Below are 144,179 nucleotides of genomic sequence, written 5' to 3'. Positions count from 1 at the left end.
CCTGTGACACCAGACCAGTATTACATTCAACGCTACCCTCCAGGTCTGTTTCCGCATTTCCACCAGCCTTTGCATGGCGGTGGAACCCCCATGCAAAGGTTGTTGGTAATGTGGTGTGCCCCTGCACAGCCCATGCACCTGGCTAAGTGCAGCGTGCCCTGTCACAACCAATGCACCCCAAAACTGGCACTGACTCTATTTGATCCTTCAACAATGTTGTACTAAGTGCCCCACAGAGCTACCACGAGCAGACAGATTTTTACCCGCCATCCCAATGTGTGACTCATACTGCCAACCGCAAAGGGTACATTGCACTGGCAGTCTTACCAACACCGGACTTGCCCATGCACCATCCCCCGCCCGTCGATGTGGAATTATACGCCATTATGTTCACAATCATACCCCATTTGTTGTATGTGGTTGTTTATTTCCCCGCTCATATGTGACCCACATGTTTGTTTCAGAGTAGCTGTGGGCTCAGCCTGTGACTGTTGTGACCTACTGTTTGCTATCTCTGGTACATATTTTCTGTAGTGGCACATTTCAGTTCAGCATCAAGATGTGTGGTTCAACATTACAGCAGTTTAGTTGGTCTGGGTAGTGGCATGTTACCAATGATAGAGGACCAGTGTTAGAAATGGGGTCTTTGGTTGGCAGTTAGGTTACCCCCTGTCCAAACAAGGACCCTCACTCTAGTCGGGGTAAGTCACACACAATCCAAATTATCCTGTGCCCACCCTCTGGTAGCTTGGCACTGAGCAGTCAGGCTTAACTTAGAAGGCAATGTGTAAAGTATTTGTGCAATAAATAATACAATACCACAATATCACACCCCAAAAATATAGTAAAGTAAAAACACACAGGGGGTCATTCCGACCCTGGCGGTCCGTGACCGCCAGGGCGGAGGGCAGCGGAAGCACCGCCAACAGGCTGGCGGTGCTTCCTGGGCTATTCTGACCGCGGCGGTAAAGCAGCGGTCAGAAAAGGGGAACCGGCGGTTTCCCGCCGGTTTTCCCCTGGCCCAGGGAATCCGCCATGGCGGCGCTGCTAGCAGCGCCGCCATGGGGATTCCGACCCCCTTCCCGCCAGCCTGTTTCTGGCGGTTCTCACCGCCAGAACCAGGATGGCGGGAACGGGTGTTGGGGGGCCCCTGGGGGCACCTGCACTGCCCATGCCACCGGCATGGGCAGTGCAGGGGCCCCCTAAGAGGGCCCCATACAGATTTTCACTGTCTGCTTTTGTCACGGTGTAGGTACTCCTCAGACTCGGTGTGATGCAAACAAGGTCCACCTCCTGACACCACCAAGTCACTGATAAAAAAAACCACAGTGCATTGGAGTAATCAAGCGAGGGAAGGAAGGGGAAGGATCAGCAGGGACGGGATAACTGTAAAGAAAAATACACAGTGTTAATTATCACATTGTCTGTCTATTCTCATAAGGTCTCACTAAAACCAAAACGACCTGGACTGCCCATAACTCATAAGGGCAGAACTAGTCCAAAGCCTGACTATGTTCCATCAGCATCACCAATGGATGCCCCCAGCCACCTACGGCCACTAATAATCACCTAAGGGTCTCACCGCCCTTCCTCCTAAACAATACTACAGAACGTATAACGAAACGAACATGAGGAGAAAGAATAAGGTGAAGAAAATCTATTTTGTACTTCTTCCTATGATTCAGTTAACCCACTAAGCCTTTCGTTAATGTCACGTATATTTGAAGAAGTACTTCGTTCATATCTCAGTGAATGTTGACAAGAATTATTTGTCCCGGCTGTTTGGAATCCTGCAAACAGTAAATCTCATTCTGAATCGCCGCCAAAAAAAAGCCAAAAGATTATGTCTCATAAGATCGCCGTTCCTTTATTATGGTACCTCAAAGGTAAAGTGCTCCAATTTATGACAGTCACCCCCAACCTGGCCGTAAGGAATGCAGGAATAAAGAAAGGCGATAGCCTCCGGCAAGTAGCAAGCTTGCTGCTTACCACCTTCTTAGTACTCGGAATTCGAAAGGAGGAGCAGCTCGGAACTCCTTCTACCGGTAAAAGGTCAGTTTCCAGGAGGGGGCCATGCTGAATCTCATTCCTCTTTTCGGGCCGCCGATGAATTCCCCCCTGGGGAACGCCGTCCGCTCCTACTTCGTTGAGGCTCCGACCTGCCTCATTAGCACAAATAACGCACACCCTTCCCAGGGTGCGCCGACTTTTACGCGATCTCTACCGCGCTGGGCTTCATGGGAAGTGTAGTCCTTAATGACTACAATCTCCCGATCGGCCCTGTAGGCGCCGGCTAGCACCTGACAGTACGCCCACCTCCAAAGCGCCTCCTAGGGCCAGGTTTAGTGGGATGACAAGCATGAAACCGTTGCACCGCCCTAGGGGCATGAACATTGCCTTCCGGCTCCCATGAATCCTCCTCGGCCTCATACCCTTTCCACGACACCAAGTACCATAACTTACCCCCCCGTAGTTTGGAATCCAACACTTTGCGCACCTCATACTCCAGCTGTCCGTCTCTAACCACCGGAGGCACCGCCCGCCGGGTCGCGGACAGAGCTGGCTTCAAAAGGCTGCAATGAAACACCGGATGGATTCTTAAGGAAGCAGGTAAGTTGAGACGGTAAGCCACAGGGTTTATCTTGCGTACCACCTCATAAGGACCAATGTAACGAGGATGAAAGATGCTACGCATCTTAAAACGTATATACTTGGTGGAAAGCCACACTCGGTCCCCTGGCTGGTACACCGGCCCCTCACGCCGATGTACATCACCCCATTTCTTATACTGTTCCTTGGCTTTATCCAAATTAAATCGTATTTTCTTTTGCATGGATTGTAGGTTCTTAACCATAGCATGGACAGTAGGTTGATCCGTGACTTCCCGAGGTATGATTATGGGCAACATCTCCGCGTGGAACCCTGTGTTAGCACGAAAAGGAGACTCCCTTATCGAGCTATGCCAAGCATTGTTGTACGATAGTTCGGCCAGCCATAGCAATGACACCCACGATTCCTGCGCGTCTTTTGCATAGCACCTCAGATATTTCTTCAGGGTTTGGTTGAGACGCTCCGTCTGGCCATCGGTTTGTGGGTGAAAACTGGTGGATAGGGCGGATTCAATGCGCAGAACCTTGCACCACATGCGCCAAAACCTAGCAACGAACTGGGGGCCTCTGTCTGAAATAATGGTTCTTAGTAAACCATGTAACCGCACCACTTGAGACAGAATTAGATGGGCGGTCTGACTTGCTGTAGGTAGGTTTCTACAAGGGAGAAAGTGACCCATCTTGGTAAGACTATCGATTACCACCATGATAGCATTGTACCCCTGATCCATTGGCAATCCTACCACAAAATCCACGCTGATGGTTTGCCATGGTTTTTCCGGAGTGGGCAAAGGCATCAGCTTGCCCTGGCTCTTCGCGTTTTCTCCCTTGGATCGAGCACATATCTCACACCGAGCTACCCATGTCGCAACGTCCTTAGCCCAACCTTTCCACCTGAAATGTCGTTGCACTATTTGCGCAGTTTTGGTGTACCCCGGATGACCAGCTGTTACCGCATCATGACACCAATTGAAGGCTTGCATTCGAAGTTCAGGTGTTGGTAAATACAAACGATTACCTTGCAACGGTATTCCGTGCTTAAGGGTACGGTCCTGACTTACTTCGGCCCACTCCTTCCACTGAGCAGCAGACTTATGCTTAGAGACCTTTTCTAGGAAGTGAGATATATGAAGGGCACAAAGCACTTTTTCCGGTTGGATGATTGCTTCATCAGGTCTTGAAGTGACGTTCCTCGCGTCCCTTTGTCTAGACAGTGAATCTGCCTTGCGATTGTCGACCCCCGGACGGAAGGTTACTACAAACTCATATTCTGAAAAGAACAGCATCCACCTCATTTGCCGCTGGGTAAGCTGTCTAGCCTCCTTCATATACTGCAGGTTTCGGTGATCAGTATATACCGTGACCGGGTGTTGGGCCCCCCAGAGATGGTGTCTCCATTCCTGAAATGCCTTCTTGATGGCTAGTAGTTCTTTTTCTGCCACCGTATAATTGAGTTCCGCAGCAGATAGCTTCTTAGATAAAAACGCCACCGGATGAAGCTGTCCTGAGGTCTTGTTTCTTTGGGATAACACAGCCCCAATGGCTATATCCGAGGCATCTGCTTCGACTATAAAAGGTACTTCTGGCTGTGGATGCTGGAGTATAGGCGCTGAGCAGAAGGCCTGTTTTAAGAAGCAGAAGGCCTCCTCTGCCTCTTCTGACCAAACAAAAGACACTCCCTTTCTTAGCAACCTTGTTATAGGTGACACAATGTGGGAAAAATGACAGATGAATCTTCTATAGTAATTAGAAAACCCCAGGAAGCATTGCACGTCTCTCACACTAGTGGGCACTGGCCACTCTTGAACCGCCTGTATTTTTCTTGTCGACATGCAGAACCCTTCCGGGCTTAAATCCACCCCCAAGAACTCAACCTTCTGTACATGGAACTCGCATTTGCTCAGTTTGCAATAAAGATGGTGCTGTTGCAATGCTTGGAGTACTAGGGAAACATGTTCCATGTGCCGCTCTAAGGAGGTAGAATACACCAATATGTCATCTATATAGACGATCACAAAGTGATCTACGTATTCTTTGAGAACATCGTTCAAAAAGTATTGGAAAGCCGCCGGGGCGTTACACAACCCGAACGGCATTACCAAGTATTCAAACAGGCCATAACGGGTCTTAAACGCCGTCTTCCATTCATCCCCTTCACGGATTCTGACCAGATGGTAAGCCCCCTTCAGATCTAACCTTGTATAGATAGTTGCCTCTTTCACCTGTTCCAATAACACCGGAATGAGGGGAAGAGGGTATCTATTCCTTATCGTGTTCTTGTTCAGCATTCTATAATCGATGCAGGTTCTCAACTCTTTATTCGCTTTAGCTATGAAAAAGAGTGGAGAAGCTGCCGGAGAACAAGATGGTCTAATGAACCCGATTTCCAGGAAACGGTCCAGATATCTTCGCAAATGTTTGGTTTCTGGGTCTGATAGAGCATATACCCTACAAGAAGGAAGGAGTGCTCCCGGAATCAAATCTATCTTGCAATCGTATATACGATGGGGTGGCAATGTCTCCGCCTGACCTTCGTCGAACAAATCCTTGAACTTGGCGTAAACAGAGGGCAATATCACCGCTTTCTCCACCACTGTGGCCAACTGTAACCCTTGAGCCAACGCTAACGCGGGGGGGTTATCATATAAGGAACCGACTTTCTCACTCCTCACGGACTGAAAACTAACCGTCTTGGCTTGCCAATCGATAACAGGATTGCTCTTTCTTAGCCAGGGCATTCCCAAAATTATTTCATACTGAGGAGCCTCTATTATATCTAGCCTGATTATTTCTCTGCGTGCCGGAGATACTCCACTGAAAACCAACCCCACATCCTCAGTTTGTTCAGTAAGGGGTCCAGACTTCAGTGGTGTACCGTCAACTGCCAACACAATTTCGGGGTTCTTTCTTGGAATTCTCAGAAGTCCCAGTCTCTTAACCACCCCTTCATCTATGAAATTTCCCGTGGCTCCTGAGTCTATCATTGCCCATACAGGATGGTTTCGATCTTGGGACACCAGCTCTACGGATAACAACAGGTGTGACGCCTTTTCTTCTGGTGGCAAGAGGGTCAAAGAAGTCAACCGGAACCCTGATAGGGGTTCTATAAAGGGCAAATCCTCTTTCTCTGATATCTTCCCTGACGTCACCGCGGCCTTTTGAGTGGGGGAGTAGGAGAACCTTTTTCTTGGTTTTTGGGGACATTCTCTCACATAATGACCCTTCCTGCCGCAATACATGCACAACCCCTGTACCCTCCTACTCTCTTTTTCGGCCTTTGACAGAGGTGCCCTAACGGCTCCCACTTCCATAGGTTCCCCGCATAAATCAGGGGAATTAGGAACTGGTCGCCCCTCTCTTTCTGGAATGACCGGCCGCCTATCACCCGCTCTACGCTCTCCCCTTCTCTCTGCTAGCCGATGATTCAATCTCAAGGTAAGATTCACAAGTTCAGTACACGTGGAAGGCTGTGGATCTATTTGGGCTAGGATATCCTTCATGTCGTCTCTTAATCCTTGATAATAGAGAGACATTCTCTTCTCCTCTGGCCACTCTGATTCCGCTACCAGTCTATTGAAGGTGGTAAGATAGGTAACCAGGTCAGACCTCCCCTGTCTCAGTTCCAGCAATTCTCTATCAGCACTAAAGGTGGTTGTTCTGTGATCAAACACCTTCTCAAAGGCCGACCGAAAGGCATTCCAATCCGATAATAATGGGTCATCGTTTCTAACTAACGGCACTGCCCAGTTGGCTGCATCTCCCGAGAGATAAGAAATAGCGAACATTACCCTGGAAAGGTTAGAGGGAAAAGACGCCGGTCTACATGAGAATTGGAGAGACAACTGCGTTAAAAAGGCCTGAACTTTCCTGGGGTCCCCTGAAAACCGTTCCGGACTGGCCAAAGGAATTGGAGGGGAGACGTTCACGGTTATCTGCGGTGTAGATGCTGAGGCATCGAAGGGATTCCTAGTAAGCCTTTCTACCTTGTCCCTTAGTGCCGCTGCCTCCACCCTAGAATCTGCCAACTCTTGCTGCACTAACACTAACGCCTGTAAGACATCATCCATAGATGCCATCTTTGCATTACACCGAGCAGGAGGAGTATTATTCGTGGGTGCGTTATTCTGTCACGGTGTAGGTACTCCTCAGACTCGGTGTGATGCAAACAAGGTCCACCTCCTGACACCACCAAGTCACTGATAAAAAAAAACACAGTGCATTGGAGTAATCAAGCGAGGGAAGGAAGGGGAAGGATCAGCAGGGACGGGATAACTGTAAAGAAAAATACACAGTGTTAATTATCACATTGTCGGTCTATTCTCATAAGGTCTCACTAAAACCAAAACGACCTGGACTGCCCATAACTCATAAGGGCAGAACTAGTCCAAAGCCTGACTATGTTCCATCAGCATCACCAATGGATGCCCCCAGCCACCTACGGCCACTAATAATCACCTAAGGGTCTCACCGCCCTTCCTCCTAAACAATACTACAGAACGTATAACGAAACGAACATGAGGAGAAAGAATAAGGTGAAGAAAATCTATTTTGTACTTCTTCCTATGATTCAGTTAACCCACTAAGCCTTTCGTTAATGTCACGTATATTTGAAGAAGTACTTCGTTCATATCTCAGTGAATGTTGACAAGAATTATTTGTCCCGGCTGTTTGGAATCCTGCAAACAGTAAATCTCATTCTGAATCGCCGCCAAAAAAAAGCCAAAAGATTATGTCTCATAAGATCGCCGTTCCTTTATTATGGTACCTCAAAGGTAAAGTGCTCCAATTTATGACAGTCACCCCCAACCTGGCCGTAAGGAATGCAGGAATAAAGAAAGGCGATAGCCTCCGGCAAGTAGCAAGCTTGCTGCTTACCACCTTCTTAGTACTCGGAATTCGAAAGGAGGAGCAGCTCGGAACTCCTTCTACCGGTAAAAGGTCAGTTTCCAGGAGGGGGCCATGCTGAATCTCATTCCTCTTTTCGGGCCGCCGATGAATTCCCCCCTGGGGAACGCCGTCCGCTCCTACTTCGTTGAGGCTCCGACCTGCCTCATTAGCACAAATAACGCACACCCTTCCCAGGGTGCGCCGACTTTTACGCGATCTCTACCGCGCTGGGCTTCATGGGAAGTGTAGTCCTTAATGACTACAATCTCCCGATCGGCCCTGTAGGCGCCGGCTAGCACCTGACAGCTTTGCAGACAGTGAAAATCGTGACGGGTGCCACTGCACCCGTCGCACCCCTGCAACTCCGCCGGCTCCATTCGGAGCCGGCTTCCACGTTGCAGGGGCTTTCCCGCTGGGCCGGCGGGCGGCCTTTTGGCGGTCGCCTGCCGGCCCAGCGGGAAAGTTGGAATGGCCGCCGCGGATTCGGCGGTAACCGCATGGCGGGCGGCGACCGCCGCCCGCCGCGGTCAGAATGACCGCCACAGTGTTTATAAATATATATAATATTTACTGAATAAATGCAGGTCAAAACAATTAAAGATGAAATAAGCAAATGTAGGGATATCAATGAAAGTGATATCAAGTGTCTTTAGAGTTAAAATATTACTGTAATAGAAATAAAAAGTGTCTTAAGTTCTCCTAGAAACAATAAGTATCTCTTGCAGGGCAAAGTACCTGGTTTGCGTTGAAAAATCCTCGCAAGGGACCGCAGAGGAGGAGATGCGAGGAAAACAGTCGTTGTGGGTCAGTTTCACGCCTTCGCACACAGACTTGCGTTGTTATTCTCCACGCAGAGAAGACGTTGCGTCGATTTCCGGCGCAGGGACTTGGATCCTCTTCGGGTTGCGGAGCGAAGTCACAACAGCTGCGTCGATTCCGGTAGGCGATGCGAGGAATTTTCTATTGTACGGCAGGCGCTGCGTCGAGTCCTCTCAGGAAGTCGGGTGGCATCATTCTGAGTCGGCTTGCGTCGATCCAGTAGGGCTGTGCACTGAAGTTCTGGTCGCGTCACTGGCGCTGCGACGATCTTCAGTTTGCGAAGTTGGGCTGCGTCATTCCAGACTCGGCGTGCAGTGAAATTTTCACCGCGAGCAGGCTGTGCGTCGTTCTTGGCAGGCAGTGCGTTGAATTTTCACCGCACGGGGATTTCAGCTGCAGGAGAGAAGTCTTTTTGGTCCTGAGACTTCAGGGAACAGGAGGCAAGCTCTATCCAAGCCCTTGGAGAGCACTTCTGCAGCAAGGCAGGAGAGCAGCAAGACAGCAGGGCAACAGCAAGGCAGCAGTCCTCTTCAGAAAGCAGTCAGGTGAGTCCTTTAGGCAGCCAGTAGTTCTTCTTGTCAGGGTGCAGGTTCTGGTTCAGGTTTCTTCTCCAGGAAGTGTCTGAGGTGGTAGGGCAGAGGCCCTGTTTTTATACCTAAATGTGCCTTTGAAGTGAGGGAGACTTCAAAGAGTGGCTTAGAAGTGCACCAGGCCCCCTTTCAGTTCAATCCTGTCTGCCAGGGTCCCAGTAGGGGGTGTGGCAGGCCCTCCAACCTCCCAGCCCAGGAAGACCCATTCAAAATGCAGATGTATGCAAGTGAGGCTGAGTATCCTGTGTTTGGGGTGTGTCTGAGTGAATGCACAAGGAGCTGTCAACTAAACTCAGCCAGACGTGGATTGTAAGGCACAGAAAGATTTAAGTGCAGAGAAATGCTCACTTTCTAAAAGTGGCATTTTCACAATAGTGATATTAAATCCAATTTCACCCGTCAGCAGGATTTTGTATTACCATTCTGGCCATACTAAATATGACCTTCCTACTCCTTTCAGATCAGCAGCTATCACTCAAACAATGTATGAGGGCAGCCCCAATGTTGGCCTATGAAAGGAGTAGGCCTCACAGTAGTGTAAAAACGAATTTAGGAGTTTTATACTACCAGGACATGTAAACTACACAGGTACATGCCCTGCCTTTTACCTACAGAGCACCCTGCCCTAGGGGTTACCTAGGGCACACCTTAGTTGTGACTTATATGTAGAAAAAGGGGAGTTTTAGACTTGGCAAGTACTTTTAAATGCAAGTCCAATTGGCAGTGAAACTGCACACAGGCCTTGCAATGGCAGGCCTGAGACAAGGTTAAGGGGTTACTGAAGTGGGTGGCACAATCAGTTCTGCAGGCCCACTAGTAGCTGTTAATCGACAGGCCCTGGGCACATATAGTGCACTCTACTAGGGACCTATAAGTAAATTGAATAGCCCAATTGGGTGTGATCCAATGTTACCATGTTTAAAGGGAGAGAGCATGTGCACTTTAGCACTGGTTAGCAGTGGTAAAGTCCGCAGAGTCTAAAACCCAGCAAAAACAGTATCTCGAAAGTGGAGGGAGGCAGACAAAAAGTTAGAGGTGACCACCCTAAGGCTGTCAGGTCTAACAACCAGCCTGCTATTCCCCCAGTGCCTGTTCAGTTCATTGTCCCCTGCACCCAGGGGGCATCCTAACTGCATGATGAAGTGGTGGCTGCCTTTTGTGGATGTGTTGTCAATGTGCGGGGTGGTGGTGCTACTGGCACGTCTGGGTACTATTGGGACAGTTGCAATGACGTGTTTTGTGAGATGCAGCACACATGCATTTGGGCAGTGAGGCAAGACGTTACTGCAAGGAACACCACCATGACGCTACCCCAGGAATGGTATTGACTGACTACCTAGTATCTGAAGTCTTGGACGTGTTGGTAGGGTTGATATGACTCTATATACAAGGGGTGTTGTGATGACACAGCCAGAGGCACAGTGATTATACATGCCATCCATCCCATGTGCTGCATATCTATATGTTGGTATTTAGGCCTGGTGATCAACCTATGTCCAGGTTGTGTATGTGTTATGGTGCATGTCACTACCAAGGCGTAGGTACATGTGTAGCTTACATCAGCATGGTGCAACTTGCTTAATGTTCAATGTGTCCCTCTGCGCTCTTTTGACATGCATTGTGTGAGTCCTATGTGCCTCCCCCTTCTTGCACTTGACATTTTAGCATAAATTTTCCCCATGCAACTTACCCTGCATTTGTGGTGTTTCCTGGAAGTCTGCGCTGTCCTGTCCTGCGATTCTTGTGATGAGTTCCTCCGGGATGACCGCTGCAACCATCTCCTCTATTGCGTCCAAGTCCTCTTGTGGTGCTGGACTCCCACCTCCAGTTTGCAGTGCTGCCTTCCTGTTCATTGCCAGTTTTTCCTTTGTCCTTCACTTGCAGTCATGCCACCATTTCTTGCACTCTGTTACGGTTCTCCTGACCTCTGTCACACTGTTAATCTTGTCTACTATCTGTTGCCAAATTGCCTCTCTCCTTCCAATTGGCAATTTTGAGGTGATGAAGAGTTGATTTGGATGCTCTGTCACCTCTCTCACCAGTATTTCATGCTCCTTGGCACTGAAACTACACTTTCTCTTTTTCTTCTCCCTCCCCTGGGTCTTGTCTGTCTCCTCCTGGCTGGTTCCTGGTTGATTGGGATCTCCCTAGGGTCTCTCCTAGCTTCCTGGGTCCATTTTGACTCTCCTTTGCACTGTTTTCTCCGTTAGTGTCTGTATTTGACGCAACTGCGGACAAAATTGGTGCATTTCTGTCTTGCGACATGTTTACATGTCATAAAACGGATTAGAGTCATTTTTCCGGCGTTAACGTAATTTTGCCTTACGACAAGGCGCAATGGTTAACGTAGAGAAAAAAGACTCTAAACTATTTTTAGCGCCACCCAGCAACATAGTATAAATATGACTTCTGGGTGGCATTAAATAATGGTGCTAGTTTTGCTGCCACCGCAGGCTTAATTATGGGCACAAATGTATTGTAAAATAAATGCCTGCAAAGCATTATGGGGTGAATTCCCCGAGTGCAGTGAATATTGTATCAGCTCTCCCGCTGTGCCAGGAGAGCCTCTGTTGAGGATTCATTCCTAGGTCGATTTCATGTGATATAAAGCAACAGAAAAAAAGTACAAAACACAGGTACAACACAACTACTTGTAAGTACTACTTATGTAAACTAAGGAACAAGTGATAGGCAAGCGCGGAAAACAAACTTCTCGTGTGAACACGAATGCTCACTGACAAACACCAGAGGCAGTAAACAAAGAAAAATAGTCCATCCAAACAACAGAAAAGCATTCGAGACATGAGTAAACTGTACTTGCCCGGTGCTCCTCGGCCAAGTACAGGTAGTGACGTATCGGCTGCCAAACCACTTAGGAAGGCAGTACTACAAGAGCAACACAGCCTTCAACCTATTGGAAGTGGCAGGTAGCGGCAGGCAGGACCAAATGCCTATACCTATTATAACAGGTCTTCCAGACAGCACATTCGCACTGTCTAGGCTCGACCTAATGACTGCTGCACCAAAAGTGCACTTGAGTTTTACTTGGAGATTACCCTTTCTGGGTTGTACCACCAAGTGCCCCCTTCACCTTTTCATGGAGATGACCTTTATCTGGTTATAGTGTTGATGCTTTATTGAAAATAATTAGGAAGGTTGATGTGTAGAATCTGGATTATCTGAGATTTTATCACACTGAGTACAAGCCAATCAAATAAACTTACATTAGACAGTGTACTAAGTTAACCGTTATGATCTTTACAGAAAGTGGTTAATCAATAGCAATCAATGTCTCAATAGTAAACTAAATTCAAATAATGTGAATGGATCAACATAAAGTCTATTTCCAAAGAAAGCAAGCAGCCATAACTAAGGCCCATATTTATACTTTTTGACGCAAACCACTGCTGGCTCTGGTTTGCGTCAAAAAATTTACCGCCAGCTAATGCCATTCCTATGCGCAATGGAGGTGCCATATTTAAGGATTGACGTTAGCTGGAGGGGAAAATGGGGGTTGTGCGTCAAAAAATGGTGCAACTAAGGTTTGAGTCAAAAATCATGGCTCAAACCGGACTTGTGCCATTTTTTGACACACAACCCCCATTGGAATGACTCCTGTCTTAGCAAAGACAGGAGTCATGCCCCCTTGCTCAGTGGTCATGCTCAGGGGACTTCTGTCCCCTGGGCATGACCATTGGGCACAGTGGCATGGAGGGGGGCCCAAATTAGGCCCCCCAAGCCACTTAAAAAAAAAATAATAATAATACTTACCTGAACTTACCTGTACTTACCTGGGATGGGTCCCCACATCCATGGGTGTCCTCCAGGGGTGGGCGATGGTCGCAGGGGGTGTCCCTGGGGGCAGGGAAGGGCACCTCTGTACTGCTTCCATGGTCAGAGACCACGGAAGTGAGCCCACAGGTCCCTTAACGCCTGCCCTCACCCAGGCGTTAAAAAACGGCACGCATCAGGCTGGGTGCTATTTTTTAAGGCCCGCCTCCTCCTGTGCGTCAAAATGACGCGGGAGTATAAATAAGGAGCACAGGCCTTAAAGTCATTTTTTGGGCGGGAACGCCTACCTTGCATGTCATTAACGCAAGGCAGTTTCCCGCATCTAAAAAATGATGCACGCCGACGCATTTTGACATCCTCGGGGTCGGTCGTCATTGTATAAATATGGTGCACGTTTTGCGCCGAATGTGCGTCAACATTTTTGACGCACATTCGGCGCAAATGGAGTATAAATTTGCCCCTAAGTATTTTTCAGCAAGAGGATCAACAGAGAGACTGCCTCCAAAAGAAAACCAGAAATGACTAAGGGACACATTTACAATGCGTTTCACACAGCACAGCGCAGCAAGCCACCTTGGTGTGGTGCGATGCGTAAAAGGGCAATAATGCACTGTATTTAACATTATATGATGCATTCCTGTCCTTTCCTTGTGCTGGCACCATTGTGACTGCCTAGCACAAATGCAGGCACCCTTGAGGCGCAGTGCACGGTGGCTGTGTTGCAGGGAGGATTGTTTTTGTGAAGGTAGGGACCCCTTCCTGCACAAAAACAATCCTTAGAGGCATTTGCCTCTTTCAATGTGTGCTGCAGAATAACAAGGAGAAATAAAGGTGTAGCATTTTGATGCATCCCCTGGTCTACCAGTATTGGCTTTGTCTGGGACAGCACCAAACTCCATGAGTGGATGCATGTGGACACCCATGCTCCACACACGGAATGCCTCCCTAGGGAAGAGTAACACAATGCAGTGATTTTCTCTACATTACTGTAAATTCATTAGCCCATCCAGGGACACTTAGGGTGGCCTTGCATGGCTTGATACATCTGGCACAAGGGCGATGCAAAACATTGACAAATATGCTCCTTAGTATAAATCAGATGACAGACCAGCTTAGAGTCTGCACAGTCAGAAAGGCAAATAGATTCTGGCATACCTCCCCAAAACATCATCCTTTATAGGGGTTTAGACAGAAAAGCTACCAATGTATCATTCTAGTAAACCAATTAATAATCTAATACTTAAGATACATTTAATAAGTTAGCTACACCTACTTCTACTGCATGTTAATGAATGAGGTGTGCATAGCAAATGAAGGAAATTGCATGATGTTAATGTAAGACAGTCATATAATAAACAGTTCAGCTACTAAATGGTACCTCAGAAAATCCTTGAAAAAAGAACCTTGAAAGTGAAGACAGGAACATCCTGGTCGTGGCTTCCCCTAGAGGAACACAAACTTATACAATTTATTAATACAGAGAACATGGATTAAGGTTCCATTTTGCTGATTTTCTAAAATGGAAAACCACACATTGAATCACAAACACATGGAAAAGCTTGTTCACATAAAATAAAAGTGCACATTTCTTTCTGCAAATCAGATTAAATGCCAGTGCAAGTTGGCTGCAGCCTAGTCATGCTAACTTAAACTTATTTGAATTAGGCATTATTTGTTGAACTAATGAAAACACCCTCACATCAGCCCCCTATCCTGGCTTTCCTCCTTTCTGAGTGATCATTTATTTCAGGTTTTCTCTGATGGAGCTTTGTCTAAATGCCACGCAGTGACATCTGGAATCCCCCAGGGATCAGCCCGGCCCTCTTCAACATTTATGTGCAGCCCTTATAGAGATGGTGAGCAGGAGGGCCTCACTATTTTTTCCTATCCTGATGATACACAAATCATCTTCTCAGGAGCACAGCCCCAGCTCCCTAAATTCATGCTTAGCCCAGGGGGCTACCTGGATGAATAACAACTCTCTGAAGCTAAATGATAACAAAACAGAGGTGATGATCCTTGGTAAAAATCCAAGGGCCAGATGTAGTAAACTCCAATTTTGCGACTTGCAAATTGCGAGTCTGACCGACTCGCAATTTGCAACTCGCAAAATTGGATGCAGAAAGGTGTCTCAGACACCTTCTGCGACTCGCTATGGGGTCGCAAAGACCCACCTCATCAATATTCATGAGGTGGGTCGCGACCCCATAGCAAGTCCCTGCACTCACAGGGATGGTGGCCTGCTGTAGTCAGCAGACCTCCATGTCTGTGACTGCTTTGTCAATAAAGCAGTTTTTTTTTTCATTTTGCAGCCCGTTTTCCTTAAAGGAAAACGAGCTGCAAAATGAAAACTAAACCGAAACCATTTGGTTTCATTTTTTTCAGATTTTTTTTTTTTCCGGCCCCTGGGGACCCCTTCCCTTTTGCGAATGAGTTACCACCAGTGTGACACTGGTGGTAACTGCGAGTTGGTTTGCGTCCGCATTCGTGGTCACAAAGCAACTCTGAATGGCGATGCGGTCGCAAATAGGAAGGGAACACCCCTTCCTATTTGCGAGTCGCATTCCCAAATTGCGAGTCGGTACCGATTCGCAATTTGGGGATGAGCATCGCGTTCGGCCTTTTGCATGCCGCAAACTGCGTTTTTCGCAGTTTGCGACATGCAAAAGGCTTCGTACATCTGGCCCTAAGTCTTTGCGGCCCGCAACATTGTCCGTCCATGCAGGGGAGACTCCTTCACCGGTAACCAAAATTAAGAACTTAGGCTTCGTAATTGATAACAATCTCTCTATGAAGCCTCAGGTAGCAAATGTGGCTGGAACCTTCTTTGCCAAACTCAAATGGCTACGGAAATCCATCTGGATGGTCCCTTTGAATGCTCAGTAGTCCAGGTGCTCATTCAATCTCGTCTGGACTATTGGAACATCCTCTATCTGGGAGTTGATAAAGCCTCTTTGAGATGGCTTCCGGTGGTCCAAAATGCAGCGGTAAAGCTGATTTATTGGCTACTGAAATTTGCCTCAGTGGCCTCACTTTGCCGTAAATTACACTGGCTTGAGGTGGAAAAATGTATTCACTTCAAGGCTTTATGCTTTGTTTTCAATGCCAGAGCAGGTGCCGCCCCCTCTCATATCACTGATTTGATAAAAATGTATCAACCAATTCCGAATTTACTTTTTAGCAATCTCTCTCTTTGCTGGGTGCCTAAATTTAAACTTACTCGTATGGGAGGCTGCTCTTTTTCTGCCATAGGCCCCAGACTCTGGAATGCTCTAGCAGCACAACTTAGATCTTGTAGTTCACTGAGCAATTTTCAGAAGCAATTGAAAACATGGCTTTTTGTACCTTTTGTAGTTAGCTTTCGTACTTGTGGTACTGAGCACCGGGAAACCCTGTTTGTGTAGCTGTTCACGCTTTACAAGTACTCAAATCAAATCCAATGTCCTCATCACCTTTAGCTGGAAATTACCCTTATCTAGGTGTAGCACCAAGTATCCCTCTTTACCTTTACGTGGAGAGTACCCTTATCTGTTTGTGTCACAAAGTGTCCCCCTTCATCTTTACCTGGAGATTACCCTTATCTGGTTGCAGCAGTAAATGTCTTCTCCGCCTTTACTTGGAAATGTAGTCTTATGTGGTTGTGGCAAACAAATTACCCTTCTGATTTACTTGGAGATTACCCTTATCTGCTTCTAGCAGTGTCTTCTTCACTTTTACTTTGAGATTGCTCTTATCTGGTTGTGGTAAAAAGTGTACCATTCACCTTTTCTTAGAGATTGTCCTTATCTAGCTGTAGCACCATGTGTACCCTTCTACCTTACGTGGGGGTTACCCCTATCTGCAACACTCAAGCAATGTGAGCAAAACAGAAGAAATGTCCTTCCTTTGTCTGCAGGAAACCTAGGGCCAGATGTGGCAAAAAATTGCGAGTCGCAAATGGGGTGATTCGCTATTTGCGACAATGCAAAATCGGAAATGGGATTCAAAAACCCCATTTCCGACTTGCAAAAAGCGATGGGAGCCGTTTGCGAGTCGCAACAGTTGCGACCCCATTTTGCGACCCTCAAATAGCAAGTCGCAATTTGCGAGTCGCAAGCCCAGCAGAGGAGGAGGAGGGGCCACAGACAGGAGAAGATTTACAGAACAAGGCAGACTCTTTTCCAGCAAACTGAGGATGAGATATACGATAAATACCGCCTTAGCAGCGCAGCCATACTAGAATTAATTGATTTACTGAAACCACAGCTAGAACACAAGACTCTGCGTGGCTGCGCCATCCCTACGCATGTGCAAGTGCTATGCTCACTGCACCTCTTGGCCTCAGGGAGCTATCAGGGGGTCATTGCTGTGGTAGGTGGGGTATCCCAAAGTGCAGTGTCAAGGTTCCTCAGGGCCTTCCTAGATGCCTTAGTCACACACATGTCTCACTTCATATACCTACCAAGGAATGAGGCAGAAATTAACAGCACCAAGCTGGACTTTTACCGCATTGCCAACTTTCCCCATGTCATAGGATGTGTAGATGGGACACGCATTCAAATATGCCCCCCTGCAAACCTGGAACATATTTTCCGCAACAGAAAGTGTACCCACTCACTCAATATTCAGGTTGTTTGTGACGCCCATTATGTCTTCACTGACATTGTAGCTAAGTTTCCAGGCAGTACCCATGACTCATACATTTTTAGGCATAGTGGGATACATCAACGCTTGGAACGTGGGGAATTTGGAGACGGATACCTTCTAGGTAGAGCTACATACACCTTGCAGACATACACACAGGTCACTGTGCACAACAATCAGGACTTCCTAACAGTGTACATTTTGTGCCCAACAGGTGACAGTGCATATGCTCTAAGGCCATGGATTCTGACTCAGTTTTTAACACCCAGCAATGAATGTGAGAGGCGATACAACAATGCACATAAGAGGACCAGGAACATGATAGAGCGCACCTTCGGACTCCTGAAAGCAAGATTCAGATGCCTCCACCGCAGTGGAGGTGCACTCCAGTATACCCCCATTACAGCATTCAAAATTGTGGTCGCATGCGCCATCCTCCACAACATAGCCACCCGACGTGGGCTACCTCTCACCCCTGCAGACCCAGATCCTGATGATGAAGAGCAAGAACAACCACATCGCCATCATGGGGATCGGATATAGCTAATCAAGGCAGACTGAGACGGGAAAACATTGCAAACCAATACTTTGGAAGGTACGTGTCAACTCCAACCATACTCACCTATTGACCAAAAACACAATTAGTTAAGTGGAACAAAAATAACTATTTTATTAGTGCAGAAATTGAACTATATACAAGTAATGAATGTCCATGGGCATGAAAATGCAAACCAGGCATGTGGCACATTGACGTCATGTGCCACTTCTACAGGACCAGGGTAATCTCTATGACCTTCTGCCCCTCCTGTCAGCCTGGCTGGTCCCTGGTGCTTCTGCTGTGCTCTGCCTGGTACTCCTGAGCACCCTACTGTCAGTGGCAGAGACACTGCTCACTGTCGAGCCCTCCTCACTGTCCTGGGGTGTTTCCCCTGTGCCCCTAGACAGATGCCGTGCCTCCATCAAGTCAATGATGTGGGTGAGACGTCCCAGGCCCCTAGCCACATCCCCAGCGAAATGGCCCATTTCCACCTGCAGCCCAACTGTCCTCCTCGACAGGCCTGTGGTGTTCATGGCGAGCCTGCCGATGGATGTGGCCATCCTGTCTAGTCTGTGCAGAAGCTGACGGTCCCTGCGCCGCCCACCCTCGGCCTGGGCCAGTAGTCCTCCCGCCAGTTCCCTCATGGCTAGGGCAAGGTCCCCAGTGTTTGTGCATATCATGTCCATCCTGGAGTTCAGTTGCTGCATGCTGGCATGGTTATTGCGCACGAAGCGGTGCAGCACACCACTAATCCTCCCTAAAATTCTATTTTGTAGGCACTGACCATGCAGCAGCTGTGCCTCACTGGTGCTGGGAGGTTGTTGGCCGGACTGCAGCCCTGATGTCCTGGATCTACGTCGCCTGCGCAGCGGTGGCTGCCCTGTGAGTTCCACTGTCTCACTCCTGCCTGTTGCTGGCGCAGCCTCTTGGGATACAGTTGCAGCAGGTGTGGATACTGCAGGGATGCTGTTGGCCGTGCAGGTGGGAGTGCTGGCGGGTCCTGAGGTGTCCTCATGGTGCTGGCAGATTTGAGTAGTGGTGGTGTCTTGTTGGAGAACTGTGGGACATGGGGAACAGACTGTCAGTGTCTACTATCTGTTGCACACTTCCTAATAAACATTTGACTATGAACTGCCTACTTGACTACATTTCCCATAATGCATCATTCTGGCGTTTGCTACCCTGAAATGGAGCTATCTTGGTTGAGCATGCCCCTGTGTACATGGTGGGTGGGGGTATGGCATTGATAGGGGTACAGGCATGTCACATGGTACTCACCGGTTGATGTGCTGGGCTGTGAGGTGTCCAGGTCCCCAAATCCGGAGACTGCCTCCTGCTCCAGGGTTTCCTCCACCCTTTCTTCCAGGGGTGTGGGTGGTGGCACAGACGATGGTCCCCCTCCTGTGCCTCTCATATCCCGGAGCCTTTCAGCCACCCTCTCCTTGGTCCGGGAGCGGAGGTCATACCACCTTTTTTTGATGTCATCAATGCTCCTGTGGCTCACCCCCAGGGAATTTATTTTGTCCTGGATGTCCTGCCACAGCTGTTTCTTGGTGGCTTCAGGCACATTTAGGGCTGATTTACCAAACAATTCGTCATAGTGCTGACAGCATTCGTCTGTCAGCACCTCCAGCTCCCTCTCAGAGAACTTCAGCTTTCTCTTCCTTGGAGTTCCTTCCATGGCAGCTGCTGTTTCTCCTGTGTGCAGTTCAGCAGTTATAAAAGGGTGTGGTCCTCCCTCCTCCCAGGTGTATTAGTAAACTTCCTGGCTGTGATGTCATCATCATGTGCCAGGAACTGTTTCCAGAGTGTTCTGGAGTGGTTTCTGGAGTGTTCTGCAGCACCTGTAATCAATTAACAAGCTAATCGCAATTTGCAAAAGACACTCGCTAATTGCGAGTTCGTTTTTTGCACAGTCGCAAAAAGCGACCTCGCAATCGGCAGACTCGCACACTGCGTTGCGAGTCCGGGTGCGATCGCAATTTCGGCACTGTTGTTTTGCCTGCATTTCGATTTGCGACTCGCATTTTGCGAGTCGCACAAACTCGCAAATTGCGAGTCGCAATTTTTTTGTTTGCTACATCTGGCCCTTATTCCCTTATTGAGGTATCAGGAGAGTACGAGAACGAACTGTGTTTGTGTTTTCCATAGCACTGGCCCACCAGGCCCTGAGCGCTAGCTCAGTAATACTACCCAGCCTCAGACGCGTGGTAGGAGGGTAGCCCGAGCCCATCTCTTGTGTTCAAATGAAGTGTGGTAGATGTTGTCGTTCATCAACTTCCACCAATCTCTTCTGACTGACGTTTGGCTCTGCCTCAAGGTTTCTGCACTGCACTTGTTTCCTTCTTTGCTGGAATGGCCTCCGCCTTGTCTCGCTTCTTCTACTCGATGCACGCCAACCTCTTCCGTTTGTTTCCATGGATTACAGTTATTTTTTCCCTTTTCCTTCTACAGGATTATAGGGTTTGAGCCATCCTCTCCTCTGTACTTCTGATGTTCTAGCTGTGCTCCGATCTGTATCCTGTACGCCTGGTTACCTTCTTGTGGTGGACCGCCTCATGAGAAGTCGAGCCGCTCCTGAGATGAAAACAAAATGGCTGCCTTCCTAATCCAGGGCACAAACAGGTTACTGGAGCTCACTCGCTGAGAAGTGGCTACATCCCCAGAGTGCGCAGTGAAGGCACAGCCCTTCATAAATCCAGAAATTAATATGAAACTATATTAACCTGCTTCTCACGAGCGTCTTCTGCAGCTTCTGCTACAGGGGAAAGTGTGGGAGTCTGGACACCACTGATCAAAGGAGCTCTTATTGCCTCAGGTCAAGCTTCAAGTAATGCTAACCCTACACTCCTTACTGAAGTCACGTCCACTTGAGCTTCAACCACTTCCACCTCATTCATAAGGCTGCAGTGCCCAGACCTGGGTGGATGGGACACACCTACGGCACGGTGTCCCTGTGGCAGTGGTTACAGATGGTGCTGTGCACTATACTCCTGGGTGACATTGAACAGCAAGGGGCACAGCGCTGACCCCTGCAGTTCTCCAGTAGAAGACCCTGGTCCAAGTAAAGAACAATAATGTCACTGCCAGGGTAAGCTGTTTTGTAGTTTCCAACATCGGTACTCAATCAGCACTACCTGTCAGTCAATGACTGTGCGGATCTTGAGGCTTACTCATACATTTAGCGGAACTCTTCTACGAAGTGGCCTGTTTCCATGGCAACCTTTGGGTGATGGTTACTGCCATACATTGATTTTGCTGTTGTGTGGGCATCCCATGTAGAGACAAAAGGATTTCTGAACATTAGCCCAAGGTTTATGGTTGAGTCTACTGCAGGGCACGTTGTTTAGAGTTGTTGCAATTGCCGGCTGGTTTTTAGCAAGTACTTTGTACCATGAACTAGGCCATGGCAAGTCCCTTGAACCTGAAGGAAGGGCGCTTTTAGATAACACCGATAGCCAGGTCGGTGAGCAGTAGAGATGTATATTTAAGTAAAGTGTTATATTACATGCAGGGGTGCAGATAGCTTGCTTGATCAATCTACTGGTCCTGGTGAATAGTTTATAACTGTTCCCAGATTCCTCACAGCTTTGCAGGGATGTGCTCGTGGCTTATCTGAGAAAGGCAAAGAAACGAGCCTTCATTAAGGATTTACACTCTTTTACTCCATTGAATGCTAGACAGCTGACCTTCGTTGAAGCTTGGGTTTCCTTTAAGCAATTGCTAATGCAAGCTGACGTAAAGAGGGTGCAAGCGAATGCACCTTCCCCTTAACGACTGTAGAAGTGTGTGTTGTCACCATATATTTACTTAGGTGGGAGTTTTCCAATGCACAGCATGCTTCTCTGTGGTCACTTCAGTGTAGAGCGTAGTATGTTACCTTACATGTGCTGTATTGATTAGTATATAGGACTGCATTGGATTGGGGCATTTATATAACGCTTCAGACCCCTCACAAATCTGTAAAGTGGTTTGATTTTCAGCAGCTCCTGGACACCCTTTCTGAAGTGTGTTTTTGAAGGGTGTTGGGTGTAGAATGTCCGACGTGGGAAGTGTTGGTTGAAGTGTGTGATGTTTTCCAGACATGATCTGATCTGGAATGGTGTGCAGTGGATATGCCTGATGTGTTTCAGAGTGTTCGCACAGTGCAGCTATGCATACTTACACATTTGTATAGATGAGTTTGCATATTGTGTTTAGAATTATGAGAAGAGCCACGGGGCATCTGCCCCTTAGCACCCCCCTACCGCCACCATGTGTGCACCGTATTTAAAATACAGTGCACTATGGCACAAGGTAGGGGGCAATAGCGTAATTTTAGGAGACACTATTGATGTACTCTGCAGGAGTAGCGCCCAAATGTTGATGCTACTACTGCAGAGCACATAGGGGCCCATGGATGCCCCCTTTATCACCTGCTCTGAGCAGGTGTTAAAAGTGCAGAAAAAACTGGCGCAAGAAAATCTCGTAGATTTCCTTGCGCCATTTTTTTCTGCCCCTCAATGGGGGAACACCCCCCCTGGCATACATTATGACTGGTGCAGGCATAATGTGGCGCAAGGGTTACAAAGTGGCGCAATGCAAGCATTGCACCACTCTGTAAATATGGTGCTTGGGAACTGCCACCTTAGGCCACATTTGTGTTGAAATAAATGCTGCAAATGTGGAGCAAGGTGGCACTAGGGTCTGATAAATATGCCCCAAAATGTGGCAGTCTGGTCGGTAAAGGAGGCTCTGCCAGTGTCAGTATTTTTTAATGGAGTCCATTATTGAGCCAGCCCTGAGGTCATTGATCCAGTTTGGCCAAACGTTGTAACAGTTAATTTGTTATTTTCGCCATTTTCTACAGGTTATTAATACAGGCCGTAAAAGCGCTATGCTTTTTTGGACTATACGCTCCTTTGTGTAGGGTGACCAGATTTTGAGGAGCAAAAACCGGGACAGGTCAGATATAAAAGAAGGACTAAAGACTTTACTCTCACTTTTATTTCTGGCCTGTCCTGTTTTTTTTTGCTTAGCTTTGTGACTGTGTGCCTATACATATGTGTTTATAAATGTATATGTGTATATATATATATATATATATATATATATATATACACACACATTTACAAGACTACATATATGAAATTAGCTATGGCTTGACCTCCCACCCTGCACCCCCCACCCCCCCCTGGGAGCAGACAGGGGACTGTGTTGCCTGACAGTGAGAGATAAATTACTTTAATTATGCCACACTTTACCTATGCTTCCCTACATGATTTGACCTTTGTCCCAAAAACCGGGACATTTATTTAACGATTTGACCTTTGTCTCAAAAACCGGGACATTTATTTAAAATTAAGAGAAGCGTCGGGACACCGGGACAGTCCTCTAAAAACCGGGACTGTCCGGGGAAATCCGGGACGTCCGGCCGCCCTACCTTTGCGGATTGCAATTATTAGCATTGCTATGTCTTCTATGCAACTGTCTTCTGTATCTGTTTATGCATACTGCACATCGAGCATTGTTAAAATAAAAAGAGTTTTACAAAAATAGTTTGGCCAAATGTACAGAGTTTATGTTCACGGAAGAGTAGACTAGTCTCATTGTATGCTTGGTGAGCTGTACACAAGGTAATTTCATGAACTTAAAAAACGGACAATTTAATTGGTACGGGGGAATGCGTAGGTAGTAATTTAAAGAAAGCAATATTTATAATAAAGTTAAAATAACCTTTACATTTTAAGTAACATTTTAATTACTTAAATTGTTTTTTGAACAAACTGCATTCTATTTATGACCAGGTTAAGTGACATAAGTGCAAATAGTGGGTAGTAATTTAAATGGAAAACATTATTTATATTGTTTTTATAAACAGAATTATTTTTAATAACTCACTTTAATTTGAATAATGTTAATTGTGTTTTTCAAAAAAACTGTTTTTGAACAATTAGCAATGGCGAAAAAGGGCTAAGGGTGGGTACTACATTAATGTATAATACATTAATTACATTTTAAGTATGAAATAGAATTCTAAAAAGACATTTTTGTAACAAGTAATATTTTTCAGTTTTGGATCAGGTTAAATTATTTTCCATTCTATAATGATGAATGTAAGATTACCATTGCATTTATTATTAAAAAAACAGTAGATGGCAGTGTTGTTTCTTTAATCATTTATAAAATGAACTGCTTATTTAGTGCGAACACAGGCACAGAAAAGTACACAAACAAAATGTTTTCAATAATAGACCAAACAGACGTCAATGTTTCCAATGTAACGGTAACGACATTATGTAAATGTAAATGTTATCATTGTAATTGATGCACTGTAATGTACCTCTAGGTAAATGTTTTCGTTAAAACATATGATATCAGCTTTGGAGATTTCACGCTGAAATTGTTTCGAGTCCCAATGCAGAATTTGAGTTAGTCGCTTTTTGGGATGAACTGGGAGCCTCGAACTTCAGTCTTACGCAGTTGAACAGCAGGTTGAATACTTTTTCTCCACAGGTCCCCGTGGAGCTCTGGAGGGACAGTTTCTATAACTTTGCAAACGTTCTTCTTGTACCAAAAGCAACCACAAGAGTCCACTTCTAAGGACCTCAAGACTCCAGGGGAGGGTGCTTAGGGACTCTTGGCGTATCAGGCAGAGGCCAACAGAAAAGTCCTGTTCAGGTCCAGATGTCACTGGTCATCTGGGTTCTTCAGGAAAAAGGTCTCTTGCAGCTTTAATGTAGCTCTCTATCCACACAGGTAGTCAGCCAACTGACCCTTGGAGCCTGCTTCTTTGCTATGGATGTGAGAGGAATGAGGCCCAGTCCTTCAGGGCACCTCTCAGGCCACAGATAACAGGTCCAGTGCTCTTCTGATCTTGCTCAAGTCTTGTGAGATTTTCTAAGGATGGTACCTGAGGATGTCACATTTATGAATGCCACCAGCTAGTGGGAGGAGTTGAGTCCTGCGCCCTTCCTAACCAATGAGGTAAAAATTCCAGGGCAACTCTGCCCACTTTTTTAGCAGTTTCTATGTGCCCTGCTGCTAACATTCCCAAAGAGCTCCTCACTCTCAAAATTCAGTATGGAGAAACCCTTCTTCCCTTGTCTAGAGCCTGTGCGCCACCCCAGAGATGTGATCAGGGTAATGAGCAGTACCCTCCTATGTGGGGACTCAAAAATGATTCTGGTGGTAGCTTTCCTCTCACTGGGTCTGCTGCCAGCCTGACTATGGACACAAAGGCTTGGGTTTTTCAAGTGTCACCTTGCATTTGTATAGGACACGGCAGGCCACTGTAAAGTTAATTAAGTTTCTGGGCCCTCCCAGGGGAAAATACCTCTCCACCCCCCAGGTCATTGTCTCCACTCTGGGGAGCAGTTTTCACACCTCTTTCACACCTGATACCAGACAAGTCCATGTTGGGCAGTTGCTAGTGTGCACTGCCACTGTAGTGGGTGGCACAATAGGTGTTGCAGTCCACAAATATGCAAAAATGTTTACAAAAAAGTGATGAATGGAATGCTGGAATTAATCTCAGCCACTGGTAAGTAGTGGGGCCACATCTCAATCCACAGTTATTTTGCACACCTTGCCACCTCAGGTTGGGCCCAACCACACGCAAATCAATCTTGACACTGCTCCAATGGGAACAGTCCAGCCCAAACTGCCAGGCCAGGACCTCCCTAAACCAGAATACAAGCAACTCAGGACCGATTTTGCCCGAATTAGGGCTCATCAACCAGAAATAGCTTATTTTGAATGGAACAGTGCGCATAGGACCCTCCAGTGGGTATACCCATCCAACTTAGGGCAACCCTAAATTATACAAAAAAGCAATGAATGGAATACTTGAATTATTCTTAATCACTGATAGTTACTCGTGCCACATCCCAATCCATCGGATTTTGCATACCAGGCCACCTCATTTTAGACCCAGACATATTCAAATCCATCTTGACCCTCCTCTAATGGTAACAGTCTAGCCTGGACTGCAAGGCCATATTCACGAGTCCACAAGTAGCATTTACCTTTCCATGCAGTAGTTATGTCTCTGCACTATAGGCTATGACCTTATTGGAAAGTTAAGTGTGGCAATCTGGATTTAAGCCAATTTCGAATTGTTTAGGGGTCAGTGCCCATATTTGGCACTGGATAGCAGTGTATGTCCCCAATAGGCGAGTCCCCCCAAAAAAAAAAACTGAGGGTAGCCACGCAAAATTCCAGATTAAAGGTGAGGAACAGCTAGCCAATACATTCCCAGTTCCAACCATCTTACTGAAAAAAAAACCTGGAAAGAAGACCACCTGTGTTAAGGTGCTCATTTCCAGGCCTGTGTTCCACTCTGAAGTCCATACCATGTGAGGAAATGGATCACCTCACAATTTTGGGTTCTCTCCACTCACCTGAGAGGTCTGTGGTCAGTTTTAACATGGAAACGAGTCCCAAACAAGTAACCACAGCAAGAGTCTCCTTTGCAATGGCACTCCAGTGTTGCTTTTTGGGAATAAAGTATCTGCTGATAAATTTGACTAGGACAGTCCCTAGGCTGTGCTCCGAAGCATCTATCTGGGGTAAAAACTCTCATGATATGTGGTACCTTCAGTACTTGTACTGTGCACAGTGCCTCTTTTAGGGCATCAAAAGTCGTATGACACTCTGGCTGCATGTGACCTTTTTGAGCTGCTTCCTGGAAGTCATCTCAGTAAAGGGAGTCACTATGGTGCCATATCTCTTGGCAAACCGCCTATATTATCCTGTGAGACCTAAAAAGGCTCTCATTCTGAGTCTGCGCCTTTAGAGGCTCCCAGGCAATAATGGTTTGGATTTTGGGCTGGAGAAGCTGCACATCACCTACCAACGTGGTGCAGCAGGTGCACAAAAGAACCTTGGGTCAGATGTTCTAAGCTTTTTGCACGTCGCAAACTGCGAATTTCGCTGTTTGCGACGTGCAAAAAGCACATTGCGATGCCCAATCCCTGTTTTGCGAGTCGGTAACCTGGTTACCGACTCGAAAAACGGGACTGCGAGTCGCAATTAGGAAGGGGTGTTCCCCTTCCTAATTGCGCATCGCAGCGCGATGCTGTATTGTTTTATGACCGAGAAAAAGACAGCAATAGCATCAAGCTATGCTGCACTAAAGTTCTCAAGACCTGACAGATCGAGGTGGGCCTACCTTTAAAAGGGGGCAGGTACATTCTTTAGGCTAAAGGGCATCACACAGTTCTGAAAATGACCTTCTGCATGGAGAATGCTGACCTCTTCTTAGCCACCACAGTTAAGGCACTTGGCCAGTAACCTTACATCAAGTCAAAAGTCCTTAGATACTTGGCAGCCCCCTACCGATCAATGAGCTCACCTGCTGTGGGCATGGTGTGTGCATCAGTTTTCATGACAGCACTGAGCCCATTGTAGTCCACACAAAACCTCATTTCTGGGGTCCCGCCCTGTGGAGTGGCTTTGGGGACTAGCACCATGGGTCTGGCTCATGGACTGCTACAAGCTCAATCACCCCCAGGAATAGCAGGACCTTTCCTTATGTGACAGTAAAAGTAGATTTTACTCTTGACAGGCAAGCTGTCGTCAGGGTATATGTCATGGGCACACCACTGAGTTAAGCCAGGTGTCAGAGAAAAGAGCTCTGAAAACTATCTTAGTAACTTGCGAATGTCTCTCAGCTGCTCATCTGCTCGTCTGCTAGTGTAGGGGAGAGCACAGCTCAAGCACAGCTGTGGAACTGTGATTACATGCTCTTTCTTGCCATTTCTTGTCGGGTAATTGCATGTAGTTATTTTTTTTAAACAATTCAGTGGTCTCTTCATCATATCTGGAGATGTTAAAACAGTTTTGTCTGATTCTTAAGAGCTGTTCAAAGGGTAAGTTCTTCTGTAGTGCTTGTGGATGGTGGCTGTCAAATCTCAGTAGGTAATTCCTGTCTGTAGGTTTTTGATAAACCTTTGTTTCAAGCCCCCCATTTTTGTGCTAATTTGTAAGTCCCAGAATTCCTATACAGTATCTCTTAAAGTGTGTAAACCTCAGGAATCAATGACTCTCGTTGAGTCATTTGATGAAGTTGAGGGCCTGAATTTTGGATCCTATGGAGCCATTTGGGTATCGTGGATCAGAAGATCTGGAAGGAGCTTACACTCTTCCTTTTCACCTCCATCAGTCACCATCAACATGATCATGTCAGCCCAGTCATTATTGGGCTTCAGCTGGTTGACATGAATCAGCCGGTAGGGGTGTTGGGGTGTGCCAAGGTGCACCAAGCAGGTGATCTCTCTCATCCTTTCATGCATAGGAGATGGCCCAGTCCGCTTATCCTGGAGGCCGTGGGAGCCACAGACTCAGACATCCCCCTTTTCTGGCACTCAACCAGGGTTGTCGTCTGGTCATACAACAATCTTAGCAGTTCCTGGCTGACCTCCAAGTTTTGTTGGCCTCTTTCATGTACTCTGCCATCTGGGAGCGGAGGGCTCGCACATAATTCAAAATGTCCTCTTTGGGCTCCTTTAAAAGGTTTTACAACCTTCCTGGACCACTCTCAATGGACCTCTCTCAAAGTGCCCATACAGAAGATCAAAGGGGCCCACTCGCTCCTTGGTACCTCTCTGTAGGCTAAGCTTCTCATCCTAGCTCATGATCATGCCTTTTAAAATCTTGTTGAATCTCTCAGCTAGACCAGAGGTGCTTGACCTTTTGTCTGGGGACCCAAAGGGGGGGAGGGTCCACAGAGCCTACTCAGAGGGTCCACTGCTTCAAAATTAAATAAAATCAACAGATTAATAAAATGTATATAGATAAAGAAGGAAAATGTACAATTGAAAATGGAAAACTTTCTGTAAAAGCAAAGGAATTTGAAATAGGAGGCTAAAAATGAAATTAGTATCCTCGGATTGATTTGCAGAAGTGCATGTGCATTAATAGAATATAGTATGATCTCAATTGAATTTAGAAAAGCTCCAACCTTTCTATTAAAATTTAGATTTTTAAAATATTTGTTTAAGATTTAAATAAAATGTTTCAATATTTGTCTGTTTGTTTGATGAATCCATATTTCTGTATTTTTTGTGATTTGTTTTGCAGTTCAAATCAGCAAAAATGCTTAGGTGGGTGTACCCTTCTTCCAACTCAGACTCAGTGGTAGCCCCAGGGTTCCAATAATCATTTAGTGAGGGTCCCCTGCTTTCAGTAATGATTCACTAGGGGTCCACAGAAATATAAAGGTTAAGAACCTGGGGGGGGGGGGGGGGGGTAATAAGGGGTGGTATATCTGTAAGTTGCCTCATCCCACATTGCCTTTAAGTTTTGGGGAACCCTACTATGGTAAAGATACCAAGCAGAGCCCTGGCTACCACATGCATAGTTATCATCTTCAGAGGTAGAGCTTCAGGGAACCTAGTGGCATGGTCTACCACATAGGGGTATGAACATCCTCCCTGAAGCAGTCTTGAAGTCCAGGGGACCAACAGTAACAATCTTCAACTTCTTAAAATGTGTCCCCATTACTAGAAGAGGTACTAGGGTAGCTTTGGGCTGCCTTGCTGTCTTACCACTTGCTTGACAAGTGACACTGGAGTTACAGAACTCCTTAACCTTTTCATTCATAAGTGGCCAATTACCACCTTTTCTTCTGCCTAGATGCCAAGCTAAGGCACTGTTGTGACATAACTCTCGCAAGAGGGCCCTAAAGTACTATGAAACTACCAACCTTCAGGATGTTCCTCCTCATCTTTAGGGTCCCTAGCCTCACTATACACTATAGCATCTTCCCTGCAAATCCATTTAGACCCATTGTTTCCCCTTGTTTTAGGCTTTAGCTTGGTGCCAAAGGCATTCAGTGGTTGGGCACTATCTCTGCACTTTGCAGGATTCCTCCTGAGGGGGTCCTCTCACCCCTTGGAATGCTGAGACTTCAGGTAGACCTCTCAGGAAGGTCTTTTCTTCCTCCTTAGGCCCTAAGTCTTGCCCTTGTGGTTTAGACAGTTCCTGGACAATTAGATGTTTTTGGGCTAGTTTCATGCGCCCTTTGCCTTTCCTGTTGACTGTGGATACTTGAGTCATTGTTCCAGACTCCCAAGACATCCTAGCTAGACTTCAAATCTCCTTGACTTCTCTGCCTTTGTGGTCACACACCCACTCAGACAGACCCACCATTTTGGCATGAGTCCTAATTTCCACATCAGAGCACCAGAAAGAGGTTTCTATGTAATTTCCTAACAGATACTCCGCTGGCACGGCAGAGGGTAACAGCTACCTGTAAAGGGCCTGTAACCCCTCCCCACTCAAAGGTGACCATCATCATGGAATGGTAGCTCACCCTATTGTAAGCGCTGATTATCTCATGTAAAGTATCGGGGACGATCTGCTCTGTAGGTCCCAACGTGGTAGCCACTTTAGCAGTAGAGGCCACAGTGTCCCTAAAAACCTCAACATGGGTCTTGTTGATAGCAGGCCATTGCCTATACTTGCGGATTGCAGGATGAAGGGCAACCAGGGCTTCAACTTTCATCCCACTGATGGAAACTAATGTGGCCTCAGTGTAATCCCTGCTTTCCTCGGGGCCTACTTCCAACTAACTCCCCACACTAGCAATCCCCTGGGACTGCCCAACAGTGGGGGGGGGGTGTGATTCTTGAAACAGACAGTGCCTCCCTTTATGTGCCCAAGCTTCTGACTGTCTAGGCAAACTTGGGCCTTTGAGGAGTCCTGGGGCTTTTTTTCCTTGGACCCCCTTACTTCTTTTTTGTTTGTTTTGCAATTCTTTATTGGGTACAACTTCAAAACACAGTGTACAGCATGGGAGGGGAGGGAGAACAGTCATGGTTAAATAGGAGAAATCAACATTACATATTCATGGTTCGGCATGGTCATGAGACACTGTGACCGTTGTACATTGGGGGATATGGATCCGTGCCTTAGGTAAGATGATGGTTAAGGCATAAACAGGAGATGGAATTTCTTGTTTGGGGCTGGGGGGGCTGGTTGAGCCAGTCAGTGCTAATGGAGGGGGGGCATGTTAGATCATGTTAATGGGTGGGGGCCAATGAACAGTGGTAGGTCAAGCAAGCGTTGAACCGTTTCAGATCTTTATTTGTATTATCACAGTAAGGGTGGGGGAAAAGACCGGGAGGGAAAGGGGGGAGTGAGGAGGGGCAAAATGACATGGTGATAGAGTGGTAAAGCAGGGGGGTGGGGAGGTTGAAGGGCCGATAAGATGAGAGGGTGGTAAAGCGGTAAGGTGGAGAACCGGTAAAGCTATAGAGTGGTAAGGTAGTCAAATGATATGGTGGGGACGTGACAAGAAATATAGAAAAATGTGAGGGGGGATAAAGGATGAGATGTTAAGTATAGAGTAAGGGATGGAGAGTGTAAAATGTGAAGTGTAAGATCTAAAGTGGAAAATATGAAGTGTAAGGTGCAGGGCGGAAGGTGTAAAACGTAAGGTTGACAGTGTGAAGTGGAAAGTGTATGGTGAAGTTAAATGAAGTGAGGGAAAGTGAAGTTAGGTGACCGAGGTGGGGCTGGAGGGGGAGACTCAGGGAGTGGGGGTTTTAGGTTTGGTGCATGTCCACCTGGAGGAAGGGCGCCCAGGTTTGAAAAAAAAATTCAGTTTTATCTTGTAGGTTGTAAATGATGCATTTGTGGGAAGCTCTCTGGTACATAGCCGTAAGCCACTTGTCGTGAGAGGGGTGTGGGGAGCGTAAGTGTCGGAGTATTCAGAGCTTGGCTGTGCGAGTGCTGTGTGTAGGAGGTGGGTCTGTGGGTCGCACAGTTTCATGTACGAAGATCAGAGGGCAGGGTAGCGGGTTTAGGATGGACACGGTCTCTTGCAATGTTGTTCCCACAGTGTCCCAGTAGGGCTGAATGGAGGGGCAGTCGCATATAATGTCCAAGAGGTCACAATGGGCATGGGGGTAATGGCAGCAGTTTGTGTGGGGTAGGAGTCCCGCCGCCCTCAGTTTCACAGTCGTCCAGTACCAGTCATGGAGCATTTTAAAAAGGCAGAATTTCATCTGGGCCTCCCTCACTCGGTGGTCGTGGGCCTCTAAGAGATCTGCCAAGTCTTCCATTTCATATTCATCCTGCAGTTTTGTTTGCCAGAAGGTACAAATGTTGTTTAGAAGAGGCAGGGAAAATAATTGTTGGACCAGGAGGGTGTTAAGTCCGAACATTACACCACAGAAATGGCCCCAGGCTCTAAGATAGGAAACCACAGGAGACGGACCATGGGCACGATTCCATGCTGTGGGCAAGGCAGTGTTGGAGTTGTAAGTGCCTCCAAACCTGTTGTGGGGGAAGACCAAACTCATTGTGTAGCGTGGCTAGGGGTTTAAAGGCACCATTGACAATGATATGTCCCAGGTGAGTGATGTCAGCTGTGCGCCTTTCTCCCCAGTCCAACATCTTACCGTTGATCCACAGTCTGGCATTTCCCTATAGTGGCGTGTACTCATGGAGGTGGGGGTCTACTCCAAGCAGGTGATGAGCTCATCGGCAGGATTTCACCATGGCTTGCACCATCGGGTTGGCAGATCGTATCATGGAGCCCCCATCTCCAAAGAGTGGGCTCAGTCCTTGAGGGCAGTGTAATAGTGTTCACTCTTCCTTGGTTCCATTGCGGAGGGTCTTGGGTCCCAGGGAGCATGTAGGCGAGTTGGGAAAGGTGTAGGGATAGTGCCTATTTTTCTATAGGGGATAGGCCTAGGCCACCACAGGAGCAATGGGTCATCAGTTTGGTGCTAGCTAGACGGGGGCAGGAAGACCCCCATACGAAGGAGCGGATACTCCTATCAATACAGCATAACACGAAGAGGGAGCGGTCAATAGAGGTAGCATGCCTAGGACATATGTAAATCGTGGAAGCGTCACCATGCTTACTGCCTGTACTCTCCCCCACAGAGATAGGCCCAGCTGTGACCATTTTTCAAAATCCTGCTTCGTGCGAGCAAGGGGCCAATATTGTCTGCTAGTATGCGGCCTAGACCTCTGTTAATTTAAACCCCCAGGTATCTGAGGCGAGACGGCATCCTTTGGATGGGATAGTCTGCTAAAGCCGCACGTGTGGTCACACAGGAAAGGGGTAATGCCTCACTCTTGTCCCAGTTTACCTTATAACCCTACAACACCGCAAAGTTAATGAGGATGTCCCGTAGGGTCGTACGTAAGCATGGGAGGTCCGTGAAGGTAAATAGGATGTCATCCGCGTAAAGATAGATTGTGGACCTGCCCCTTGTGTGGGGACTCCCAATATTAGCGGAGCATGTTGGATGGAGGCTGCCAGCGCTCCATGTCCAGGTGGAACAGCAGCAGGGTTAGTGGGCAGCCTTGTCGAGCCCCACGCCTAATGGGGAATGGCTCTGACAGGAAGCCTCTACAGTTCATCTGCGCTGTGGGTGAGTCATACAGTCAACTGATTTTGATTATGAAATCGTTGCCCAGGCTGAAGAGTTGCAGGATCTCAAAGAGGTACCATCATTAAATCCTGTAAAACCCCTTCTCAACATCTAGAGACAGAGCAAGGGCCTCGTCTAGCAAGGTTCTGGCTGACCAGAGGGTGTGCACAAGCGGGCGGAGATGGTTCATGGATGAACGACCAGGCTCAAATCCCACTTGCATATGATGTATAATGGATGGGATCACTTTCCGTAGATGGGCTGCTAGTACCCCCTCCAAAATCTTGGTATCTCCGTTCAGAAGAGAGATGGGCCTATAGCTCTCACAAAGCAGGGGGTACTTTTCCTGTTTAGGGAGGACTGCTACTGTCACCTTGTTGGAGATGGAGCCTATGGAACCCTTGCGTGCTGCTTCCTGAAAGGCCTCCTACAGGGAGTCAACCACATCCTTACCTGCCCATTCATAGAATTCCGCAGGGAACCCATCTTCCCCTGGCGCTTTATGATAGGGAAGTTTAGAAATAGCCTGGGAGATCTCCTCTTTACTAATTTTGCCCAATCTCCTGCTGTCATCGTTGAGTCTGGGTATGGGTATGCCATCAGAGAATGCGGTGAGTCGGGTGGGATCTTCTACCATCTCCAGGGTATAGAGTCCAGTAAAAGTCTGCACATTCACAGACTATATCCTGGGGTGGGGGAGAATAGTGCCGCTCGAGGATTGGATGGCTGGTATGGCTAGTGCTGTTTCCTGTTGTTACAGCTGTGCTGAGTCACAGGGGCTTAGTTCAAGAGGGGGCTTGTGGGGTGTTACACTCCCCTAAGTAGTTGATCACAAGTGCTTTCAGTTGGGTAATGTAAAGAGTTTGTTGGATTTCACCTGGGATGCTTTTAAAAAAAATTATTTATAAGTTATTTTTATTAACAAATCAAAACAGTACAACAGAGCTGAAAAAGGTTGGGAAAACAGTGCAATAGAGCTGGAAAAGCTTCTGTGTGGTACACTTAGAGTACAGCCACCATTAGTAGGCAAATATCAACACACCTGGGATTTTAACATGCCCACAGTGTCAGAAACACACACAAACACTCTTGTCAATGTTTTGAAGGATTTAAAAAATGATGATTAGTTTAAAAATATTGTGTTTTAAGTACCCCTAACAATTGCATTCTTCTCTTTCCACTGCCCCTTAAGCCCTCTCTGCTTCTCATATGTGTTTTAACACAATGTCCCAGCGTGATTGTTGGGAAATCTGATGCTCACACCCCCCCTATCATAATGCCCAAGCTACACCCCCAAAGAGGTGGCCTGCCTTCTTTCCATGTTCATAATGGCGTCCCATCAGCCTTTGAAGGTGTAGAGAGCATTGAGGTTCATTTTAGCCCGTTTGAGGCAGCGGCGGATGGGAGCGGAGGGATCCGTGGAGTAAAAGCAGGTAAAGGTAGAAATCGCACCCTCCAGGTCTTTCTGTTGAGTGCGCCGTTGGGCATTGGCGATGGCTGCATCCCACATTAGTTGGCTCTGTATAGTCACCTTCACGGCAGCCTTCACAGCAGCCCATTGAATTTTGTGGGAAGAGACCGAGCCTTTATTGTTTTCTAAGTAGGTAGAGACGTGGGAGCACAATTGGGCTTTGCCTTGATGCATGCATTATTGTGAGATGTTCAGGCGCCATGGTTTCCGGCCTGGGGCGGTGAGTCCCAGGTCCAGGGCAAGAAGGACGGGAGAGTGGTCTGAGAATGCCACCTCTAGGATTTGGGATTCCCTGATCAGGGCTACTGGCTTTTGGGAGGTCAAGAAATAGTTTAGTCTAGATTGGGTATGGTAGGAAGGTGTTTTCTCTGTCTGTGTGGTGGGAGAGACACCAATGGTCCACCAGGCCATGATCTGTCATGACATCCCTCAGAAGGGCCCTATTGGCATTTATACAATTGTCTAGAGGACCAGTGCAGTAAAGCGCTGCGTCACAGACCCGGTTCCAATCTCCACCTGGGAGGAAGTGTGCCGGTCCAATCTCAGTCAGAAGATAATTCAGTTGGAGGAACAAAGATCGTTTAGTGCCCATATGGCACTAAATAATCACACAATATGCACACAATATGCCGATGCACACAATATGGAGCCAATGCACACAATATGGTCGATGAGTCTCACTTTGGCGAGGACGTAGCGGCCATTCGGGTCTGACCAGGTCTTGAGGACGGTGAAGGGCAATGACTTTGTAAAAGGATCGCAACACTGCATTTTCTGGATGGGCCAGAGTTTGATGTTGAGTTCACCGGGCAGCTGTTGTGTATTATCTGTCCCGCCCAATCAGTTTCTCAGATTCAAGGTGGGAGAGATGGGTTTCCTGCAGTAGGGTGATACCTACGTGCTGGGATTGCAAGTAGGACAGTACTTTTTTCAGTTTGGTGTAATGCATGAGGTTAATGAAATTCCAGGAGGTAGCACACAGTGCGGAGCCTGTCTTGGGTCCTGAGTGGGACATCTGGGCAGTGGGTGGGGCAGTTGTGGAGGGGGATGAGTTGCGGGCTAGGAGACAAGGGCAGAGATGGAGGGGGGGAAAGTAAAGGGAAAGGCAATACGGTTTGTATCCCTAGGTCACAGGTGGGCTGGTGGTTTCCCCTACAATGAGTGACGTGGGCAAGAGCAAGGACGGTGGGAATGAGGGGATGGATTAAAGGGTGGAGAAGGAGGGAGGAAGGCAGGGGGAGGAAGAAGAGAACAGTAGGACAACCATGAGGCAAGGGGGAACCTTGGCAAGGGCTGGGAACTATGAACCGCAGGTCTAAACTTGGGTGACTCACTCGCCAGAGGTCCCAAAAAGAGGGGGGGGGGAGATGGGCAGATGGAGGTGGGCAACATCAGCAATGGAGCCAGGCAGGGTGGGGGGAGGGACTGAAGACAGTCCTCATCCTGTGCAGAGTGGAGAGGCTCGGAGAACCATTGGGTGTCCCAATGTGGGTGGATTGGGTATTTCAGGTGCATTATGGCATGGGCAAGGGCCACTTAGTGGTCCAGCAGTGTGGCAGAGGGTGTCAGGGCATTCAGGTGGTGCGAGGTGGTGGGGGCAGTGAGGGGGCACAGGGCAACTGGTAATTGGGCCTGGTTCTCACCATGGTGGGGGGAGGGGAGAAAGGGAGGCTGAGGAGTGGGGAAAACTGGACAGTGACTGGAACCAGCTAGACCAAGGTATGTGGTGGTGAATGTAAGGTAATGCAACAGCAGACCAGCATCATATTCGAGTCTGGATTTTGTGCATGCATAGGGTGCCTAATCAACTGGGGGAAGCTGGCCCCATAACAGTACAAAGAAACTGTTACGCCGGGCTGCATATAGCGTTATGACCAGGTGATATATATATAAAGAGTGCCTTTCATATCAAATATGAACAATCAGTGGAGACAGAGCAGTAGGGACTGCTGGCTGGGGTGGAGTAACACTGGGTAGGGGGCAGAGGAGCGAGGGGGCTTGTCCTCGCATATGCACTGAGGCGCATTGCGATGCCCAAGCATTTGGGGGCAACAAGCCCCAAACCACATTAAGACACCAAAGTGCAGAGCCGGGTATAGCGGCATGACTGGGAGATACAGAAATAGGACGTGTGGTGCGTAGCATTAATAATCAGAATTAATCCGGGCAGCAGACACTGCAAGGGGACAATGCGGTGTGGAGGGGCGGGGGGACTAGCCCTCGGATAAGCATCGAGATACACTGGTTTGCTAAAGGTGTGTAAACCTCAGGAATGGATGGATGAGTCATTTGATGAAGTTGAGGGCCTAGATTTTGGATCCCATCTAGATATTTAGGATGTCATCAATATAGCAACACCAAAGCTTAATGTGTATTTTATGGGGGTTGTCATCAGGGTAAATGAAATGCATATAAACATTCCAGAGAGGGAGCAGTGGTACTCCCCATAGGAGCCCCTGTATCTGAATCTGAAGGTACATCGCGCTTTCATACTCAAAGAAATTCTCAGTGAGGGCCAGCCTGGTACACTCCGCCCCAATGTGTCTGGGGGTTATGTAGTTCCAATCAGTGTCTGTCACAAGGGACTCTGAGGTCTGTTCCTTTGGAATGCTTCGGTGTCAAGGCACATCAGTATATCAGTATTAGTGCCAAAAGTGAGGGCACATAAGAGAATGAGGACATCTTTAGTATCCTTCAGATATGAAGACAGGTATTCACAATGGGACAAAGAAACATGTCATAAACCCTGGACTAAGGTTCCAACACAGAACATACACGGACACATTGGGTCTGCCAGAAGGTGGCCTTTGTTGCTTGTAAATTTTAAGAAATGCATAAAAATATGGTATGCATGGATTTCCAATGTAATATTCACTATCGTGTTTTATTTAAAAATATGGAGCATTTGCTTCCAGGAACACGTTGTCCCTGTTTATCGTTTGTTTGTCAATAGATGCTTTCTGGCCCAGTTTACACAAAACTCTCTTGGCAGTCAGGAGCCTGGTCAGCAGCGCAGCTTGGGAGCCATGAGCCCTTACGCAAGCAAGGGGAATAGGAGCCCTGTCTTCTGGTTTGATAGTAAAAACAAATTGCAATTTGGGTAACTTGGGCCTTTCAGACCCTTTGGGCCTAGTGTCACTGCACCTGCTGCACTATTGATAGCTCTGCCCCAGTGCACGGTGACTTCAAGGGAGGGTTTTGCAGTGCAGATATACATTGCTTATGGGTGTCTGCATCACAGTGTCCTCAATCTTTTGGAGAAAAAAAAATACATTGGTAGGTCAAGGGTCAAAACATGGATGCTGTAAGAGGGCAGATGTCCAGCCATGGTCCAGCCCATCCTCACAGCTCCTGCATCCCTCTTCATCAGAGAAGTGGTGCTAGATGCTGGATGCTGCAGTGTAATCCCCGTTTCTGGTTCCCAAGGTTCCGAAGGAGAAGAGGAGTGATCAAGTAGTGCCTCTAAGATGATGTGAGTTTTGCTCTTGATGTAATCTCCAATTTATTCTTAGTGGTTCTGTAGAACAAAGTGCTGTTTACTATGGACAACTGTAGGCGCAGTCTCATGTTTATCCCTTATGGCCAGTATTTTGGGCAGGATGCAGGCTCTGCCTAGCATCCAGTGAAGTTCACAATTCTTCTTTTTCGAGCTGTTCACCTCCCCCAACCAGCATTGAATGCTCTGCTCCACTCTAGACTGGATTGTGGTAACACAATGCAAACACTCACCCCCAGTCACAGATCTGGGTTTAAACCATCGTTCTTTTGCTCACCATGCCACCCCAGTTTGGACCCAGCCACATGCAATTCAGTCTTGACCCTGCTCCTCATGGGAACAGTCCAGCCCGAACTGCCAAGCCAGGTCCTCCCTGGACCGGAAACAAGCATCCTGGGACCGGTTTCAGGGTATCACCCTTCATCAGCCAGGCTAGCATGAATCCAGTGGCACAGTGAGCAAGGGACTCACATCTGGGCATACCCTTCCCACTTAGGGCAACTTTAGCAACACAAAAGGATGATGGACGGAGTGCTGAACAATGCAAACACTCACCCCCAGTCACAGATCTGGGATTAATCCATCGTTTTTTTGCTCACCATGCCACCCCAGTTTGGACCCAGCCATATGCAAATCAGTCTTGACCCTGCTCCTCCTGGGAACAGTCCAGCCCGAACTGCCAAGCCTGGTTTGGACAGACTGGGGCATCCCGCCTGATAGCCAAGACTCTACAGACGTCACCATAAGATCACTGAATTGGTTATCCACTCAACAGTCACAATTAAATCTATATTATCCTCAAGAAATCAACACACCCTAGCCATGGTGACCTTGAAATTCCTTTGGTACAAACCTCTCAGATGTTTGGAATTTACAAGCCAGTTTTTGCTCCTAATTAAAAACACAGACTTTCTACCTATCTTCCTTTCCACAGACATTCAGAATCTGGTCTTCTATTGTTTAGAAAAACGTTGAAAACCTGTCTTTGTAATCAATAATAATTTTAGTATTTGCCAATCCGCTCCCCCCCCCCAGCAAAGTCTGATGTCTGAGTTGTTAGTGGGTTCTATAGCGCCACGAGGCCTGGGCGAATGTGCGCTGCTGAAACCTGGCACGGGCAGGTGAATTGCTCAGTCTTCTGCCCAGTGCAGTAGCTGAAGCTCCATCTTAAATCCATCAACATGCTTTGTCTGAAAGAAATTACACTGCTGATCTGGGATGACGCAAAGATCTGTGACTGCAGCCAGATAGGTTTTGGCTTCTTTCAGCTGTTCCATCTGCACATCAGCACTGATGCATCTCTGAACCCATAGCTCGGTGTGATGGGCGCGGCTTTAAAGGACTGTTTGCACAGTCCATCTGTCTGTACTCATGCCCTGGGTTTGTTTCCAATTCGATATTCAGATGGCCTGGGTACAGGAGCATATTGAAATATAGACTGCAAATCATCTTTAGCAACACTACTACAGACTCGAAAACATAGGCTAACTGTTGACCACAAACATCTCCCCACACAAACATCGACCAAACCCTTTGAGGCTATCAAACACAACCCTCAAGCGCGCTAGGGCTGGAGACAGAGTAGTCACTAGCACAGTTCTGGAATGTCTGCCACTCTCGCATTTTTCTGTTACAAGATTAGGCAGCCATGACCCAACAACGCTCCCGCTCTAGTCACTGAGGCCTGCAGTGTAGGCTTGCTGTTATCGTTTTTGCCAGGCTGAGTATGCTTTCTAGTCAATCCGTGTGTGTGGAAAATGTGTTGGGTGGATTTTAAAAATTCAATGCATGTTGACGTTTTTGTAGGGAGAAGGTATTTTATATTTTTTCCTCTATAGGCCTTCTTTAGAATTTGATGGAGAGGATACCCACCAAGTCTGCTAGACTCACGGTTTATTTAGAGCAGGGCAAACCATTGTGCTTCATGGGGGGAGCATCTGCATGCTCTGGCAGGGGAAACCTTTGGCCAACAGTCTGAGAACCGCAAACCACCCATCCGGATTTAGGGCGGAAACCCTGACATATTTGTTCCCGTGGCGCCCTGCAGGTACCGTGCAGTCTGCACAGCAGAGGTCATCACGCCAGCCTGCCCCTCCACCCCGCGCCGGCTCCCACCCCTGCCCCATCCACCAGTCCTGCCACAGCTCCAGTTCCCAGAATGGAGTCGTGTAACCCGAGGCAGAACTGCAGGGTCTGTGCGTGGTAAAGTACAAAAGGTGCCACTGGGGCCAGGACAGCTCCTCGAGGACAATACCCGGGCGATTGTGTTACCAGGCGCTTTGTGTTCCGGAGACTGTCCTGTCAGACGATCCCTCGCTTCCTTTACCAGGTCACTGGAGGCGGGGGACTGTATTTCAGTAAGACGAGGGGTGCCCCACGGTTTACCGTGCCAGGCTCGAGCTGAGCTGTTCTTCGTGTCCTTTAAGTAACACGATATCTCTAACCACAAGGCGACTGCTAGCTCGTCTGCGGATTAAAATACAGAACCGAGATTCAGCAGCTCTGCTAAGGTCACTTCGTGTGATCTTGGCACAGTCACGTTCGCTTCTTTGCCATATATAAACAGTGTTGGACTGGCCTGTCAGGCGCTCTGGCACTGTCAGATGGGCGAGCTTGAAAGGGGCAGCGTGTGGCACGGTTGTTTGCCCTTTCATAGCCCAGAGGGCCAACAGAAATTGGCCCACACACTGTATCTTTCAAGCTGGCCCATCTGGCAAAACTAGAGTGCCCGACAGGACAGTTCACCACTGTATATACGCGTAGAGGTGCACGTTTGAATTTGAATTCTCCCTTGTGACTTCCCACGTTTAGTGCCTCGGTTTGAAGGGGCCCTGTCCCCAGAACCTCTGCCGGGTACAGGTGGACCGAGGTCTCCATCTCCTTGAGTCACGGCACTGGCTACAATTTTAGAGGATACAAAGTCCTTCGTTCAGACGATCAGTGCCTGGACCAGCTTCAAACCTCTTCTGAGCACCTTCGATGCATTTTATTCTGGTGCAAAATTGAAGAACCCACCTTGCCCGGCTTTAAAAAAAGGGAGAACAGCCGAGCATAGGCAGCATTTGCAGGACATTCCCCTGCTTCTGAACTTCCCCTACCCCTCCGTGGGAGCAACGGGAAGCAGGAGGTTGACGACTCTGTGTGTATTTGAGCCCACATCCAATCACAGGCCTAAAATGGCGCTGCGTCCACAATCCAATTAATTAAACAGAGTTACAATTGGATTAACCATGGAGACATCACATAACTCTTGGTGGACAATGCCCAAGACACCAGCAGCACTCCAACCAAACCTGAGGGCAACGCCCAACCAATTGCTTTTCATGAAGGGAAAGGAGTAAATTGAACTATTCTAACTTCCCTTTAGCTGAACCTTTTTTGTCTGAGAAGTTCCTCGGTGTTGAATTTGATAAAATATCTACCTGTCTAAGGGATGTGATCTGTTGTTTAAATAATCTACTTGTGCCTTTTGGTTCCTGGAAGTAAGACGTCATATTATGGCAACGTTTTAATTATACCGAAACTATGACAATACCCTCTCTGATTATCTTAGGTCTCATACATATTATATCAGGTTTTGGATTTTATCAAGGCTCTGATTTTGCCACCTAGGTTGTGGCAGTCCAGGGCTGGGATGCCCTCTGAGTATGTGAATAGCCACCAACTAACATGTTTAATGGTATTCACCAGCTCATGTCTAATCTCTTTCCGCAGTTGAAAAGTTTGGAAATGTACTCTTCACAAGGGCATGAGTGAAACGTTTCCCAAGGCAGTGAAAAAAAGTATGTTTAGAAAAAGTGAATTTGCAATTGCTGAGCAGATTCCCACATGAGCAAACACGCACAGGTATATTTGCTCATTTGAAAATGAAATTCACAAAAGTACCCTTTCCTGGCCCACTCCTGTATTCTCTTGAGGATTCCTGAAAGTAGTAAATATGCACCCATGCAGGGACATATTGTGACTGGTGCACGTTTGTTATTTTCTTTAAGAATCAGACCTTTGTTGTATTTTCAAGCTGCCTCCAATGTTGTTCATGATGGTTTTTCACCAGTTCTTCATTATTAATCTTTTTTTTCACACACTGGCAATCATCAACAATGCTTTTACTCAGTAATACCCCAGAGAAATGGTATTTAAAGTTGCACAATAGCCTAGCAAAACTTTTTTCCAATTTCTAATTTTGTTGTGTATATTTTATTATGAAAGCAAACAATCACCGGTGTTGCTTTCCTGCTATCGCATGCATTTTCATATAATCGAAGCATTATAAATAGCCTCAATTTGTTAAATTTTGCTAAAGTGTACGCATACTTACACTGGAACTACTGTCTGTAACACAAACTGAGCTCACAGCTCACTGCATTTGTTTAGAGCCGTCTTCTTAATAGTACATGCTTTGAAATGATGAATCTTGCATACAAGTCTGAACATTCTATACAATGTGTACACAATCTCTTTCTCAGATCCATAGAGTTTATGTTTACAACGCATACCTTTACAACTCGGTCTTTACAACGACTGCGTCTTTACCATGCATGCCTTTACAACGAATTTAGTTGTAAAAGCATGTTTGGTAAAGTAACATGCATGATAAATTCTCCCCCGCCCTTCCCCCTAAACCTCACATCATACTCCACCTACTCAAGCCCTTAAAACTGCCCCTTCCAACCCCTGCCCAGACCCCTAGCCCCCGGACTACCCTGTCCTAAAACTGTCCCAAACTTTCCGAAAAACTACCCCGACCTCCCACCCTGCCCTAAACTCTAAAACCTATCCTGTCCCAAAAACGATCCCACCTGTCCTAAAAAGTACCCCAACCCCTACCCTAAACCCTAAAATCTTCCCTGTCTTAAAACCTACTCCGCCCTGCCCTATAAACTACCGGACCCCCTGCCCTAAACCCTAAAACCTAACCTGCTCTGTCCTAAAAACTACACTTCCCCTGCCCCAAACCCTAAAAGCTGCGCTGTCCTAAAACCTACCTCGCCCTGTCCTAAAAACTACCCGGCCCGCCACTCCCGCCCTAAGCCCTACAACCTACCCTGCCCTAAAAACTACCCCACTCTTTCCTAAAAACTACCCAAGCCCCCATCCTGAACCCTAAAACCAACCCTGTCCTGTCCTAAAAACCACCCCAATCCCCTGCCTTCGCCCTAAACCCTAAATGCTACCTTGCCCTGTCCCAAAACCTACCCCGCCCTGACCTAAAAACTACACGACCCCCTGCCCTAAGTCCTAAAACCTACACTGTCCTGCCTAAACACTACCCCAACCCCTGCCCCACCCTAAACCCTCCAACCTACCCTGCCCTGTCCTAAAACCTACCCTGCTCTGGCCTAAAAACTACCCAACCCTGCTCTAAACCCTAAAACCTACCCTGTCCTAAAACTTACCCACCCTCTCCTAAAAACTACCCCGTCCCCTGCCCCACCATCAATCCTAAAACCTACCCCACCCTTTCCTAAATACTACCCCGACCCCTGCTCTAAACCCTAAAACTTACCCTGTCCTAAAATCTACACCACCCTGTCCTAAAAACTACCCCGACCCCCGCCTTCACCCTAAATCCTAAAACCTACCCTGTCCTAAAACCTACCCTGCCCTGTCCTAAAAACTACCCCATCCCACCGACCTAAACCCTAAAACCTACTCTTCCCCTGTCTCAAACCTACCCCGCTCTGTCCTAAAAACTACCCGACTCCTGGTATCAACCCTAAAACCTACCCTGTCCTAAAATCAACCCCACCCTGTCCTAAAAACTACCCTGACCCGCCTTCACCCTAAAACCTACCCTACTCCTGTCCTAAACCTTTCCAACCTTGTCCTAAAAACTACCCCGACCCCCGCCTTCACCCTAAACCCTAAAACATATCCTGCCCTGTCCTAAAACCTACCCCGTTTTGTCCTAAAAGTTACCCGACCCCTGCTCTAAACCCTAAAACCTACCCTAAAAACTACCACGACCCCCACCTTCATACTAAATCCTAAAACCTACCCTGTCCTAAAACTTACCCCGCCCTGTCCTAAAAACTACCTCGACCCCCACCTTCACCCTAAAACCTGCCCTACTCCTGATTTAAAACCTACCACACCCTGTCCTAAAAACTACCACGACCCCTGACTTCACCTTAAACCCTAAAACCTACTCTGCCCTAAAATCTACCTGGTTCTGTCCTAAAAAATACCTGACTCCTGCTCTAAACCCTAAAACCTACCCTGTCCTAAAAACTACGCCGACCCCTGCCTTCACCCGAAATCCTAAAACCTACCCTGTCCTAAAACCTACCCCACCCTGTCCTAAAAACGACCCCACCCCACTGCCCTAAACCCTAAAACCTACCCTTCCCCTGTCCTAAAACCTACCCTGCTCTGTCCTAAAATGTACCCAACCCCCGCTTTAAACCCTAAAACCTACCCTGTCCTAAAACAAACCCCACCCTGTCCTAAAAACTACTCCGACCCTCCTTCACCCAAACCCTAAAACCTACCCCGTTCTGTCCTAAAAACTACCCGACCCCTGCTCTAAACCCTAAAACCTACCCTACTCCTGTCCTAAAACCTACCCAACCCTGTCCTAAAAACTACCTCAACCCCTGCATTCACCATAAACACTAAAACCTACCCTGCGCAGTCCTAAAGCCTACCCCGTTCTGTCCTAAAAACTATCGGACCCCTGCTCTAAACCCTGAAACCTACCATGTCCTAAAACCTACCCCACCCTGTCCTAAAATCTACCCTGATCCCCCGCCTTCACCCTAAACTAAAAAACCTACCCCTCCCCATCCTAAAACCTACCCCGCCCAGTCCTAAAAACTACCCCATCCCTCCGCCCTGCTGTAAACCCTAAAACCTACCCTACCCTGCCCTAAAACCTACCACAACCCTCCCTCCCCAACCCAGGCCCTACGTACCCCTCCCCTCTGGACGCTGCTTCTTCCTGCTTCCTTCCTCCCACCGGACTGCTCTCTCTAGCGTTGCCACGTATACACGTAGTAAACGCATGTGCGTGGCAATGGCAGCGTGGGCAATGTACATCGTTGCATTGACGGCGTTATTAGTGGTGTTTCCCTTTCCTATGTATATCTGTTTTTTCATTGTGTACATTTTACCCTTTGCATTTTTAGACACTTCTTTCTATTGATGACAGATGGAAACAACCAAACACTTGCAGACAACAGCACACCATTCAGTAGAATGTATTCCAATTATGTATCCAGCCGTGCACCGACCGGTGGGGCTCTGGCACTATCTCCTTTGTAGCCACCAGGAAACCCATCCCCAACACGATGCAAGCACTTTGGGGACCCTTCCACCACTCCACCATCAGGCCCAGGATAAACATCCTGGGGCCTATGGTAATGGACAGCCCTACCACCCCCCAGGGAGTGATGGATCTTCACCAATAATTCCTGATTATTATGGGGAAGGTCCAGATTGTGTGAATGGTGGTGCTGCAGCTGTTTCACATCTGACACAGCTCAGGTCCTGACTTTAAGCCACTTTCCAATCTCTTTCTGGGTTTAGTAAGCACTGTAAGAGGTTGTTAAACTGTATCCAACAAAGGCAATACGGTATCACTAGGGATTGGGGCCTTATTATCCTCTGTCCAGTTCTCCTCCTCTAGGGTCTGTAGGTCGTCCTTCCCTAGGGTCCCACGATCTCCTATGGGGCCAGGGGTATTCAGTCCTAGTGATTTGTAGATTCTAGAGACCCTTTTCCTGCCTAGGGGGTTCATTGGCTGCTTGGACTCCATTGCCAGCTTGGGTTTAGTGAGGTCAATAACCTCGTCTCGTGAGCCACCGGAAGGTGTTGCAGCTAGTGGTAGAAATGGGACTTATGCAGAGAAAATGCTTCCACCAGTCCCTCAAATGATTTCAAGCATTTTCCCCTCACACAGTCACTGACTTTCAAGCTCCCGATTAGATGCCAGGGTCAGAATCTTTCCAGCCTCAAAAACCTGCATCCCCGGTTCATTGCCATGATGGGGTTTCATGTGTGAGTATTTCCACTGTATCCACTGTAGTGATCTGCGCCAGTTCCCCAGACAAACTCTAGCGACTGCAGAAGGTGTGAGATTACTGCATCGTGGAGTAGGTTCAATAGTTCAGGCCTTTTACGGAGGGCATTCTCTACTCTGAGCTGGGCCGCCTCTGTCCCTGAATAACCAGTCATTAATAATCGATTCAGATTCTGCCACTTCCAGGCCCTGCCTAGTTACTATACACATTTGCTAAAAGATGCCCTCGGCTTACTGCTGGCCCACAGGTTCTTCTGGATTCAGGGATGCAGTCCTATTGAAGAAGTCGTGGGGTCTCACAAGGTTTGTAGTGTGTATAATCCTTGGGGGAGTCAAATCCTCCTGAATAATGCCCCCTACCCAGGGCAGAAAGTGAGAGCATGTTCCGTTCCTGCACCCAGTCTGCGAGGGGTGATGTGTTTGGGTCCAGCATACCTGGGAGGGGACACTTCGATAAACAGGCCTAAGAAGCTGAAGTGCTCATCTGCAAGGTGCAAGAAACTTGCAACTGCCTAATAAGGTTACGCTTACTCCGTCCATTGCATAAAGCTGTTTTGATATTTGCAAACTAGGATATGTACAGCTTTGACCATCCTATTCACTAGGACGTTTACTAGAATCTTAGGGTCTTTTTGTAGAGTTTCTCCATAGGATACTCAGTCACAAATGTGGCAAAATTCCAGTCCATCATATTAGAAGTGCATTATGGTTCATGGCACTTGTATTACAGCAGATGAGGCTTCTGCCACATTTTGACAGCCTATCCCATCTGTCAAACTCTAAATAAGGCCCTGAGTGTCAAAGATAATAAGTGAGATTGGGCGGTATGAACACCATTGATCAGGGGTTCCCCCGGCTTCGGTGTGTTTGAGGTAGTGTCATCGTAGAGGTCATGTGGCGAAGTGCTTGTGAAGTAGTCTTCTTCAAATAAAGTAAGACGAAGTAGTGACAGAAAGGAAGTGCATCACTTGAAGAACTCTAGAGCAGTGGCGGCCGGCAGCTTTAGGAGGGAGGGGGCGGGCGGGCACACACACACACTCATTCTTTCACACACAGACACGCACGCACGCACATCCATTAACAACACTCAAACCATTCAAATATGCACGAACGCACCAAACATTCATTTTAAAACATCACACACACTCATTCTTTCACACATGCACGCGCTCATCAAACATTCAATTCGAAACATCACACACATACACACACACAGACACACACTTACCTTTGGCATCCAGGTCCCAGGAGGGTTGGGACTCCTGCCTTCCCTCATTGGCTGACCTTAGGTCAGCCAATGAGGGAAGGCAGCAGTCCCTGCCTCTCACAGAGTGGGATGGGGGTCAGTGAGACTGCTGACCCCACCCCACTCTGTGACAAAGTGTCACTGATTGACACTCACCCTGGGCACTTCAGGGATTAAACTGAAGCACCCAGGGAGAGTGTCAATTGGTTACGCTTTCCTCGTCACCCAGGGGAGGGCCTTGAGGCACCTTTGCTGGGCTGAGGAGGTCACGCCCATAGGAGCTGTGACCTCCTCAGCCCAGCAAAGTTCAGCTCAGGCAGCCAGGAGCCTGTGCAAATCACGCACGTCTGCTCCTGGCTGCCTGACCTGAACATGAAGAGTGTCTGTCAGGCTGACCTTTGTTCAGCCTGACATACACTCTTCATGGGGGCCAAAATGTGGGGGGGCATGGCCCCTCCGCCCTAAAGGATGGGCCGCCACTGCTCTAGAGGGAGATCAGTAGAACCCAGGACCTTCACTGCTGGCATTTCACCAATAGCTTCATGGCTCTCCTCTACTCTCAGGGTGATGTCTTACTTATCTCGTTCTGCCTCCGGGGGTGTTAAGATACTCAGGTCTCAAATTATGGGGTTCCCCATCGGTAAGCACCACCCTGCATACAGAGGACTGTGGTATTTCTTGAAAACTACTTTGATCGTGGGTGAATCTAACAAATATTTCAATCCCCAGTCTTATCCCCCTTCCACCACCGTCCCAACCCCCTTCCACTGCACCTCATCCAGGACCCCCCCCAGGGCCGGAATAATTTATACTATCATGGCTGTTAGTTCTCGGTTGGCCACTCTGTACAGTAAGTCACCCGCTTTATCGCTGAATTCGTAGATGTGATGCTGTGAAGTAATCCAGAGTGATCTGTTTCAGTGAACATCTTTTCAGGAAAATGATGTTTTTGTGAAAGATATTTTTGAAAAGTAATTTTTGCAAAAGGTATTTTGGAAAAGTATGTTCACTAATGCTACCACCCTAAGCACCTTACATCTCCTGATCCTTCCTCCTTCTGGGAACCACTTACTGGAACTCCCTTCTACTAGACAATAATGCCAGGCCAATAGTACACCAATTTAAAACACTATTAAAAACTCAGCTCATGAAACTTCAAGGTGGTAGAGGTTAACTTTCACAGGATCACTGACAGAATATCAGTAACAAATATATTTTGTATGCAGCATATTGTGTCAAAAATATCGAGGACAAAAATTGCAAAAAGGTAAAATGCAAATAGCTTAAGTATAGATTTACTATTCTTAACTTCACGACTACATACTTTGACGATATATATATCGTCAAGATACATATATGAGGAATTATATATATTAAAACTTTCCTTACCTATAGAAACTTACCTTCACTATATTTTTGCCCTGGATATTCTTGACATGATATTTTGTCCACACAATATTTTTTTCAAATATTTTGTCTAAACACCCTTTCACATATATTGACAATCTATAAGTCACTATGCCAGGTGTATATTATGTACTTTGTTTTTCACCATATAAAGATGGATATCACTGCTGTTCTAGCTCCCGTACAACAGATTACATAACTCGAATCATTTACAACTACGTTATTTCTTATAATGTCACCTAATCTGCATATTATCCTATGTACTAAATGATAACATGTCCTAATATACATTTCTGAAATATTATATGCTGTTACAATTTCAAATAAATAAACAAAATAAAACACGGGTCGCAAAATGACAAAAGGCGGTTTATGTATGTAGGCATAGAGGTTTTAGTGTGTGAACCTACCTGGAGAGCAACACAGCGCTGAACAAGAGTGAGAGCCCTGAGTTCTGATCACTTGAGATGGAATAGAGTGTTCATAGGTGGTGAATCCTGCCACGTGGAGATGTAGGGCTCTCTGCAGAGGTGGCTCTTCAGCTCATTAAATTACTGAAAAGGTGGGTGATCTTGTAATTGTTAGAGAATGTGTCTTGTAGTGGGTGTCTGCAGACTTTCCACGCGGTGGATCGCTTGTTTGAAGACCATGGGGACCAGTTCTGCACTTCAGTCCAGTAAACCTAAGGAGAGCTATGGTCATTTGCAGACTGTAGGCCACTATCTTGTTTTCGGGGTGCAATAGATCGCGGTTGTGAGTTGTGCAGCCTGCTGGAGCCCAGGTATGGGATTGGTTAGTGATGTGGATATGCTGGTTAATGGGACGATATTTAGCCATTATATCGAAAACCCACTGTGGTAAAATCCAGCCTGAGAAAGCTCCATTTTAGGGTAACGTCATAATGAGGAACTACCTTTTTCAATAAAATTCCAAACTTTTTGTGGAAAAGAGAGGTAAAAAAGAACATTTCTACCACAACTTAGAAAGGGAATATAAGATAGGAAGAAAGAAAAGAAGATGGCGGTGACCGAAGAAGAACAGCCAAAAGAGAGAGGTAAGAGAGGTACAAAAAAGGAAAGAATAAAGGCAAGGGACTGGTGGACCCCCAATTTAACAAGAAAAGAACAAATGAAAGGGGGAAGGAAATGAAGTGAAAAGATGAGAAATAGAATTCATGTTAAAAGGGGAGGGAGGCGAAGGGCTGGTGCCCCTCCTAAAAATAAAGAAGTGGAAAGTTTGCATCAAACATTACAAAAATATATATTTGTTGACATATTTTGACAAAGAAATTCATCAGGTTGGTTTCATCGGGTGAGAGATTCATGGAAACCGGTTTGACAGAAAAAGCTCCCCAGAACCGGGTTCCACAATTAGATTTGTCATTAGAAACACATAGAACCCATAGAACAGAGATGGACCCTAGGGATGTGGTGTCATCTACCAATGGGAATAGGAGGCGGGTGAGGCAATCGACGGTCTTGTGTCAAATTCACTGGAATTGGACAGTTATGGTAAAAATGAGTTTAGAGTTGTGGCTCTTGGAATGGGCGGGAGGGAATGACTGACTTAGCTACTGCTGTGTCTAAGTGAGGAGAAAAAAACTAACTCTGAACTACTGTGATGGCTTGTTCTTGACACCATCTCTTTATGTGAGAGGGAGATCTCAGCATCAGTACACGGAGAGTCTGCTCTGACGTGGCTGCTCGTGCCACAAAGTTAGTGTGCTCATGACCACAGGACTTTCCATGTTCTGGCAAAACTCACAGAACACCTGGAGGCCTCCTTTGTGATTTCCCATTCTGTTTTCCTTAGCTAACAATCATGATAGAAATACGTTAGCGTGGGTTGACTTTCAAACCACCAAGGAGGGTGCAACAACGTGTCATTTGTATGTGTCAAGTAAAAAGTAAAACTCACAACTCGTGCATCACCCAAATTATGAAAAAAGGAAAGACACACTCATTTACTTCGTTTTCAAGCAGAACCAGTATAATTATCTTATAAAAAAAAAAAGTAACAGCTGATCCGGTCAGACAGTGCTCTTCTTGGAGCTCCTTGAAGTGAAAGCTCCCTGAGGCCTTCACCTCAAGGAGTTAGATGAGATGTATTCACCTGAAATGAGAGTCATCACCAACACTTCCTCAGGCCTTCACCTTCAAATGTTTGTGATGGAACCTCTGCCAGGCCTTCTGCTTCAGGAGTTTAACAGGGAGAGGCCTCCTAGAATATGAGTTTGATGGCAGCGCACCCCTGAGGTCTTCACCTTGAGCGGTTGAACTGGGATACTTCCCCTGCAATGGGAGCTCCAGGAGCGCCACTACAGTTTTCACCTGGTCCTTCAGACAGGGGTTCTTGGGTATCACACTACGGTGCTAATGGTAGATGACTCCTCTGACCTGCTTTGTTTGCTGGGCAGAGATTTGAGGTACTCCAAGTGCCGTCGAGCATCCTCCTGATTCTGGCGGACGTAGTGGATGAGGTACGAGATCACCATGGCGAACCAGCCAAACATGGTGATAAGCATGGCCACGTCGGTGGTCTTCTTGTAGAGGTTGCACAAGTCCACATCCTTCACAACCTGCAAGAAAGGCTTGTTGGCGTACTCCTCCTGAATGGCGGTATTGCACACAATCCCACTCGAGGAGGCAGGGTCCAGCTCCACCTGTCGGATCAGCTCCTGCAGCATGCAGTCACAAAGCCAGGGGTTGCCTGAAAGGTTCAAGCGGGCCTTCAGGCTACTGAAGACCTCCTTGTTGACGGTCACCAGCCTGTTGGAGGACAAGTCCAAGGAATGCAAGCTTTCAGACAGGCTCCGGAAGGCACCGATCTCTATTCCGGTGATAGCGTTGTGCGACAGATCCAGCTCTATTAAGGCAGGCAGGTTGCGGAAGGCATCACTGGGGATGAAGGTGATCTGGTTAAAGTCCAGGAAGAGCTTGTTTGTGTCGTTGGGGATGTCTTTGGGGATCTCGGTGAGTTGTGCGCTGCTGCAGCGGAAGGTTTTGTAGCCGTCCTCCTCGGCATGGTAGCAACCTTTGGGGAAAGTGGTGGCCGAGTGGAAACACAGGGCTATCAGCACAAAGCTGTGCAGCAGCAGCCACATAGCAATGGAGTGGCGCAGGAACCAGTCCGTGAGAGGCATGGTGCGTCTCAGGCATGCTCATGTGCTCATCAGAAGTCCTCGCTGCTATCATGCAGACTCTCAGGTCCTGGCGAAAACCACAGTGACTCTGTAAAGAAGAGAAAGAGCAAGTCAGGCACTATAAGAGGAGCCAAGTGGCCACATGGCTTTGATGGCAGCGCAGTATAGGCAACAACATTAGAAGCTTCCATGATACACAGAAACATGCATAACACACTTTTACAGAGTGTGCACCTTATCTGTCAACAGTTGTCCACTTTTGAAGACAATACTAAAAAAAAAAACCCTCACACTGAGGGTACCATGATGAATATAATACAGTGTCTATTAAAGTTTTTAAGCTTAAACTTCCATGCATCTTTAGTGACCCAGGGCATAGAGTTTAGGGGCTAGAAAATGTGTCTGATAAGAGCTTGACTTGCTTAAACCGCATGCCTCAGCAATAAGATGGCCCCTTTTATATTGGATGCGTCACCTTCAAGGCACTCCCCTACTCGTCTACCTACAGTGCAGCCCCAACTGTGCGGGGGATCTCATCTCACAAGAAACTCAGACGCATTCACAGTGGATTTAAAAATAAAAGTTGGTCAGTCCTTCTCTGGGTTTGTTTCAACACTTTGGAACTCAAGGCTGGAGACAGTCGTCCCGCCTTCTCCAATGCCTGAAAGAGCCATTGTGCCAACACCTACTTCCAATGCTAATACTACTTAGCTGTCGTTCTGTAGTAGTGAGCTGGCCATACTATGTAGGAAGGTTGCCTACTATTGGCCCAGGAGGGCTGGATTAATGACAGACTTTCAGGATTGCCACTTAGTTTGTGAATGATTTCTAGGAAGTAGTGCATGTGAATTCATCTTATGTGGACATTCCGCCTGGACTTAGGTCGGGTACAGACATGCACTGGGCCCTGGCTTGTCCTAGTGCCCTGGTTTATTTACTGGTCTATACAAAGTGTTCCGCTACCTCGGGCGAGGAAGGCACTATAGAAATAATTATAATGAATACACAATTCATTGGGGCAGACCCAATAGACTTGAAGTAAAACGCTACGCCTCAGCTGAGGGGACTTTCTTTTTTGTGAATTAGTCAACGTGGAAAAAAGAACCTCGTGCTCTCAGCGTACCCGAATCGAGACAGCCCAGCGGCGGACACGAGCATGTGCTGCTTAGGAATGTTATGAACCACATCCGGTTCAAGAGGTGAATGTGTGACTAGGAAGCGCTGCTTTGGTCCAGATGAGGGGCTGTGCACTTAGATGCCCCAGTATTCGTTACCCAGGGTCCCAGGTACATGTATCAATTGGGAAGAGAGAGAGAAGCAAAAAGCATTAGTTCTGTAGACACTCTGGCGAAACGTAAGGTGTCCATGCCATCCCTTGCTGCCACCTCGTCCCTCATTCTGCCACGAATGGGTTGTCTCTCACGGTCTTTAACTCTCAATATCTCACTGGCATCCACTGTGTTATTACCAGTGCTTAATTTGTAAATAAAAAGGTGCCGGTGCCCAACGCACTCCTCTTAAACACGCGGCGGCTGCAATTAAATGATTAAATGTGCGAACACGGAATACTAAGGCACCGTAATCCTAAAGCCATCTCGGGCCTCTTTCATCCATTTACAGCCACTCCCTGCTCCTTCAGGTCACTATTGTAGCTTTCTCCCTTTGTGACACTTTTTCGTTTTTCTCTTCCTCCGTCTTTCTCATATATGTCTTTTGCTCGCAGTAAATGCTTGAGGCACAAAAATAAGTGCCGGTCCTCAAAAATAAGTGGCGGTGCTCCGCACCGGAAACAAGAAGCACAAATTAAGCATTGGTTATCACTCAACTTCTGCCCGTCTGGTGAGGTCTCCTCAGAGCCAGAGAGTTGCATTTAGGTTAGTCACCAACAGAGAACAACTATTGCCTGCCAAGTGTCCTTTGTTTTCTACCAACATGTTCAAGCCTCATGCACTTCCTGGCTGTGGCCTGGCATCCTCCCAGTCCCCTTCTCCTGTGACACGCATTTTATCCTTGTGCACATTTTTATTCCCACCTGTTTTCCCAGTCCACTCTGGGCTCTCCAAGACACCCTGTCTATTCACTCCTCTCTCCCTGTCTGGGCATTGGAAACACCCCCTTCCCAGTTCTCCTGTGTCCCCAGTCTTTACTCATGCCATGTCTCTCAGTGTGAGTGGGGCTTGCAGTGGTGGGAGTCTCTGCTAATGCACTTTGCGGCCAGCGTGATGCTGGTTACAGACGGCTCCTTGCTAGTGTAGGGCACTCATCCGAGTGACGTCTGTCAGCGGGCTGTGGTGGAACGAGCAAGAATCCACAAGGTACATCACTGTTCGAGACCCGAGAGTACCTTTCGGCCATTTGCACAAAAGCATCCACTGCAAGTACTTGCAGACGAACACCAGCAGCGCACAGAGTGAAGAGAGGAGCTGGTTCCAGCAATCTTTGTAACAAAGTGATGATGCCCTGCTGGTGGGCTGCGGAATGCAGAGTCTCGGCTCTGGCCATCTACCTGTGTGAGAAACAAGCGCCTCTCTGACGCCACCTGACCATAACTGTGAACTCCACCAACTGATGATCTTCTTCCTTGCACTGATCTCTTTGCCAACAGTACCAAAAGCAAGTGTGCCTGTTTCTACTTATGTCGGAGTGGGTATTCCCACCTCATTTCTGTGTGCCAATCTTTTACAGATCCTGATAAAGATGAGGATCCACAGATTGAGGTGTTCCTCCCAGAGATGGATTGGGTCTGGGTGCCTACTTCTCGGATTGCTTAGTGTTTGGCCTGTTCCCACCTTGAAGACTTCCCTTGTGGGGAGAACTGCTGTCTCACCCGGAGCAGTGGATCCTTCATCTGATCTTGCCGCAGATTAGCCAGCAGGCTTGGAGGCTGAGAGGAGCACATTAGCTGGATTGTGAATCAAGGAATAAGTGGATGTTGTCATAGCTCCAGACCTTCAGCTAGCAGTCTGCCAAATCGCGTAGACAAAGTGTTTGAATTGATGCACTGCTCAACAGCTCTTTCAGTATAGTGAAATAGTATCTACCGGCTGCCTGCAATTTACTGAGGTCCTCCAAGCAAGGCTTGTTTTTTTAGATGCTCATCATTTCCTATCTCTTGAAGGGGACTGATGCAGTTAAGGAAGGATTTTTAGATCTAAATTGATAGTGCAACTGTGTGCAAGACCTAAAGTGCATAGAATGGCTTTGGCACGTGCCAGAGGACTATTTCTCTTTCACCTCACCCTGTTACCTGTTAGGTGTATCATTCCACCTTTTATTGAATGGTTAAACTGCAATGCAGAAGGGACTATTTTACCATCCAAAAAGTACGCTGAAGAAGCATGCATCATGGTGGCAGTCTAGAACTAGTGCTCCTGCCCGATGAGATCCTGCATAATCCTTCTTCATGTTGGCTGCTTCATTATTAACCCTTGGGTTGGAGGAGTTGCAGAGGAGTCAGGGGATAGAGGGTGATCTCTCCACCACGGAGAGTGACAGCAACCTCAGTGGTGACAATGTGTCCTTCGGCGTGACTGGAGGAGCATGATACACCCCTAGCGGTGAAGGCCACTCTGTGCAGCGATGCTGGCAGAGTCTGAACGTGCAGAGGGCTGTGGTGCCCATATTGACCTGGCTGGAGGAAACCCGCAGTGTAGTGGGGGCCTGGAGAGGCTAGGCAGCACTGAGACAGGGACCTCTGGGAGCCAGATCCTTTCCCACGCTGCCTTTCTAGTCTGCCGGTGTCTGCATGACACCTATCTTCTCCCAGTGGGCTGCCCTGGAGAAGTGGAGGGCCCCATGTGCCTTCAGCATGGGCTGTGAGCTCCTGGGTGCAGCAGACTCATGCAGCCTACTTCAGTCGCAGAGCAAATAACCCCCTGAATCACTGGATGGTCACAATAATGTAAGCCTATGGCGACGATGGAAGATAAGACAAAGCGTCTGCCTGGACCTGTCGTCCATCATGCCCTGGGTTTGTGCCCCCCACATGGGCACACCAAGACACGCTAATCTAGATCTCTCTCTCTCGCCTTCTAGCTGCTGTGGACCTGTGCAGCTGACACGGGCACTGCTGAAATGGGGTTGAACGTGTACCAAGTGCCTCATAGGGGTCTTATCAAGGCCTTCTGAAGGTGGATATTGCCCAGCCTGATGTTCACGCTTGATTGTCGGGCGTTGACACAAACTGCTGCCCAGGCGGCTGAGATGAACTTTTGATTCTTAACAAGTTAGAAAGCTGCTTACGTTGCATGCAGACTGTCTGCTGGGATATGCAGTCCAGCAAAATGGTGACAGTCAAACCCACCCCAAGGCTTCAACAGACGTGCATCGATTATTACACTAAAACTCCAACAGAGGAAGAGCAACTCCCGGATGAACGCAGCATTAGGGGTCCTGTGGCCAAAGCAGGTGTTGTTTTGAACTCTGACACTGATGCCCTACTGCAGGTCTTTGAAAGCACCCGATGGGTTCTGGAGAAAAACATCAGAAAGTTTAAGTCAGAAGTGATTCTGCTACAGCAAGACTTATAAAATACTGCCACAGAGGTGGAGGACTGTATCTAGGAACTTGAGGCTACAGTCTGAGATCTGAAATCTGAGGTTACCACTTTGAAATATTCCAATAAAACTCTACTGGAAAGAGTAGAAGATGCCGTAGCTCGATCCCGCCAAAACAAGGTGGGACTGGTGGGCTTCCCCAATGAGGTAAGTCCAGAACACTTTGTGGCGAAATGATTTAAAACATGGGTCACGTTCTCTTGCTCAGTGGAGAGGGCCCATTCAGTACTGATAAAGAGGAGCCTGCCTGCCACCCCACCGTGCTCACTTTTCGCCACGATCCTGAATTACAAGGACTCAGATATTATCCTACAGGGGGCCTGCAAACAAAGCCCCATTGTCTTCAACGCCAGTAAAATCCTGCACCAAGCTTGTGCAGCAACAGAAGAAATTCTTTGAATACATAAAACAAAATCAACAGGCCATGTCCCTTGATTATCGGCTTCTCTACCCAGCAAAAGTTATAGTGATATGGCAGTCTGGACCTTATTTTTTCTAATCCTTTGGAGGAGGCAAAGAACTGGATAGCGGAAATGAGGGTGCTGAGGGATACTCATCCAAAGAGGCCAGCAGTGCTAAAATGGCACTAAGGGCCAGATGTACAAAGCGTTTTGCATGGTGCAAACAGCGAATTTCGCTGTTTGCGCCAAGCAAAACGGGCATCGCGATGTTCATTCCCATTTTGCGAGTCGGTAACCTGGTTACCAACTCGCAAAATGGGAATGCGACTCGCAAATAGGAAGAAATATTTGCGATTCGCATCGCGATGTAGAATTGCTTTGTGACCGCGAACGCAGTCACAAAGACATTTGCAGTTAGCACCCATTTCAAATGGGTGCTAACCCATTCGCAAAAGGGAAGGGGTCCCCATGGGACCCCTTCCCCTTTGTGAATGGCTCTGAAAACATTTTTTCAGAGCAGGCAGTGGTCCTACGGACCACTGCCTGCTCAGAAAAAATGAAACAAAAACGTTTCATTTTCTTGAGTGTATTGCAACTCGTTTTCCTTTAAGGAAAACGGGCTGCAATACAAAAAAAACTGCTTTATTAAAAAGCAGTCACAGACATGGTGGTCTGCTGTCTCTAGCAGGCCACCATCCCTGTGAATGCTGCGAATCGCAGGGGGGTCGCAAATTGCCACCCACCTCATTGATATTAATTAGGTGGGTCTTTGCGACCCCCTTGCGATTTGCAGATGGTGTCAGGGACATCATCCTGCATATGGGTTTGCTACTCGCAAATTGCGAGTTGCTCAGACTCGCAATTTGCGAGTCGCAAACCCATTTTTTGGTACATATAGCCCTAAAAGAGAAGAGAAACAGACATAGGTGACGAGGGAGGCTCTCTGGCAACAAGAAAAGGATGAGGTTGGACCGCAGCACTGATTCTGACTCAGGTGGGGAAAGTACATCTGCAGTGAGCGCTCTGTACAGCTCAGTTAGGAATGACTGTTCATTGATATCTGTGTGCAGAAGGGATTTCGGCTAAGTTATGAGAGAAATCATCCTTTCTCCCTTTGATGGAAAGGCCGACCAACTGGTCGTTCCAGCATCCTATGCTGGTGCAATGACTTTCCCTTATGGACAAAGTAAGCTATATGGCCCTCGTTAGCACCGATGACTGGACTAAATGGTGGTGAGGAGATTGGCACTCACTGGCTCACAAGCCACCAGAGCGACAACACGTTTGATGGAACTTTTTGTATATAGAGTATGTCTTGTTACACACGTGAAGTATCGGTTTGAATCCTTCGAGCCTAGAGGGAAGGATATGGGTTAGCGTAAAGGGACCGTGAAGTCTCACCACTATTATGGGATAACGTCATAACTGGGGAGGGTTAAGTTGAACTGTTGGGATGGGTGCATTGAGGCATGGTGTCCAATGACGACCGTTGGTAGGCCCACTCTCTGACTCAACTGACAGATTCTTCAAGTTTCAGAAGTAAAGGGTGGATAGAGGGTAAGGTTAGAATTGAGTTCTGGGTCTTGTTTAAAATCAGCATGTTTTTTCATCCTGCTTCTCCGTCATACACATGTATGGTCAACAGCACACACACACACAAACGTGACTGCTACTAATAAAAGGGACCCGAACTTGAGCCCGTACATATAGTGCTGTGGAATGTAAACCGCCCATTAAACCAAATTAAAAGGGGGATGTTATACTCATGATGACAGACATTCTGTTGCTGCAGGAATGCAACAGGCGTGAAATGCCAAATGTCCATTCCTGGCATGTTAAGACTTCTCCACGGCACGGTACTCTACAAACTTTGTGAAGGGCTCACTGGAGGGCTGCAGTACTGCTTCAAAGATGTCTCCCATTAACACAGATCCAGCTCTTTAGGGGGACTCCAGGATGCCTACATTGTGGAAGCTGGATGTTAGCGGCCACTATACTTTTAGGTATACATGCACTTCTCTATAACAACTACCTTACTCAAATGACCAGGACATCTCCTTACTGGACTTCCAGCAGGGGACTGATTATCAAGCTCGACTTCAACGGACTACTCGACCAGCAGATTGACAGGACGACAAACATGTACTCATAAGATCCCAATGGTGCTATCCAAATTCCTAACAATCATGGCATTGAGTGATGTCTAGAATTGCTTGCACTCAGCCTGCAGAGAATATTCCTCTTTTTCTGGGGCTAACAAGATATTTTCGGGGATAAAATGATTCCTTATGCCAGATGCAGTCTTAATACATGTTAAGCAGGCACACGTTCTCACCCGTGGCCTATCTGACCACTCACTCGTGGAACTTAAAAAAGAAAATGACCTGGCAGCCAAAGGGTGGAGGTGGGAGATGTGATGGTTGGTGGATGACTGATACCAAGTTTTGAGATTACATCGAAGAGGCTGACAAAGAATTTGCACTCAAAAAGGACACAGTTGTCTCCCAAATTACCCACTGAGAAGCTTTCAAAGCTTTTATTGGGGGTAGGATTATAAATCACTTTACTGGTGTCCACTGACAGCAAACCAGGAGGTGGTAGCTCTGGAGGTAGCCCTTCTTCAGCTGTAAACTAGGCTTATTGCTCTCACAAGATATTGAGTACCACAAGACAAGATTAACACAAATTCTAATTAACAAAGCGAAAGCCGCCTGGATCGTGTCTCAAAGCCATACATACCAGTGGGGCAATAAAGTGAGCATTTCCAAAAGTGCAAACCAAGAAATGAATGAACTGCTGGACTTCGCCTAAGACCAACCAACAAGACGGCTATAACCATCTGAAAGGGTTCTCCTAGAGGAGAATCTAGGTGCAGCACTGAAAGTCCTTCTGAGTCGTAGAACACCCGAACACAACAGTCGCTTGGTAGAATTTTCCCAATATCTCACCTCAGTCACTATACCGCCCATTGCAGGGATGTTGGCAAAGGATATGGGTTTTGGTGCACTCTACCCCGATTTACGAATGACAGGGCTTATACACAAATCTAGATGACCACAGACGCTGTGCTCCTCATAGCGCCTGATGTGCCTGATCAGTATTGAAGCTGAGTTCATTGCCATGGTGCTGGCCGCCCGTATTCTTGGATTGGTGCTCCAGACCAATGCAGGTTTATACAGGTCGCTTCTTGCCTCACAATATCCAGTGCCTGCACACGACCCTGGCCTTGTTGAACCATCTGATGAGCCCTCTTGCTCTGTAACAGGTGAAACTTGAGAAGGCGTTCGACTTATTAGAGTGGGATTACCTCTTTGAGTTGTTGGGGAAATTCATCTTTGTGCCCATAATCCCAGGCTCTGTTTGTCTCTTATAAACAGATTTGGTGACAAGGGTCCTCATAGACGGGAAGGGAACTAGACCAGGGTGCCCACTATCCCAGCTGTGCATCGTCACTGTAAGTGAGCCAATGGAGGAATGGGTCTAAATTGATGCTCTCCTTGGAGGATTTGAATGGGTGCCTGGAGTGGCAACAATGATCTCTTTGTATGAGGGCGTCATACGATGCTAGCCCAGGACCTTACAAATACCGCAGACATTCGGGATATATATTGGCTTGAGCCTAAACTTGACAGAAACCAGTGAGACTGGAGGCACTGACCCTCCAGTGGCAGCTTCTGATGATTCTCTGTGTGTTCACATTGCCAGGCACAAAACGTGTGCATGGGAGTACATTCTAGTCCCCTTGATTGCAAGACTGCAGATTGGCGTCCTACTTGATCTTCACTTCTGTTATAATTGATGGGTCTGCTGACATATTTTAAATGGTCCTATATCAGCTGAAGAACTTGCCATAGGGTTAGCCACACCACTTCTTTAACCATATCAGCACAACGTCCGACTCTTCATGTGGGCGGGAAGGGCTCCGCACACTGCTCTGTCGAAATGCAATAGGTCCCACTACGACGGTGGGTTAGAGGCAGCAGATGTTATGACATACTGCCATGCACAACATTCAAACAAATGTAAATGAACGGCTGTGCGACCATCAGAAAGATCCTACATTTTCCACCCAAAAATGGAGGATATGAGATACCCCTTACACTTACTATACAGCAGGGGGAAACATCACACTTGCTGACCACCAAATCCACTGTTATTAACCTAGCGAGGAGGCAGAGATAAATATGATGGCAAAACCAGCTCAACAAAGGGGCGCCACTTTGGATGGGAACAGTCTTTGGAGATGTCACCGCTATTGAAGGGTTTCATGGTTTGGACACTACTAGCATACCCATGTTGGGATTGTCATGAAATAAAGGATGCTATGTGCTTCTATGTGCACCTTTTATCCATATACAACATGCACAAGCATTAATTCTATAAGTCCCTGCAATGAGGACATGCCCTGTTCCCACACATTTAAGGCATTATGGGCATCTCATCTTTAACCTGCTGGAAGCAAAGCTCTTATTGGGAGACATGGGTGCTCATAAGGTATCCCAGCTGTACCACTCGTTGGTAAACCACACCCTGGCACCTTTGACCGCATTAGGCTAGCATGGGGAAAAGATATTGATGCACTCTCTGATGAGGACTGGTAGACAGCCAGGATGGAATCACATGAGGTAGTGATTTCCACCAGGCTTATCAGTTGTCAAAAAATTTGGTAGTTTGGGAAAATAGATTCCCTTGACTACGTCAGCTGTGGGATTTTGGTTGTTGAACTGATACATTACCACAGTGGGATACCCCAGTATACGGTCATCCTGGGAAACTGTGTTGGGTATGCTGATGGAATATAGGAGCTGGCAAATAGTGAACAAACTGAAACTGGTAGTTCTTCATATACCACTAGGCCTTGACACGAACTGCTAAAACCCTGCATCGATATACTGTTGTATGGTAATTGGTATGGTAATGGGAAAGAATAATAATGCGCAAATGTCGCAAAACAAAGATACCCCCATCCTAGAGAGCTGGGCATGATGCTTGAGATTCCAATCTACCAATCACATGGCTGCATGCAGAAACATGGAAAGGTTTGGAGGCATTAGATGGACTGAATCATCACACTTTAATTTCCCTATCTGATAAATACAGAAGGAAATCGTGTTGCATCTCATTTTCAAACTGCAAGTTTTTTTGTTTAATGTTTCTCTCGGTACTTAATAGGCAAGCCAGAGCTATTAGCTTTGCTAATGCTTGTTTAAAACCAGATTTCCTTCTTAACTGTTTTTTCTTCATGGAATTTAAATCTATACTGGTATTTCTTCATAAAAGTCTTCTGTATTCCAAATTAGATCCTTATGATCTTCCCAACTACCAGAAAGATAGCGATCTGGTGGCTAAAAAAATCCTCTTACAGCAAGTTGAGAATTAGGGTTGTGCTCAACGAGACTTTAAAGTTGTTCCTAGGCCTTCGACGTGGATGGATCAAAGCTGTTTCTTGCCTTAAGCCCTTTACTACAGCCTTTTCTGGTTGGCTTTCTTTCACCTTTGCTACAGTCACCTTCTGTTTCTTTCTTCCCCTTCGTTGGAGCACCGACAATCTGCTTCGTCTACAGCAGAGATCTACAACCTTTTCTCTAATGAGAGCTACTTATGCTCAGTGAAACTCATTGAGAGCTACTAATGTTATTAGTGTTGCAATAGTGTTCATATCAGACAAGATTACGTTAATGGCCACGATATTCAAGGTTACTACCAGCGATCACCTCGTTGCTTCAGACATGGTTGCCAGCAGTTACATAAAACATTTGTCCATATGAAATGCCTCTACATGGGTAATACAAAACAGCCAAAGCTGCAATGCATCTGGTACCAAGGTGACAACATTTGTACAAAATATTACCACTTGCATATGATTTCTCACTCAAATATCCGCTTTCCATATATTTTCGAAATTGAGTCATTTAATTCAAATATCTGTTTTTGAGTTCTGGAAATAAGCACATTTTCATCTCAAATACATAATCTCAATTTTGGTATATGTACATTAATTCAACCAAGCAAAAGCTTCTAATGTAGCAAGTTGGGCTACACTCAGGAGAACTACTTACAGGTAGCTGGGGAGCTACCAGTAGCTCACGAGCTACTAGTTGGAGAAGCCTGATCTACAGCCTTTGATATTGCATAATTTAGTTTGCCATTCATTCTGTATTTCAAAACAAAATTGTTGAAGTAGAACATAAGAGTAATGAAGGCTACATGTATTCGAGAGGAAGCAACAGCACCCCGGTGAAGTAGACAGAAGACCATCCTCGAGAGATACTTTGCTGGGAATTCCTAATTTCTTCTGATAGCTGCAGCAAGTAAACCAGTGTAAACATGGCCGTCTATTCAATTTGCCCAAATTCCATTCAGCATTTGTTACAGCCTCTTAAAGATGGTCTTGTTTCCAGCCTTTGACACCGATGGGCTCTACTGTCTGCTACAACTGCCTTGATCTTTAGCTGTGTCGCTTTGCTGTGATTAACGTTTCTGCTGTTTACTTACCCTTCACCCTCTGTTACAACTGGTTTCATCTCGTCCTGAGTTTAGTCTCTGCTGCCACTTGCTTCCGCTTTAGTGGCCTTCAGACTCTGCACCAGTTTGTCTTCTTGCTTGTAAACTACTAAGTTCTGCATTTTCTCCTCCCTGACTTGTCTCCTTTTGAACTCGCTGCTTGGAAAGAGTTATTTCTTGTCCTCACGCATGTCTCTTTGTATTCTAAGAATGGAGATTGTTCCTGGAATCCCAGGCGGCAGTCTCTTCCCCATCCTGTTTATTGTTTTGTTGTTAGCAACAGGAGACTTTATAATAAATATTGACAATGCTGAAGGGACATGTGAACCCACTCTCAGTGTCATGCATGATTTCACGCATGACATCGTGTGTGAGGTCAAGAGCAGTGCATTGGTGACTGTATGGCTTAACATAACTACTGCACTGCAATACTTTTTTTTAGTTTGGATTGATTGGTCTATTGCCAAAAGTCATTGATTATCGAATGTAGTCGTGTCACTTACCCAAAATCACCGTTTCTATCTTGGGATCCAGAAATCCAGAATCCCATCCTGCTGAACTCTCAAAAGGCAAAGAGAGCAAGTATCTGACAGTAATATAGCAGGAAGGCCTCGAGCTTTCTTCACGCCAGGAGAACACTGAAATCCAGTGTGTGTTCCCCAGGGATATCCCATGGAGGTCTGGGCAGGCGGTTCTTTGCCAGCTTTTGCAGGATAACCACAGACATATAATAAATGTAACTGGAACTAGTCTATAAAGTCAGTGATTGTCCTGAATATCTGGCATGGATCCGGCCCTGCTGGACCATCACTGGATACGCCCGACGTGCATCCTTATCAAGAGCCCAGCATCCTGGTTTTGGTACATAGGCCTCTCTATTTGCAGTGCCAGTCACTGTTTCTCAATCTGTTGCTCAGACTGGATCCCACCTTCCTGGCCTTGTCTTCTGTAGTATTCTTTGTCCTATGCATGGGTGCAGCTGCAGTCCAGTGAATGCTGCCAGACCTGCCCCAGTCCTGTCTTGTGGCAGCTCTGAGCCTTCACGTTCCTCTGAAGTCTTTTTAGAGCAGACCTTTGCTCATAGTTTGAATTATTCATTTCTTGGCCTCGGCTTGACGCTGCTTGTTATGAGTAATGGCTTCATTATCGGGGGCATTTTTCACACTGACATCTTCTGTCGGAGCAAATGGGCCGAGAGAGCCTTATTAGTGACGCAGGCACGGGAAACCCACACTGCTCTGTGTATGTTGCCTGTAAACGGCCTCTTCCTCCACCTGGGAACGGCCTGCGGCGTCTTCGGAGATCAGTCTCCACTCTCAAGAGATCGGCTTCTACTTCCACCTGGTTCGGCCTCTATTCTCACCCGAGATCTGCCTCCTTTGCAGCCTCCACTTGACTCTGAGACCGGTCCGCCCAGGTACCTTCAACCAGCCTCCATGTCCACCTCAGCCACCAGTTAGAACTGGAACCAGCCTCCACGTCCATCTGGGACTGGCTTCTAGCTGTCCATGAGACTACCCTCAACTTCCATTAGAGACCCGCCTCCATTTCCACACGCCAAAGGCTTCCTCTTACAGTTGTGGCCGGCTCCCGCTTCTACTGGCAAGATGCTCCTACAATACTATATACCAGGTTGTAGTTACACTTACAGAATCCCTGACCTTCGGCCTCGTGGTTTATTTGTTCACCACTGAAGAACAAAAATACACAGATGCCTACCAGATTTGCAAAACATCAGGAATTTCGAAACCTGCTATTCAGGATCTCAATGAGGCAGCCAAGTGGCTTGTGGATTAAGATCAATCCATTTTAAGTCATCAGTAAAGCTGCAGTGTTAGAAACTGGTGGTGTGGAGTCACAGCACTGTAAAATGTTGGTTGCCAAAAGAAAAATGAGCCAGGTTCAAGAAAAAGATTGTCAATTTCCTTCGCTATGGAAACAACGCATGTCTCCCACATGCGGAAATGTTTTAAGGCATCGTATGGTGCTCTGCAAACATCCTGGTATGGTGCACTGCAAACACCTACACTTTTTCCTCCTTTATATTCCTATTTTGTTTTCAACCATATTATAGGTCACTATAGCCAGTTGTAGCGATGAGCAGCTATATCAACTCAACACTGAAACCCAATGAAAATATCCACTGATGCTGCCCTGATGCTACCCATGACATTTTTAATGAGCAGCCGCAGACCTATCATAATTGGATAAGTAATTGTCGAAGCTGCCTTGGGGGACTTTGGAGTCAGGTACAACGTAATGCAGGAATAGCTTCAAATGTGCTAAAAAGGACTCACTCTGTTGGAAAAAAATTAATAATATAATATATATGCAAAGATACATAGAACCGTTTTAGGCTGGTAGTTTTTAAGAGCCCTCTCAGGCTGTTTTCATGACACAGCCTTTATATAGAGCAGTGACGGCCATGGCAAATCTAAGGGGTGAGGGGGTGGAAACGGAGGGGGAAAATAAAATAAATAAATAAATAAACTTACTTTACTGCTGTTTCCCGCCAGCTCGCTCCTGTTCCCTCAATGTGGTGTCTCAGCATTCAGTGGGACACCAGCACAGGTTCCCCAGCAATCCTGGTGCTGCTTTCATGCTAGCCTAGCATGAAAGCAGCGCCAGAATTGGTCTGAGTGGCTCAGACTACCGCTCAGACACAGTCCTGGGGACTATGCAGTTTCTCCAGCCCAGCTGTTAAACACAGCCGGGCTGGAGAAACCTAAGTGCGCATGTGTGTTTGGCCTGCCTGAGACAACCCCTTAAACACACATGCGCACTTAGGTGCACTCTTTCCTCCTTCCCCCTCCCACCTCCTGAGGCCCAGCCCCTCCCCTCCCTGCACTGCTGGCTGAGCAGCAGAAAAATAAAAAGAAGGTAGTTTTATTTTTCTGCTGGTGGGTCACCCAGGGGGGCGACACTCTTTTGTCATAGCGAAGGAGACAACCCTGATGTAGACTAATGCTCCTCACAACAGGAGAGCATCCAGCCTGGAGTGTCCACAAAAGAGACACAACGAGGTGTGAGTGTTTTGCACATATCAACAGCCACATTGACAGTGGTAAGAAAGAGACAATGGATAGCTTCACTTAAAGGACCCTTCCAGCTCTAACTCAGGGTGGCCCTTTGCCCTCATTATCTACCAAAGGTTGATTTGAGTTTCAAAAGGATCCTGTTGCCCTTTTCCCCACTGTGTCTAAGATTCCTCCCTCCAGCTTCAGGAATGTCAGCAATACACTTCCACTGTCTGGGAAAACAACCTCACCTCCACCATGTGACCAGAAACAGGCCAGGGGCTTCCAAAAGAGAACCCACAGATCATTCATACACGCAAGATGCATGTAAGACACAGGTCACACACAAATAACACAAAATACAGTTGGGATGTTAACGGCGAGTACCTTTTGTGTCTGCAGCTGAATTGCTGTAGAAACACCTTCAAATGGGATTAGGTAACAACGTATAACTTTGACTGCTTGTTAGTGAGATGCTCTCAGTGAGTGCCAAAAAACTCAGTTTTAGTAAGTGAAACTATCTTTTAATACAGTGATATTAGGTTAACAAGGGAAGATCATCAAACAAGACTTTTTCCTAACAGAGGAGTCTGTTCCGCCTCCTCTTGTGCCGTACGCAGACCCTGTGCCAAACTTTGGATACTCCAGACTGTTTAAAATGGCTGAACTAGGCTTGTCACACAGCAGGCCTGGGCTCTGCACATTCTAATGTAATCTACAACCTTCCCCAACGAAAACAAATTTAGAAAAGTTCAGTTTAGCTGCTACAGTACTAAGAAGCATCCTTTGGGCTCAATATGCACTATATAAGCATGCGCAATGACGGACTTCAAAATAAACAGTAGTTTTGTTTTTTTACTGTTTGTAAACATTTTAGTTTATTCCCAGTGCAGCCTGTTGAAGGATTTCTACTTCCGGTCCCGTCTGGCTCTCTCTGACCTGTTTTTATATGTAGCTCTCATGTTGAACATGTGTCTGTTATGTCGTCCTTTTCTGCCCACCCCACTGTCCTGCAGAGCTGCACAGCTCACATTAAGGCCCATATTTATACTTTTTGACGCAAATCTGCTCAAACGCAGTTTTGCGTAAAAAGTATAGCGCCAGCTTGCGTCATTCCAGAGCGCCAGCTGGGTGCCAAATTTATGGAATGTCACAAACCGGCGCAAAGGGTAGGCTAACATTAAGAAAATGGCGTTAGCTGGGTGGGGATGGCGGTATGGGAGAAGGGTGTTTTGAACCAAAAAATGACATTACGCTGGTTAGAGGCAAAATAAATGTCTCAAATCAGCCTAGCGTCATTTTCTGATGCAAAACCATCCATTCCACACAACTCCGGTCTTAGAAAAGACAGGAGTCATGCCCACCCCCCCAGTGGCCAGCACAGGGTACCAGTGTCCCCTGGGCATGTCCCCTGCACCCTGTGCCATGCTCAGGGCCCCAAGTTGGGCCCCTGATGGCACTTTAATAAAAACAAATACCTACCTATACTTACCTGGGATGGGGTCCCCCATCCTCCGGTGTCGCTCTGGTGTGGGTGGGGGTGTTCCTGGGGCTTGAGAAGGGCACCTGTGGACCCATTCTATGGTGTTCAACCATGGAAATGGGTCCACAGGTCCCCTACTGCCTGGTCTGACCCAGCTGTTAAATAATGGTGCAAAGCAAGGTTTGCACCATTATTTAGCCCCTCCTCCCACCCTTGTGTCATATTAGCATGGGGGATAAATATGGGGCTATGGGGTTAGCACCATTTTTTAGATGGGAACACCTACCTTGCATCTCATTGACGCAAGGTAGGTTCACGTATCTACAAAATGGTGCAAACTCCAATATTTTGACGTTAGACAGGTCTAACATCAAAATATAAATATGGAGTTAGTTTTGCTCCGAATTTGTGTCCCAAAAAATGATGCAAATTCGGCGCAAATGGAGTATAAATATGCCCCATAGAGTTCGCAGAACTTCTAAGAGAGAGTAACTCGAGCGTGGCTCCAGGGGGTGATTCTGCCGTCAGGGTCCCACTATAGCTCGACGTGTCCCGTGCTGAAGGTGAGATTCTTTTACTGAGGCGTCAGTGAAGGGGCAATGAATGAGCCCGTCATCAGCTCCCTCAGGCCTTCGAAGACTAGCACAGCCTGCCATGGCCGCTCCAGCACAGTCAGCACCTCCGCCGGCCATCAGTCAGTCTCAGTCGAGCAGCAAGTAGCTGCTATCAGGCTGCACCTGCCCCAAACCACCATTCAGGCCAATATGTTCATGCCATTGTATCACAACCAAGGACGCCAATTTACCAAAATGCCAAGGGTAGCGGAAGTGACATCACACGCCATTTCATCTTTACTTTCAGTCACACGCACATACTTACGCATACAAACTCATTCACTCATACACACACTTTTATAGAAGCGCACTCACCCGTAAGCAAGCACACAACTTATATTTAAATGTGTTTTTTATTTACCTCAGCTACCACGGAAGGTCATATTCAAGCTAATTGTACTCCATTTTTTATTACACTAATAGCGAATAATATATCATTATTCGCTATTAGTGTAATTAAAAAAAAAACTTACTGAAAACAAGGAAGTGGAGCCCAAAGCACTGTCCATTAGAACGAACTGCCCCTGTGGTCCTGGTACTGATTTTGCCACCTCTGAGGCAAAGGGCCGCAAAGGCCAAACTTGGGTTGCAGCTGCGACCCCTGGCGGTCCCTAAATGACATTCATGATCACAACCCACAATAAAACCATCTCAGCCAATCAGCAGCCGGTGCGAGCCCCCACTCTCAGCGAGCCTGCCGGAGTTCACCCCTATTATCCACAATCTGGTCCTGTCCACCCAGAAGCGTTTTACGGCATGAGCAAACAGGGCATTTGCCAGGGGGTCCCACTTTCCCTGCCCCCCCCCTCTCCCCCCAAGAGATGAACTTCCTGACATAATAATGTTGCTCCTAAAAAAACAGTTTTGAAAAAAATAGACATCCTAGCTATCAGAAATTTAGGACTACATTGACTTGACGGTTTGTTATTTGCGTGGAGGAAAAGTCATGCAAAGCAGTGCAAACTTGCATGGGTGTTACATTCCAGTACAAAAACGATTTTGCACTGGAAGGCTACCTGTTTCTCAGCGCAAATAGTGCTTTGCACTGCTTTGGGCTACTTTGTTTGAAGAGTGCATTACTTGGGTGGATTAGCACAAACAACCATAGGCCCAGGTCTACAAACATTTTGTGCTGGGCCTGCATCTCAAAGTGATGTGAACCTGCACAAATCATGTTGTTTTTGGGTTTGTTGCCTGAAGGTAATCCATTACTCTGCATCAAGAGATGAGGGTGTTCAGGGTTTTGCACCTCTAATTAAAGCCACTTTGAAGCAGGCAGAAAAAGGAGAAATGCTTTTATTTCTTCTAACTTTTTCCGCTTTGCATGTGTGTCAGCACACATCCGAACTGGGAAAAGTCTGAAAATTAGTTTAAGCAAAGTATTTTGTACTGGAAGTATACCCTTCTAAAAACAAAACCTAGTCCAGGCATGACGCAGACACCTTTAGACTAAGGTGTGTGTGTGGAGAGGCAGCCTGACAGTGCGCCAGCGCTACAGCGAGTAGGACAGCGCCATATGTTATTAGATATAGCGCTTTCCTGCTCTCGCCCTCTCCGAAGAGTGATATAGAGATAGCAAGGGGCGCTAGCGTGAAGAAATGTTTTAATTTTTGCTAATATTGCACACAATTGCATGTGTGTTGGACTGTACGGCACATACACAATGTGTAAAATGTTTATGAATTTTTCTGTGCACAGGAGTTTGTGCTGGAACTGTACAAATCCGATCCTAAACGTCACACACACACCCATGCACCATGGTGCAAAGGTTGTGAGCTAGAGTAGTGGTAGTGAGCAGCAGGCCCTTGTTAATATTAGAGATCTGCGTCACTTCCTCCTTATTGCACAACCCAGAACAGCAACCTTGGTTGAGCTAAGAAATAATCTGCCTCTGTGTGTGCATGCCTGGCCTGCCCAGCCTCCATCCTCACACTCTCAGGCAGCTGGTGGTTGAGCTCAAGATTTCTGTGACATTGCTATGTCCTTACTCCAGATCACCCCCACCTCCTTTACCCCTGTTTCATAACCTCTCTCTCTATCTATCTTCACTTCTCTATGGCTCTTCATCCTCTCTATCTCAGCTCTTTGTGTCTTCCCTTCATCTACCTCACCTCTCTCTTAATACAGGGAGTGCAGAATTATTAGGCAAATGAGTATTTTGACCACATCATCCTCTTTATGCATGTTGTCTTACTCCAAGCTGTATAGGCTGAAAGCCTACTACCAATTAAGCATATTAGGTGATGTGCATCTCTGTAATGAGAAGGGGTGTGGTCTAATGACATCAACACCCTATATCAGGTGTGCATAATTATTAGGCAACTTCCTTTCCTTTGGCAAAATGGGTCAAAAGAAGGACTTGACAGGCTCAGAAAAGTCAAAAATAGTGAGATATCTTGCAGAGGGATGCAGCACTCTTAAAATTGCAAAGCTTCTGAAGCGTGATCATCGAACAATCAAGCGTTTCATTCAAAATAGTCAACAGGGTCGCAAGAAGCGTGTGGAAAAACCAAGGCGCAAAATAACTGCCCATGAACTGAGAAAAGTCAAGCGTGCAGCCTCCACGATGCCACTTGCCACCAGTTTGGCCATATTTCAGAGCTGCAACATCACTGGAGTGCCCAAAAGCACAAGGTGTGCAATACTCAGAGACATGGCCAAGGTAAGAAAGGCTGAAAGACGACCACCACTGAACAAGACACACAAGCTGAAACGTCAAGACTGGGCCAAGAAATATCTCAAGACTGATTTTTCTAAGGTTTTATGGACTGATGAAATGAGAGTGAGTCTTGATGGGCCAGATGGATGGGCCCGTGGCTGGATTGGTAAAGGGCAGAGAGCTCCAGTCTGACTCAGACGCCAGCAAGGTGGAGGTGGAGGTGGAGTACTGGTTTGGGCTGGTATCATCAAAGATGAGCTTGTGGGGCCTTTTCGGGTTGAGGATGGAGTCAAGCTCAACTCCCAGTCCTACTGCCAGTTCCTGGAAGACACCTTCTTCAAGCAGTGGTACAGGAAGAAGTCTGCATCCTTCAAGAAAAACATGATTTTCATGCAGGACAATGCTCCATCACACGCGTCCAAGTACTCCACAGCGTGGCTGGCAAGAAAGGGTATAAAAGAAGGAAATCTAATGACATGACCTCCTTGTTCACCTGATCTGAACCCCATTGAGAACCTGTGGTTCATCATCAAATGTGAGATTTACAAGGAAGGAAAACAGTACACCTCTCTGAACAGTGTCTGGGAGGCTGTGGTTGCTGCTGCACGCAATGTTGATGGTGAACAGATCAAAACACTGACAGAATCCATGGATGGCAGGCTTTTGAGTGTCCTTGCAAAGAAAGGTGGCTATATTGGTCACTGATTTGTTTTTGTTTTGTTTTTGAATGTCAGAAATGTATATTTGTGAATGTTGAGATGTTATATTGGTTTCACTGGTAACAATAAATAATTGAAATGGGTATATATATTTTTTTGTTAAGTTGCCTAATAATTATGCACAGTAATAGTCACCTGCACACACAGATATCCCCCTAACATAGCTAAAACTAAAAACAAACTAAAAACTACTTCCAAAAATATTCAGCTTTGATATTAATGAGTTTTTTGGGTTCATTGAGAACATGGTTGTTGTTCAATAATAAAATTAATCCTCAAAAATACAACTTGCCTAATAATTCTGCACTCCCTGTATACCCAAATGCCTCACTCAATTTCATCTCCACCTCTTTCCCATGACGTTGCTTCTCTCGTTCCATCACTCTCTGTTACCATATTTATCACTCTTGGTCCCCTTTCTCTACCTTCTCTCTCTCTCTTCCTCGTCCACTCCTCTCTACATCTTCCCTCACTCTGTACCTCACTACACTTTTCCATTTGATCTCTCTGTATCTCTCCTCTGTCTACTTCACTTTTCAGGCAACCTCATTTCTATCTCTACCTCACATATCTCTGTCTCCATTTCTCTGTTATCTACTCTCTCAGCCCTTTCTGTACCTCACCACTCCACATCACCTCTCTATCTAATTTCCCTCACAACCTCACTACTTCACCTCTCTATGCTCCATTGCTCTCACTCACTGCCTAACCTCTCAATGTTGTCACCTCTCCAACGCCTCTTTCTTTCGCTTTACCTCTGTTCCCTTTCCTCCATCTCTCTAAATATCAAGCACCTTTCAGGCTTTCTCCATTTCTGTACCTCTTCTTCTCTAGCATCAACTCCTTTGATTCTCCCTCTATCTGACTCTCGTTCACACACAAACACATCTCTCTCTCTGGGCCTTACTTCTCTGTTTCAACTCACACCTTCCACCTCAACTAGCCCTCTCAGCCGGTTTCTTTACAGATCTCTCTACCTGACCATCACCCTCTCTATCACAACTCTCTATCTCTGTATAAGCCTCACTTCTCTTTCTCTATTCTAAATATGTCTCTCAAATTCCTTTTTTCTCTACACATTTTTTCTTCTCCACCACTCTCTTTACCCGACCCTTTTCCTACACCTCTTTTCATATTTCTGCCTCTCTATCTTTAATCTCTTTGTTCTTCCTCAGGTTTCTCTGTGTCTACCTCCCGCTCCTTTTACCTTGTCCCAATTCTCCTTCTTCTGCAGGTCCTCTCCGGCAACTTCACCCTTTGGAGTACTGTACTCCTCTCCCTCGCTCTCTACATTTCTTTCTCTCTATCTCTGGCTCCCTTTCTACCTCTACCACACTCTCAAATCTCCTTAACTCTCTCTGCTGAGACCATACTCTTTCTACTGCTCCTTATCTTTCTTTCTGACTATCTCAGCTTTCTTTAACTACTTCACTTTTCCTACCTCATATATCTTTGTACATCATCTCTATCCCAACCCCCTTCAGACTCCATATCTTTCTCTGCTGTTCTGTGTCTCTGTCCATCTCTTGGGCCCTGCTCGATTCAATCTCTTTTACTTAGCATGGTCGCATGTAACTGTCTCGCCAGAGAAGTGCTCACATATAAAAAGGAGAAGAGGTACAAGGCAGAGGAAGAGAAGTTAGGAAAAAGTCATTAGATTTTTACCAAAGGAATGGTGAAAATCCTCAGATCAGCTCTTTGATTTTGACTGTGAGAGCAAGGACGGCAGCCATGCAAGGGCACAGATTTGTGATTACATATATTTAGCAATTAAAGCTACAATTTCAAGTCTTACTTTAACGTTATACACTAGTCTACGAACCATCTGACATGTGATGAAGCAGAAAATGAAGGTTTTACATTTATTAACGCGTAAACGTAGTGTGAAATAATCATGTGTGACTTTAACCGAACTAATGAAGATTGTACGGGGACAAAATGTGCCCTCAGAGTAGTTTGCCATCATTTATAAGCGTGCTTTATATAACGTGGTGTATTAGAATTGCACTAATCCGACATAATCATAAACGTGTGCTACGATTTGCTTGTTTGAAATGTTTTAGCTTAGCATTACTTTAGCGGAGGCTTTGGCCTAGTTGCCTGGTCTCACGGTTTAGATGCTCGTATTTTTCCACTGTGCTAATAAACGTGTATTTTTGCTTGAAGCTGTACTTTTCCACAGAAACTGTTCACATGCTTATCTTAAGGTTTCGTGCCAGCCTGGCATATTTTCTCTTTACTTCAAGGTCGATTTGCAGGTGCGGACAATGGAGGCTCTGAAAGTGAGCTAATTGGTAGACAATGTTGCAACTTGCGTACCCATCTCCAAGGATAATGTATGCTTAAGTAAAAGCTTGAGAACTGTCGTTTTTGATTGGTCAATTTGAAGCTAACCTATGAACCCTCCAATGGAGACCCTACTGGATTTGAACTGTTGTCTATAAAACCCAGGTGCACGAGGAGAAAGGAGGCCATTATTGGACATCCCGCCATTTTGTAGACTTCATAGCTATTATGGCCCACTTTGCTGCGACGCCATTTTGAGAGACTTTGATGCTTTCTCTAATCGAGAGAAAGAGACTTTAAATGATTCTGGCCCTAGAGACTTTAACTTTGATTTGATCCCTTTGCATGAAGTAGTAGTTTTACCTTGCCGCCGTGAGGCAATTGCCCCGTCCACCCCTGCCCCTTTTGCCCCGTCCCATGCTGATCGAAACGGTACCCATGCTGACCGAAGAACGGTACCTGTGAGACGAAGCCTTCCTTGTATGCTGATCGTAATTGGTAAATATGAAAGGAAATTGTAAAATTGCATTGTGTTTCTTTTAGGTAACCAACTGCTGATTTTGATAAGAGCCCTAGTTAGGAGTTTTTCTAAATTAATGTTGCTAAATTGTTTTCGCATGAAGTCCCACATGCTGATGCGAATTTGAGGTTAGGCGAGGATTCCATATGTCACACGATGCAATTTGAGATCTTGTTATGCTGACTAAATGTATGCGATTAGTTCATTACAGATTATCGTATTAGTGATTTGCATTGCTATTATCGAATGCCTTGTGATTCAAATACTACATAGATTACACTTGTTTCGCCGCTATGGACAGCTATTAATGTTCATTTACGTTTATCATTTGGTGTTGAGACACATTTATATTGTGCTAGCTTTGTTAATATAGGGAAATAAATTCACTAACTTTGAATAAACTGGTGTGGTTATTCCTGACTGAAAGGTCAGGGTTCGCCGAAATGTATTCTGGATTAATTGTCAAGTGTTATGTTGATCAAGGTATTGCTTATGTTCGTTATTGATTTTAATGAAATTGATTGATTAAGAGTACAGAGAGTTCCCACTTAGTCAAAAGATTCATCGGCCTAAAGAGCGTCCGAACACAGGTAAATTATTACTACGGACCGCTCTATCAGTAGATGGTAGCAGAGGATGGTTTCGTCTTTTGGGACCCTGTACTCCTAAAGTACATGGTGTTGAATTAACGGTTACGCATTTTGAGACCCCACTCGAGAAGTTGAATTAGATTTTCTTGGATAAAACTGATTGACAGAATGATGATGGGCTAGGTCCACCGCGACTTTCCCGGGATCTCGGAGCTTGCGAATGGAGAGAACGGAGGTGTGGAATCAGCGTTGGCGGTACTAGTGATGGTTTGAGTGAAGTTAGGGTTTTGCGCTTGCACAGCTTACTGCCGCAGGGTGTGTGAAAAGGTTGCGAGGATTTTTCTTTTTTTAGAGGATAGCGGAGGTGCGACTCCGAGTGTAGAAGTAGTGAAGTCGTCGAACTTCATAGAGATAGCGGAGGTGCGACTCCGAGTGTGAGAGTAGGGAAGTCGTCGAACTTCATGTGCGTGTGGCGCTTTGTGCATAAAAAGGTCCACGTGGTTGTTGTTGTTGAGACGGGCCCTGCGAGGTCAAGAGACTCCGGAGTATGTTGATCCATGTTGTGGTCTGGGCGGTTTAGTAGGTTGATCGGGCGTGGTCAACGAGTCGGTACGTGTGTTAGGGAGTGAAAGAAACTTCGACTTCGGGCTTTGACAAGATTCTAAGTGCACTAGAATAGATCATTGACAAGTTGAGAGTAGGTCTGCGGGTCAGATCTGCTTGCGAACGTGGGGACCGAGAAAGACGGAATAGCGGCCGAGGCTAGTGAAAGGTCCCTAAGGTCCTGAAGCGATTGTGTTACCCTTCCTGTAGTAAACCGACAGATCTGTTTTATTTTTGGTAGCTCGCGATACATGCAAGAAGTTGTTACGAGAGGAGGTGAATGAAGGAGGACTAGCCGCGAGGCTTTGTCAGCCGCAGTGTGTGTGAGTGTGACGTCACTAGGAGCCGCGCTGGGATAGGTTGGCTGTAGAGAAGGGTCGCGCACGGATTGGACGCAGTCCGTGGGACTCGATTGGAAGGGGAAAGGCAAGCGAAGAGTATTCCGGGAATTAAAGTCACCTATTGATTACGAACTTTGTGAAATAAAAGACGAGAAAATGAAATTCTTTAAAGCATTCAGGAGTGCGATGAAGGGGGAGTCTTACATTAAAGGAGAGGAGACGCCGCCCGAGGGTACACCAGCTTACATCGTAATGGAAGAGAAGGGGGTAGCTCCGTTTCTTTGGCTAAAGCAATGGCACAAACTGACAGAGAAACATGGGAGCGTAGCGTTCCCGATACATGGGACATTCAATATAAGGATTCTAGAGAATTTGAAATTCACGATGTACGACATGAAGGTGCCTCCAAGGCCAGCCCAGTTTGAGGCTCTGGCAATTTGGGAACTAATGGCTAGACAGCAACAGCAGGAGAAGTTCGAGACCAGAATGAGGAAGGTAGAAAAGACACTAGCGGATGCTAGGTGGGATAATGCACAGAAGGTGTGGAGGTCAGATGTATTGCAGGGGATAAAGTTGTTCCCCGCAATTACTAAAGAAGAAGAGGAGACAGGTAAGAAAGCTACCTGTAAGACAGACAGGAAGTGTTCCAGGGTTAGAGAGGATGAGGAAAAGTTGAGAAGAGAAGAGGAGTTAGAGGATGAGGAGCTAATAATGCAATTGCTGAACGACCGTCCACCACCTTATGCAGAGAATGGACAAGGTCCAAGTACCAGTTCTGCCCCTCCGGCACCGGTACAGAACAGCGAAACTCAGAGTTCAGGAGCGTCATCGGGATCTAAGGACCCGAGTTTATTGTTCACCCCGCAGATACCGCAGGTTAGGAGAATATATCCAGATGTGCCCATGTTGAAACCAGCAGAAAATTATCAGCCGCAGGTCCCAAGGTATTACAGCAGCGATAATAGTACGGGAATGATTTTAGACCCAGCCGCAATGGGAGGACAGAATGGTTACAATCAAACAATGGGACAAGCTGAATCAACTCAGTTTTTGCTGCCCCAGAAGCAGATGCAGGGAGGAAATGCACATGCTCAAATGACGGGGAGTCAGATGGGCATGCCGGCAATGATGACCCATGGTGTGGGCATGAACATGCCACAGAACATGGGAAATGGACAGAACCCAGACGCGATATCACTACCCATTACTGTAGGTCCACCGGTACCTCTGTATAGTCAGCCTAACATAGGTATGAGCGGTCAGGGATCAATGCTGCAGAATGGGACAGAAAGGAGGTGCATAGAGAACACTCCAGGGATAACTCCGATAGCGGCTCAACCAAATGGACCCGGATCCTTGATGGAGTTTAGTCCCATGTGTGCTCAGTCAACGCTGGTGAGGTCGAGCCCCCCACTGATAATACCTCTAACATCGAGCACTGAAAAGTTGCCGCAACCATCAATGGCAGTCGATGTGAATGCTACGCTGATGGGGGTGAATGCGCAACAGTTGACACAATGGTTCAACAGTCTAAATTCCACACAAAGTTCAGCCAGTGGGAAAGGAGAAGACTATATGAATAGGGTCAGGTTGAACATGGAAGCACAAGAATTGGTGGAAGGGACCATGGGGGTGAACAGGTTAGAGTCCTACACGGAAGAAGAGCTGAGGTATCTATGTCCCAGGATTACGAAGGAAGTGAACAAGGTACATAAGAGTCTGCAGGAAGCAGCTGACAGGAACGGGGTTGACATAGACAAGATGAAACATTTGAGCAGAAGCTACAGGTTGGATTTTGGGACCACAGATTTTGAACACATGAGGTCAGCAGGCATGAAGACACACCTTAGAGAATTGCTGCAGAGTGCACAAGTGTGGAGGTGTCTAGACAAGTGGGAAAGCAGGTGGGTAAAGAGGAAGGAAAAGAGGAGGGACAGTGCTACAGAGCATAATGAGAAAAGACCACAAAGCAGTGATACAGTAACAATGTTGCCAATGAGGGAGACAGCAGGGGGAAAATTAATACATGTACCATGGCACAGAAGTGACATTCAGTCCTTTACGGACGATTTTCCCAAACTGAGAGAGAAACCGATCGAATGGTATCAGCAGACTGACAGGTTTGTGAAGCTTGCAAAATGCCTCTGGGAAGACCTGAACACTCTCTTTGAGATTGTGGTTCCGGCAGATTTGTGGGAGGATTGCAAAAGAGCTGTAGGTTGGCCGACAAGTGAACCAGAGAGAGACAGGGAGACGGGTGCACCATCACCTATGGTGATGAGCTTGTACTATAAGGTGATTGAGCATTTGAAAACGAAGGTACCCGCGAAAAACGTGGATTGGCAGAAGATTGATAGAACTGCCCAAGAGACTAAAGAATCGATACATAGTTACTATGAGAGGTTGTTGAAGGCGTTCAAAAATTACAGTGGCACGGAAACAATCGAGGCGAAGGACATGCTTCATTTTGTCTTCAGATTTGTGGAAGGGCTGAGGCCAGAGATAAGTCAGATGATAAAGTCGCATTTGATTTGCTGGCAGTCGAAACCGATCGATGAGGTGTTGAATTATGCGAAATACTGTAGCGACGAAATTGAGGTGAAACAGAAAAAGCTGAAAGAGAAGGTGATGATGATGCAGCTTAAGGCAGCTCAAACAGGTTTGCAAGGTTTGCAGGGTTTGCAAGGGATGCAAGGGTTCCAACAGCAGGTACCGCAACAGCAGCCGCAGTTGCAGGGAAACATGGCGTTTCAGCCGCAGGCGAGAGGCAGAGGTAGAGGAGGTTTTGTGAGTAATGGTCCGGATTTGAACACTGTTGTGACGGGTGTGCAGGCAATGAAGAAGGTGATGCCGTGTCACGTGTGCAGAATTGTAGGTCATTGGAAACGCGAGTGCCCGATGGTGGTGCAGGAAGGTGCAGGTGCAGGTGTTGGTCAGCAAAACAATGATGTCAATGCATTTCAGACAATGAGGGGACCGAAAATGAGAGGTCCAAGCCCAAACTTTCAGACCATAAATCAATTGCAGGGATTGCAACCTATGCAGCCGCAGCAGATGCAGATGCCTCGTATGCAAATGACGCAAATGCAGCCGATGCAACAGCAGTTACCTATGGTACCTAATCAGCAAATGCAAATACCATTGGCACCAATGAGTCAGCAGCAAGTGATGGTTCCTCCACAGGTCTCGGGTCAGGTAATGAGTACAAATGGCACAGTACAACAGTTCCCATTACACAGTGAGAGTGGAATAAACAATGTATGGGAGAGTGAAAGTTCAGAAGAAGAAGGAGATTGTGTGCTTGCAGCATCCTTGGAAGTTGATCAAAAGGGTCCGTACGTAGAGGGAAGAGTAATGGGTCATCGTGTCTCGTTCTTGGTTGACACGGGAGCGACACGTTCAACTGTAAAGAGCAGTGAAGTACCAAATTTGCCACTCTCAGGGAGGACAGTTCAAGTGGTGGGAGTAGCAAACAGGCACCTGACGAACCCAATAACAGATCCGGTACCAGTCAGCATCGGTAACTATCAAGGGGTGCATCAGTTTGTGGTATGTGACTCAAGCCCGATAGCACTGTTAGGGAGAGACCTATTGTGTAAATTGGGTTGTTCGATAATGTGTTCGAACGAAGGAATAACAATCCAGACGAGCAGTGATGGGGAAGAAGAGGACAATGTAGAGGAGGATGAGATGGAAACTGTAGATGAAGAGTGTAAGGAAATGCCTCCTTGGCATGGTTGCCCCCTGACTTTTTTGCCTTTGCTGATGCTATGTTTACAATTGAAAGTGTGCTGAGGCCTGCTAACCAGGCCCCAGCACCAGTGTTCTTTCCCTAACCTGTACTTTTGTATCCACAATTGGCAGACCCTGGCATCCAGATAAGTCCCTTGTAACTGGTACTTCTAGTACCAAGGGCCCTGATGCCAAGGAAGGTCTCTAAGGGCTGCAGCATGTCTTATGCCACCCTGGAGACCTCTCACTCAGCACAGACACACTGCTTGCCAGCTTGTGTGTGCTAGTGAGGACAAAACGAGTAAGTCGACATGGCACTCCCCTCAGGGTGCCATGCCAGCCTCTCACTGCCTATGCAGTATAGGTAAGACACCCCTCTAGCAGGCCTTACAGCCCTAAGGCAGGGTGCACTATACCATAGGTGAGGGTACCAGTGCATGAGCATGGTACCCCTACAGTGTCTAAACAAAACCTTAGACATTGTAAGTACAGGGTAGCCATAAGAGTATATGGTCTGGGAGTCTGTCAAACACGAACTCCACAGCACCATAATGGCTACACTGAAAACTGGGAAGTTTGGTATCAAACTTCTCAGCACAATAAATGCACACTGATGCCAGTGTACATTTTATTGTAAAATACACCACAGAGGGCACCTTAGAGGTGCCCCCTGAAACTTAACCGACTATCTGTGTAGGCTGACTAGTTTTAGCAGCCTGCCACAAACCGAGACATGTTGCTGGCCCCATGGGGAGAGTGCCTTTGTCACTCTGAGGCCAGTAACAAAGCCTGCACTGGGTGGAGATGCTAACACCTCTCCCAGGCAGGAATTGTCACACCTGGCGGTGAGCCTCAAAGGCTCACCTCCTTTGTGCCAACCCAGCAGGACACTCCAGCTAGTGGAGTTGCCCGCCCCCTCCGGCCAGGCCCCACTTTTGGCGGCAAGGCCGGAGAAAATAATGAGAATAACAAGGAGGAGTCACTGGCCAGTCAGGACAGCCCCTAAGGTGTCCTGAGCTGAGGTGACTCTAACTTTTAGAAATCCTCCATCTTGCAGATGGAGGATTCCCCCAATAGGGTTAGGATTGTGACCCCCTCCCCTTGGGAGGAGGCACAAAGAGGGTGTACCCACCCTCAGGGCTAGTAGCCATTGGCTACTAACCCCCCAGACCTAAACACGCCCTTAAATTTAGTATTTAAGGGCTACCCTGAACCCTAGAAAGTTAGATTCCTGCAACTACAAGAAGAAGGACTGCCTAGCTGAAAACCCCTGCAGCGGAAGACCAGAAGACGACAACTGCCTTGGCTCCAGAAACTCACCGGCCTGTCTCCTGCCTTCCAAAGATCCTGCTCCAGCGACGCCTTCCAAAGGGACCAGCGACCTCGACATCCTCGGAGGACTGCCCCTGCTTCGAAAAGACAAGAAACTCCCGAGGACAGCGGACCTGCTCCAAGAAAAGCTGCAACTTTGTTTCCAGCAGCTTTAAAGAACCCTGCAAGCTCCCCGCAAGAAGCGTGAGACTTGCAACACTGCACCCGGCGACCCCGACTCGGCTGGTGGCGATCCAACACCTCAGGAGGGACCCCAGGACTACTCTGATACTGTGAGTACCAAAACCTGTCCCCCCTGAGCCCCCACAGCGCCGCCTGCAGAGGGAATCCCGAGGCTTCCCCTGACCGCGACTCTTTGAACCTAAAGTCCCGACGCCTGGGAGAGACCCTGCACCCGCAGCCCCCAGGACCTGAAGGACCGGACTTTCACTGGAGAAGTGACCCCCAGGAGTCCCTCTCCCTTGCCCAAGTGGAGGTTTCCCCGAGGAATCCCCCCCTTGCCTGCCTGCAGCGCTGAAGAGATCCCGAGATCTCTCATAGACTAACATTGAAAACCCGACGCTTGTTTCTACACTGCACCCGGCCGCCCCCGCGCTGCTGAGGGTGAAATTTCTGTGTGGACTTGTGTCCCCCCGGTGCCCTACAAAACCCCCCTGGTCTGCCCTCCGAAGACGCGGGTACTTACCTGCAAGCAGACCGGAACCGGGGCACCCCCTTCTCTCCATTCTAGCCTATGTGTTTTGGGCACCACTTTGAACTCTGCACCTGACCGGCCCTGAGCTGCTGGTGTGGTGACTTTGGGGTTGCTCCGAACCCCCAACGGTGGGCTACCTTGGACCAAGAACTGAACCCTGTAAGTGTCCTACTTACCTGGTAAAACTAACAAAAACTTACCTCCCCCAGGAACTGTGAAAATTGCACTGTGTCCACTTTTAAAACAGCTATTTGTCAATAACTTGAAAAGTATACATGCAATTTTGATGATTTGAAGTTCCTAAAGTACTTACCTGCAATACCTTTCGAATGAGATATTACATGTAGAATTTGAACCTGTGGTTCTTAAAATAAACTAAGAAAAGATATTTTTCTATATAAAAACCTATTGGCTGGATTTGTCTCTGAGTGTGTGTACCTCATTTATTGTCTTGTGTATGTACAACAAATGCTTAACACTACTCCTTGGATAAGCCTATTGCTCGACCACACTACCACAAAATAGAGCATTAGTATTATCTCTTTTTGCCACTATCTTACCTCTAAGGGGAACCCTTGGACTCTGTGCATGCTATTCCTTACTTTGAAATAGCACATACAGAGCCAACTTCCTACATTGGTGGATCAGCGGTGGGGTACAAGACTTTGCATTTGCTGGACTACTCAGCCAATACCTGATCACACGACAAATTCCAAAATTGTCATTAGAAATTGATTTTTGCAATTTGAAAAGTTTTCTAAATTCTTAAAAGTCCTGCTAGGGCCTTGTGTGTTAAGTCCCTGTTTAGCATTTCTTTTAGAGTTTAAAAGTTTGTAAAAGTTTGAATTAGATTCTAGAACCAGTTGTAGATTCTTAAAAAGTATTCCAACTTTTAGAAGCAAAATGTCTAGCACAGATGTGACTGTGGTGGAACTCGACACCACACCTTACCTCCATCTTAAGATGAGGGAGCTAAGGTCACTCTGTAAAATAAAGAAAATAACAATGGGCCCCAAACCTACCAAAATACAGCTCCAGGAGCTTTTGGCAGAGTTTGAAAAGGCCAACCCCTCTGAGGGTGGCAACTCAGAGGAAGAGGATAGTGACTTGGAGGACAATTCCCCCCTACCAGTCCTATCTAGGGAGAACAGGGTCCCTCAAACCCTGACTCCAAAAATAATAGTCAGAGATGCTGGTTCCCTCACAGGAGAGACCAACACCTCTGAAATCACTGAGGATAGCCCCAGTGAAGAGGACATCCAGTTAGCCAGGATGGCCAAAAGATTGGCTTTGGAAAGACAGATCCTAGCCATAGAGAGGGAAAGACAAGAGATGGGCCTAGGACCCATCAATGGTGGCAGCAATATAAATAGGGTCAGAGATTCTCCTGACATGTTGAAAATCCCTAAAGGGATTGTAACTAAATATGAAGATGGTGATGACATCACCAAATGGTTCACAGCTTTTGAGAGGGCTTGTGTAACCAGAAAAGTGAACAGATCTCACTGGGGTGCTCTCCTTTGGGAAATGTTCACAGGAAAGTGTAGGGATAGACTCCTCACACTCTCTGGACAAGATGCAGAATCTTATGACCTCATGAAGGGTACCCTGATTGAGGGCTTTGGATTCTCCACTGAGGAGTACAGGATTAGGTTCAGGGGGGCTCAAAAATCCTCGAGCCAGACCTGGGTTGACTTTGTTGACTACTCAGTGAAAACACTAGATGGTTGGATTCAAGGCAGTGGTGTAAGTAATTATGATGGGCTGTACAATTTATTTGTGAAAGAACACCTGTTAAGTAATTGTTTCAATGATAAACTGCATCAGCATCTGGTAGACCTAGGACCAATTTCTCCCCAAGAATTGGGAAAGAAGGCGGACCATTGGGTCAAGACAAGGGTGTCCAAGACTTCAACAGGGGGTGACCAAAAGAAAGGGGTCACAAAGACTCCCCAGGGGAAGGGTGATGAGACAACCAAAACTAAAAATAGTAAAGAGTCTTCTACAGGCCCCCAAAAACCTGCACAGGAGGGTGGGCCCAGAGCCTCTTCACAAAACAATGGGTACAAGGGTAAAAACTTTGACCCCAAAAAGGCCTGGTGTCATAGCTGTAAACAGCATGGACACCAAACTGGAGACAAGGCCTGTCCCAAGAAAGATTCCACTCCAAACTCCCATCCAGGTAACACTGGTATGGCTAGTCTCCAAGTGGGATCAACAGTGTGCCCAGAGCAAATCAGGGTCCACACTGAAGCTACTCTAGTTTCTGAGGGTGGGGTGGATTTAGCCACACTAGCTGTCTGGCCGCCTAACATGCAAAAATACAGACAGCAACTCTTAATTAATGGGACTAGAATAGAGGGCCTGAGGGATACAGGTGCCAGTGTCACCATGGTGACAGAGAAACTGGTTTGCCCTGGCCAATACCTGACTGGAAAAACTTACACAGTCACCAACGCTGACAATCAGAGAAAAGTACATCCCATGGCAATGGTTACTTTAGAATGGGGAGGGGTCAATGGCCTGAAACAGGTGGTGGTCTCCTCAAATATCCCAGTGGACTGTCTGCTTGGAAATGACCTGGAGTCCTCAGCATGGGCTGAGGTAGAACTAAAAACCCATGCAGCAATGCTGGGTATCCCTGAACTGGTGTGTGTGAAAACAAGAGCACAGTGCAAGGCACAGGGTGAACAAGTAGAGCTGGAGTCTGGAAGAATGGCCCAGCCTACCAAGAGAACAGGAAAGTCAGTTGGGAAACCAACTGCAACACAGCAAAAGAAAGGGAACCTCTCTTCTCAGGAAGAAGTTCTGCCCTCTGAGGGAACTGAGCCTTTGGAGCTTGAACCTTACCAGGTTGAGCTCTTAGGCCCAGGGGGACCCTCAAGGGAGGAGCTGTGTAAGGGACAAGAAACCTGTCCCTCTCTTGAAGGCCTTAGGCAGCAAGCTGCTGAAGAGTCCAAAGGCAAGAAAAATGGAACGCATAGGGTCTATTGGGAAGATGGACTCCTGTACACTGAGGCCAGAGACCCCAAACCTGGTGCCACTAGGAGAGTGGTAGTGCCTCAGCTGTTCAGAGAGTTCATCCTAACATTGGCCCATGACATTCCCCTTGCTGGACATTTGGGACAAACCAAGACGTGGGAGAGGTTAGTCAACCACTTCTACTGGCCCAATATGTCCAACATGGTTAAGGAGTTTTGCCTCTCCTGCCCCACCTGTCAAGCCAGTGGTAAGACAGGTGGGCATCCAAAGGCCCCCCTCATTCCACTTCCAGTGGTGGGGGTTCCCTTTGAAAGAGTGGGTGTGGACATAGTTGGTCCACTGGAACTTCCCACAGCCTCAGGAAATATGTATATCCTGGTAGTAGTGGATCATGCTACCAGGTATCCTGAAGCTATTCCCCTTAGGTCGACTACTGCCCCTGCAGTAGCCAAGGCCCTCATTGGTATCTTTACCAGAGTGGGTTTCCCTAAGGAGGTGGTGTCTGACAGGGGTACCAACTTCATGTCAGCATACCTAAAGCACATGTGGAATGAGTGTGGAGTGACTTATAAATTCACTACACCATACCACCCACAAACTAATGGCTTGGTTGAGAGATTCAACAAGACATTAAAAGGCATGATCATGGGGCTCCCAGAAAAGCTCAAAAGGAGATGGGATGTCCTCTTGCCATGTCTGCTTTTCGCTTACAGAGAGGTGCCACAGAAGGGAGTAGGATTCTCACCCTTTGAACTTCTGTTTGGTCATCCTGTAAGGGGACCACTTGCTCTTGTTAAAGAAGGCTGGGAGAGACCTCTCCATGAGCCAAAACAAGACATAGTGGACTATGTACTTGGCCTTCGCTCTAGAATGGCAGAGTACATGGAAAAGGCAACCAAAAACCTTGAGGCCAGCCAACAGCTCCAGAAGTTTTGGTATGACCAAAAGGCTGCACTGGTTGAGTTCCAACCAGGGCAGAAAGTCTGGGTTCTGGAGCCTGTGGCTCCCAGGGCACTCCAGGACAAATGGAGTGGCCCTTACCCAGTACTAGAGAGGAAGAGTCAGGTCACCTACTTGGTGGACCTGGGCACAAGCAGGAGCCCCAAGAGGGTGATCCATGTAAACCGCCTTAAGCTCTTCCACGACAGGGCTGATGTCAATCTGTTGATGGTAACAGATGAGGATCAGGAGGCAGAGAGTGAACCTCTCCCTGATCTTCTGTCATCAGACCCAAAAGATGGTACAGTAGATGGAGTGATCTACTCAGACACCCTCTCTGGCCAACAGCAAGCTGATTGTAGGAGAGTCCTACAACAGTTTCCTGAACTCTTCTCCTTAACCCCTGGTCAGACACACCTGTGTACCCATGATGTGGACACAGGAGACAGCATGCCTGTCAAGAACAAAATCTTTAGACAATCTGACCATGTTAAAGAAAGCATCAAGGTGGAAGTCCACAAGATGCTGGAATTGGGAGTAATTGAGCGCTCTGACAGCCCCTGGGCTAGCCCAGTGGTCTTAGTCCCCAAACCTCACACCAAAGATGGAAAGAAAGAGATGAGGTTTTGTGTGGACTACAGAGGGCTCAATTCTGTCACCAAGACAGATGCTCATCCAATTCCAAGAGCTGATGAGCTCATTGATAAATTAGGTGCTGCCAAATTTCTAAGTACCTTTGACTTGACAGCAGGGTACTGGCAAATAAAAATGGCACCTGGAGCAAAAGAAAAGACAGCATTCTCCACACCTGATGGGCATTATCAGTTTACTGTTATGCCCTTTGGTTTAAAGAATGCCCCTGCCACCTTCCAAAGGTTGGTGAATCAAGTCCTTGCTGGCTTGGAGTCCTTTAGCACAGCTTATCTTGATGATATTGCTGTCTTTAGCTCCACCTGGCAGGATCACCTGGTCCACCTGAGGAAGGTTTTGAAGGCTCTGCAATCTGCAGGCCTCTCTATCAAGGCATCCAAATGCCAGATAGGGCAGGGAACTGTGGTTTACTTGGGACACCTTGTAGGTGGAGGCCAAGTTCAGCCACTCCAACCCAAGATCCAGACTATTCTGGACTGGGTAGCTCCAAAAACCCAGACTCAAGTCAGGGCATTCCTTGGCTTGACTGGGTATTACAGGAGGTTTGTGAAGGGATATGGATCCATTGTGACAGCCCTCACTGAACTCACCTCCAAGAAAATGCCCAAGAAAGTAAACTGGACTGTGGACTGCCAACAGGCCTTTGACACCCTGAAACAGGCAATGTGCTCAGCACCAGTTCTCAAAGCTCCAGATTATTCTAAGCAGTTCATTGTGCAGACTGATGCCTCTGAACATGGGATAGGGGCAGTTTTGTCCCAAACAAATGATGATGGCCTTGACCAGCCTGTTGCTTTCATTAGCAGGAGGTTACTCCCCAGGGAGCAGCGTTGGAGTGCCATTGAGAGGGAGGCCTTTGCTGTGGTTTGGTCCCTGAAGAAGCTGAGACCATACCTCTTTGGGACTCACTTCCTAGTTCAAACTGACCACAGACCTCTCAAATGGCTGATGCAAATGAAAGGTGAAAATCCTAAACTGTTGAGGTGGTCCATCTCCCTACAGGGAATGGACTTTATAGTGGAACACAGACCTGGGACTGCCCATGCCAATGCAGATGGCCTTTCCAGGTTCTTCCACTTAGAAAATGAAGACTCTCTTGGGAAAGGTTAGTCTCATCCTCTTTCGTTTGGCGGGGGGGTTGTGTAAGGAAATGCCTCCTTGGCATGGTTGCCCCCTGACTTTTTTGCCTTTGCTGATGCTATGTTTACAATTGAAAGTGTGCTGAGGCCTGCTAACCAGGCCCCAGCACCAGTGTTCTTTCCCTAACCTGTACTTTTGTATCCACAATTGGCAGACCCTGGCATCCAGATAAGTCCCTTGTAACTGGTACTTCTAGTACCAAGGGCCCTGATGCCAAGGAAGGTCTCTAAGGGCTGCAGCATGTCTTATGCCACCCTGGAGACCTCTCACTCAGCACAGACACACTGCTTGCCAGCTTGTGTGTGCTAGTGAGGACAAAACGAGTAAGTCGACATGGCACTCCCCTCAGGGTGCCATGCCAGCCTCTCACTGCCTATGCAGTATAGGTAAGACACCCCTCTAGCAGGCCTTACAGCCCTAAGGCAGGGTGCACTATACCATAGGTGAGGGTACCAGTGCATGAGCATGGTACCCCTACAGTGTCTAAACAAAACCTTAGACATTGTAAGTACAGGGTAGCCATAAGAGTATATGGTCTGGGAGTCTGTCAAACACGAACTCCACAGCACCATAATGGCTACACTGAAAACTGGGAAGTTTGGTATCAAACTTCTCAGCACAATAAATGCACACTGATGCCAGTGTACATTTTATTGTAAAATACACCACAGAGGGCACCTTAGAGGTGCCCCCTGAAACTTAACCGACTATCTGTGTAGGCTGACTAGTTTTAGCAGCCTGCCACAAACCGAGACATGTTGCTGGCCCCATGGGGAGAGTGCCTTTGTCACTCTGAGGCCAGTAACAAAGCCTGCACTGGGTGGAGATGCTAACACCTCTCCCAGGCAGGAATTGTCACACCTGGCGGTGAGCCTCAAAGGCTCACCTCCTTTGTGCCAACCCAGCAGGACACTCCAGCTAGTGGAGTTGCCCGCCCCCTCCGGCCAGGCCCCACTTTTGGCGGCAAGGCCGGAGAAAATAATGAGAATAACAAGGAGGAGTCACTGGCCAGTCAGGACAGCCCCTAAGGTGTCCTGAGCTGAGGTGACTAACTTTTAGAAATCCTCCATCTTGCAGATGGAGGATTCCCCCAATAGGGTTAGGATTGTGACCCCCTCCCCTTGGGAGGAGGCACAAAGAGGGTGTACCCACCCTCAGGGCTAGTAGCCATTGGCTACTAACCCCCCAGACCTAAACACGCCCTTAAATTTAGTATTTAAGGGCTACCCTGAACCCTAGAAAGTTAGATTCCTGCAACTACAAGAAGAAGGACTGCCTAGCTGAAAACCCCTGCAGCGGAAGACCAGAAGACGACAACTGCCTTGGCTCCAGAAACTCACCGGCCTGTCTCCTGCCTTCCAAAGATCCTGCTCCAGCGACGCCTTCCAAAGGGACCAGCGACCTCGACATCCTCGGAGGACTGCCCCTGCTTCGAAAAGACAAGAAACTCCCGAGGACAGCGGACCTGCTCCAAGAAAAGCTGCAACTTTGTTTCCAGCAGCTTTAAAGAACCCTGCAAGCTCCCCGCAAGAAGCGTGAGACTTGCAACACTGCACCCGGCGACCCCGACTCGGCTGGTGGCGATCCAACACCTCAGGAGGGACCCCAGGACTACTCTGATACTGTGAGTACCAAAACCTGTCCCCCCTGAGCCCTCACAGCGCCGCCTGCAGAGGGAATCCCGAGGCTTCCCCTGACCGCGACTCTTTGAACCTAAAGTCCCGACGCCTGGGAGAGACCCTGCACCCGCAGCCCCCAGGACCTGAAGGACCGGACTTTCACTGGAGAAGTGACCCCCAGGAGTCCCTCTCCCTTGCCCAAGTGGAGGTTTCCCCGAGGAATCCCCCCCTTGCCTGCCTGCAGCGCTGAAGAGATCCCGAGATCTCTCATAGACTAACATTGAAAACCCGACGCTTGTTTCTACACTGCACCCGGCCGCCCCCGCGCTGCTGAGGGTGAAATTTCTGTGTGGACTTGTGTCCCCCCCGGTGCCCTACAAAACCCCCCTGGTCTGCCCTCCGAAGACACGGGTACTTACCTGCAAGCAGACCGGAACCGGGGCACCCCCTTCTCTCCATTCTAGCCTATGTGTTTTGGGCACCACTTTGAACTCTGCACCTGACCGGCCCTGAGCTGCTGGTGTGGTGACTTTGGGGTTGCTCCGAACCCCCAACGGTGGGCTACCTTGGACCAAGAACTGAACCCTGTAAGTGTCCTACTTACCTGGTAAAACTAACAAAAACTTACCTCCCCCAGGAACTGTGAAAATTGCACTGTGTCCACTTTTAAAACAGCTATTTGTCAATAACTTGAAAAGTATACATGCAATTTTGATGATTTGAAGTTCCTAAAGTACTTACCTGCAATACCTTTCGAATGAGATATTACATGTAGAATTTGAACCTGTGGTTCTTAAAATAAACTAAGAAAATATATTTTTCTATATAAAAACCTATTGGCTGGATTTGTCTCTGAGTGTGTGTACCTCATTTATTGTCTTGTGTATGTACAACAAATGCTTAACACTACTCCTTGGATAAGCCTATTGCTCGACCACACTACCACAAAATAGAGCATTAGTATTATCTCTTTTTGCCACTATCTTACCTCTAAGGGGAACCCTTGGACTCTGTGCATGCTATTCCTTACTTTGAAATAGCACATACAGAGCCAACTTCCTAGCATCGGTAACTATCAAGGGGTGCATCAGTTTGTGGTATGTGACTCAAGCCCGATAGCACTGTTAGGGAGAGACCTATTGTGTAAATTGGGTTGTTCGATAATGTGTTCGAACGAAGGAATAACAATCCAGACGAGCAGTGATGGGGAAGAAGAGGACAATGTAGAGGAGGATGAGATGGAAACTGTAGATGAAGAGTATCCTCTAATTTGTCTTTTCCCGATGATAACTGAAGAAGATATTCCAGCAGAATTACGGGAGACAGTCGGAAAGGAAGTGTGGGACATGACAGGGAAAGAGGTGGGATTGATGAAAGGAGTGGAACCAGTGAAAGTGGCTGTAAAGCCCAATGCAATCTTTCCCCAGACCCCACAATACCACATGCCACAAGATACCCTCATGAAGGTTGCTCAACTTATTGATGAATTTGTAAAACAGGGAGTACTGAAAGAAGTGTTAAGCAGTCCATGTAATTCACCAATAATGGGACTAATAAAGCCAAGTGGAAAGGTCCGACTTGTGCAGGACTTGAGAAAAATAAATGACATCATAGTCAAGTGTTGCCCTGTCGTACCGAATCCAGCTGTGATAATGTTTCAAATTCCTTGCGATGCCGAATGGTTCTCAGTCATCGATTTGTCACAAGCGTTCTTTTCGGTGCCTCTTCATGAGGACAGCCAATTCCTCTTTTGTTTCAAATTCCTAGACAGAGTATACAGTTGGTGTCGAATTCCTCAAGGGTTTTCTGAGTCACCGTCGATCTTCAATCAGATTCTAAAGAAAGATTTGGAAGCATTAGAATTGCCATTTGAGTCAACCCTAGTACAGTACATTGATGACTTACTGGTTGCATCAAAGACAGAAAGTGGCTGCACAGCCGATACCATTGCTCTGTTGAATCATTTGGGAAGGAATGGACATAAGGTGTCTCCTTCCAAGTTGCAGTTCTGTCAGAAGAAAGTGAAATACTTGGGTCACCAGATAGAGAAAGGGTCACAGAGAATAATGAAGGAAAGAATAACAAGCATACTTCAAATGAGTCCACCCAAGACAAGGAGGGAGGTGAGGAAGTTTTTGGGAATGGTGGGCTACTGTCGCCAGTGGATTCCCAACTTCTCGACTCTAGCAAAGCCTTTACTGAAACTGACCCAGAAGGATGCCTTGGATCAAATTGAGCTGAAAGGAGATGAGATGGATGCTTTTGTTGAATTGAAAGAATGCATGTGTAGGGCTCCAGCTTTAGGTATGCCTGACTACACAAAGCCTTTCACATTGTTTTGTCATGAACGTGATGCATGTCCTCTGTCTGTCTTGACTCAAGCCCATGGTGGCGTAAATAGACCAGTAGCGTATTTTTCAGCTACTCTGGATCCGGTCGCAGCAGCACTCCCAGGGTGTTTGCGCGCCGTAGCAGCAGTTGCTATCAGCCTCACTCAGAGTGAAGGAATAGTGATGGGACACCCAGTAACAGTCATGGTCCCTCACTCAGTTGAGATACTTTTGACCCGTTCCCGAACGCAACACATGACCGGAGCAAGACTCACAAGGTATGAAACGATAATTTTGGGCTCACCGAATGTGCAGCTGAAAAGGTGCACTACGTTGAATCCAGCAACCTTGCTTCCTGGAGAAAATGCCGAAATTGAGAACGCTGAAGACGTCGAGCATGACTGCCTTCAGGTGACTGAATTTTGCACAAAACCTCGACCGGACATTAAAGATACTAAACTTGATGAAAATGACCAAATTCTTTTTGTTGATGGTTCATGTCTAAGAGACGGGATGGGGATTTTGAAAGCAGGATATGCTGTATGTACTGTAACAGGGGTCTTGGAAGCGGGATGGCTTCAAGGAGTCTATTCTGCACAAGTAGCAGAACTTGTAGCCCTTACAAGAGCATGTCAACTGTCTGCATTGATGAAAGTCACCATTTACACTGATAGTCAATACGGGTTTGGGATTGTGCATGACTTTGGACAACTATGGTCACAGAGAGGGTTCCTGACTTCTTCAGGATCCCCAGTGAAGAACGGGGAGAGGATAAGGGAATTGTTACACGCCATTCAAGTGCCAGCCGAAGTTGCAGTGGTAAAGTGCAGTGCTCACACAAAAGGACAGGACTATGTTTCTCTGGGAAATGCATATGCGGATCAAGTTGCAAGATTTTGTGCCTTGAACTGTATATTACTCAGGGACGAATGGAATTCGATAAGTGAACCAGAACTCGAACCAGCTGAAGCATTTGCCTTGAAGGTCGTAGATACAATAGATGAATTAAAAGCATTACAAAATAATGTCAGGGAGGATGAAAGAGATTCCTGGATTAAATCACAATGTATAAAGAGACAAGACGAGTTATGGGTTTCACATGAGGGAAAATTTGTTTTGCCAAACAGTCTCTTATCACAGCTTGCGCGGTTCTATCATGGGCAGGCTCACCTAGGGAGAGATGCCATGATAAGATTGTTCAAAACTGATTGGTTTAACCCCAGATTTCGTCAAGCTGCAGAAGCAGTTTGCCATCGATGTGTCACTTGCCAGCAGATGAACCCAGGAAAGGGAACGGTCGTGAACGCAAGTCACATTGGTAGGGCAAGCGGGCCTTTTAGTCGAATGCAGATGGATTTCATTGAGATGCCTGTGCATGGAGGTCTGAAATATGTATTGGTGATTGTGTGCATTTTTAGTCACTGGATTGAGGCATACCCCACACGTAGAAATGACAGCCTTACGGTTGCGAAGCTATTGTTGAGGGAGTTGATACCACGTTTCAGATTCCCGATCTCTTTAGAATCAGATAGGGGAAGTCACTTCAATAACGAGGTGATAAAGTTACTTTGCGAAGCGCTGAACATTGAGCAAAAGCTGCATTGTAGCTATCACCCTGAAGCCTCAGGACTGGTGGAGCAGATGAATGGTACGCTGAAATCGAGAATGGCGAAAATATGTGCATCGACAAATTTGAAATGGCCTGACGCATTGCCCTTAGTGCTAATGTCAATGAGAAACACTCCTGATAGAAAGACTGGATTGTCTCCGCATGAAATTCTCATGGGCAGGGCTATGAGACTTCCTGCAGTTCCCGCAAATGCGCTTTTGAATATTACAGATGATATGGTGTTAGACTACTGCAAAGGACTGGCTGACGTGGTTCGCTCTTTCTCTCACCAGGTGGAAGCGACCACCTTGCCACCGATACAAGGTCCAGGACACGCACTGAAAGCAGGTGACTGGGTCGTGGTAAAGAAGCACGTGAGAAAGTCGTGTCTGGAACCCCGTTGGAAAGGCCCTTTCCAAGTGATCCTGACGACAACTACCGCTGTGAAGTGTGCGGGGGTTCCCAACTGGATTCACGCCAGTCACACAAAGAAGGTGTTGTGTCCCACAGATGAGGAAGTTGAAGCGCTGAAACTGCCAGTGCCTGATAAAACAGTGCTGAGTGCTGAGACAGAGCAAAACCGAACTGAAGGTGAACAGGCAGAAACGGGAGAGAAAGAGATATTCTCGGAGGACGAAGACACCAACTCGCTTGGGGGAGACCAAGGAGAAAGTTCACACAGCGACGAAGAAGCTGAAGGTGACAAACAACCTGAAGCAGCTGAGGGTAGCAAAAAGCCTGAAGCAGCTGAAGGTGACAAGGAACCTGAAGCAGCTGAAAGTGACAAAGAGCCTGATGAAAGTAACGGTGACGAAGGGCTCGAAAAAGGTGAAAAAGCAGGAGAGCCTGATCAGAGGAGGGCTTTCCCAGAAGCAGACGATACAGAGAAAGAAAAAGAGAACGTGATCGATTCCCCAGAAGAAGGGGACAAGGGAGAAAAGAACGAGAAGGTTCAAGCTTCCACAGAAAAGGTTGCAGGTCCTTCAAATGGACACGGTGCAAAGAGAAGACTAAGTATTTCACCAATAAAAGAAAGGGGTAAAGAAAGTTTGAACGAGGGAGGAAGGCCAAAAGTGAAAGAGAAAAGAAAGGAAGTGACTGTTGTGGAACAATCGTCAAGTGAAGAAAAAGACTTGACAAAAGAGGAAAGTACCAGCGAAGCAGAATCGAAAAGAGAAGCAAAATTGAAAAGGAAAAGGATACCAAACAGGAGATATTCCGGTCCTGAATGGGCATATGCAGTCAATGATGATTGGACTGACGAGTTTGTATCTCTAAGCATCGAGAACGAAGAAGAAGAAGAGATACCAATAGAAAAGAAAAGTTTCATACTGTAGACTCTGTCGATTGAAAGAGTAATAAATGATATTGCTTGCTACAATCTAACGTGAAACAAACAACCAGCTGAGACATTGCTAAACCGGATGAGACACTTGCTAAACCGATAAAGACTGAGTTATTGCCGAATTGAGACAAATGCTGCTAACCGATAAGTGACTGGCCTCTTGAAGAAGACGGTGTGAACATTGCGCTCGTTCAGCTTTGTAACTAAATTGCTAAATAGTTTCTTTTACAAGTGCTTCTAGCTCTCCGATTCTATACAGATCATGACGCAAAATAATAGAAAGAAATATTGTAAATATGTGTGTATAGGCTTGGTAATTACATGTGTACTAATAATAATGGCAATTGTGCTTGGAATGCATGGAAAGGGTGAGAATGAGAATATTGAGGCTTCTACTTTTGCTCCTGTTACTGTCACTGAACTAACCCCATTGAAAAGACTAGCATTGGATGAGAGGCTCTTGCACGATAAGAAAGAGCTTTCGTATAACGTTTTCTATCGCTTGCTAACAGAGTATGTTGAGACTATGGATGCGAAAGATTGTTATGTGTGTACACAGATACCGACATCAGTAAAGGAAGGGGTGACTTATCACCACATGCCTCTTACATACGGGATTACATGTAGTATAGTAATGTCTAGGTTTTATGGTCAAACTAACATACAATATTTTTACTCGAATTATGATGTTACCTTTGCATATGTTCCTATAATAGCGCAGCTAAGCCAGATTGCTAAAGATTGGGATGCTAAGATAATGAGGGAATTTTTCGAGCCAATGCAACCTTTTGAAACGGCTCACGCTCATAGGGAAAATCTTACCTGCTCGCTCTCTGCAGTAGAAATAAGCTTTTTAGATCGCACAGATGATAGAAGGGCACAAATGAAGGCGAAATTAGAAAAAGAGCTACATAAGAGGACTTCAGTAGATAATTATGATTTTGCTGCTATAAAGACACAAGGGAAAATAGCTTTAGATGCTTGGCATGTAGGGAAATTTTGTATATATCGAGGTGAATCTTATTATGACAACATTTTTGTAGGAGCGAGTGAGTGTAAACATAGGTTTTTCTTTAAGGCCAAATGGACATTCATGATGGACGGACTTGACCCTGTCATTCCAGGTGTATATTACATTTGTGGGTATAATGCCTATTATCGTCTTCCAAAGGGATGGTGGGGGAGATGTTATTTGGGTATAGTGTTCCCAAAGGTTTATCAACTGGATGACCTATCGATGATTCAAAAGACATCTGGATCCCATCGTATCCAGAAAAGAGAGACCGCAGCTGCTGTGGTAGGAGATATATTTGGAGCCATGATTCCTTCATTGGGAGTTGTGTTGAATTCCATCAAAATAAGAAAGTTGTCTACTATAGTGGATAACATGTTGACAAAGTTTTCAGGTGCTATAATCCTGATAGATGCTGAACTTGCAGCGGAAAGAGCTATGACTCTTCAAAATAGGCTTGCTTTAGACATTCTTTTAGCAAAGGATGGTGGCGTTTGCAAAATGCTTGGTGCGCGCCACTGTTGTACGTATATACCTGACAATAGTGCGAAAATTAAAATTATGCTTACTAATCTAACAAAAGAAAGTGCAGATTTGAAGGAACTGAAAGAACCAGGAGTGTGGGAGAAGGTTGGAAAAGGACTTGCTTCAGTGGGACATTGGATTGGGGGAATTTGGAATGGAATATTGTTAAAAATAATAGAGGGAATTTTAATAGTAATAATTTGTGTGTTTGGAATTTGGGGAATAAAAAGGGGAATAATAATGATTATGGAAAGAATTAAAAGAAGAAAAGAAGAGAAAATTATGAAAAGAATGGCAGAAGAATACAAAGCGCAAACTAGGGGAACTAAAAGGAAAAGGGAACTGACAGAATTTTAATGGGATAAAATTTGTGGGCATGGTTTGGTGTGATGACAAGTAGTCATCAGAGGAGGGATTGATGAAGCAGAAAATGAAGGTTTTACATTTATTAACGCGTAAACGTAGTGTGAAATAATCATGTGTGACTTTAACCGAACTAATGAAGATTGTACGGGGACAAAATGTGCCCTCAGAGTAGTTTGCCATCATTTATAAGCGTGCTTTATATAACGTGGTGTATTAGAATTGCACTAATCCGACATAATCATAAACGTGTGCTACGATTTGCTTGTTTGAAATGTTTTAGCTTAGCATTACTTTAGCGGAGGCTTTGGCCTAGTTGCCTGGTCTCACGGTTTAGATGCTCGTATTTTTCCACTGTGCTAATAAACGTGTATTTTTGCTTGAAGCTGTACTTTTCCACAGAAACTGTTCACATGCTTATCTTAAGGTTTCGTGCCAGCCTGGCATATTTTCTCTTTACTTCAAGGTCGATTTGCAGGTGCGGACAATGGAGGCTCTGAAAGTGAGCTAATTGGTAGACAATGTTGCAACTTGCGTACCCATCTCCAAGGATAATGTATGCTTAAGTAAAAGCTTGAGAACTGTCGTTTTTGATAGGTCAATTTGAAGCTAACCTATGAACCCTCCAATGGAGACCCTACTGGATTTGAACTGTTGTCTATAAAACCCAGGTGCATGAGGAGAAAGGAGGCCATTATTGGACATCCCGCCATTTTGTAGACTTCGTAGCTATTATGGCCCACTTTGCTGCGACGCCATTTTGAGAGACTTTGATGCTTTCTCTAATCGAGAGAAAGAGACTTTAAATGATTCTGGCCCTAGAGACTTTAACTTTGATTTGATCCCTTTGCATGAAGTAGTAGTTTTACCTTGCCGCCGTGAGGCAATTGCCCCGTCCACCCCTGCCCCTTTTGCCCCGTCCCATGCTGATCGAAACGGTACCCATGCTGACCGAAGAACGGTACCTGTGAGACGAAGACTTCCTTGTATGCTGATCGTAATTGGTAAATATGAAAGGAAATTGTAAAATTGCATTGTGTTTCTTTTAGGTAACCAACTGCTGATTTTGATAAGAGCCCTAGTTAGGAGTTTTTCTAAATTAATGTTGCTAAATTGTTTTCGCATGAAGTCCCACATGCTGATGCTAATTTGAGGTTAGGCGAGGATTCCATATGTCACACGATGCAATTTGAGATCTTGTTATGCTGACTAAATGTATGCGATTAGTTCATTACAGATTATCGTATTAGTGATTTGCATTGCTATTATCGAATGCCTTGTGATTCAAATACTACATAGATTACACTTGTTTCGCCGCTATGGACAGCTATTAATGTTCATTTACGTTTATCATTTGGTGTTGAGACACATTTATATTGTGCTAGCTTTGTTAATATAGGGAAATAAATTCACTAACTTTGAATAAACTGGTGTGGTTATTCCTGACTGAAAGGTCAGGGTTCGCCGAAATGTATTCTGGATTAATTGTCAAGTGTTATGTTGATCAAGGTATTGCTTATGTTCGTTATTGATTTTAATGAAATTGATTGATTAAGAGTACAGAGAGTTCCCACTTAGTCAAAAGATTCATCGGCCTAAAGAGCGTCCGAACACAGGTAAATTATTACTACGGACCGCTCTATCACATGTCACCCTTAGTGTGTTTTTCCTGCACGGGGCAACCCATGGAATTCCATATAAAATTTTACAAGTAAAACAAATCTAGATCGAAACTCAAAAAATGAAATTGATTTATCAGTAGTTGTTCACGATTTCTTTTCGTACTATTGGGGTGGTGGGCACCAGACAGTTTGAGCTTTTGGCTCATTGCTTAATTTGTGCTTGTTGTTTCCGGTGCTGAGCACCGGCACTTATTTGTGAGGGCCGGAGCTTATTCTTCTGCCTCAAGCATTTGCTGCGAGCAAAAGACACATATGGGAAAGACGGAAGAAGGAAAAACTAAAAAGCGTCATAAAGGGAGAAAGTAGAAAGTTGCAGCATGAGCTGAAGGGGCAGGGGTGGCCGTAAATGGATTGAAGAGGCCCGAGATGGCTTCAGGATTACGCTGCCTCAGTATTCAGTGCTGGCAGATTTAATTACAGCAGCCTCGTGTTTAAGAGAAGGGCTTTGAGCACCGGCACCTCTTTATTTACAAATTAAGCACTGTTTTGGCTGATCCTCTCCACCGCCAGTGTCTGAAGGTTCACCACATAATTCAATATTGATTAGTATCACTACGATTGGAATGAGCTGAAAAGTGTAATACATTCACAGATGCTCCAACTAGGGGGATCCCAAAATATGTCTTGCCCAGGGCCATTCAAAACCTTAAGATCTCCTGAGCCCACCACGAATTCATGCCAATCCCTCACAATAAGACCATCTCAGCCGCCCGGCAGCCTGCTTGGCACCCATCTTTCTCTGAGCCTGCCTAAGCTCACCCCTGCCATCCACGATTCTATCTTACCCACTACAAGTTCATGCAATCCCTCACAATAAAACCATCTCAGCCAATCCACATGCTGCCTGAGCTCACCCCCGCCATCCATGATGCTGCCCCACCCCGCCTCGTAGCCATCGCCCTCCACTCAGGGTAAAGGCAATGCTCTTTACCTTCTTTTAAAACACACCCATGCTTAAGATCTGCAAGACGGCTGCATGGGCATCTGTGCATTTAAGTGCAAAACACTTATATTCTGCCACTGTGGCTACTAAGGACTTGCAGAACCTCTGTCACTGCTTAGGAGTGACAGATTACTGCTTATTCAAGACCATGTCTATGCAGTGCCTATTGTGTCCCAGAACTGGGATGGGAGGTTTGATGGTAATGGAACAGGCCGTTTCTTGCTACACCCAATACACAAACATTTCATTTTTAAACTAACGCTGAATGGAGCGACTTCCGTGAGCAGGTCCATTGAGGTATCTGTCTGTCCAGCTGCGGTTGTGCAGACTGTGGGCTGTACACTTCCAATGGCCAGTGGGCAAAGTTAGAGACACACAGGTTATTTGTATTACTGCTGGGAGGGACTGGGTGATGAAACTACACGGGGAGGCGCCCCTGGAACCTGCTGGTGAATAGTCTTATATTACACAGTGATGCCACCGTGAGCGGGAGGGACACGGAGGTGGAGGTTTCTCTGAACTGGTAGCAGACACCCTGTGCCAGTCTGGGCGGCAATCAATATAGCGGGCTCCTGAGACTGGGTGGCAGGGTCAGGGCCAAGAGGAAACGTCCCGGTGCCCAGGATGCTTTTCCTTGGCAGTCATAGCAAGATAAGGTTTCTATGTGGGAGCGGTGCGGCTCCCTCCTGTCAGAACACACGCCCCCCACCCCGGCCTCACTGGGCACTGGGCATCGTGTACTTGGAAGGGTGGCACAGGGCGAGCTGGTGACAGCAGGAAACAATCTGAGGCGCAGGCAGGAAATGCATGCCATGGAAAAATCTGAGCCAATGACAACAGACAAAGGGCACTGAACAATCCCAGCCAGGGGCGACAAACACAGGGCACTGAACAATCCCAGCCAGGGGCGACAAACACAGGGCACTGAACAATCCTAGCCAGGGGCGACAAACACAGGGCACTGAACAATTCCAGCCAGGGGCGATAAACACAGGGCAATGAACAATCCTAGCCAATGACAACAGACAAAGGGCACTGAACAATCCCAGCCAGGGGCGACAAACACAGGGCACTGAACAATCCCAGCCAGGGGCGACAAGCACAGGCCACCGAAAAATCATATCCAGGCACAACAGGGCATTGAACAATCTCAAACACAGGACATTGAACAATCCCAACCAAGGGCAACAAACACAGGGCACTGAACATTCCCAGCCAGGGGCGACAAACACAGGGCGCTGAACAATCCCAGCCAGTGGCGACAAACACAGGGCACTGAACAATCCCAGCCAGGGGCGACAAACACAGGGCGCTGAACAATCCCAGCCAGTGGCGACAAACACAGGACATTGAACAATCCCAACCAAGGGCAACAAACACAGGGCACTGAACAGTCACAGCCAGAGACGACAAACACAGGGCACTGAACATTCCCTGCCAGGGGCGACAAACACAGGGCACTGAACAATCCCAGCCAGGGGCGACAAACACAGGGCGCTGAACAATCCCAGCCAGGGGCGACAAACACAGGGCGCTGAACAATCCCAGCCAGGGGCGACAAACACAGGGCGCTGAACAATCCCAGCCAGGGGCGACAAACACAGGGCGCTGAACAATCCCAGCCAGGGGCGACAAACACAGGGCGCTGAACAATCCCAGCCAGGGGCGACAAACACAGGGCGCTGAACAATCCTAGCCAGGGGCGACAAACACAGGGCGCTGAACAATCCCAGCCAGGGGCGACAAACACAGGGCACTGAACAATCCCAGCCAGGGGCGACAAACACTGGGCACCGAACAATCCCAGCCAGGGGCGACAAGCACAGGGCACCGAAAAATAATATCCAGGCACAACAGGGCATTGAACAATCTCAAACACAGGACATTGAACAATCCCAACCAAGGGCAACAAACACAGGGCACTGAACAGTCACAGCCAGAGACGACAAACACAGGGCACTGAACATTCCCAGCCAGGGGCGACAAACACAGGGCACTGAACATTCCCAGCCAGGGGTAACAAACACAGGTCACCGAAAAATCCCAGCCAAGGACGACAAACACAACGCACTGAACAATCCCAGCCTGGTGTAAAGAACACAGGGCACCGAAGAATCCCAGCCATGTGCAACAAACACAAGGCACTGAACAATCCCATCCACGGGTAACAAAGACAGTGCACTGAACAATCCCAGCCAGAGACGACAAACACAGGACACTGAACAATCCTAGCCAGGGGCAACAAACACAGGGCACTGAACAATCCCAGCCAGGGGCGACAAACACAGGGCACTGAACAATCCCTGCCAGGGGCGACAAACACAGGGCACTGAACAATCCCAGCCAGGGGCGACAAACACAGGGCACTGAACAATCCCAGCCAGGGGCGACAAGCACAGGCCACCGAAAAATCATATCCAGGCACAACAGGGCATTGAACAATCTCAAACACAGGACATTGAACAATCCCAAACAAGAGCAACAGACACAGGGCACTGAACAATCCCATCCACGGGTAACAAAGACAGTGCACTGAACAATCCCAGCCAGAGACGACAAACACAGGGCACTGAACAATCCCTGCCAGGGGTAACAAACACAGGGCACCGAACAATCCGAACCAGAGACGACAAACACCGGTCACCGAACAATCCCAGCCAGGGACATCAAACACAGGGCACTGAACAATCACAGCTAGGGGTAACAAACACAGGGTACCGAACAATCCCAGCCAGGGGTAACAAATACCGGCCACTGACCAATCCCAGCCAAAGGTAACAAACACAGGGCACTGAACCATCCCACCCAGGGGTGACAAACACAGGGCACTGAACAATCCCAGCCAGTGGTGACAAACACAGGGCACTGAACAATCACAGCCAGGGACATCAAACACAGGGCATCGAACAATTCCAGCCAAGGGCGACAAACACGGGGCACCGAACAATCCCAACCAAGGGCGACAAGCACCGGGCACTGAACAATCCCAGCCAGGGACATCAAACACAGGGCACCAAACAATCCCAGCCAGGGGTAACGAACACCGGGCATTGAACAATCCCAGCTAGGGGTGACAAACACAGGGCACCAAACAATCCCAGCCAAGGGTGACAAACACAGGGCACCAAACAATCCCAGCCAAGGGTAACGAACACAGGGCCCTGACCAATCACAGCCAGGGGCAACAAACACAGGGCACTGAACAATCTCGGCCAAGGGTAACAAACACAGAGCACTGAACAATCCCAGCCAAGGACGACAACACGGGGCGCTGAACAATCCCTTCCAGGGGTAGCAAAGAGAGGGCACCGAACAATCCCAGCCAAAGACAGCAAACACAGGGCACCAAAAAATTACAGCCAGAGGAAACTAACACAGGAGATAGAAGAATCTCAAGAAGAAGTATCACACACACGACATGGGGTAGTTGGGGTAAGCAGTCACATCTGGAACCATCCCGGCCAGGGACAGCAAACACATGGCATGGGACACTGTGAGCTAATGACAACCAACAGGGGACAATATGTGCTAACGACGGCTAACACTGGGAGTGGAACAATCCAAGCCAACACGCACAGTGGTGTAGGAATGGAAATTCTTGAGTCAATACTTTTAACCGAAGAAATGATTTCTGTATTCCATTGTTGTTTAGCTTATCTACACCATTACTGAAATTACCCAATAGGGCAGAACTGTGAGCATTAAACAGAAGAGACTTCCCAGCGGGCTGCTGCAATGTGGGCGCTTTTGACCGCTTTTGAGAACAACATTATTCCTGGGCTCTGTAGCAGACCCTCAAGTTAAAATGTTACATGCCTTGAAATTTTGTGCTATGGGACGTCAGCTAGCCCTTGGGACTAACCGAGCTAGAACCAACACCAAGCAACCACACCAGACACCTGGGAATCACCATGGACAACAAGATCAACATGATGGCACAAGGCAATGCTGTGAGCACTGCCTGCTTCCACATCCTACGCATGCTCCGAAAGATCTCCAAATGGCTGCCACAGAACACCAGATGAACCATCACACGGCACTCATCACAAGCAGACTCTGCTATGGCAATGCACTCTATGCTGAAATCTCAAAGCAGTTCAAACACAGATTCCAGACCATCCAGAACGCCGATGCAAGGCTCATCCTCAACCTCATATGCTGCACCCATATCTCACTTCACCTCAGAGAGTTCCTCTAGCTCCCCATTCACAAATGAAGCCAGTTCAAAGTTCTCACACACACACATATATAGCCTTGCACAACACAACACTGGATCAGTATGGTATAACTCAACAGCCGCACACACTTCCATCAGCCAACCAGACACCTATGCTGAGCCTCACTCCCGACCACACACACCCCTCACATTCACAAAAGCACAGCAAGAGGGCGGGCGTTCACCTATATTGAACCCAAAACATAGAACAAACAGCACATTAGACCCTCCTCCTCACTTCTTGAGTTCTGCAAGAAACTGAAGACCTGGCTATTCGAAAACCTTGCGTGGATCTCTCACCTTTACTACTGCTCAAGTGCCTAGACACCATCACAGGTGATTAGCATAGACAATAAATCGACATAACTTAACATGTTAAATAAGTCTTTTATAGCTAAAATCTGCCACTGGGATATCTTATAGCACCTTGGGTTTTGTGGATCATATATTTACTTGTGAGCTGGGTTTACAATAGGCATTTATTATTGAATGTTATGTGTAGCACCGAAGGGCCTGTCTGAGCTCATGTTAGCGCATCCCAAGGTACAAATTCATTTTAGTAAGCTGTTCTGAAGCCAAGATTTGTTGGAAGCACTTGAGCCATTTCTTCTTTGCCAATGTGGATTCTCCGGGAGGCATTATATTCATCGGGTTGTTTCTGCAGCCTAGAGTCCTTCTCTCCAGATAGTGCTTTTCAAGAAATCTCTGGTTTGTGGATTCAGGACAGTCTGTGTGCTGCTTACTAGGTGGAGGACTGTCCAACACTGTCTAATCTAACCTTCGAGCTGTTTCATAAGCCGGGACACTTACCATGTGTCCGGCCCTGCCCTAGCCCCTCGCCCTGACAGGGCCTGGTTCACCTGACATGCGAATGGCTCTGCTCCAGCCCTCTCAGCTTTTCGGGAGGCAGGCGCAACTGAAATATCAAGAGTCTGCCCCACTCCTCTCTCTTCCTTTCAGAACTTGATATGACCAAGTCCCAAACCAGGCAGTAGTTAAAAATGTATGCAATCCTGTTTACTTCATCTTGCATTCCCTAAAAGTTTTTTTTTTTTTCAGGGGTAGTCTTCAGTTTTTTCATGCAACATGGGACTTTAGTGCAATGCATACCGTGAACTGAGTCGCTCTAGTTGTCACTATCTGGTTGTCGATGGGTGCTTATGATGGGGCACGATTGAAAGCATAGAATTTGAGGCTGACAGCCGTGCAAGTTTCTCACAGTTCTTGTCAGTGGGTCACAAGGGTGTTCAGGCAACATATTAATCCAATCATTGGTCTTTCTGTAGAGCGCACAGAGCAGTGGACACATATGTGCCAATTGTAATTACCATTTTATGTGTGTGTAGGAAAAAGCCCCTTTTTGACATGGCTCCCCCCACTTTTTGCCTGGTACATGATGTGAGTCCGAATTAAAGTGCACTGGGTTCCTGCCAACTAGATCCCCAGTGCCAGAGCTCTTTCCCACAAACTGCACAGTTGTTACCTCAGTTGGCAAAATCTTTAGCACCCTCTGTATGTCCCTAGTAAATGGTACCCCTGGTACCTAGAGCCTGGGGTACTAAAGGAGGTCCCTAAGGGCTGCAGCACAAATTGTGCCACCCTAAGGGACCCCTCACCAAACACATGACAGGCTGTCATTGCAGGCCTCTTGTCTTGGTGCAGAACAAAGTGAAAACATAACGTGGCACAAAGCCTGTGTGCCATGTCCCCTAACAGTGCATGCAATCTATGTAAGTTACCTCTCTAGCAGGCCTTACAGCCCTAGGGCAGAGTGTGTTATATTACATGTGAGGGCATATCTGCATGGGCAGAGTTGTCCCTGCTATGTTTTTGTTGATTCTCATACATAGTAAGTGACCAGGGAAGCCATTTTAAATGCATATGCTGGACACTGGTCAATATGAGTCCCCCAGTTACATGTTGGTTCCACTGAAGATAGGGATATTTGGTATCAAACTATTTGTATTGGCGAACCCACACTGATGCCAGTGTTAGATTTACCCATACATGTACCCAGAGGGCACCTTAGGGGTGCCCCATGAAAACCTACCAGCCTCTGGAGTGCTCACAGACTGGTTCCTATCAGCCTACCACCCGGAACACCATTCTAGACCCCTAGGGGATCCATAACAAAAGCCTGTCTGGGAAGAGGGTGTAACACCCCCTCCCACAGGATGACCTGCTGATAAGCCTTCTTAAAGTGGCAAGCCTCAAAGGGCTGCCACCTTTGAAATGCGAATCTGGCTCCCCTCACAGGAGAGGAAGCCACCTCCCCTGTCCAGAGCCCATTTGGCACCTCGACAGGCAAGGAAATTAGCTAGTGAGGTAGGTATGCCACCCCCAGGCTAGCACTACCCCTAAGGTGGGCTACTGCAAGATGGACACAATTTTTCAGGAGTAGTGGTGATGGCATACTTAGGGATTCTGGGGCAGGGTTATGCCCACTTCCCAAAGAAAGTGGTCCTATACGGGGTGTAGTGACCCCAAGGATCAGTAGCCCATTGACTACAACCCTACACACCCCTAAAGCCCCTAAATTCTATATTTACAGGAGCCTCTGGCACCAGAGAAACAGATCCCTGCTGACCTCAAGAAGGACACTCCAGAGACGCAGAAGGCAAAAACTGGAGAGCCGTGATGAACTCGGCGCCAACCCTGCTAGCCAGCCTGTGGACTTTGACACTTGCGAGCGAAATGCCTTGGTCTCCAGCTGCTAAAACTTCCAAAAGCTAGGGAAGACTGCCAGCCTTCAAGCCAGCACAAGGAACTCCTCTGGAGTAGCGGAGCTGCTCCCCTGCATCCTTGCAGGCACCAAAGAACCACTGAAGAGGACTCCGGACTGCCAAAACTGCCACTGGTCAGCATATCTGCACCCAGCCTCCCAGCCTGTGTTGAAGTGGGCCAATGGTGCCAACCTGATCTCCAGCATCACCAGAAGCATAGTCCATCATGGGTTTCCCCACTGCAACCTTCACACCGATGCCTGCAGCCTCTTTGTGCAGTCCCCCCCTCAACCGTGACCGCCTCCGGTGATGGTTACCCCGACAGTCCATTGCATCGCTGTACCCGGACGCCCCAGACCGAGAAGAAGAGGACCACTGGTTTTCCCATATCCCCCAGACTTGTGAGACTTGAACTCACTTGTTGGTTCACCCGGACTGATCCTCCAGTCCACGCCTGCAGCTTGTTTTGTGGGCCCCTCTTTACCGCATTTACCACTGGAGACGGATACCCGACGGTCCAAGAACACTCTGCATCCGGATGCCCTGGACCAAAGAGAAGAGGACCACTGGTGTCCCTAAGCCCCCAAGCATCACAAGACCTGAGCCCACTCTGTAGCTCATCCAAACAGGATGCCCCGCCCTAGCCTGCAGCCTTTTTTCACAGTGACTGGTCTCCATAGGAACGCTTTGGGCAGCCGATGCTGATTATATAGGATAACATTGCAGAACTCAGAAATAGCAGTGTCCACTAAAGTGAAAAGAATTCCTATTTAAACACATACTTACCTGAACAATTTTTCTCTGATGCCTAAACATATATAAATATGTCTGCTATGTTTACAAATTGGTACAGATCTTTGAGGCGTGTGTCTCATTTTTGGACTACTGGGTGTATTTCTAGGTGTTTTGCTCTCCTCTGTGTTAATCCTAAGGCCGCTCGACCACACGACCCCTAAATAGAGCACTTGGGGATTGCATAGCAAGCCCTGTCCACTAACTGGAGAACCCCTGGACCCTTTGCACCGTATTAGCATACCACATAAAGGGCCGTCTTCCTACAGTGTGCAAAAGAGGTACATACTTTTCTTGACAGTGCCAAAGTAAACAAATCCAATGTGTTTGCAGTAGAGGAGTGAGCAGGCGTGTATCTGGGAGAGAGACAGAGAAGGTGTGGTAAAGGTGAGGTGACCCAAAGAAGTACATGGAGGGCAGAGTGAAAACACAGTGATAAAAAGGAAGGAGATGACTTGAGAGATATTCAGATGGGGGATGTCAGAAAGTAGTAATGAGTTAGGTGCACGTTTATTGTTGTATGATATGTCTGGATGCAAAAACAGAAAACTCACAGAGATGCACCCAAATTCCAGTTAGGTGGCACACTCTGTGACACACAGCATTTTAGGTCATGTGTTAAGTCACACTGTTATTACATAGGCACTGTCTCTTGGAAAGAGTCCTATCTATGCTTCTTTGGCCATTGCCAATTAGAGACCCCAGATCTTTTCATCGCACTTAAAGTAGTAGATATTACTGACACTGTCCTTACACTACCCATTTTTCAGAAGCACGTGACCTGACGAGGTGACAAAGGTCCCTGATTTGCCAGGACAGTCCCAGTTTTTCAACATCTGTCCCAGCAAATTTCAATAAACTTAGCACATGCCTTGGTTTTCACAAAGGATTGACTTAACCTGGCGAGTTTTTATGTGTTCGTGCAGAATTAGCAGGTGTTAGCAAGAAGCCTTCAGTGCTTCATCTGTGAAAGAATTTGTGTCGGTGCCCATAGCTCTGTTCACAACCCGTGGTCGGCATTAATAAATGTCTGCGTGCCGAACAGCAATCCGCCTTGTACTTCCTAAATCAACTACCACACACTCAATTCCCCTTTATCAAACTCTTTCAGATTCCTGCTTACTGCCTTTGTGATGGTTTTTCTGTCTTTCTCTTCCTCCTCATTTCTCCTTTATGTGTTTTTTAGGGTCGAGCCTGCGTTGCATGCACTCGCGCATGCGCATCGCAGCGAGACGCTTTAGGGTTTAGAAAAGGGCTCGGAGCCCTGTCGACGTCACGTTAGTGTTTTCCATTGGTTAGTGGGCTTGCCTATTAAAATCTGCTTGCTTTCATTAGTCGAAGGCATGCATACGTCATGCCTTTTCCGGTGGCTAGCCCTCCTCGAGCGCATTGACCAAGTACAGAAAAATGCGAGGCTCGCTGTTTTCTGTCCGGCTCGTGGACTACTTTTTCTCTAATTTACTAGCGCGATTTCGCTTGGCAGAAGTCGAGCGTTTTACATATTTAAATGCACTTTTTCGGCTTACGTACATAAATGCACTTTTGCAGATAGGTGAAAAGTCGGGTTAGGAGTTTACAACGCTATCAGCTCGAACATGAGCAAACGCGAGACCCGTTGCATTGCAAATGCTTGTCTCTCTTGCTCTCAGAAATGTACTATCAGGAAAAATAAGTGCCAGTCCTCCAAAATGAGTGATGGTGCGCCCCACCGCCAACCACCGGATCAAATTAAGCACTGATGATACTGTTTGTGAAAGTTCCATTTAATTGGCCTTAGGGTCTCGTGACTTCTGTGCTGGTGGGCGCTGGCAGTTAAGTCACTCTGTGCCCCTTGGTGCTGGCGAAGTTGTCCTACTTCTGTGTTTGCGGAATGCCCAGATTTTTGGTTATCAAAACCTGCTCCCCCCCCTACACCTTACTGATTCCGCTTCAGCGCTAGCAAATGACGTAGGCAGACTGTGCTAAACTCTGCGGGCTCGGTACATGTTCTAGCCTGGACCTCCCGCTGGTCCCAGCGGCATCGGCCCAGTTCCTGGAAACCGTCTTCACAGAGGTATTTTTTCCGCTCGTTTGTGCACGGTGTGCGTTTCCCTTCGACATTAACAAGGGCCAGGCCTGGTCCCAAGGGTGCTAACATTCTGAGAGCTGGGGCGGGAGCGACGTAAAAAAATACATGTAACCTACCTAATATGATCTTATATTATGAACCTTTGGAGCTGTAAATCGGACCCCCGTCCCCACCCGCCCAGGAAGCCAGGCACATCTTATGTCCAAGCTTCTAGTATGGACAGTGATCTTGAAGCAGGTCTGCAACCAGTGCTTAATTTGTGAATAAAAACGTGCAGGTGTCCAAACCCCTTCTCTGAAACACGCACCTGCTGCAATTAAGTCTGCAAGAACGGAATAATGAGGCAGCGTAATCCTGAAACCATCTGAGGCCTCTTTAATGCATTTACAGGCACCCCCTGACCCTTCAGCTCAATTTTACATCTTTCTGCTTTCTCACGCTTTTTCGTTTTTTTCTTCATCGGACTTTCCCATGTGTGTCTTTTGCTCACAGTAAGTGCTTGAGGCAGAAAAATAAGCGCCAGCCCTCAAAAAAAGTCACCGGCTCAAATTAAGCAGTGCCTGCAACTCAACCTGCCTAGTGGAAGTCTGGGCACTTTGTATCTAGACCGATCTGTTTTCTTGCACCCTGCCATGAACTGGCCTCTCGCGATCCAGCTATCGCGACTTCTCACCGAGGTGTCCACCACGATCTTCATTTTATGAGAAGGCTGGACGAGCGCCCCCCACCTGCAGAGGCGTAACGGAAAACGAGGTCAAACCGCCCCCTCCGCCCTGCAAAATGTAACGAGCGATCCCGAGAATTCATGCCTCACAGATATCAATAGATTTTTAGACGGAATAGGAGCCCCCACCCCCCGTGCTGCAGGGGCTGCAGGGCCGCGTCACCCTCCTGCCCCCTCGGTTCTGAAGCTGCGCGTGGCGGTTGCAGAAGAGCATCAGAATTATAAGCACAAGGTTTAATGAGTTATTTCCACAGCTGCCCTGTGTCTGGAACTTTTACCCACAGTTTATTTAATCTGTGCAGTCTGCTGTATAATCTGTGCACGACCTTGTGTCTGGTATTTTTAACTACAGCTCTACAATCTGCTCAGGGCCCTGTGTATGGTGTTTTTAATCACAGTTTTATAATCTGTGCGGGGCCCTGCCTCTGGCTCTTTAAACACCGGTTTTGTATTATGTGCAGGGCCCTGTGTTCGATGCTTTTACCCAGTGCTAACTTTGTGCCGGTGCCCAAAGCTCTCCTTTGAATCAAGCGGCTGCTGCATTTTAATGTGCGGGCACTGAATGCTGAGGCAGTGTAATCCTGAAGCCATTTCGGCCCCTTTAATCCATTTACAGCCACTCCCTGCTCTGTCAGATCACTCTTGCAGCTTTCTGCTTTCTCCCTTTGTGACACTTTTTCGTTTTTCTCTTCATCCGCCTTTCCCATATGTGTCTTTTGCTCGCAGTACATGCCTGATGTAGAAAACTAAGTGCTGGCCCTCAAAAATAAGTACTGGTGCCCCGCACCGGAAACCACCGGCTCAAATTAAACACTGCTTTTACCCACATCGTTATAATCTGTGCAGGGCCCTGTGTCTGACACTTTTACCCACAGTTTTGCAATCTGTGCAGGACCCTGTGTCTGACGCTTTTCACATCTTTATAATCTGTGCAGGGCCCTGTGTCCGATGCTTTTACCCACATTTTTATAATCTGTGCGGGGCCCTGCACCTGACACGTTGCCATCAATATCTCATTTCTGTTTACAATTGTTCAGCTAGAAAAACAGAGCAGAAGGAGGCAGAGCCATGTTTCATTTTTCTATTTAATTATGCTCTGTGACCTGCCTTTCCCCTAACTCCGGCTCCTATTTATGCCAACGTCTTTGTGTTTTCCACACTTTAGGAAATACAGAATCTCTCTGCGTGTTTCTACACTTCTGAGCTACAGTGTTTTTTTTTTAAATCTGACTTGTATTGATTTTATCATCTTTTAGCAACAAATATCTGCTTTTCGACATGTTTAGTTGTGCACTACGTTTAAATAATTTTTGATTTGTTCAAACTAGAAACAATTTTTTATGTTAAAGTTTGCAGATTATGCAGAAATGGATGATGTGGCAAATGCTGTAATTCCATAATTATACAGAGAACACCATGGTAGCAAAATTACATAATTTCATTGGTCCTGATTAAAAGGATACACCACATTATATAGGAACTCGGCCTTCGTCTGCCTTCTCTATAGTGATGGAACTCCTCCTGACTTTGAATATCCTTTCTATGTACATCAGTGGGTACTTTATTCCATATAACACACGATATTCTGTTTACCCGTTATTTGCATCTGAATCCAACTAGTGCTAGCATTCCAGGGAAAACCAGCTCACTTCAGTTCAGTACTTTAGTTAATATTGCATGGAATCCTAGGGATGTTTGCGCTGTTCCCCGCCATTAAGCCCCTTCTGCACACATTAACCAGGGTTAGGAGCTGCGTGATGCAAAGGGATTTGGAGATGCCATTACGCCAGCATTTGGAACAAGAATAACTTTTACGGATGAAAGGTGATCGCCCTGCGCTAGAAGCCCCCATGCAAAATACTCGGAACGTCGGAACAGTGCCGTTCTCTTTGCCGCCGGCAGAGGGCAGAGCACCAGCGTTTAAAATAACTAGCTGAGCAAATCCATCTCAAGGTGAAAGGCAGTAAACAAGTAGGGAATCCCCACCCCTCCCCCCGCAGGCTCTGCCTCCCCGAGCAGGGACTCTCTCGTCCCTCCTCAGGGGCGCCCCCACCTGCAGCAAGCGACCGTACACAGCACCGGTGTATACTTTCGCAGAGAGGCAGGCTCGTCCCCAGATGCGCACGGGAGACGACTTACTCCTTTCATCAGCTCTTACCGTCTCAGGCTTCCCTCGCACAGGAGCTGCCATACACAGCAGAACGACATCCTTAAACGGACCACAGACAACAGAGCTATCCCCATGAGGCAGCTAGCCTCGGCTCATGGACAGCAGAGCTATCCCCATGAAGCTGCTAGCCTCGGCTCATGGACAGCAGAGCTATCCCCATGAAGCAGCTAGCCTCGGCTCATGGACAACAGAGCTATCCCCACGAGGAAGCTAGCCTCGGCTCATGGACAGCAGACCTATCCCCAATAAGCAGCCAGGATCGGTCCATGAACAGCAGAGCTATCCCCAATAAGCAGCCATGATCGGTCCATGGACGACAGCAGAGCTATCCCCAATAAGCAGCCAGGATGGGTCCATAGACAGCAGATCTATCCCAATTAAGCAAATAGGCTCGGCCTATGGACAGCCAGCGCTATCCCCCTCATACAGCTAGGCTCGGCCCACAGACGAGTGAGCTGTTCCTCTCAAACAGCTAGACATGCCCTACAGACAGCAGAGCTACCACCATTAAACAGCTAGGCGCGGGCCACAGAGAGCAGAGCTATCCCCCTTAAGCAGCTAGGTTTGGGCAACAGCTAACAGAGCCATCCCTGTAGTAACCACCCCAGAACAGAGGATGTAACGCCCACAAACACTTTGAGCATCTTTCTGGTGAACAGAAACATACCCCACCCCTATGGCTCCCCTCCCGCCCTAAACATGGCACTCGGGTCAGCCTTTTACAGTGACCCTAACACTACACTCGAAAAGCACCGAGCAGGGGCGTAACGAAACTTGAGCCCCCGCACAGTACATGGAGGGGCCTTTTCCACGGACTCACTCCGGAGGTCCCAGACCAGTGTACTGTGCATAGGGGGCGCCTGGAGCTTGGGGCTCCACCACGCCGCGGTGGCTGCGGGAGCCTTTGTTACGCCACTGGTACCGAGTACCCCCTCAAGAGGGGGTATAGGAGCAAGTGAACACAGCCCAAAGAATGTTGTCTCCCCCGCTGCTGCCGAATTAAATGAGACGGGGGGGGGGGGGGGGGGGCTGTCTGTGTTCTCACCTCAGTCCCTGACAGCTCACCCATGCCAAAAGCCGCACCAGGGCTGAGCCCAGCAGCCAGAAGCAGGCACCTTTGGCATAAGGGATAGATAGTACTTACCCCAGATATACTTGAAGCTTCCTTCATGAAGCTCAGGGACCCAAACGATGACGCAGCAGATTCTCCGAAAAAGTTACAGATGCGCTGAAAACCAGCTGCAACTGTTGGCTTCACAAAAGTGATTGCAGTGGTCCCAAAAACGCTGCAGCTGGTGTAGAAACACTGCAGCTGCTCTAAGAGCACTGCAGCCGGTGCATAAAAACTGTCACTGGTCTAGGAACACTGCAGCAAGTGTAGAAAAGCTGCAGCTGCTCTGAGAACACTATTACTAGTGTACAAACCCTGCAGCTCCTCTAGAACTCTGATACTAGTGAACAAAACCTGCAGCTGCTCTGAGAACACTGATACTAGTGAACAAAACCTACAGCTCATCTGAAAACACTGATACTAGTGTACCTACCCTGCTGCTCCTCTGAGAACACTGATACTAGTGTACAAACCCTGCAGCTCCTCTAGAACTCTGATACTAGTGAACAAAACCTGCAGCTGCTCTGAGAACACTGATACTAGTGAACAAAACCTACAGCTCATCTGAAAACACTGATACTAGTGTACCTACCCTGCTGCTCCTCTGAGAACACTGATACTAGTGTACAAACCCTGCAGCTCCTCTAGAACTCTGATACTAGTGAACAAAACCTGCAGCTGCTCTGAGAACACTGATACTAGTGAACAAAACCTACAGCTCATCTGAAAACACTGATACTAGTGAACAAAAGCTGCAGCTCCTCTGAGAACACTGATACTAGTGTACAAACCCTGCAACTCCTCTTAGAACACTCATACTAGTGTACAAACCCTGCAGCTTCTCTGAGAACACAGATACTAGTGTACAAAACCTACAGCTCCTTTGAAAACACTGATACTAGTGCACAAACCGTGCAGCTCCTCTTAGAACACTGATACCAGTGTACAAAACCTACAGTTCCTTTGAAAACACTGATACTAGTGCACAAACCGTGCAGCTCCTCTTAGAACACTGATACTAGTGTACAAAACCTGCAGCTCCTCTTAGAACACAGATACTAGTGTACAAACCCTGCAGCTCTTCTGAGAACACAGATACTAGTGTACAAAACCTGCAGCTCCTCCGAGAACACTGATACTACTAGTGTACAGACCCTGCAGCTCCTCTTAGAACATTAATACTAGGGTACAAAACCTGCAGCTCCTCTATGAGCATTGATACTAATGTACAAACCCTGCAGTTCCTCTTAGAACATTGATACTAGTGAACAAAACCTGCAGCAGCTGCTCTAAGAACACTAATACTAGTGTACAAAACCTGCAGCTCCTCTGAGAACACTGATAATAGTGAACAAAACCCACAGCTCCTCTAGAACACTGATACTAGTGGACAAAACCTGCAGCTGCTCTGAGAACACTGATACTAGTGAGCAAAACCATGCAGCTCCTCTTAGAACACTGATACTAGTGAACAAAACCTACAGCTTATCTGAAAACACTGATACTAGTGTACCTACCCTGCAGCTCCTCTGAGAACACTAATACTAGAGTACAAACCCTGCAGCTCTTCTAAGAACACGGATACCAGTGAACAAACCCAGCAGCTCCTCTAGAACTCTGATACTAGTGAACAAAAGCTGCAGCTCCTCTGAGAACACTGATACTAGTGTACAAACCCTGCAACTCCTCTTAGAACACTCATACTAGTGTACACACCCTGCAGCTTCTCTGAGAACACAGATACTAGTGTACAAAACCTACAGCTCCTTTGAAAACACTGATACTAGTGTACAAAACCTACAGCTCCTTTGAAAACACTGATACTAGTGCACAAACCGTGCAGCTCCTCTTAGAACACTGATACTAGTGTACAAAACCTGCAGCTCCTCTTAGAACACAGATACTAGTGTACAAACTCTGCAGCTCTTCTGAGAACACAGATACTAGTGTACAAAACCTGCAGCTCCTCTATGAGCATTGATACTAGTGTACAAACCCTGCAGCTCCTCTATGAGCATTGATACTAGTGTACAAACCCTGCAGTTCCTCTTAGAACATTGATACTAGTGAACAAAACCTGCAGTAGCTGCTCTAAGAACACTAATACTAGTGTACAAAACCTGCAGCTCCTCTGAGAACACTGATAATAGTGAACAAAACCCGCAGCTCCTCTAGAACACTGATACTAGTGGACAAAACCTGTAGCTCCTCTAAAAACACTGACAATAGTGAACAAAACCTGCAGCTTCTCTAAGAACACTAATACTAGTGTTCAAAACCCACAGCTCCTCTAAGAACACCGATACTACTGTACAAAATCTGCAGCTCCTCTAAGACCAATGAAACTAGTGAACAAAACCTGCATCTCCTCTGAGAACGCTGACACTGGTGTACAAAACCTGCAGCTCCTCTAAGAACACCGATACTAATGTACAAAACCCGCACCTGCTCTATGAACCCTGATACTAGTGAACAAAACCTGCAGCTTCTCTAAGAACACTAATACTAGAGAACAAATCCTGCAGCTCCTATGAGAACACTTATAGTAGTGAACTAAACCCGCAGCTCCTCTAGAACACTGACAATAGTGAAAAAATCCTGCAGCTCCTCTGTGAACACTTATACTAGTGTACAAAACCTGCAGCTCCTCTAAGAACACTGATACTAGTGTACAAAACCCGCAGCTCCTCTAAGAACACCGATACTAGTGTACAACACCTGCAACTCCTCTGAGAACACGGATACTAGTGAACAAAACCTGCAGCAGCTGCTCTAAGAACACTGATACGAGTGTACAAAACCTACAGCTCCTCTATGAACACTGATAATAGTATACAACACCTGCAGCTCCTCTAAGAACACTGATACTAGTGTACAAACCCTGCAGCTCCTCTATGAACACTGATACTAGTGTACAAACCCTGCAGCTCCTCTAAGTACACTGATACTAGTGTACACAACCATGCAGCTCCTCTTAGAACACTGATACTAGTGTACAAACCCTGCAGCTCCTCTACGAACACTGATACTAGTGTGCAAAACCTGCAGCTCCTCTGAGAACACTGATACTAGTGTACAAACCCTGCAGCTCCTCTATGAACACTGATACTAGTGTACAAACCCTGCAGCTCCTCTAAGTACACTGATACTAGTGTACACAACCATGCAGCTCCTCTTAGAACACTGATACTAGTGTACAAACCCTGCAGCTCCTCTACGAACACTGATACTAGTGTGCAAAACCTGCAGCTCCTCTGAGAACACTGATACTAGTGTACAAAACCCGCAGCTCCTCTAGGAACACCGATACTAGTGTCCAAACCCTGCAGCTCCTCTTAGAACACTGATACTAGTGTCCAAGCCCTGCAGCTCCTCTGAGAACACTGATACTAGTGTACAAACCCTGCAGTTCCTCTGAGAACACTGATACTAGTGTAAAAACCCTGCAGCTCCTCTGAGAACACTGACAATAGTGAACAAATCCTGCAGCTCCTCTGAGAACACTTATACTAGTGTACAAAACCCGCAGCTCCTCTATGAACACTGATACTAGTATACAACACCTGCAGCTCCTCTAAGAACACTGATACTAGTGTACAAACCCTGCAGCTCCTCTAAGAACACCGATACTAGTGTACAAAACCATGCAGCTCCTCCTAGATAACTGATACTAGAGTACAAACCCCGCAGCTCCTCTAAAAACACTGATACTAGTGTGCAAGACCTACAGCTCCTCTGAAAACACTGATACTAGTGTACAAAACCCACAGCTCCTCTAGGAACACCGATACTAGGGTCCAAACCCTGCAGCTCCTCTTAGAACACTGATACTAGTGTACAAACCCTGCAGCTCCTCTGAGAACACTGACACTAGTGTGCAAACCCTGCAGCTCCTCTTAGAACACTGATACTAGTGTACAAAACCTGCAGTTCCTCTGAGAACACTGATACTAGTGTCCAAACCATGCAGCTCCTCTTAGAACACTGATACTAGTGTCCAAACCCTGCAGCTCCTCTTAGAACACTGATACTAGTGTACATAACCTGCCGCTCCTCTGAGAACACTAATACTAGTGTGCAAAAACTGCAGCTCCTCTAACAGTCATGCAGTAGGTGTAAAAACACTGCAGCTTCTATAAAAATATTGCAGCTGGTCCAACAAAACTGAAACTAGTGTAAGAGCACCCTACCGGTCTACGAAAACTGCAAGCACCCTACGAAAAGGGCAGCTGGTGTATAAAAGATGCAGCTTGTCTGCAAACTCTGCACCGACCAAGCGTGTTACAGGTGGTCCACCAAAACTACAGCTACCCTAGGAACACAGCAGCCTGTCTCTGAAAACTGCAGCAGACCTATGAACACTGTATACAGTGTACACAAATCAGAGCCTCCCCTGCAGCAATGCTGCTTAAAGTGCAGCTTGCTTCAGTAAATGTCTGGCTACCAGCAAACAAGAGAGGCAGCCATCCATCCTAAGAGAACTGCAACCGACATCAGCCTCTGTAGCACAGACAAGCCTGAGCGTAGGGAGTCTCTCGGTGGGGTGGTCCGCTGGACATCGAAAACAGACACAACCACATTTGATTGTGTGTTTAGATGCATTGAATATCCCACCAACATGTGCCTTACTTGGGATCGTAGGCGCTGAAAATAGGGGTGCTACAGCACCCCCAGAATATAAATAACCATGCTGGCCTTCAGAAGGTGAATGAGCATTAAAGAGGCCTTTAAATTTCATTTTTATCGTGTCACATTTGCTGTGCATTGAAAGACAGAGATCAAATATCAGGCTCTGTCTTCTGAGATCGCTGCTTATGTTTTTTTTTAACATTGAGATTGGTGTTGACTTTTCATTCTCTGACTGCAAAGTGAGAGGAATTTATAAAGTGAACTGTGTGACAATCTTGCTGTTGTGAAAATAAAAACTATAGGATCTCATTTTTTTTTTAACAACAAAATTTAAATATCTATAAATGAACTGCACAAATATTGCAAAATATATCAGCAGTTAGGAAGGCACAAATAAAGTGTTTTTATACTTCTGAATTGAAACAAATATTGTAATAGATTCCGATCAACGCACTTTACTTGGTGATGCGCACATGGTAAATATTCACTGAAACCTCATTTACACACAGTATCATTTGTGTCCTACACTGTTTTTATCAGTAAAATTGTCTGTGCAAATTCAGTGGTCGTTACAGTGGAAACTGTGCTGGCTGTAAAGGACAGTGCGCAGCCACACCATGCTTTAGTAATACATTTGCAACAGTGTGCTAAAAAAATGCATTGTCAGCTACACGCCACACCCTTGCCACGCTCTTGCCCTCTGGGTGTGGCTCATTGTTTATACTTGTTCTTTGTGTGACTTTTGATTTTTTTAACTATCTCTATGACTTCAGTGATCTAACTTTGACGCCTGCACCCCGACTCTGAAAATAGTTCCAGCAGCACTGGAGGGATACAGTTTCACAGGCAAAATACAGAACACATTCATGTAAATCAGAGAGTGGAGGGGCAGCTTACTTGTCACAGCCATTGTTGAGGGGTGAACATAAGTTGGGGGCACACACATCTCAGTCAGGCTAGGCTTGCCACCTATGTTGTTTCTCCTCTGAGTGTGACATATAAGGCAACATTTTAAAAGTAGAATGTGGTAGATTTTGACAAAAAATAAAATCGGGGAAGTGTATTTTCCCCACTGACCTGCATTGAAGCAAATGCAATTTTAAGCAGGAGACAGCTACAATAAAGACTTTTTTTGCTTCAGAAATTAGGATCTGTTGGCAAGCATAGCGTGAGGACAGGCTTGATGCTGCTGCAGAACCCCCATCCCATGACAACAAAATACGATCATAACTGAACCTGCCTTACCCAGGAAGACAAGAAGTGAGTCACTGGCCCTGCCACAAGCCTTCTTCCCTGCCCTTTCGGTTTCAGATCTGGACAGGGAATGATCTGCAAACAGACAGACGTGCATCGACAGCTAGACAGAGGCCCAGTGCCACAGAAAGGACTCCAGGCCTAGAACCCATTCTGAGTCAATCCTTACGCCACAGACACGCCCATCGTTTGGCACTTCAAGTTTCACGCACTTTCTCCTGAATAAAACCTCATGGCTCCACTGCAAGCCTGTGGCAGGTCTAGATGTCCCCTCCTCTGGCAGTCATTAAGATTCCCTCAAATCTTGCTGCAACCCCGCACCTTACACCTTTTGGTCACCCACCTCCACTCCTATTGGTATCACCTGTCTCTTTAAGACTTTACCTTGCATCTTTGGGCATCTTGCGGGTAGGTCCCTAGGGCCTGGTAGGTCCTGGATCGGGTTGGCCTCACAAAGTCCTGCACTTGGTACTTCTGTATTAGGCTGCCATATATTGGGTGGTCCTCTTGGGGAGGTCTTCGCTGTAGGTTTTTACCGAGAGGTCCTCTTGGGCAGTCTTGTGTTGGGTGAGCTTTTCTGGTATTCTTGTATCGAGCAGTCAGGTTGTAGAGTCTTGTGCTGGGTGGTGTTCTCTAGTAGTCTTGTACCAAGTGGTCTGTTTGTAGAGTCTTGTGTTGGGTGGTGTGCTCTAGCACTCTTGTATCAAGTGGTCCACTTATTCAGTCTTATGTTGGATGGTCTTTTGGGAAGGCTTGTATTAAGTGATCCACTTGGGCAGTCTTCTGTTGAGTGGTCTTCTCTGGTAGTCTTGTATCAAGTGATCCACTTAGACTGTCTTTTGTGGGTTGGTCTTCTTGGGTAGTCTTTTATCAAGTGGTCCGCTTGGGCTGTCTTGTGTTGGGTGGTCTCCACAGGTTGTCTTATATAAAGTAGTCAGTTTGTAGAGTCTTGTATTTGATAGTGCTCTCTGGTAGTCTTGTATCAAGTGGTCCACTTGTAGACTCCTGTTTTGGGTGGTCTTCTCGGGTAAGCTTGTATCAAGTGGTCTGATTGGGCTGCCTTGTGTAGGGTGGTCTTCTCTGGTAGTTTTGTATCAAGTAGTCTACTTGTAGATTCTTATATTGAATGGTCTTCTGAGGTAGTCTTGTATCAAGTGGTCCACATGGGTTGTCTTTTGTGTGGGTGGTCTTCTCTGGTAGTTTTGTATCAAGTGGTTCGCTTGAAGAATATTGGGTTGTCTTCTCGGGTAAGCTTGTATCAAGTGGTCTGACTGGGCGCCTTGTGCTGGGTGGTCTTCTCTGGTAGTCTTGTATCAAGTAGTCTGCTTGTAGAGTTGTGTGTAGAGTGGTTTTCTCAGGTAGTCGTGTATCAAGTGGGCCACATGGGCTGTCTTGGGTTTGGGTGGTCTTCTCCTGTAGTGTTGTGTCAAGTGGTCCGCTTGGGCAGTCTTGTGCTGGGTGGTCTTCTCTGGTAGGCTTGTATCAAGTGATTCTCCTAGGAAGGCTTGTGTTGGATGGTCTTCTCGGGTAGTCTTGTAACAAGTGGGCCACTTGGGAAGACTTGTGTTGAGTGATATTTTCGGATAGCCTCGTATCAAGTGGTCTGCTTGGGCAGTCTTGTTTTGGGTGGTGTTTTCGGGTAGTCTTATATCCAGTAGTGCGCTTGTAGAGCCTTGTGTTGGGTGGTGATCTCGGGTAGTCTTGTGTCAAGTAGTCCGCTTGTAGAGTTGTGTATTGGGTGGTGTTCTCAGATAGACCTTTATCAAGAGATCTACTTTGGAAATCTTGTGTAGAGTCGTCTTCTCTGCTAGTCTTGTATCAGGTGGTCCGCTTGGGCAGTCGTGTTGGGTGGTGTCCTTGGGAAGTCTTATATCACATGGTCCTCTTGGGCAGTTTTAGCGGTGCCTCACTGGCACTCTTATGTGGGATGACTGTGTATACTTTCAGGTGGTCTTCTTGACCAGCTGTGTGTCGGGTGGTCTTCTCTTGTGGTCCTATGGCATGTTCTCGCCCCAGATCCTCACATATCTTGACTTGTATTCGTATCGGGCGGTTCTGATGGCTCAGAGGGGGTCAGCAGTCTTTTTTGTTGGTCTGATATCGGATGCTCCTACTGGGCGGCCATGTATCTGGTACTTCTAGGTTGTTTCTTGCAGCCCTGCATAAAGAGGTCCAGCAGGCGAGTCCTGTCGGACCTTCAGTCCTATAGCCCAGTAGTCCTGTATCAGGTGGTCCTCCCAAACAGTCGTATTTCCTCTCTCTAGACAGTATTATTTCCGTCTCGGACAGTCCTCCTGGGTAGTCTTATATTAATGTTCCCCTCAAACCTTACAGGTGCAGGTGTTTGAGGAAAACACAGCTGGAATCTGGAGCTCGCAACCGAAGTAAGAATGTGCCCAAGAGAAACCTGACAGTCCGCAGCGGCGCTGCTCGCCGTCTTGAGCAATATTTAATATGTATAGAGCGCATCAGGCATGAGCCGTGTCACTCCCAAGCCGGGCGGCTCCGGGTCCGCTCTCACGGCCAGCAGTCTCTCCCTCCGAGACGGTAGCACTCGTTCTCTCTCTTGCTGCAGATTAGCAGTCTCTCTCTCTCTGCCGAGGCGGTCTATCGCTGCACGTGCACCAGCCTCGGTAGTCCTGTCTCACTCTCTGGCTGCAGGTGCAGCAGCGCCCCTCTCTGCTGCAGCACTCTCCCTCGCAGGTGCAGCGGCGGTCTCCGTGTGGATGCCGGCGCGGCAGTCTCTTCCCCCTGCAAGCTGTCTCGCTCCGTCCCAGGCTGCCGGTGCTCGCTCTCTGAGCCGGGATCCCGAGGACGGTCTCTCTCTGACGCCGCCTTGCCGGCTGTGTGTGTGTTGTTCTGCTCTGGCAGTGACGGCGCTCCTCCGGGACGCAAACCCCGCCTCGAGAGGGAGAGGAGGGAAGCCCGGGCTCCGCGTAACCAGGGCGGGAGGGAGCGGCGGGGGAGGGGAGAGGGCGCCCCTGGCACCGCCCTTCACCCGCGCCCCCGCCCTTGGCCCGGGTCCGTCTGCGGCTCCGACATTTCGTGCCATACGTCCCAATATATACGCGACTCGGGCGGGAGATTCCCTCTTTTTGAAGACCGAAATGGCCTTATTTTAGTTGTCTCCCGCATAAAGTTGCTTCTCCTTCAATATATGCCAGAACTGGGTTCACTGCTGCTGTATTCTGCAACTGTATTCCTGTCTTATACTGAGTTGTGTTCACTGGTCCCGTGTTGTTCTCCCTCATCACGTATTCTGTGCACTTATTCTGTATTCGTTTCCCGTCTTGTTGTCCCATATCCTGAATTGTGTTCACAGCTCTTGTATTGTTCTCCCTTATCATGAATTGTGTTCACGGCTCCTGTATTGTTCTCCCTTATCATGAATTGAGTTCACGGTTCCTGTATTGTTCTCCCTTATCATGAATTGGGTTCACAGCTCTTCTATTGTTCTCCCTTATCATGAATTGAGTTCACGGTTCCTGTATTGTTCTCCCTTATCATGAATTGCGTTCACGGCTCTTGCATTGTTCTCCCTTATCACGAATTGCGTTCACGGCTCTTGTATTGTTCTCCATTGTCACACATTATGTCCACGGCTTCTATCCTGTTCTCCCTTAACATGAATTGAGTTCAGGCTCCTGTATTGTTCTCCCATATCCTGAAATGCGTTCACGGCTCTTGTATTGTTCTCCCTTGTCATTAATTGTGTTCACGGCTCTTGTATTGTTCTCCCTTATCATGAGTTGTGTTCACGGCTCTTGCATTGTTCTCCCTTATCATGAATTGCGTTCACGGCTCTTGTATTGTTCTCCATTGTCACACATTATGTCCACGGCTTCTATACTGTTCTCCCTTAACATGAATTGAGTTCAGGCTCCTGTATTGTTCTCCCATATCCTGAAATGCGTTCACGGCTCTTGTATTGTTCTCCCTTGTCATTAATTGTGTTCACGGCTCTTGTATTGTTCTCCCTTATCATGAGTTGTGTTCACGGCTCTTGTATTGCTCTCCCTTATCATGAGTTGTGTTCACGCCCTGTATTGTTCTCCCTTATCATGAGTTGTGCTCACGGCTATTGTACTGTTCTCCCTTATCATGAATTGTGTTCATGGCTCCTGTGTTCTTATCCTTTATTCTTCTTCCTTATCCTGAATTGTGATCTCCTTCCCTGTAATCTGTTCCAATATTTGTCTCCCTTTTCCCGACTTCTGTTCACTGCTCCTGTATTCCTCTCCCTTATCCTGTATTGTGTTCACTGCTCTTGTATTCTCCTCCTCTATTCTTCCTTTTATCCTGAATTGTGTTCATTACTCCAGTATTATCTCTTATCCTCTATAGTGTTCAGTTCTCCTGTTTTCTTCTCCTGTATTCTTCCCCGTTATCCTGTATTGTGTTCACCGCTCCTGTATTCTGCTCCTGTATTCTCTCTTATCCTGAATTGTGTTCAATACTTCTGTTTCTTGTCCTGTATTCTTCTGTCGTATTTTGAACCTTGTTCAGTATTCCGTCCCTGCCTTTTGTGCTACATGCGTCATTATTTTGATTCTATATTAAATTCTTTATTCAGCCAGTCGCCTTATCCTGTATTAATTTTTCTTATAATCTATACAGGTTACTGTTCTAGTTTTTTGTTCATTGTGTGTTCTGCCCCCTGATTCCGTATTCCCACCCTGGAGAATACCTTGCTCCTGTATATTCCCCCCTCACATTTCCCCTCTGTATTCCACTCCATGCTCCTGTGTGTGGCACAGACTTTAGTATTATGCTTTGTGTTCTTGGATGTTGTTCATTACCACCGCACTTTTTAATCTCTGATCCTGTATGTTGTCCTTGCTCCCCAACTCTTCCCACTTCTCCCTTATTCCACTCCTGTATTTCACTCCTTTTCTCTGTACTGCAATGTAGTTGCATTTATATACTGAGTCATAGCCCTGATGAAGCGACGAAGCACATTTGCGGGTGGGCAGCAGGCTACTTCGTAAGAGTGTCTGGATGGAAGAGTGTGTGTGTCATGCGCCTATGTGAGTAGTGTTTGATATCCTGTGCCAGACTAGAGTTGTGCTCCCTGGCGTGTCAAGGTCATGCCCCTTCTTTGTGGGCAATTGAGCACCCTCATCCTTTCACGCTTTTCCATCATTCCATTTGAACGGGAACTTTGCCCCTCTCCGACTGAAGGTTTCCAAACTGAGGGTCCTTCCTCCTGGCTTGGCAGCACATCTGCCACATTGCCTTATGTGGTCAACGTAAAAAGAGCTTCAAGAAGCTCTACTGAGACAGGAGTTTTGACTCTGCCCAAATGTTGCTTATCTTGAGAACAGATTTTGATTGGACAGAAGTTGTCTGCTTCTGCTGAAGAAGAGTGCTTGCACGGCACTTTTTGCATCTCTGAAAAGCTTATGCTCAATGCAGCAGCACTGAGTTGGTTATGGTCACTGTAAAAAAACTGGATTATTATTTGGGGTGGGTGACTACCTACCTCAATGAATAATCACATCCCTTGTCAGGGTGAACCCTCCAAGTTACTAAATTAACCTTAGCTTAGTCCCCTGGTAGATATGACACAGGGCAGACAGATTTAACTTAAGGCAACATGTAAAGCATGTATGCAGTACCAAAACAGTAACAACGTCAAAATGCAAAACAATATGCAAAACAATAAAACAATTCCATACCGAATTGGACAATTAGAATAACATTTAATAAACAAAACTACACCAACAAAATAAAAATCCAATAAGGGGAACCAGAGATATACATTTTGAAAATTTTAAGTAGATATAGTGCCAAAAAGCAAAGTGCCAACAATAGTCAATGGTGGCGGAACACCAAGACCTAGGAGCAATTTGAGATTGGCCACGATAGAGTTCAGGTTCGTCTTGGTCAAAGATGTTACCTTCTGACTTAGTCATTTAGGTCCAAATCCACCACAGGAGTATACTTTTAAAGCTCCCTAGGTCCTCAGAGGTTGAACTCAAGAGACTCACAGTGTGTTAAGCAGAAGCCAACAGCAGGGTCCAGTCAGTTGCCACTTATCAACTCTGTACTTCCAGTAAAATTCCTTTTGTAGCTTGCTTTATCCCTGTAGTTTCAACAGGAGGTCAACCTTATGACATGTGGAATCCACATCTTTGTCCTATGTACAAAAGGGGGCAGGTCAAGTCCTTTATGGCTCCTCTCAGGTCACAGACAGCAGGTCCAGTCCTCTTCTGTTCTTCCTCAGGTCCAGCAGCATTCTGAAGTGGGTGCCTCAAGATGCCACATTTATGCTGGCAGGAGTGGTGATGACTCCTACCCCATGAGGTAAACATTTCAGTGCAAACCCTATATTCTTTGGGCATTTTGAAGATGGTGAAAATCTTCAGTTACACTCAACTGTGCTCTGAAGGCTGGGGTGCGTGGGTGTGTATTATGGTAATCATAGTGTCCCCCCACCTGTAACATTAACATCCAATTTGAGGCAGCCATATGGTAACCCAGTAAAACAAGAGACAGAAGTCTGGTAGGAAAAAAGCAGCAACCAGACATCGGATACACAAGAATTGTCTTGGCATCCTGTTTTCTTCCAAATGTGCCCCAAGTGTTATAAGTAAACCCCAGCTGACCCGTCAGGCAGATTTTACAGTCTATCAGTATTTGACACTGTAATGTCAATATGGATGTCCACAGCCCCCACCTTGCATATTCTGTGAGTGTCAGAGGAGTCATCTCTGTCCTTAAGCCAACTTGTAAATTACCGTGACCTATTCTGTAGCTCCTCGGAGAAATTTCACGTCTCATTCACACCTATTCACCTGCTGATCCCTGGCTGCTAGAAGTTGTAGAGCAAATGCAAATTAGCCCCCAGGAGCTTCAGGTAGGGGAAACCAAGTAATTGATCAAGATTATGAAGGCAGTGACAGTGAGCTTTACAAATGAACGTGTCATATCAGAATATAACACAACATAAATACCGTAACATAATCTGTTTATTATGGAAAAATAGGATGAACGCAGCTAAGCCTGTTTCATTTTTTGTGAAAAGCATATGTTAAAGCCAATAGGTTTTTAAGGATGGATTGTCATTACTCTTTGTCAAAGCTTGTAGAAAGATATTTTGTAACAAGAAATCTCACAGAATACCAGAGTAGGTAAGGGTTTGTTGTTGTTTTCCCTGTGACAAACCCTTAGGATAGTAGATTGGCCCTTTGGAAACATTGTTATGCTGTTTGAGCAAGGGTTTGGGCAACAGTTATTTTGTATATATTTGTAATTTTTGACAGTGGCGAGAGGACCTTAGGCCACACCTAAAGTTTGATTGCTTGAGTATAGATTTTGATTGGGCAAAGTTCTGTGCTTCCACTGAAAAAGAGTGCTTGTATTGCACAATTTGCCTTGTAGGAAAGCTTATGCTCAAGATAGCAGTATTGAGCTGGATATGGTGACAAGTAATTGTTTAACCCTATCGGCATTATCTATTTACTCTGAAAAGTTATGAAAAAGACAGTCAACCTGAGGTGTTTATTGTGAAAAGCATGTTAAAGCGGATTGGCCATTAACTGCTTCAAATTTCACTTGATTGGTATTCGGGGACTCGGAGTTGCTGCAACAGTCTTCCGTCCCCCCAGAAGGGCAGATTGGAGGATTTACCCCCAATGTGCCCTGCAGCCCAGGGACTGGGAGGGGAGGCAGAAAGGTTTTTCAATTTAAAAAAATGGTAGAGGCTGCTGGCCAAGGCATTAGGCTGTGCTGCCCCCACAATGGGGCAAATAGTTTATCAACCCCCCACCTAAAAAAGTGCAGATTTAGGGTAAAAAAGATGGTGAAGGCCTGCCTGGGTATTGAACTGTGCCCACTGTGTATCCGGCCTGGCAGTATTTCTGCCCCCTTGAGAGGCAGATTGGGGGAGGTTACCGCCAATCCCCCACACCTGAGAAGGGAGAGGGGTGGGACAGAAAGCGCACTAGAAAAAAGGGAAAATCTATTTAAAAATAAGAAAAGTGGTGTGGGCAGCCTGCCCATGCATCAGGCGACCACCCACCTCATATTGGCCCCACCAGTGAATCTGCCCCGCCCGGGGCCAGGGGACGAGGGACTCAGGCCAATCCACCAAACACCAATAGAAATCAAATTGAAAAAAACAGAAGGGGCAAGGGGTTGGGCAGCCCAGGCATTGGGCTGTGCTTTCATCTCAAAACAGGCCTAGCAGTCTTTCTGCCCCAATGGGAAAGATTTGGGGTGTACCCAGATCTGCCTCATGAGGGGGTAAGACAGCCTACTAAACCTTGGCATTTTATTTTTAAAAAATGGGGTGGGCCGGGTCGTCCTGAAATCAGACCTCACTCCACCCCTAAAGCCCCAACTGTCTGTCTGCATTCTGGGTGCCACACCAGCCCCATCTCTATGACACACAAGAGGAAATGTGGGTTCCATGGAGTAGATTCGAAATGTAGGCCAGCAGAGGCAGTAAGTCCAGTTTCCCTTCACTTGCTTCGGGGGTTGGCAACACGCTGCCAGTGATGTGCCTTTTCTGTGTGCAGAAAGGAAGCTTTCATCCAATTGTAATATCTGCCCCCCCCCCCCCCCTTTTGCAGCCTGCACTCCCCAGGCCGCACTGTGTTGTCTGCTTGCACTTTACTCTTTGAAGCCCTTTGCACTACAAATCGTTCTTCTCCATAATGGCAATTATGTTTTTTTGTCTAACGAAACGGTGTTCAGCAAGCCTCATTAATATGCAACACAGGTCCAGCTCTGGATGTACATACAGAGCACTTAGAGGGCAGATTGAAGGCTCAGCCTCGAAGGAAAGGGACAACACGTCCAGTAGCATTGCAGGAGCCCCATTGTCAGGAAGAAGAGATTACTGCTGTCCATGTGTTCATTCGCCTGTGTATTACTCAGGTGGGCAAACATCTTTTCGCTGTCTATTGCAACACACATTTTCCACTCTAACTTAACAATTGCACTTTCCACACAGACTTGTCTATTCGTATTTGACTTCAAATAAACAGTGCAATGTCCATATACCAATGTCCATAGCCCTTAACTACATTTTTCTTACATGGTGTTCATGTGTTGTAACTGCTGATTTTCCTGCATGTTTAATTGCAAATAGCAATAACACATTTAACACGTGCTGCCCTACTGTGACGTCATCATACGGAACTCCATACATATTGTGTCTTTCTCAATTAACAATAGGCAAGTCTCATTCTCATTACATAAAGAGAAACCTACCCAAGGTAAGTTTGCCAATGCTTGTCCGTTTTATTGTTCTCTTTTTTTTTCTCCATTTTCCTACCTACATCTTTCTGGCTTGTGCAGATTGTGCTGCATCATTCTGGCTTCATGCCAGAATCACTTTGCTGAAGATGGCAATCACAAATACTGCAGGTGCTTTCTGTGGAACATCTATCTGGTCCACACCTGGTCCATGGATGCTGCCTGCAACACGATCTCTGTGTGGCCTGAGGGAGACATGTCAAACAGTAGGTTCACCCGGATAAATCAATGCTGCAAAAGGGAAAGTAAGAGACAGAAAAATGCAAATCATTAAATAACTAAGCCATTGCCCACGAAGAAAACTTGAATGGAAAACTCGAAATTTACAAATCACAATCATATCAACGAATAAATACATTTCGACTATTAAAACACAGTCATAGAAAATAACAACAGGGCAGTGCAAAAAAGTGTGAGACTGGCGAAGCTTTGGGTGCACAAAAAGAGAAAAACACAAAAAATCACAATAGGCTGCAATGAAAACAATTCGATGCAAAAAAGCATCTCAAACAACTAAAGTGTATCAAGTCTAGGAGTTGAGTATACAATTAGTTTAATCAGTTCATAATCGAAAGTGTCAAAAGACATTGTAGGAGAAGCAATCAAGGAAGAAAAGCGAAAGAAGACTTCCTTTCCTCACCTTTTGAATGATACCCAGGCGTCAGAGTGGATCCGGAAATTTTCAGTAGTACCTCTGTGTGCTGATAGGTGGAGTTGTAGCGGTCAGAGCAACTGCCTCTGGAGCTGGGGATCCAGGTTCAAGCCTTGGCGTCGGACCAAAGTCCTGTGATTCTGTGCAAATCACTTAATCTCTCTCTGCCCAAGGGCAGTGCCTGATTAGCCTCACTGGTGATAATCTGAGCTAAATAAATCTGCACATTTCAATTCATTTCACACTGACGCCCTTCTGCTCTGTAAATGACATGCGGAGGCTTATACTGGTGCCACTCCCATGAGCTGATGTCAGTTGCTTTCATTCTGCAGATCCAGAGCTATCTCTTCTCTCTCAGAGACATTTACCTCAGTATTTTTGTCTAAATGTTTCAGTGTGCCAGGGATGACACCCCCAAAGACAACTGGTTTTAAGCCATGTAAGGATGGTCACAAACAAATGTCTGTGACAGATCCCCATCATATGTGCCTGTGGTGCCATGGATCGAGTCACAACTCTAAGGTCTGCTGTGACTGCACATGAATGAACCTGAAGGCCATCCGGGACTGCAAGGTGAAGCTTCACATCACCAACCGCAAGACAATGAGAAAAGACTGGCCTAAGTCACAGTCCATGTCCCAGACTTGGACCCATTATAGCTCTAGGAGTCACCAAGGACATGACAGTGAATGGTCTTTGTCGAGATCTAAATCTTCAGATAAATCAAAGAAGAAGCATAAAAAAATTGAAGCATGACTTGGCACCCTCTCACCATTCGCCTGAAAAGGCACAGGTGCAGGCCATGGCTCTAGATCTCGCTTGAATTCAGAGCCAATCCTGCATCTAGTTAAAGCACAACTCAAATATCTGAGGCCATCTGCCACGCCACAACAGATTGAAGAGCTCTGGCTCTTCGGATCATTGCTGACTCCTTTTGGCATGCATTCAAGCCCAAGGACCCAAGAGGTCTTCCATATGGAATACTGGAGGCAAGTTTGCTCTCTGCACCATTTGGACCCTCCTAGCCTGTCACAGCACCTCCGACCCCACCTTTAGGGCCACGGTGCACGCCAGTCTCTAGAACTTTGATGCCAGTGCCAAATCCATCAAAGGGAAAACACACATCTACACGCCCTTTTCAGCATGGACTCAGCCAATTATTATGATGAGGATGATGAGTTTGCTGAGCCCTATCAAGACGGCAGTTGACATAATGGCTTGCAGTAGGCTAGTGGTCTCAATACCTCTCCTGAGATGGGTCTTCTATCACCCCTTGCTCCAGCCACTGAGGAATCCGCCTACTACACCATGGTAATGCGTGGGACAGCCGTAGTCCTTGACCTTCAGCTCCTCAATTTGGAGGTCAAGACTAATGTATTGAAGGAAGTCCTTCAGCCAGGGCAGACATCCTCTGAGCCCCCTTTTACCATTTAATGAGACACTAACAGATACTTTGTTCAGGGCTTGGACCAAACCTTGCTCTGCCCCCCAGTCAGCAGACAAATAGTGAGATGCCATCGCCCTGCCCTATACGATCCTGCATTCCTCTTTCAGCACCTTTGCCTCCAAAGTTTAGTGGAGCAATCTTCCATGAGCAGATCTATCTACTCCCTCCAGTGGAGGGTCTAAATGAGTGGAGACATTTGGAGAAAAAAAATTGTTGAATGTTTTCTTCCACCAACCCAGAACTCTGTTCAGTAAATGCAAGCTGCCTACTTGGTCACTATTCCCATGCCCTTTAGGACTTGGTGGCTCAAGTTCTCACTGGTATCCCTGAAGATATCTGGCCTATCCTTGCCCAGGTCATTCAAGACGGTCATGATGAGGCCAATTTCACAATTACTTGTGGCTTAAACACAACCAATTCCACTGGGCAAACCATTGGCACCGGTGTCACCATTCACCACCATGTATGCCTGTGATCAGCTGGATTCTCAGGCGATGCCAAGTCCTCTGTTAGGGTTTTATTTTGTAGTACCATATAAGAAATTGAGGGCAGGCTTTGTAGTCTTATAGCATCACCTTGGCAGTCCTTGTATTTTAAAGAAATAAATGGGGTGATCAAAGAACATTTAATCAAAAAGATCCTTGGTCGTTCTAGTTGTGTGAGGTTGACTGATCATGGACATTCATTGAGAACTTCAAAAGAATATCAGGCATATAACCATTTAAATTAATTGAGTGTAGATAAGAAATTGACGGTTCCTTCAAGGGTAGAATATTTGGGGAGAATTATACAAACTTTTGGATTCTCCCCCTGTTTCCTCAGATCACAGGAGAATTTACAATTATGATTATGAAATTGTTTTAAACATTATTTTTGGGAGAAGAATATAAATTTGTTATGTCCTGAAGAAGGTGGTTTCAAGAAGGTTTTTTGACTACCGGAATGTATCGACGATTCGAAACAGTAGCATAATTCATTAGAACTGCACAACTGCATATGAACAACTCATGAATGCACTGTGACATACATGCTGGATTAGTACAATTTTAAAAATGTAATACATGAGCTTGTTTTTTAATATTTCTTCCTGAGTTAGGTGTGGTTTGTTTTTATGTTTCTTATCTTGTTTAAAATAAACTAAAGTGTGCTTTGTATGAATTAAAATAAATATTTAACAAATAGTTTTGGAACTTCATGTGGTTTGTATTCAGGGTGCTTTTAGAATATATAGCCCTGTTGGCGTGGAACACAATGTAAGAGTGACGTGAGGAATGGATGTTGATTGGTGACTGAACACTATGCTAACCTCGGGAAAATGTGTTATTTCAGTTCTCTGTTAGAAACATGCATTTCAACAGGACTCACCTGTTTGGGGACATGCTTGATTTTGCTTTAGAGCGACTAGGGGTGGGTGCAACTCGCAAAATTTGACTCTGTGGAATGCTGCAGAGTTAAATGAGAAACTCTGCGAGATTCCGCCAACGGGCGGAGACAGGCACTTCATGCTCTGATTTAGTGCCAGTAATGAGTTCCATGCTGAAAAATCAGTGCGAATGGAAACACGTGGTGCGCCAGAGGGCGCTGCTACTTGAGTTGATTTTGCTACTGCTCAAGTAGATTTTCTACTCGAGCGCAGCCTTCTGACTGTGGAAGAGTTGCGGCCGCCTGCATTAGAAAAATCTCACCGGATGTCCTAGGAACTGGAAATCATGCTAGGGGATGCCAAATCTCACTCTTGTTCACGCTCACCAACTTACCATTCTGGAGCCACATGCAAGATAAAAATTCCGCTTCTCAGTGACTGGCGGAATTTGGCCTCAATTCCAAATTACAAAAGTAACATGGAGTCACCAAAATTCTTCCAATACCGCAGGTGTAATGACAATTCTGTGCATCCCTAATAATGACCACATGCTCTCTTGGTTTATCCGCCTTGCATCGTTAACCCTTATCGCTCCTTTTGTGGATTTGGTAGAGCTATCCCATTCCTCTAACCTGTCCAGCCTCAGCAAGGAATACAGCAGTTTCATAGTCAAGGCCATTGTGCCCACTACCCCCATTGTCAAGGTCAAAAGGCCACAGTCCTCCTACATCCCACCAAACCCCTTAAACATACCATTAGGGGTGCAGAGCCATCTTATGACAGGCAGGATCCAAAGATTCTTCTTGGGTTGGCAAGCCGTGACATCAGACAGGTAGGTCCTGCAGCTCACAGGGGATATGTTTTACCCTTCCTCTGTTCTCCATTGCACCTTTCACTTTCCCCCCAGTGACTAACAGAGGACCATCTCTCCATTTTGCAGCAAGAAGTGCAAGCTCTTTTGACCAAAGGGGCTGTCGAGAGGGTGCCAGCACCAGATGTAGGACATGGTTGTTATTATTGCTACTTTCTGGTGTCCTGTTTTAGACCTGCGCCTTCACTTTGCCTTCATTCGGAAGGAAAAATTCAAAATGCTCACCCTGTCCTGGGTCTTGTCTACCCTCGATCCTGGAGACAGGATGGTGGTGTTGGCCCTACAGGAAGCGTATTTACATAGACCTGTCCTGCAGTCCCATCAGCACTACCTGTGATTTGTAGATGGACAGAAACACTTCCAGTTAGCTGTGCTCCCCTTTTGTCTCACTAGCACCCCTTTGGTGTTCACAAAATCACCAATTCTCAACTTTCCTTATCCATGCCAAATTTTGAAAAGAGAAGTTACGTGACAATTTCAACAGTAGGTGTAACAGAATCTGGTCTTGAAGGCTGCCAGTCAGGATTAGGAGCACTATGGACCACAGAATCAGAAAATATCAAGGAACATCTTTTCATTATCATTGCGGAAAGCAAGCAGTGGCCCTGATTCTACTCAACCGCTCTGTGGCTTAGGACACGGTGAACGCTACGATCCTTGCTTGATGAGGGGTAGGATGGATTGGGGATGGCTCCTGCTTAGATTCAATCATTCCTTCAGGATTCCTTCCCGTCTCGTCTACCCTTCAGTGTCTACCTGCTTCCTCCTGTCGGGTTTTCGAAGGCAGGTGTGATTTCTCAGGATTTGATGTGGTCCATTCTCTCGCCCTAAGAGTCTCCCTAAGGGTACAGGGCCAAGGGAAAAAGTAGAAAGGGAGAGAGACACGGATGGTGGTTATTGTTGAATGGTCTGATCGGTCAGTAGTCATGGTGTCTTCATAGAATACAAAACCCTCTGTGGTAAGCTTCTGGTTTCTGTATGGCAATACCAATCACATTTACTTTGGTATTGCTAACTATTAATGCACCAGATATCCTTGACTGTGGCTTACCGTAATGTGGGTGCACTGTATCACTCAGGCTACCAAGAGGCAGCTGGAGAGCCGAACACCATACAGTGCAGAGAATCAGCCACCATTGCTCAGAGAAATGCAGCAACAAAATGGAGAGGAAGAAGAAAAGACAGCCATGCCTATATGGTCTTATATCTTGAGGGAAAGAGAAATAGGGATAAAAAACAAAAATACCGAGTTGCCAAACAGATGCAAAGTGGAGAGAAGCGGAACAAGCCCTAAAAGCTGTTGCCAAGCGTGAAATACTGTTTATGTTGCTCTTTTATCTGATGCTGATGCTTCTACCAGAAAGTGATAATCATGGCCCCTGTATTCAGCCCTAATTACCCGGAAGTACTTACATTTCCAAGACCCAGCTGCAAAGGGCCTTTCTACTTTCCATTTCCATGTCTTCCAGTTTCCATGCCTGTATGTTTTACCCCAATATTGTATCTTCACATGGGCAGTGGGTAAATTATGTTTTCTGAAACATTAGCAATGCTTAACTTGGTTATCTAGTACATACCGAAAATAGCCAGTGAAATTCTGGAAGGGGCTTGGAAGTGAGCGACACTACTATGCCCGAAAATGGATGCAAGTAAAGAGATCATACCCAATGACAAAAAAAAACAGGCGTGCAAATTTGGTTTGTAACCATCAAGGACTTTTAAAGGTACTAGTATTCGCCCATCACAGAGGTATCTCAGTTTTCACCTGTGCAAAGTGTTTTGGTGCAGAGCAAGATACTTTTTACTGAACAGTTAGATATATTGTAATTTAATCAAACCCGGCCACAAATTAAAATATATGCAGATATTTTTTCAAGTTTACATGCATAAAATGCAGGCTTTCTTTGTCTGTGTTTTTCATTATGTTGAGTTTTTATGTGCACAGAAATAGAACGCTACGGCCCTCAGACCAATCAGGCTGATAATTCCAATTTTGGGTGAAACTGGGGTTTGCCCCAAATCAGGATTACAGTATGTGCAGTAATTTTTGCAGTTTCCCCACAAAAATGTTAGTTGGTAAAAATGTGTGTGGGGGGAAATCGCAAGTGACTGAGTTACTCAGCTTGGGAAGGGGTAAAACATGCGCAATTAAGACATTATTTCGAATTTTAACCTGGCACAATGATCTCTCACCCCGTTAAAAATGAAGGATACAATTGTGGTAATTTCCTATGCAGTTTCACTGAATCGTTTAATTGGCACCATTAGAACGAAGGCCTCTCTCTTTTGTGAAGTATGTCTTATGCAAAACTATTTTGTTTGTATTAAATATAATTTTGTAAATGTTGCGGAAAAAGGATTAGCAACTTTTCATACCCCTTCTAAAGACCGCTGAGGTCAGGCTACTTTTCTTTCCTTGTTTAACTCGACCCCTTCCATGGCTCCTCTCACTCCATCAAAAGCTGTAAACTTTGGGACGGATTCACGTAGGCAGCTAAGAGGAGACAGACGAGTACTCCTGTAGTACCTGCCTTTGTGAACTGGCTCCAAAACATCTAACATTAAAATAAAACGAGAATGTTCAGGGGATAATCATGTACAGTTATACTAATAGAATGGCCCGTGTCCTCTTTGCACTTTTGCTAACAATGAGTTGGAAAGTATGAATGTATGTAAAAGAGTATTCCTATAGTACCGCTTCCCTTACTCGTAAATGGTTGTATGAGTCGGCCCCTTTGAGTACTGTTCCTCCTGAACTAGCTCTGTTTGTCTCTGAGGGTTTTTCCTGGGAGGCATCCTGCTCCTTTTATTATTGCACCACAGGTAAGACATTCCTCGCACCAGGGCCGGCTTTAGCGCCGGTGGCACCCTGTGCGACAGTCTTTTTTGGTGCCCCCCCCACCCTACCTCATGACCACCACCCCGGATTCCCAGACTACCACTCAGCAAATGTGCTCCTCATCTCTCCATAGCCCCCATTTCACATACATTAATTTGTTTTAAAGCACTTGTAAAGACTGGCTTTACTAATCCACTCAGCTATCCACATAAAATATAGTTTTGTTCTTTGCAGCAGGCATATTAACCCTCTGTGCTACTTTATGGATAGTCAAAGCTGCCCAAAACTCCCATCTCTCTCCCTAGCAGGAACAGTAATCACAAGAGGTATCTTGACATTTTAATTGTTTCCTGAAAGCTGGATGCAGAAGAAACTTTTCAGCAGCTGCTTTTAAATGGCAAGGAAAGTCTTGCTAAAGACAGTCCCCCTGAGGTCAGCGCCCCCCAATCCAGGTCAGCACCCAGTGCAGCTGCACCGCTCACACCGCCCTAAAGCCAGCCCTGCCTCGCAGTGCTTTGTTTATTATCTAAACACAAACCATTTGTATACCACCTGTACCCAAGGGTGTCAAGATGCTCCACTATCAGAAAATAGTTTGACATTCCTCCAGCTAAATTGTTAGTCAAGCATCAGCGTCCAAAATAAACCCAAACATTGGCAAAACCAATAAGCCTGAGTTTCATGTGTTAACACATGCATCATCAGCACATTAGTGTGAGACACACAGGAGCAAGCCAGCAGGAACAGACAGATAGGTCTAGATTTTGAAATTGTGCTTTATGCAGTAAAATGCAAGCACTCGAGTGGAGGCGGAAGGATACTCTCCACAGCCACTAGCATCCGTAGAGAGATGAATGCACCACTGTGAAGAGGCAGGATATGATCAGTGGCTGAAGGGAATTTGAGTGGGGGATGAGGCTGGTGCTCCACACACATACACATGCACACTCACTCATACCCATGTGTTCCCAAGCGTGCACACATACACCCACCATTTGCAAAGACGTACAGACGCACACACCCATTCACTGCACGCATGCATGAATACATATACACTCATATATATATATGCATGCATGCACAAAATATTAAAAAAACACTTACCTGGCTGCAGGGGTGATCTCAGGTGGTGGTAGGAAAGACTTGGTCATTCCTAGAGGATTCAGATTGCCACTCCTCTCATTAGCTGACCCTGCTATGGGTCAGCCAATGAGGGTAAGCAGCCGTTCCTCACTCAACACAAAATGGGATGGGGTCAGTGAGACTGTTAACACTCTGTGACAGGTGTCACTGATGGACTCTCGACCCTGGGCACTTCAGGGCTTAAAACTGAAGAGCCCAGTCTCTATGTGTGATGTGCCCTTTTGTCATGAGTGGGAGGACCTCCAATCGTTTTGCTGGACTGAGGAGGCTATGCCCACAGGGTGTGAAATCTTCAGCCCTGCAAAGATCAGCTCAGGCAGCCAGGCACCAGTGTATTTAGCATATTTACAGCACCTGATGTTGTATCCTTGATAGGACCGTGGCATCACTCTTGGTGACATTGTGCAGATCTCAGTTCACTAAGAAAACTGGCACTCCACACTTTACTGCTCTGTGGCACCTTTGAGTCTCTTTATCTCAGAGGGCGCTCACCTAACTTGGGGTGCACAGGCACAGATTTACTAACGCAGCAACACTATGTGTCGCAAATAGTAGCGCCCATAAACCTCCATGCACAAAAGGAATTTTGTGCTGAAAGCTGACGTGAGCACAGTGCACATGATTTTTATTAAATATACACCATAAATTCATGTCCTTAAGTTTACTGCAAAAACACTTTTCAATTTCTACAATGACTGTAAAAACTCTTATGGTAATTTATATCAGCAATGCAATCCATGTTTACATTTCATGGCACCATATGACACTTGTACAGTGAATACTCTGAACTGAGTATCCTCCAGGTGACTGAGATCAGGTTGAGGGTGGGTGCATACTGCGGCATATGTTTGAGCTCTCTGAAAAGGATGCTGAAGGCAGTGCAACGTCCTCAGAGTGACTGTCATAAAGATGTGCAGACTGTATGAACATCCAATCTTTGGCCTCTGTGCAGGTTATACAGAGCCATGGTCCCATCTGTGCCAATGTAATGGTGAAAAAGTGTGTGAAGGAGGTACACAGCTGTCAAAATATGGGCAATGTCACAGGCAACTAAATGCAATGTGGAAGAAAGAGGTATGAAGAAAAGCAAGTACTGGCAAAGCCAATAGTTTTCGCCTCTGTGAGATCTATTGGCTTTGTCAAATTCTTTTAGACATGCTGCACAGCAGTGCGGGCTGCTGTACAACATGGTTTAAAGTTTAAAAAATGTTCTATGACATGGCCAGTGTTGCACTTTTTAGGACAGATTTATGCTGGCCTTGCGCCATTCCAACACCACATTAGCGTAATTTTTTTTATGCCATTGTGGCGTTGGACGGGGAAAAAACGCCACGCGATACTTACAAAGTGGCGCAATGCTTGCATTGTGCCACTTTATAACCCCTTGAGCCACATTATGTCTGCGCTAGGCATAATGTATGCAAGGGGGGGGGGCTATCCGGTGCTAGGGGGTCCATATGAGATACCTTTGCGCCATTTTTATCGTCATTTTTTAACACCTGCAGGCTCCCATTGATTACAATGGGCCTCTGTGTGCTTTGCAGGATTAGCGTCATACCTTTTAATGCTAATCCTGCAAAGAGCCGGACTAGCTTAAAAAATTATGAGGCTAGTCACCCTAACTTCCACCATGGTGCACCTTATTTTACATACGGCGCTACCATGGTGGCTTTAGGGGGGTGCTCAGGGTCGCAAGAAAAGTGGCGCTGCACTAGGTGTAGCGCCACTTTTCATAAGTCTTCTCCTTTGCTTTGCTGTGAAATGTGTCTAAAAAACATTAAACAAAGCCAAATAGCCCTCAAGTTTGCTCTGTTTAATGTTTCTTAATGCTTCTTGTGGTGGGTGGGAGGTTTGGATCGGTACTGGGGGAACAGTGGTGGGAGTAGACATGGAAAGGAGGGCTGGGGTGCAAGAAACACAAGGGAGACGTGGGACAGACAATACGCAGAGAGCAGCAACACATTGGAGAGTGGGGAGTGTGGGGGTGAAGCAACACAAAGTAGGTGTGGGGGAAGCTAGAGAGAGCAGCAACATAGAGGGCGGGGGAGTGAAGGGAGCAAGCAACATGAGGGAGGTGTGGGGAAGGAGGGAGGGAACAGCAATGGAGAGCTGAAGTGGGGGGGTAAGAGCACAGATGACAGGAGGATGGAGGGCTACAGACACATGCACTCTTACAGAGTGCAACAGCGTGTGGCCAGTGGAAGGGTACTGGCCGCAGACAGGAAACTGTACCTAGTCCATGCTCCCCCCTGCAGGGACGAACACTTGAACACCCAGCAGGAAGTAGGAGTCTAGCGGTAGGGAGTGATCAGTAAGAAGCAAGGAAATGAGAATGACATAGAAGTCAATCAGTGTCAGTAATGGTAAGTAATGGGTGGGATCCACACCTGTTTTTAAGCTTTTTTGTGTTGACAAAAACATTTCTGGCAACTCCTGTGCGCTGTCTCAAGCAAAACCTAAAAAGGGGATTCATTGAGACATTCTGGAGGCCAGTACCTCTTCCACAGACATTACTAATGTGTAACAGTATTGAATTTCCGAAATGAGATATTTTAAGTTCTAATTATTCACAACAAAATCACTGCTATCATTTTCTGATAGAGCTAACAAGAACTGATAAAGCCAGAAGATCTAGATTGTTTTAGGTATACATGTTGCTCGTAGTAGTGGCGTAATAAAACGAGAGCGCCCCCCCTCGTAGATATGCTGACAGGGCCCCCACACTCACATCAGTAGGGGCACCCCTCAAGTATGGGTAAGCCTGAACCACCCCACCCCCTGCACAGCGGGGGCTATAGAGGCCTCTCTTATGCCCCTGGCTTGTGGTGTGGCATGTCTGAGTACAGTAACAGAAAACTCGGAGAGGCACCTTAATATGGGTCAGGTGGCATGTCTTGCGATGCACAACATTTTGGTTAACATGTTTTTAGCCACAAACTGTGATTACATAGGACATGCTTCAGTGAAAGGATGCTTAGTAATGCTTCTTTGGCCACGCCCCTTTCAGAGACTTCACACCTTTTTCATCCCATTTAAAGCCCTGGACATAATATACTGACCACAACTCTATCCCCAAGCTGTGCCGAGACAAAGTGAGAGGTTCTCAGCGCTGGTCTGTGTGTATTCTCCATTAGAGGTGTGTACGTGGAGGGCTGAAGTAGCAACACGTTGAGTTCAGGGCTAGTGTCAGGTGTGGTCTGCTCGCGTTAGTGTGTCAGTGGAGCTGAGTAGTAGTGTGTAAGGTGAGTTTAGTGGTAATGTGAATCCAGTTTAGATGTATTGTATTGTATTGTATTGTAATCGTATTTATATAGCGCTTAGATGTGCTCTGCGTGGACTCGGAACTCAGGTGTAGTGCATGCGTGCACATCAGTAGTAGTGGGAATGAACTCAGGTGTAGTGTATGCGTGCACATCAGTGGTAGTGGGAATGAACGCAGGTGTAGTGTATGCGTGCACATCAGTGGTAGTGGGAATGAACTCAGGTGTAGTGTATGCGTGCACATCAGTGGTAGTGGGAATGAACTCAGGTGCCGTGTATGCGTGCACATCAGTGGTAGTGGGAATGGACTTCAGGTGTAGTGTGCTCGGGGTTGCGTGTACGTGGGGGTCAGTGGTAGTGTGAAGGGAGCTCAGATGTAGTGTGCTCGGGGTTGCGTGTACGTGGGGGTCAGTGGTAGTGTGAAGGGAGCTCAGATGTAGTGTGCTCGGGGTTGCGTGTACGTGGGGGTCAGTGGTAGTGTGAAGGGAGCTCAGATGTAGTGTGCTCGGGGTTGCGTGTACGTGGGGGTCAGTGGTAGTGTGAAGGGAGCTCAGATGAAGTGTGTTCGGAGCTCGGGGTTGTGTGTACGCCGAGTACTTTGGCAGTGTGAATGGAGTTCAGTTGTAGTGTGCTGGGGTAGTATGTACGCGGAGGTCAGCGGTAGTGTGAAGGGAGCTCAGATGTAGTGTGCTTGGAGCACGGGGTCGTGTGTATGTGGAGCTGAGGGGCTGTGTGCACTTAGAGCTTGGAGTAGAGTGTATGCGAAGCTGAGGGTCTGTGTGCACGTGGAGCTGAGATGTTGTGTGCGCGCAGAGCTGAGGGATTGTGCTTCCGCGGAGCTGAGTGATTTGTGTAGGTGGAGCTGAGGGGTTGTGTGTGCGCGGAATGGAGGGGTTTGTGTGTACTTGGAGCTGAGGGGTTGTGTAGCTGAGGGTTGTGTGTGCGTAGAGCTGAGGGGTTGTGTGTGCGTGGAGCTGAGGATTTGTGTGTGCGTGGAGCTGAGGGGTTTGTGTGTGCAGAGCTGAAGGGTTGTGTATGCGTGTATGCGTGGAGCTGAGAGGTTTATGTGTGCGTGAGGCTGAGGGGGTTGTGTGTTCGTGAGTATGAAGGGTTGTGTGTGCGTGGAGCTGAGGGGTTTGTGTGTGCGTGAGTATGAGGGGTTGTGTTTGCGTGGAGCTGAGGGGTTTGTGTGTGCGTGAGGCTGAGGGGTTGTGTGTACGCGGAGCTGAGGGGTTTGTGTGTGCGTGAGTATGAGGGGTTGTGTTTGCGTGGAGCTGAGGGGTTTGTGTGTGCGTGAGGCTGAGGGGTTGTGTGTACGCGGAGCTGAGGGGGTTGTGTGTTCGTGAGTATGAAGGGTTGTGTGTGCGTGGAGCTGAGGGGTTTGTGTGTGCGTGAGTATGAGGGGTTGTGTTTGCGTGGAGCTGAGGGGTTTGTGTGTGCGTGAGGCTGAGGGGTTGTGTGTACGCGGAGCTGAGGGGTTTGTGTGTGCGTGAGTATGAGGGGTTGTGTGTGCGTGGAGCTGAGGGGTTGTGTGCGTGAGGCTGAGGGGTTGTGTGCGTGGAGAGGCTGAGGGGTTGTGTGCGTGGAGCTGACGGTTGTTTGTAAATTCGCACCGAGCAGTGTGTAAGTGGACCTCGGCTATGAAGCCACAGTCATTTGCCGTAAACGCTGCCCTGTTAGTCGAGCGATGGATATAAAATATTCAAGCGCTGCCGAGAGCTCCGCGAGCTGTGAGGTCAGCGCAGGAGCCCCTGAGAGGTTTCATGGCTTCTGTGAGCTAATGGGAGAGGCACGCGGGCTAATGGGAGTCATGTGCGCTAATGGGAGAGACACGGAACTAATGAGAGATACATGGGAGCCAATGGGAGAGACCTGGAGCTAATGAGAGATGCGTGAGCTAATGGGAGAAACGGGAGCTGAAGGGGGAGACATGAAGCTAATGACTAACAAGGGAGTTAATGAGAGAGCCATGTTACCTAATGAAAAGCATGAGAGCCACAGAGTTAATGAGAGACACATGGGGGCTAACGGGAGAGACCCTGACTAATGAGAGCCATGTCAGCTAATGCTAGAGAGACGGGAGCTAATGAGAGGTGCGTGAGCGAATGGCAAAAGACGTCGGAGTTATCGGTAGTCCTGGGAGTAAGTTTAATTATGTCAGAGTAATCAGAGGAATTTCAGTAATTCCGCGTTACCCTTTGATACAGAATTATCAATAATAACACGTTTACGCCTGCTCGCGTAATTATGAGTAATTTGAGGGGAAAATAATTACAGAAACAACTCATTTTGCTGCTGTTCACGTTCTTTTGCGTTTAGGGATATTCTCTTGGAGCAAAATGCATCAGCAAAGGTACATTTTGCGATGAAATGTTGCAAATACTGTAAATTGGGAGGGGAAATCCTACTGCAAGAGCACATTTAGCGAGTGGGCGTGGCTGCTCGCATCCTATGCCTGTTCAATTGCATTTAGCCCTATTTTTTAGCCGAAAATGCATCTCTTTTTGGACCTGAGCAGGCATTTTTGTGTTAAGAAAATAGTGCTGATTTACCTTTCTCACATATTTCCACAGAATCTCACATAATTTTGCAGTAATCCATCATAATTACAATACAGCTAATCACTCGAGTTACGCCCACTTCTGCTAAGGAGACAGATATGACGTGAGCTAATGGAGAAACGTTCACTAAGTTTCCATTCAAAGAGAACAGCTTTAAATTACAGGGATTTCCAGGGTGAGCTGTCTATCAGGTTGCAGATAACAGCTGTTACAGGTCTCAAACAGCAGATCTGTCCCTCAGGCACCAGCAGCTCCTCAGGCGACACAGTTTGTGAACACCGAGGTCTCACACAACAGAGTTATCACTCCGGTGACACTATCAGAACATGTTCAGCTACTAGATTAAAGGGCTAGCCTGTCCACAGCGCAAACAATCATTGGCTCAGCAACATATCTATGCTTAAGGTTATACAGTTACAGGCTAATGGCTTAAACAACAGAGCTTTACTCATATTACATCCCCCGCATCCTCAGCTCAGACACAGCAGACCTGTTCTTGAGGCTCACACGTGAGACAGCAGAGCTATTCATGGGATTAAGTTTTTACAGACTCAAACCTGAAATAAAAAAGCTAAACGCGAGATTACAGTTTTTAATAGTCGCAAACCTGAGAGAGCAGAGCTGCCCCTGGGGTTACAGTTTTACAGGCTCTAACCTGAGAGAGCTCTAACCTGAGAGAGCAGAGCTACCCCGGGGTTACAATTCTTACAGTCTCAAACCCGAGAGAGCAGAGCTACCCCCGGGGTTACAGTTCTTGCAGGCTAAAACCTGAGAGAGCAGAGCTACCCCTGGGTTTACAGTTCTTACAGGCTCAAACCTGAGAGAGCAGAGCTACCCCTGGGGTTACAGTTTTACAGGCTAAAACCTGAGAGAGCAGAGCTACCCCTGGGTTTACAGTTCTTACAGGCTCAAACCTGAGAGAGCAGAGCTACCCCCGGGGTTACAGTTCTTGCAGGCTAAAACCTGAGAGAGCAGAGCTACCCCTATGGTTGCAGTTGTTACAGGCTCAAACCCGAGAGAGCAGAGCTACTCCTGGGTTTACAGTTCTTACAGGCTCAAACCTGAGAGAGCAGAGCTACCCCTGGGGTTACAGTTTTACAGGCTCAAACCTGAGAGAGCAGAGCTACCCCTGGGGTTACAGTTTTACAGGCTCAAACCTGAGAGAGCAGAGCTACCCCTAGGCTTACAGTTCTTACAGGCTCAAAGCTGAGAGATTAGAGCTATCCCTGTGGTTGCAGTTGTTACAGGTTCAAACCTGAGAGAGCAGAGCTACTCCTGGGTTTACAGTTCTTACAGGCTCAAACCTGAGAGAGCAGATCTACTCCTGGGTTTACAGTTCTTACAGGCTCAAACCTGAGAGATTAGAGCTATCCCTGTGGTTGCATTTGTTACATGCTCAAACCAGAGAGAGCAGAGCTACCCCTGGGCTTACAGTTCTTACGGGCTCAAACCTGAGAGAGCAGGGCTATCCCTATGCTTACAGTTCTTACAGGCTCAAACCTGAGAGATTAGAGCTACCCCTGTGGTTGCAGTTCTTACAGGCTCAAACCTGAGAGATTAGAGCTATCCCTGTGGTTGCAGTTGTTACAGGCTCAAACCAGAGAGAGCAGAGCTACCCCTAGGTTGTAGTTCTGACTGGCTCAAACCTGAGAGAGCAGGGCTATCCCTATGCTTACAGTTCTTACAGGCTCAAACCTGAGAGATTAGAGCTACCCCTGTGGTTGCAGTGCTTACAGGCTCAAACCTGAGAGATTAGAGCTACCCCTGGGGTTGCAGTTGTTACAGGCTCAAACCAGAGAGAGCAGAGCTACCCCTAGGTTGTAGTTCTGACTGGCTCAAACCTGAGAGAGCAGGGCTATCCCTATGCTTACAGTTCTTACAGGCTCAAA

At 46.9% G+C, this 144,179-nt stretch overlaps 1 protein-coding gene across 1 annotated transcript; it reads right to left on the bottom strand.

Annotated features, from left to right (window-relative positions):
• Positions 1 to 49,171: 49,171 nt before the first annotated feature.
• On the bottom strand, positions 49,172 to 122,118 carry LRRC3C (leucine rich repeat containing 3C). Its single transcript, XM_069237425.1, has 2 exons — positions 119,274 to 122,118; positions 49,172 to 52,099 (listed from the first exon to the last, which is right to left on the bottom strand). The coding sequence occupies exon 2, from the start codon at positions 52,009 to 52,011 to the stop codon at positions 51,229 to 51,231; it is 783 nt and encodes a 260-aa protein (XP_069093526.1). The 5' UTR covers positions 52,012 to 52,099; positions 119,274 to 122,118; the 3' UTR covers positions 49,172 to 51,228.
• Between the last annotated feature and the right edge of the window lie 22,061 nt (positions 122,119 to 144,179).

Source organism: Pleurodeles waltl, chromosome 6 (genome assembly GCF_031143425.1).
Source record: "Pleurodeles waltl isolate 20211129_DDA chromosome 6, aPleWal1.hap1.20221129, whole genome shotgun sequence".
Classification (NCBI taxonomy): domain Eukaryota; kingdom Metazoa; phylum Chordata; class Amphibia; order Caudata; family Salamandridae; genus Pleurodeles; species Pleurodeles waltl.
Note: the sequence above shows the minus strand (reverse complement) of the source record. Positions and strands in the feature narration are given on the sequence as shown.

Excerpts from the sequence above, each read along its gene's own strand:
- LRRC3C (XM_069237425.1), bottom strand. The coding sequence starts at position 52,011 with ATGCCTCTCACGGACTGGTTCCTGCGCCACTCCATTGCTATGTGGCTG.